The 144,179-nt window shown below is 44.5% G+C and overlaps 3 protein-coding genes and 1 long non-coding RNA gene across 54 annotated transcripts in view; 2 read left to right on the top strand and 2 right to left on the bottom strand.

The window, feature by feature from the left end:
- The window catches only part of RIMS2 (regulating synaptic membrane exocytosis 2), a 443,591-nt gene extending 384,482 nt beyond the window's left edge, over positions 1-59,109 (top strand). For 46 of the 50 annotated variants that reach the window (XM_072151364.1, XM_072151362.1, XM_072151350.1 and 43 more), the window contains 6 exons: positions 3,949-4,190; positions 51,009-51,150; positions 51,908-52,020; positions 52,175-52,276; positions 53,940-54,079; positions 55,334-59,109. In XM_072151364.1, the coding sequence (XP_072007465.1) occupies positions 3,949-4,190; positions 51,009-51,150; positions 51,908-52,020; positions 52,175-52,276; positions 53,940-54,079; positions 55,334-55,552 (958 nt within the window). In that variant the 3' untranslated portion in view covers positions 55,553-59,109. Of the gene's footprint in view, positions 1-3,948; positions 4,191-41,380; positions 41,957-51,008; positions 51,151-51,907; positions 52,021-52,174; positions 52,277-53,939; positions 54,080-55,333 lie in introns of those variants that run through there. The other 4 variants (XM_072151380.1, XM_072151351.1, XM_072151353.1 and 1 more) reach the window with 3 other exon arrangements.
- On the bottom strand, positions 39,764-52,018 carry LOC140132509 (uncharacterized). Its single transcript, XR_011855666.1, has 3 exons — positions 51,848-52,018; positions 41,124-41,229; positions 39,764-40,030 (listed from the first exon to the last, which is right to left on the bottom strand). It is a non-coding gene; the product is annotated as an uncharacterized lncRNA (long non-coding RNA).
- A 9,723-nt stretch (positions 59,110-68,832) lies between the features above and the next one.
- DCSTAMP (dendrocyte expressed seven transmembrane protein) lies at positions 68,833-74,805 on the top strand. Its single transcript, XM_072154628.1, has 3 exons — positions 68,833-69,879; positions 72,205-72,534; positions 74,626-74,805. Exons 1-3 carry the CDS (start codon positions 68,833-68,835, stop codon positions 74,677-74,679), a joined length of 1,431 nt encoding a protein of 476 aa, XP_072010729.1. The 3' UTR covers positions 74,680-74,805.
- A 2,776-nt stretch (positions 74,806-77,581) lies between these two features.
- Positions 77,582-128,328, bottom strand: DPYS (dihydropyrimidinase). Of its 2 annotated transcripts, none has more exons than XM_072151343.1 (10): positions 128,059-128,328; positions 101,111-101,269; positions 100,011-100,190; positions 99,178-99,367; positions 92,146-92,302; positions 90,490-90,631; positions 89,323-89,465; positions 82,103-82,310; positions 81,338-81,417; positions 77,582-78,420 (listed from the first exon to the last, which is right to left on the bottom strand). In XM_072151343.1, the coding sequence occupies exons 1-9, from the start codon at positions 128,311-128,313 to the stop codon at positions 81,355-81,357; spliced, it is 1,497 nt and encodes a 498-aa protein (XP_072007444.1). In that variant the 5' UTR covers positions 128,314-128,328; the 3' UTR covers positions 77,582-78,420; positions 81,338-81,354. The 2 variants fall into 2 exon arrangements, with proteins under 2 accessions (XP_072007444.1, XP_072007446.1); XM_072151345.1 differs by lacking the exon at positions 128,059-128,328 and adding an exon at positions 106,375-106,688.
- Between the last annotated feature and the right edge of the window lie 15,851 nt (positions 128,329-144,179).

Below are 144,179 nucleotides of genomic sequence, written 5' to 3'. Positions count from 1 at the left end.
CACAAGAATGGCTACCCATAACTGTCTATTCTATGCCAAAATGAGATATTTGAAGAATTAGGCTCTATCAAACTAACATCATGGCTCCTGGATCCATGGAGGAACCAAGTAAGAGATTCTGATGAACTCTGATGGACAGTGTCTGACTGGCCCACCAGAGAACCAGAGGATCCTCCGGTGGGCCCATCCTCTAACCTAAAACTGGACTCCAGAAGTACAGCAGCAAAACAAATTTGTAGTGTACTTCCAAGTTTTCCTGGGGGTAAGATGAAGGATAGGTCCAAACGTAATTTTATCTGGTGGCCCCAAGGAACCTGAGTCCAATACTACTGGTGGATCTCATCTCATTTGAAGTATAAACAATCCATCAGAATTCCCATACTCTCCTGGCTGTTAGAAATCGACATCAGACACAATTAGTTTGCATTCCTTGATAAAAATGTGTTAAATATGTAAAATTATAAAATTTAGGACCTCCTCTCCCTGGCATTATTTATGATAGAGAATTTCATATTAAAGGAGTTCTCCATTTTAGACAATTTGTGGATAACTGCCCAGAATGAGCAATAACCTATGGGAAAGTACAATAAGTAAGTGATCACTTTTCCTGCAGTGCCTCCAGAGGCCAGATTAAGCATTACACATTTCTCATCTACATATAACCTGTGTGATAAGGACAAGTCCTCCAGGGGGGGGGGGGGACACGCTATTAAAACACTATTAACTCCTCCCATGGGGTATAGGAATATGGATTTTCAGAATTGGACAGCCCCTTTAATTGTATAGATGGCATGTATATGCAGCCAGCTTCTACCACTTGTAGCGCTAATAATAACACAGTACTGCGGCATCACATAGGTAAGTTAATACACCGGGAAGTATATTAGGTCTCGGTAAAGTCGTGTGCGCTGTAGTCAGAATAATTTAGCAGCCATGCTCTCTTCATGGATGTGAAGTGACAGATGCACACTGGTGCAGTTCCCCGAAGCCTTGTTACCATGGAAACATAGCTCGCTTACATCATACGTGTCCTGAAACTGCTGCTATTGTTCACTATTTCTAGTAATATAGAAGAAAAGTTGAAGAGGATGAGATTAACCCCTGCAATATCAGGGCACAGATCACTGACTGAGTGAGAAAAGTATAGGCAATTCAATGATTCTCAATATAAAGAGGAATATTGTTAAACGGATTGTACAACCAATGACACTTTTCACCTATCCCCAGGATCGGGCATAGCCATCTTATCGTAGGAGTAGTGGGCAGAGTAATCAGGACTTTCATTGTCTATCACTGTATGTGGGCGGAGTAATCAGGACTCTCACTGTCAGTCACTGTGTGTGGGAGGGGTAATCAGGACTCTTACTGTCAATCACTGTGTGTGGGCGGGGTAATCAGGACTCTCACTGTCAATCACTGTGTGTGGGCGGGGTAATCAGGACTCTCACTGTCAATCACTGTGTGTGGAAGGGGTAATCAAGACTCTCCCTGCCAATTACTGTGTGTGGGTGGGGTAATCAGGACTCTCACTGTCAATCACTGTGTGTGAGCGGGGTAATCAGGACTCTCACTGTCAATCGCTGTGTGTGGGCGGAGTAATCAGGACTCTCACTGTCAATCACTGTGTGTGGGAGGGGTAATCAGGACTCTTACTGTCAATCACTGTATGTGGGCAGAGTAATCAGGACTCTTACTGTCAATCACTGTGTGTGGGAGGGGTAATCAGGACTCTCACTGTCAGTCACTGTGTGTGGGAGGGGTAATCAGGACTCTTACTGTCAATCACTGTGTGTGGGAGGGGTAATCAGGACTCTTACTGTCAATCACTGTATGTGGGCAGAGTAATCAGGACTCTTACTGTCAATCACTGTGTGTGGGAGGGGTAATCAGGACTCTCACTGTCAGTCACTGTGTGTGGGAGGGGTAATCAGGACTCTTACTGTCAATCACTGTGTGTGGGTGGAGTAATCAGGACTCTCACTGTCAATCACTGTGTGTGGGAGGGGTAATCAGGACTCTCACTGTCAATCACTGTGTGTGGGAGGGGTAATCAGGACTCTCACTGTCAATCACTGTGTGTCGGCGAGGTAATCAGGACTCTCACTGCCAATTACTGTGTGTGGGAGGAGTAATCAGGGCCCTCACTGTCAATCACTTTATGTTGGGGTGGTAATCAGGATTCTCCCTACCAATCACAGTGTCTGGGCGGGGTAATCAGGACTCTCACTGTCAATCACTGTGTGTGGGTGGAGTAATCAGGACTCTCACTGTCAATCACTGTGTGTGGGAGGGGTAATCAAGACTCTCCCTGCCAATTACTGTGTGTGGGGTAATCAGGACTCTCACTGTCAATCACTGTGTGTGGGAGGGGTAATCAAGACTCTCCCTGCCAATTACTGTGTGTGGGGTAATCAGGACTCTCACTGTCAATCACTGTGTGTGGGCGGAGTAATCAGGACTCTCACTGTCAATCACTGTGTGTGGGAGGGGTAATCAGGACTCTTACTGTCAATCACTGTATGTGGGCGGAGTAATCAGGACTCTTACTGTCAATCACTGTGTGTGGGAGGGGTAATCAGGACTCTTACTGTCAATCACTATGTGTGGGTGGAGTAATCAGGACTCTCACTGTCAATCACTGTGTGTGGGAGGGGTAATCAGGACTCTCACTGTCAATCACTGTGTGTGGGAGGGGTAATCAGGACTCTCACTGTCAATCACTGTGTGTCGGCGAGGTAATCAGGACTCTCACTGCCAATTACTGTGTGTGGGAGGAGTAATCGGGGCCCTCACTGTCAATCACTTTATGTTGGGGTGGTAATCAGGATTCTCCCTACCAATCACAGTGTCTGGGCGGGGTAATCAGGACTCTCATTGTCAATCACTGTGTGTGTAAGGTCATCAGGGCACTCAGTCAATCACTTTATGTTGAAGTGGTAATCAGGATTCTCCCTGCCAATCACTGTGTGTGGATGGGGTAATCAGGACTGTCACTATCAATCACAGTGTGTGAGCGGGGTAATCAGGACTCATCTTGCCGTTCCTAGGAGTCCTGTTAAGATTTTCTCTTACTGCTTTTTAGGGCAGATTCACACTAGCATGTCTGTTGCATGTTCCTTGAATTTTGTTTCCGTTTTGCTTCAATTTTTGGCCACATTTATTATTTTACATTGTTTATGCTTCTCTTATTCCATTTTTTAATGTCTGTTAAAAAAAACCTGAAAACATAGTTTAACCTGTTTATCATTAGTTAGAAAACATAACACCTGGTTCCACAGCCTCAACAGTTAAGAAAAAAACGGATCTGTGAGCAGTGTTAATTTGTGGACTTCTAGAATTCTATGGACAAAATAGAAGTTCTGATAATTCTTTTCACGGACCACAAATCATTGTGGTGTCCTTAAATGAAACCTACCACCAGGATGCAGGTTTGTAAACCAAGCACACTGACATACAGGTGTGTGCCCCCTTTGGCAGGGTCCGCTCCTCTTCTAACCTTTTATGTCCTTGTTTTTACAAAAAAAGGCTCTAAAAATGATACAAATGAGCCTGAAGGGCTCCGGTTTTCATACCAGGTGAATGAACCTGGAGCCCCTCAATTTAATTTGCATATTTTTTTAAGCCTCTTTTTCTAAAAACAAGGGCATACAAAGTTTAAGGAAGAGTGGATCCTGCCAGAGCGGGTGCACACCAGTATGTCAGTGTGCTTGGTTTACAATCCTTCATCCTGGTATTAGATGTCTTTTAATGTGATAACTTTTCTGGCCATGTCTGTCCTTATTTTTATAGATATGTATGTATATAAGTTCTACAACATCTTTAAGTTTCCATCTCATTATAGTCTGTTTCCCCAATGCTACCCAAACCTTATCAACTAAAAACTTTGCTTTTCTGTCTTTTCACCCTCCCTGTTTTGTGTGCAAACATTATCTGCCAATTGGCTGACAGTGTTTTTACATCCAAAATGCAAAGCAGACAGATGGGCGCCTCGGGGAAGAACATGACAAAAAGTACCAGCATCGGTGGGGACATGTATACATTGGAGAAGAACGATGGCAGCCAGTCCGACACAGCAGTGGGCACAGTGGGTGCCGGCAATAAGAAGAGAAGATCCAGCATCGGCGCCAAAATGGTGGCCATTGTTGGCCTCTCGCGGAAAAGCCGAAGTACCTCACAGCTCAGCCAAACAGGTAGGACTTACTTTTTAAAGTTTTTTTTCTATTCAAAAATGTTCACTTCACAGGGCTCTTGTCTTATCACTTGGTACTCCATGTCTCAGAGGTTCCAGTTTGGATCAGGACCATATTATATGTACCGTCCCTGCAGTTTTGGAGGCCCATTGAGTGAGTTGGGCTATAACTGCAACCCTAAAAGTAGCTTTTTTAATATGAACATGAATATATTTTTTTTTACATGGGAGACCTTCTGCCAGCAGGGGGGGGACTTTTATGGTTGACATGCACGTCTACATTTATAGGATACCAAGTGGAAATTCACAATTAAACAAGACTCTTCTTTGTCAACAACATCTGTTCCCAAATTTATCAAAAAGTGTCCTACTATCCTGGTAGCATATGTTTGTTTTGCCTGCAGCACCTCCGCAGGGGAATGGAAGTATTACAGTGTATCTGCAATGCGCAGATGTGTTGGGTCCTCCATGAATATACAATTATTATGCTATTACTCCTTGTTTAGTTATCACTAGAAGATATGTCCTGTAGAACGAGACAATGATGATAAGTGACTACAAATTAAAGGGATGTAACACTAAATTACATATACAGGAGTCTGGGTGGGGAGATCTTTCCATGTGAATCTTCTTTTCCCATTATATTTGACACTTTGTGTAACTTCTCCTAGAAGTCAGGGGTCAGGGCTGCACTTATACAACATGGGGTTTTTAGAATATGTTGTTTTTCTCCTGAATGTTAGTTGTTCCATGTTTATGTGGCTGTAATTACACAGGAAATAATCTTCTCGGCAGAGTAGGAAATGGCTTTCCTTTAATAACTGTAATAATAATAATTAGATCTACATGACAGCGATTGTTAGCGCTTCCAGTGGAGGGATAACATAATGTGCATGCACCCCCCTCCATTCTCATGCTGATTAACATGTCCGTCATAGAGGAAGGCATCAGAAACAGCATGTTAAAGGGGAAGTCTCAGAAGGGACAAATCAAAACAATGAAGCAGTAAAAGCCCTTACAAACAAAAACTACTTGTGTGGGTGCGAAGGGTCATAAGACAAGAATTTGGGACCATACCATATAATACAACTTTCGTCAAGCTTGATCTAATAGTAAAGCAACCTGTAAGGCAATTTCAGACAACCGACCACAGTGCCTCGGATGGGACAGTAAAATGTGATGCTAGGAGTCCTTTCTTTCCCAACCCTGTAACCCTAATACCAGAAGAAGGGACTCCCTGTATCATATATATATGAATATGATGCCAAGAGCCCCATCCTCTGCACTTTGAGGGGTTCTGCAGTGCTCTGTTGTTCCTTTTTAAAGTGGATTTAAAATTTTAAAATTGTTAACATATCCTTTGGCTGCCTGAAGCTGTCGTGCAGCTTTCCTGTTACAGGCCAGAAAACGGCAAGGCTGAGCGCAAGTCGATCCTATACAAGTCAATAGAGCTGATCTGCAGTACTAAACGCAGTGACCCTGCTATATAGAGCAGAGAACAGGTGACTTGGAAGGTGACTTGTAGAGATACAGCTGGTAAAGAGTCGTGGTGGTAATATCTCTTAGGAGGCATGCGATAAGTTTCCTCTTAAAGTGAAGCCATCAAGGCGATTTGGGACACTAAATCACTCACAGATCCTTATGGACCCATGATTTAGTGTCTCAAATCAGCCAATATCATCTCAGCCCAGTCCTATTATTAAAAAAAAGCGAATACTTATACTTACCGTAGCCCATGGTTCCTGGCACCTACATAGTACTCCAACGAAGCCGATGTAGTACAGTCGCATCACGCACCTCATCAGACCCATCTATAGGTTACTATAGAGCAGACACGGACCAAGGTGTTATAGGACGATTTAGGAATCAGAACTAATGGTTTACACCTAAAATATTGAATGGCCTCTAAATTGCTGAGAAACACAGAGAAACCACTTCCGATTTTAGAATGTTCTAGTCTTTGCCAACTGACACCATAAAACATTGAAAAGTGAAATAGTTACTTTAGTTTGGGCCCTTAGTCCCGCACACATTAGCAGAGCTGGGATTTGGGGTTTGGTTGCATAATGAGGATGGATGGTCTCCGTCTTCGGAACTGATTATAAAAAGCAGGAGTGAAGTGTTATTATTTCATGAGCCGCTTACATTGATGTAGAAGAAAATCTGCTGAAGTTCTGTATAATGCAGTGACGTTGGATGTGTTTGGGGACATTTGGATTGTTTGTGTATGGACTGTCTTTCTATATGGACTTTTTCTATAATAATAATACTAAAGTATATTTTTATCATTTTATAGGGAGCCTGTCAGACCGTTTGGGACTACTAAACCGCTAGCGTAAAAATAGCTGGGGATTAGCGTTATAGACATATTGGCATACATTTATTGAAGTGTTTGCACCAGTTTTCTGTCTGATAAAGTGTCTGTGCCAGTTTTGTGTCTCGGCTGCTCTGTGTCCAACAAAACAGAAAAACTGTTCACCTAAGGAGGCGTGTTAGAGTTAGCACCACATTAATTACTGAGGTGTTGCACAATTCTGTCTGCCCTACAATTCTGCAGCGTGAACAAAGTGCCCCAAAAAAAATTGGTGCAGGGGGCGCCAGATTCATGAAGACCGTGCCCCAGTTTTGATGAATCTGGAGCACTTGGCACACACTGCATAGGCAAACTGCACAAAGTGAAGTTTGCACTACTTTTGATAGATGTGGACCATAGAGTAGGCCTGATGTAGGTCCTGTGAGATGGGTCCTTATATGTCTCTGGTGCATGTCGTTAACTTCCCATGGGTTTTAACGGATGAACTGTGCATGCACTGGAGGCTCATGTGGACCTATCTTGTTGGACATTAGAGATGAGCGGACCTGACCTTCAAGTTTGGGTTCGGCCACCTGACCACTAACTACCGTAATCAAAGCATTGGCTAGTTGATAGGGGCATCCATTTGCCAGCTGGACTGTATGGCAACATGTCCCGGTCAGATGTCCGGTCTGCTCATTTCTACCTGACATACATGCGCACCAATTTTTTACAACAGTTGAATCAATTCGTAGAAAATCTGCCAATTTTCAGCCCCCAAATCGAATCGAATTTTTTTTTATTCACTTCAGACACACCAATATTGATCCAATTGTCCTGTAAAATTGGGTTATGCAACAATTTCCAGGAAAGTTGGGGTAACATCGGTTTGCACCAATTTGATTCAGATCCGAGCCAAATCTTTTGAAAAATTTGTCTCATATTTAATGTGGACCCATCTCACCGGATCCATGCCAACTTTTCCAAAACTGTCTGACAGGCAGAGGCGACCTCTATATCTTTAGGACCCAAGACTCCAACTACAATTTATAAAGTAATTTTGGCGGTCCCAAACTGCCTGACAGGTTCCCTTCTAAAACTGTCAAAAAATCCTCAAAATGCTTCCAAAAGTTTACTAGAAATCCAGTGAGAATGATGGGAAGGTGCAGTATTATTATCCTCATAAAAAGCAGCAGTTCTCTGGTTTAACATGAAGGTGGCCATATACCTTAGACAAATGATTGCCAAACACTATCCCTCCCCATATTAATGTAGGGGAGGGAATAAGTTCCAGTCCAGTATAATAGTCCAGTCAGGTCTACGATTGGGCATGATGAAATCCAGCATGCCCGATCCTTGCTTCCAATGGCATTTGAGAATCAGGACATCCTTATACATATTAGATAGTCTGCTAGTCACGGCAAGATATGTATGAGCACCCTCAGAGCACCCAAGCCTCCTAAACTGATTATCCAACAGGGCACATTTAACCCCTTAATGCAGTATCACGTATAGGTACGTAAGGAAATGCCTTAAATCAGTGGTGGCGAACCTATGGCACTGGTGCCAGAGATGGCACTCGGAGACCTCTCTCTGGGCACACGGGCTGTCTCCCAGGCACAGAGTTTGCCTGACATGACACCTGCCTGCAGTCTCAGGCCGTCCAAGTAGTGACCCATCCTGTGCTGCTTGGTCCTGTCTGAAGAGTGAGGAGGTGTGGACAAGGTCGGATTGGAGCTCAACGATTCTGGTAGCAATAAGTTTGTTACTGCCTAAATCGCCGTGATGGCACTTTGGGAAAAGCTGGTGTGTTTTGGGTCTCATTTTGGGCACTCGATCTCTGCCTTAAATGTATGTGATGGTAATACCATGTGATCTACAAAGAAGCTGCAACTAAAGGTTAATAAAGCAAATCCGGACCCATTAACCCTTTGCATTGATGCAGTCAGGGGTTAGTCCGTGTAACACAATCAAGGGGGTTTATCAGAGGCCTAAAAGTGGCTCCTTTGGCTGATATCACACCACATATATTCCAGATATCCCTCATTGCATGATGTTTATGGTCCCTTCATAGGACACCCTACTGATGACAGGTCTGTAAGGAGAGCATGTAGGCCACTACCTATGTAGATGGAGTGTAGTAACGTGGAGACCTGGCTTGGACGTCTCATGATAGACTTCTATGTGCTATAAGTAGCGGCTTCATTCATTCTCATTACTGTAATAAGACCTTTCATCTTTGTAGAAGTATTTGATTGGTGTCATTTTTCTTCATGTTCTGTAGCCCATAAATATTTCATTTACTTTCAGTGGTCACAGCTTGTACTCGGCCTAATGCTCATACATTTGGGACAATATATTTAAAATTGACGTTTATCAAGATAGAGCACATGGCGTCGTCTGGGATCGGTACAGCGCCGTATTACCGTGATGCATCGGCAGCTGGTACACTCACATGCCGTAATGATCTGTCAACTTCTATGGTACAGACTGCAATGCTCAGGCTACACTCCCCATATGATCATCAATCTGTGCAAGAACCTCAATCCCATGATGCCCTAGCTACTGTTCTTCAACTGCATCTCAAGCTGATACTATGTGATGGCTTCTTCCATAGGAAATCTATTCCTGGGGCTCTGATGGATTAGAGGTGCAAATACAATGTATACATTAATCCTATCTTTAAAAGGGTTTCAAAATTATTGATATTTATGACATATCCGTAGGATCAGCAGCAGATTATAATTTGGGCGGTTTGGACGGCAGCCAGAGGCCCTAAACTATCAGGGGGATCCTTGAGCCTAGCACTCACCAAATTTGATACTGCCCTCTAGAGATAATAAAGAGTAGGACCTCCAGATCTTAAATCCTCATACCTTTTCTGCTTCTGTACATGCCACTATTCCAGTATCTACAATTCGGGCAGCCAAAAACTCCTGATCGTGAGAATTGTAGGTTCTGGACCACATCTACTAAAAGGATTCCCCTCACTCTTCTCTGTGTGGCATTTCAAAGAGGATTTGCTTGTAGGAACCAACACAGTACCCAAACTCGGTATGGAAACATAATGCTATGCTAGTCCTCTTTCCTGTGCATTGTCATGTATAGAGCCATATGCATTCTGGTAGAGGGGGTTCTGTGACTCGGGGCCCCCTTTCCTGTCCTGGCCCCTGACTGCAGTCACAGCAACCCCCCCTGATGGCGGCCCTGGTATTGGATGACAAGTTCTCTTTAAGTTTTGCCTCTGGCTGAGCTTACTCAGAATGATGTACATCCATATGCAGGATCGGACTGTGTATGTCGTGTCTTTAATATCCATTAGCAGCTCGCTGAGATCTATCGGTAGCGGTACTGTCCACTATAGTGTTACTCTATCCGCTCTACTCCTGAGCCCTGAGGTAATGCCGCATAATACATTGTGCCATTTCTGTAATAGACATTTAGGATTAATTACTGGAAGTAAATTTATTACATTCCTGAAATGAACGAGAAACACAAAAAAAAAATATACGGCTATAGCCATTGCCAGAATAACGAAGCCTAATACGTGATCCTTCTCCTCCCCCATCTGGTTCAATTAAAATTTCATTACAAAGCACCTTATTAGTTCAAGTTTTAAAGATGTAATTGAGTTCATAATAAAACAGCCCCAGCCGCCCTGGTAGCGCAAAGCGACAAGCAAGTGAACGTGCCTCCTGCGTCCGTGTCCTCAGATGACTCCAGATATCAAAAAGTCCTTGTTTGTTATAGTTCTGTAGGGTTTAGTCTGCCTGGAGATTCCTCTGGATAGGGAGGGGGTAACACAAGTAACGTAGTGGTACAGGAGAAGTCACACAAGAGCCCTGATATATATATATATATATATATATATATATATATATATATATATATATATACACATACAATGCTCATAAATGCACAATGAAAGGAGTAGTGCCGTGCTGTCCCCATATATACAGTATAGGAGTAGTAGTACTGTGCTGTCCCCATATATACAGTATAGGAGTAGTAGTACTGTACAGTGCCTATATATACAGTATAGGAGTAGTAGTACTGTGCTGTATCCATATACACAGGATAGGAGTAGTAGTACTGTGCTGTGCCCATATATACAGGATAGGAGTAGTAGTACTGTGCTGTGCCCATATACACAGGATAGGAGTAGTAGTACTGTGCTGTCCCCATATATACAGTATAGGAGTAGTAGTACTGTACAGTGCCTATATATACAGTATAGGAGTAGTAGTACTGTGCTGTATCCATATACACAGGATAGGAGTAGTAGTACTGTGCTGTGCCCATATATACAGGATAGGAGTAGTAGTACTGTGCTGTGCCCATATATACAGGATAGGAGTAGTAGTACTGTGCTGTGCCCATATATACAGGATAGGAGTAGTAGTACTGTACAGTGCCTATATATACAGTATAGGAGTAGTAGTACTGTGCTGTATCCATATATACAGGATAGGAGGAGTAGTACTGTGCTGTATCCATATATACAGTATAGGAATAGTAGTACTGTGCAGTGCCTATATATACAATAAAGAAGGTGTAGCACTGTGCTGTGCCCATATATACAGGATAGGAGTAGTAATACTGTGCTGTGCCCATATATACAGTATAGGAGTAGTAGTACTGTGCTGTGCCCATATATACAGTATAGGAGTAGTAGTACTGTGCTGTGCCCATATATACAGTATAGGAGTAGTAGTACTGTGCTGTGCCCATATATACAGGGTAGGAGTAGTAGTACTGTGCTGTGCCCATATATACAGTATAGGAGTAGTAGTACTGTATAGTGCCCATATATACAGTATAGAAGTAGTAGTACTGTGCTGTGCCCATATATACAGGGTAGGAGTAGCAGTACTGTGCTGTGCCCATATATACAGTATAGGAGTAGTAGTACTGTATAGTGCCCTTATACACAGGATAGGAGTAGTAATACTGTGCTGTGCCCATATATACAGTATAGGAGTAGTAGTACTGTACAGTGCCTATATATACAGTATAGGAGTAGTAGTACTGTGCTGTATCCATATACACAGGATAGGAGTAGTAGTACTGTGCTGTGCCCATATATACAGGATAGGAGTAGTAGTACTGTGCTGTGCCCATATATACAGGATAGGAGTAGTAGTACTGTGCTGTGCCCATATATACAGTATAGGAGTAGTAGTACTGTACAGTGCCTATATATACAGGATAGGAGTAGTAGTACTGTGCTGTGCCCATATATACAGGATAGGAGTAGTAGTACTGTGCTGTGCCCATATATACAGGATAGGAGTAGTAGTACTGTGCTGTGCCCGTATATACAGTATAGGAGTAGTAGTACTGTGCTGTATCCATATATACAGTATAGGAATAGTAGTACTGTGCAGTGCCTATATATACAATAAAGAAGGTGTAGCACTGTGCTGTGCCCATATATACAGGATAGGAGTAGTAATACTGTGCTGTGCCCATATATACAGCATAGGAGTAGTAGTACTGTGCTGTGCCCATATATACAGGGTAGGAGTAGTAGTACTGTGCTGTGCCCATATATACAGTATAGGAGTAGTAGTACTGTATAGTGCCCATATATACAGTATAGGAGTAGTAGTACTGTGCTGTGCCCATATATACAGGGTAGGAGTAGTAGTACTGTGCTGTGCCCATATATACAGTATAGGAGTAGTAGTACTGTATAGTGCCCTTATACACAGGATAGGAGTAGTAATACTGTGCTGTGCCCATATATACAGGGTAGGAGTAGTATTACCGTGCTATGCCCATGTATACTGGATAAAAGTAGTATTACTGTGCTGTGACCATATATACAGGACAGTAGTAGTAGTACTCTCATATGCCCATATGAAAAGGAGAAGAGTAGTAATGTCAGGCTTCAGGGGTAGTGGATCCACAGGACCACTGCAGACGATGACACAAGCCGACACCTGGGACCTGAGTCTTTAGTGGCATCCGGTCTTCAACCAGAGCCCATAGCAAAGCGGGTTGGACTGGCTGCGGCATGGTGTTACCAGGTCGTTCCACAGTTGTGACTTTGTCCACGATGGCAGCCAAGGCCAAGGCAGCCAAGACAGAGTCGGAAGGCAAGTTCGTGGTCAGGGACAGGCAGCAGTGCGCTGGCCCTTTAAATCTTCTGAAGCCAGCGCGCGCACTCGCCTTGGAGGGGCCACCGGACGGGAGTCAGGAACAAGTAGAGGTAATATAGTGCAGAGGGGCGCTGGGGCACTTGTGACAAGGAGGACTCCTTTACAGGGTAGGAGTTGTAGTATTGTGATGTGCCCATATGAAAAGGATATGAGGAGTAGTAGTGTGTAGTGCCCCCAGGATGGGAATAGTACTGTGTTGTGTTCATATAGACAGGATAAGTGTAGCATTGCTGTTCAGTGCCTGTGTACAGAGAATAAGAGTAGTAGTACTGTGCTGTGCCCTTAAGCAGATAATAGGAAATATCAGTACCATGTTCTGTACCTACAGGTAGTAATAGTGGTACAGTAGGAATAAGGGCAATATTCATGTAATACACCAATACTGCATATGGGTAATAACACCTACACAGACTGACCTGTTACTCCTGCCTCTTCTCCAGGCCATATGTGTCTCCTATATACTGACATCAAAAGCGATTGGTCAGGAATAACTAATAATCCACTGTGGATCGATCATCAATTGTTATCACTAGACCTGAGTTTATAGGGAAGGATCATGTGCCAGTATATTATCCACAGGGTAGGTACAAAAATCTCTAATGGCTGGTGGGACCTACACCAGGACAGACGTGTACAATCCAATAGGAGCCTTGAGTTCAAAACCTGATCCGCCACAAAACATCTTAGACTTGTGAACTATTATACGTGATGTATCTGACAATATATACATCTCATATAATTATTCACTAAACCCTCTCCTCAATGACATAGAGATACGTTGTATTATCTAGGGATGAACACATCATGGAAGCCATATGGTCATTATCGCTGTAAAAACATGACCATACTGAACTGATACATTGGCACGGAAAGCGCAGAACGTTCTAAGAATGTTTTTTCACCCAACGCTCGCATCCAGATGATATCAAACATGTCCTTAGAAATGAAGTTTCTCCTGACATACTTTGTGTGGGAGGCGTCGATCAAAGCTTTACTTGAAGGAGAACATTGTACGTGGACCATTGTACGTGGATTCCTGCTCATGAAATATAGAGCTTAGTTAGATGGAGAAGTCATATTAAAGTGCTCCGTCATTAGCAGCTCTAGAGTGTGTCTCGAATTTTGGGTCAATAGCATTACTCATATTGGGGCTCCTGCCTTTATTCATCAAGATGGTCTTCAAGGAAAAGTAGTTGGGGGCACTATTGGGCTCCAGTATCTCCATGTTACTCTATGGGAGAGAAGGACACAGTGTGGCACATTTACTTACCCGGTCCTGTCGCGATCCAGCTGCGCCGAGGTCCACTGGAGTTCACCAACCTATCCCCGTTGCATGTGAGTGATAGATTTTGCGACACAATTCTCTTTTTAAATTCCGTAGTTTTTCCGAATCCTTCAGGTTTTCCGATGGCCACGCCCCCCTTATTTCTGTTGCTTGAAAGCCGGTGTGTTTGCGACGAAATCCGATCGCGAGCGCCAAAATCCCGGCGGCATTCGGCACAAAACGGAAAAAGTGGGGAAACCCCCGTGAAAGTGCGACCGCGGAGCTCTTAGTAAATGAGACCCAGTGGGGCAGATTTACTAAGGGTCCGCAGCCGCGAATCCGTCGGGTTTTTCCCGAATATTTCCGCTTTGCGCTGTATTTCACGGGATTGTGGTGCACGCGATCGATTTTTGGCGCAATCGCGCCGACTTTCACGCGACAGAAATCGGGGGGCGTGGCCACCGGACAACCCGAAGGATTCGGACAAACCGCGGAATTTAAAAAGCCATTTGTGTCGCAAGATCAAGCACTCACATACACCAGAAAAAAGCAGGTGAACTTCAGCGGACCTCGGCGCAGCAGCGACACCTGGTGAATATCGGCGCATGGACCTTAGTGAATCCCGGCCGGACCCGAATCAGCGTCGGAGAACCCGCCGCTGGATCGCAACTGGACCGGGTAAGTAAATGTGCCCCAGTGTGTCCACTCAACCTTTCTTTCGACTCCCCACAGATATATCTACCCATTCCAATATTTTGTTAAATATTCATTGAACTGAGCTATCAACATCAAATGTTTGGCGGCCCAACACTTGGGACCCATACCAGTCAGCTTCCTTCTGTGTTGAGTTGGAAAAACAGCTCTGTTCTATGAGTAGTGGCCAAGGCATGCTACTGCAGCTAGTCTCCTTTTCCTTCTAAGGTCTTCAATTTCTCATGAAGTCCATTCAATACAATCATGACATTCCCTTGACCGCAATTTGCACAACTACCACTGGCTAGCCACACATAAACACGTAACGGGTAGACATCTCGTAACAGAATATAATAAAACCATGTTGTCGTGAAAATCCAGTTATTATGTGACACAAAAGTCCAGCCAAGTGGATAGATAAGGAAGGACACAGCTGTACATACACACTAGGAAAATTTCATAGGCAGCTAATTTGCCTACCAGTATCGGCAGTGTCGGACAGGCCCACAGGAGCATCGGAGGATCCTCTGGTGGGCCCTGGCTCTTACCTAATACTTGACCCCAGAGGTACAGCAGAAGACAACCTAATTTGGAGGGTGTATTTGCTGAGGGATAGTGAAGGGGTGTTCTTATTATATCTGGAGGGACCAAGGAACCCTAAAGCGAAGTGGAAACCAGAGAACTTGGATTCGTCCCATGTAAATATGTAAGAACTTACAAACTCCATCCATGTTTTGTCCATGACCATGTAAGAACCTGGTGCTGGCAGGCAATGATGATAGAAATTATCATGTGTTTTTCTTAAAAGACTAATTTTTTTTGCTTCCATCTGCAACATCTGATTCCTTTTCATTGCTATGACCCACATAATAATCACTTCATCATCAGGGGGGGGGACGCTCTGTGCCAAGGAGATCTAAACGAGAAGTAAACACTTGTAATAATCCTGAAGTGGGTTTCTTGTTACTTGGAGAAGAAGTGTTCCTCCGCAAGAGAACTTCAGGATAATGAGAGTCGTTCAGATCATCCCTGAAGGACTCCCAGATTGTTTACTAGGAGCGGGAACACATCTGTCTGTGTAAGATGAGGCCTCAATGTATATTGGATGGGGCCAAGTGCAAATATAGGTCCTGTCCTTGCAAGTTTTATATATGGACTGGATAGTACCAAGCCAATCTTAAAGGAATTGTCCCAGCTACAAATACTGATAATAATTATTTTTACATTTTTTTTTATTTTATGTCAATAAATACAACACTCAGCCAGTGACTGTCTGCTATGGTCATTTTTGGTATCCTTTACTTCAGAGATTGGGAACCCATAGGTAATTATTATGGATAAAAAAAAGAAAGTTTAATACAGTTATTACATTATTTTAATGTGTTTAGGGTCTAATTAGAAAATTACAAACTTTAAAAATCCATTTAATAGCCAACTGTGCTGGCGCAGGAGCTGCCATAGATTTCAGGCGTTATTTGCAGTAAGTAAGTTTAAAATGAGGAGTTGTTAAGGCCCACCCCCTTCTTACTTATGCCCCTCCCCCATTAAATTAAAAAACAAAAAGTTCCTGGGTGCCGTTGCTATGCATCAGAGTACTTTTATTGATTATTCTAAGTGGATTTATTGAATACTTTGAAAAAATTCCCAAAAATATTCAACAAACTGTTCAACATAATACATCAATTAACCTCTCAATGACTTGGCCATTTTGTAACTTCTTGACATGGCTCTTTTTTTCCAAATCTGACATATGTCACTTTATGTGGTTGTAACTTTAGAACATATCCAGATGATTTTGAGATTGTTTTCTCTTGACACATTGGGGCTTATTTACTAAGGGTCCACGGACCGCGATTCCGTCGGGTTTCCCGAATATTTCCATTTTGCGCTGAATTGCCCCAGGTTTTTGGCACTGGCTTGCATGCGACAGAAATCGGGGGGCGTGCCGTCGGAGAAACCGCGGAATTTAAAAACGGAATTGTGTCGCATGATCAAGCACTCACATGCACCAGGAAGAAGCAGGTGAACTGCGGCGGATCTCAGCGCGGAAGCGACACATGCAGGAAATTGGACGCACCACCTTAGTGAATCCCGGCAGACCTGAATCCTCGGCGGACAACGCACCGCGTTGTGAGGCACATTTATCAAAAACAGTGCAAACTGCAGTCTACCTGTATAGTGTGCAGGGGGCGCCAGATTCAGGATTTTTGATGTGTGTTCTTCATGAATCGGGCGCCCCCTGCACTACTGCTCAGTTAGAGGGCACCAACTTGTAGCTCACGGTCCGATTGAGCACCGGAACGGCCCTTTATGTGCATAAATTTGTGTTGCGTCGGGCACAGTGCAGCCGTAACACAAAACAGTTGTGTGCGACACATATGTGATGCAGACGCTTCTTACATACATGTGCAAGTTGTTTGCACATAAAAGAACATGCAAAATCTGACAGAAAACTGGCACAAAACCCTTAGGAAATGAGCCCCAGTGGCCCAAATTAATTAAAAACGTGTGCAGCCTGTACTACAGTATGCGCAGTTTGCCTATGGAGTGTGCAGGGGGCGCCAGATTCAGGAATTGTGGCGCACATTCTTCATAAATCTGGCTCCCCTGCACTGCCCCAACATCGTTCACCAACTTTTTTTTTTGGTGCACCTTTAACCCCTTAACAATATGGCTCTTTTTCATTTTTGTGTTTCCATTTTTAATAATCTTTAAATTCTTTATTTTTCCATGTACCGAGGTGTGTGAGGTTTTCTGTGTAACAAATTTAAACAAATCACTTTCGAGTGATTGTATCTAATATTCCATGCCATGTACTGGGAAGCAGGAAATAAATTCCAAATGTGGTGAAATTGGTGAAAAAACATTTTTGTGCCATTTTCTTGTAGGCTCTGTATTTATGACTTTCACTTTTCAATTCCCTGGGCTGCCATTGGAGGATTTGTATCTGCCCGGTGAGTGGGAGGGTCCAATCCAAGGAGCAGGAACATTCCCCTAACACCACGGCATGTAAGGGGCTAACACCTACAATTGGAGTTATCGCAGCTATTGCTTCTGGTACCAATAAATAACCAGCTTTCATCTGCCTCCAGCTTTATGACCCTCAGAGTCTGCCTTATATACAAATGCAAATTGGAAATATGGAAATTGATGCTTTAAGGCTGAAATATTGGATTTGAAGAATTACTTGCAATTATCTTCAGCCAGTGGAGGTTCATACATTACACAAGTAAAGGCGATGAAAAACAGCACAGCTAGCAAATATCTCTACAATATCCATTGCCGAGCCCTGGGGCAACGTCGCACTGCAGAAGAGAGTTGGGGATGAGATTACAACACCTTTACATTATGTTACATGTCTTCTTCTTCAGGGTAGAACGGAGGGTGGGAGCTACTATAATGTGCGGTCTACTAGGACAATAACTACTGGTACTAGAGCAGGGCACAAAATGTAAACTTGTGAGACCTCAAGTCCCCCAACTTGCTCCATAGCAGCTGGAATTCCATGTTTCTTCTGACCTCTAGGCCTATCTAGAAGTCTATCGGTCTCCTACACATCTTGGAGACTCTCGGCTGTCAGATATTTGATGCAAAAACAGACAAGGAAATGGATGTAAATTTATCAATATTGGGCCCCTTACTGATCAACGAGTCATCTTAGGGTAAGTCCTTTCAATCAGGGTCTGATTATAGGAATGGATTTGTGCCCTTAACCCTCCACCACTTCAAGATGTTGTCTGGGATCGGGTTTCTTTCGGCTCCCAGGGGATGTAAAAATAACCGGAAACCTATACACACCTCTCTCCAGTCCAGGCAAACAGAGGTTCACAATAACAGGTGGAACCACACTGGGCCGGAGAGAGGAAGGTTTAGGCGATACCCAATCCCTTTAGAAATATATGGGTTTTCATCACCTATATCGTGACTAGAAAGCATGGAGAAGTGGCCATGGATGAGTAGTGCAGTCCAAATCCTAGATAAGGAAACAAGTTGATCAGTTCCACTACTTTGGTCCAGTATGTAATAATGTAGGTCCACTATTACTGTTTGAGGCATCATTTTTGTTCTTCTTGGTCCATACAGAACATCCTATCATTCAGATCCACTGATCAGGCTATTTCGGATTTCTCTTCTGCATAATTTACTCCTTCCTTACTCTTCCCATGTTAATTCTAAGCGACTATTATTACCCTGGCGCCCCTCCTCCTGTCACTATGGCAGATATGATTCTCAACACTTCAACACCCCGAGGCAGTAGCAAGTCTTCCTATACCTCGTCCCCATTACTGTCAAAATGAAGAAATTGGCTACAACAAGTTTTCGATGCAGCTGAGAAGGATTTTTTTTTCTTACACTTTCTACTAGTTAAAAATATACCTGCAGCCAGCAGCGTCCATATTAATAGAGAGCCGCGTGCCCCTGGATGGACCCGTACGTGCTTATGCAACTTGGACGTTACATAACAGGCATTGAAAGTCTAAAAATATCACAACATTGGAAAACTCTAATTTGTAGAAGTTTTTAGCATCTATTATGTCTCCAGTCCTCGTAGCCGTGACTCAGCGCTTGCTGGTAAAGCGTCTGATTTTGCCTCTCGGCGGCTGCCCACTCAGCTGGCACCGCTCTCGGGTGGGAGGTAAAGTAGTTAAGACGTGACTACTCTACGCATTACATCTAATTTCGGTGCTTTGTTTACACACACGCACTCGAGCCTTTCTATAATTTTCTCCGCTACTTGTTATAAATCAGAAATAGCGACATGCGTATCATGCTACACCGAAGACGTGAGTCAGGAGTTTTCAAGATCAGAGACAAACAAAACTACAGACAAAACATAGATGTGCCCAGGGGAGAACAGCAGGGTTAGGACGTGTTCATGGCGGAGTTATAGGGGCTCATTTACTTACCCGGTCCTGCAGAGTTCACACAAAGTGCATTGTCCGACGATAATGCCCTGTGCCACGATTCACTAAGATTGTGCGCCCGATATCCTGCATGTGTCGCTTCCCCGCTCAGGTCCAACAGACTTCACCTTCTTCTTCCTGGTGCATGTGAGTGCATGTCTTGTGACACAATTTGAAAGTTAAATCCCGCACTCAGTCCAAATCGGTCGGATCGCCCAACGGCAGGCACCCCCGATTTCTGTCGGATGATGGCCAGGGCAGCTGCGCCACAATCCGATCACGTGCAACACAATCCCCAGTTAAATACCTGGGGTGCAAATACCGTCCGAAAAAACAACGATCCGCGGACCCCTAGTAAATAAGCCCCATAAAGTCCAGGGTAATCTCTTAGGCTTTACTACTTCATTTGCAAACACCTGATGGCCAGGGACTGACTTACTGCTCCAGTCTTATTCTTTAGGGAATACAAACATTCTGCTAAAAATACAAAATTTCTACTAAATATTTTATTAGGACTTAGCATTTTACCATTTCTCTATTTCTGTAGAAGAAAGTGATAGTGACAGCATGGGGCTCATTTACTAGAGGTCGCATATCGCACTTTAGTCAGACTGTTCACCTTTTTCGGGGATTACAGGGCTTGCACAGGTGTTTAGGAAGTGTCTGTGCTGGGATTGTGCCACATGCAATCGGATGGTGGCTGCGCTGCTTCCATGCGACACAAATTAGGGGTAGTGCTGCGGACAATCTGATTTAACAGGATTTAATTTTCAAATTGTGTCGCATGCCCAAGCACTCTGTGAACTCTGTGAACTCTGTGGGACCTGAGCGGGGAAGTGACAGATGCAGGATATCGGGCGCACGATCTTAGTGAATCATCAGACAATGCACTGCAAACACAATGGGGGACATGTATTATCGTATCTGCGTTTTTTGGGGTGCAGAATTGTTGCGGATCATTTATAATGAGTTTGTGCCAGAAAGAACAGATGTTTTCGACTATCCCGACACCTCTGTTTTTTTTATGCCGCAAATGGGCGTGGCCTACCTTTTCCCCATTATTCATCACATTTATGTGTATTTTGCCAGCATTTTTAGGCACAAATTTTGGCGCACAATAGACCAGGAAAAAATTGGTCAAAGAGCAAAATTAAGGCGCAGTGCATGTAAGATTTAGTCGCACACCTCAGTACTGTCGCCATTTTTCTAGTGCTCGATTGATTAGTTCCGTCTACCCAGTAATCACTAACAGCTGTGCACCATTTTAATACATCGGGCTGTGCTTTCCGGAGACTGACCTCCGATGCCAACAGTCGTCCTTGCTCCACAATTAGTAAATCCCCCCAATGGGGCACATTTACTTACCCGTTCCTTGGAGTTCACAGAAAGTGCATTGTCCGTGTATAATGCACTGTGCTGCGATTCTCTAAGATCGTGCGTCCGATATCCTGCATGTGTCGCTTCCCCGCTCAGGTCTGACAGAGTTCACCTTCTTCTTCCTGGTGCATGTAAGTGCATTATATTGCGTCACAATTTGAAAGTTAAACCCCAAGTTCAGTCCGAATCAGTCGGATCGTCTCACAGCACACCCCTCCTCCCGATTTCTGTCACATGAAAGCAGGGCAGCTTTCATGTGATAGTCCGACAGACCCCAACGACAATCAACACATTTGCACCACGCTCTTATTGGCTTTCTCTGTATAGTCCAAATGATACCATCCATTTATTCTTTGGGTCAAATTTATGTGTTTTAATTTAATGGTTCAATGCATACGAAAAAATTAAAGGAGTTGTCCGAGTGTGTGAAAAAATATTTAGGTGACTAAGGCGGGGCGAAAATGAACTTTTACTTACCTTCTCCGGTGTTCCTGTTCTCCGGGGAACTGTAATATGTTAACAATATTTTTACTTTTTATTTTATTTACTATGTTTTCAAACCCCCTAGGGTACTTGAACTTGGCTTCTTATTGAAGGGAGGTTCCAAAACTCACAAATCCCCCTTGAATGAAATCTAAAAATCAAAATCCAAAATGCTCAACTAGAGACACTTACTCATAGATCCAGGCACCGTGACTGTGGTAATCTTCTTATATTTCTCATCCATGTCCTCCTTGCTTCTAAAATCAACTTTTAAAATTATGCTAATGAATGGATCTGGGGGGGGGGGGGTACCAGAGCCGATCCACGCTGTAGTTTCCGAGGCTGTTACATTGTCTACTTTCCCCCTGCCTGTGTGAGATAACATCAGGTAGAGGAATGGGGGAAGTGCGAAGGGAGTAGAGGAGCGTTAGACAGTGTAACAAGCAGGGGGAAATGGAGACAGTGTAACTACATAGAGGGGCTCTGGTAACACTCTCCTGTCTCATTAGCGTAATTTACAAAAATCTGGATAACAAATATAATACGATCACCTGGATCTATGAGTCAGTGTCCCTGGTTTATTATGATGGATTTTGATGGTAGATTTCCTGTGTTGGTTTGTGGTAGCTGGTGATGGGATGGCCACTATTCCAGGAAAACTGAGATCCTTATTCTAAAGATTATTTGGGGTCTTACTAACAATAATTTTTTTTTTTGATAATTCTTCAGAATTACTTAGCACGTGCTCAGAAACTGGCTCTTACCAAATATTCACAGGGGTTACACCTCCTATGGGAACAGGTCTATCTATCCCGTAGTGGTTGTGACTTCACTTTCTAAAACAAGACTTAGCAGGAAGGAGAAATCTCCAGGGAATGTCTGACTCTGGTTCTTTTCCTGACTGAGCAGCGTCCAGACTGTAACATGACATTCAGAGCTGATCTTTTAAGAAAATAGCAAAAAAAAATCCTCTTTGAATAGTGATACCAATGCTTCTTCACCGTCGTGTCGGAATGATAAATGTGAGGAACCCTGAACTAGGGAAATAGGGCATCAATATTAACCTATCATTATTAAGATGGACAGACAGGAGGTGCCGATTATCCAATGTGCCCTGGACCAAATTCACATTTGGACCTTATACACAGGTCCTGTGCCGACCACCACCACCAACTCCAATGCTGATGTAACAATGGAAAGAGTTGGTGGAAGGTCAGTAGATCTATAGGTGGCTCGGGACACTAGACTTCAATATGGACATTAAAAATATGTGGATAATATACTGGTATAAAACTGACCTTAATAACCGTCATATGATAAAAATCCACCGCAGTTCAAAGAGTCTTGAAGAAAACCTCAGCTCCTGCTATGGCATATATACATATTATACTTTATATGGCTCCAGTTGCTTTATAGCAACACCAATTATCCTTTGATGGGTGTGAAATCATAAAACATGATTTGATACCCAAGACAAATAAAACCTAAGCAAACATGAAAAGGACGGATACAAACAACCAATAAAATTTGGATATGTTTTGGATAAAAGCCGTACAGTCATGACAAATTAAATCGGTTTAACAAAAGTAAAGTCATATATGAAAAAAGTGTGAAGATTATTTGACTGGACACCTAATTAGGTGAATATGAATTCCGGGTTTGCCTTTGAAATACCTAAGAACAGAGGTAATGAGGACTCTCTTTGCCAATCACTGTGTGTAGGAGGGGTAATCAGGACTCTCACTGCCAATCACTGTGTGTGGGAGGGGTAATCAGGACTCTTTATGCCAATCACTGTCTGTGGGAGGGGTAATCAGGACTCTCTTTGCCAATCACTGTGTGTAGGAGGGGTAATCAGGACTCTCACTGCCAATCACTGTGTGTGGGAGGGGTAATCAGGACTCTTTATGCCAATCACTGTCTGTGGGAGGGGTAATCAGGACTCTCTTTGCCAATCACTGTGTGTAGGAGGGGTAATCAGGACTCTCACTGCCAATCACTGTGTGTGGGAGGGGTAATCAGGACTCTCACTGCCAATCACTGTCTGTGGGAGGGGTAATCAGGACTCTCTCTGCCAATCACTGTGTGTAGGAGGGGTAATCAGGACTCTTTATGCCAATCACTGTGTGTGGGAGGGGTAATCAGGACTCTCTTTGCCAATCACTGTGTGTAGGAGCGGTAATCAGGACTCTCACTGCCAATCACTGTGTGTGGGAGGGGTAATCAGGACTCTCACTGCCAATCACTGTCTGTGGGAGGGATAATCAGGACTCTCTCTGTCAATCACTGTGTGTGGGAGGGGTAATCAGGACTCTCTGTCAATCACTGTGTGTGGGCGGGGTAATCAGGACTCTCTTTGCCAATCACTGTGTGTAGGAGGGGTAATCAGGACTCTCACTACCAATCACTGTGTGTGGGAGGGGTAATCAGGACTCTCACTGCCAATCACTGTCTGTGGGAGGGGTAATCAGGACTCTCTCTGCCAATCACTGTGTGTAGGAGGGGTAATCAGGACTCTCACTGCCAATCACTGTGTGTGGGAGGGGTAATCAGGACTCTTTATGCCAATCACTGTGTGTGGGAGGGGTAATCAGGACTCTCTCTGCCAATCACTGTGTGGGAGGGCTAATCAGGACTCTCTCTGCCAATCACTGTGTGTGGGAGGGGTAATCAGGACTCTCTGTCAAACACTGTGTGTGGGAGGGGTAATCTGGACTCTCTCTGACAATCACTGTGTGTGGGAGGTGTAATCAGGACTCTCTGTCAAACACTGTGTGTGGGAGGGGTAAAAAAAAGACTTTCACTGTCAATCACTGTGTGTGGAAGGGGTAATCAGGACTCTCACTGCCAATCACTGTGTGTGGGAGGGGTAATCAGGACTCTCACTGCCAATCACTGTCTGTGGGAGGGGTAATCAGGACTCTCTCTGCCAATCACTGTGTGTAGGAGGGGTAATCAGGACTCTTTATGCCAATCACTGTGTGTGGGAGGGGTAATCAGGACTCTCTTTGCCAATCACTGTGTGTAGGAGCGGTAATCAGGACTCTCACTGCCAATCACTGTGTGTGGGAGGGGTAATCAGGACTCTCACTGCCAATCACTGTCTGTGGGAGGGGTAATCAGGACTCTCTCTGTCAATCACTGTGTGTGGGAGGGGTAATCAGGACTCTCTGTCAATCACTGTGTGTGGGCGGGGTAATCAGGACTCTCTTTGCCAATCACTGTGTGTAGGAGGGGTAATCAGGACTCTCACTGCCAATCACTGTGTGTGGGAGGGGTAATCAGGACTCTCACTGCCAATCACTGTCTGTGGGAGGGGTAATCAGGACTCTCTCTGCCAATCACTGTGTGTAGGAGGGGTAATCAGGACTCTCACTGCCAATCACTGTGTGTGGGAGGGGTAATCAGGACTCTTTATGCCAATCACTGTGTGTGGGAGGGGTAATCAGGACTCTCTCTGCCAATCACTGTGTGGGAGGGGTAATCAGGACTCTCTCTGCCAATCACTGTGTGTGGGAGGGGTAATCAGGACTCTCTGTCAAACACTGTGTGTGGGAGGGGTAATCTGGACTCTCTCTGACAATCACTGTGTGTGGGAGGTGTAATCAGGACTCTCTGTCAAACACTGTGTGTGGGAGGGGTAAAAAAAAGACTCACTGTCAATCACTGTGTGTGGAAGGGGTAATCAGGACTCTCACTGCCAATCACTGTGTGTGGGAGGGGTAATTAGGACTCTCACTGCCAATCACTGTCTGTGGGAGGGGTAATCAGGACTCTCTCTGCCAATCACTGTGTGTAGGAGGGGTAATCAGGACTCTCACTGCCAATCACTGTGTGTGGGAGGGGTAATCAGGACTCTTTATGCCAATCACTGTGTGTGGGAGGGGTAATCAGGAATCTCTCTGCCAATCACTGTGTGTGGGAGGGGTAATCAGGACTCTCTCTGCCAATCACTGTGTGTGGGAGGGGTAATCAGGACTCTCTGTCAAACACTGTGTGTGGGAGGGGTAATCTGGACTCTCTCTGACAATCACTGTGTGTGGGAGGGGTAATCAGGACTCTCTGTCAAACACTGTGTGTGGGAGGGGTAAAAAAAAGACTTTCACTGTCAATCACTGTGTGTGCGTGGGGTAATCAAGAATAACTATCAATCACTCTGTGTGAGCGTGGTAATCAAGACTCTTACTGTCAATCACTGTCTGTGGGAGGGGTAATCAGGACTCTCTCTGCCAATCACTGTGTGTAGGAGGGGTAATCAGGACTCTCACTGCCAATCACTGTGTGTGGGAGGGGTAATCAGGACTCTTTATGCCAATCACTGTGTGTGGGAGGGGTAATCAGGAATCTCTCTGCCAATCACTGTGTGTGGGAGGGGTAATCAGGACTCTCTCTGCCAATCACTGTGTGTGGGAGGGGTAATCAGGACTCTCTGTCAAACACTGTGTGTGGGAGGGGTAATCTGGACTCTCTCTGACAATCACTGTGTGTGGGAGGGGTAATCAGGACTCTCTGTCAAACACTGTGTGTGGGAGGGGTAAAAAAAAGACTTTCACTGTCAATCACTGTGTGTGCGTGGGGTAATCAAGAATAACTATCAATCACTCTGTGTGAGCGTGGTAATCAAGACTCTTACTGTCAATCACTGTGTGTGGGAGGGGTAATCAAGACTCTTACTGTCAATCACTGTGTGTGGGAGGGGTAATCAGGACTCTCACTGTCTCTATTAGTCACCAAATTATTTAAAAAGCTCAGCATCTCTCCCTCTACAAATTCCTGCTCTTCTATAAGTAGGAAATATTATAAAAACTAAACCCAAAACATTTAATAAAGTTGAACATTAAACATAATTCACCAACAGGGCAGCTAAAATTACTGCATGTCTGTATTAGCCCTAATACATTAAAAAGAAGTGTAAAAGTGAGGACTTTGGAATTGTAGATGAAATGTAACGAAGGAATATGGGAGCAAATTTACTAAGGTTCTTGCGCCAGTTTTCTGTCGGACTTTGCACGTTCTTTTAGGTGCAAACTGCTTGCACAGGTATTTAAGAAGCGTCTGCACCACATTTGTCTCACGTGACCCTTTTGTGGTCCGGCTGCACTATTCTTCATGCAAGACAAATTTCTGCACTGAAGGGGGCGCTCAGTCGGATCGTGCACCAGATTTAACAGTACAAGAGAATTCTGTTGCACGGCCCATGTTAAAGTTGCACCAAAAAAAAAAAAGTGGTGCCCTCTGTTTGGGTAGTGCAGGGGGCGCCAGATTCATGAAGAACATGTGCCACAAATCCTGAATCTGGCGCCCCCTGCACACTACACAGGACACTGCACCTAGCACACACTGCACTGCACTGCACTTAGTAAATGTGCCCCATTATGTTTATATAGAGATAGGTTGTGGTATATTCTAGGTATTGTGTGTTCTCGTAGGACGCTGACATCCCTCGCATGCTGTGGTTAATACTTCATGTATCGCCGCCGTTGAGTTCCATTAACAGTTTTATGGCTTTAATTATTCATAGCCCGACTTGGCCTATTTTTTTTACTGTTCTCAAACTTTCATGGCTGGAAATTATGGGATAATACTTTAATAAGGAGAAATACTGAACTAATTGCTCTATAAAAGGTAATGAGACCATAAACCCCCTATTGAAGAGCACTAGACAACAAAGTCTTGTATTGTGAGTGCTCCCTGGCGAGATCACATCATATAATAAGCACAGGCAAGAACTCACCTTTGAACAATATTACAACTTCTTATACAGAAGATGCCCCCATTAGTTGGGCTTTCATTTGTTAACCCTATAAGCAGTCTATCAGTTCAGTCAGAGGTACGTGTACTATATATATATAATAATAATAATAATAATTCTTTATTTATATAGCGCACACAGATTACGCAGCGCTGCACAAGCATGTCAAATTGGTCCCTGTCCCCAAGGGGCTCACAATCTAAACAACCTAACAGTATGTTTTGAAGTGTGGGAGGAAACCGGAGTACCCGGAGGAAACCCACGCAAACACGGAGAGAACATACAAACTCTTTGCAGATGTTGACCTGGGTGGGATTTGAACCCAGGACCCCAGTGCTGCAAGGCAGATGTGCTACTCACTCAGCCACCGTGCTGACATACATCTTTGTATATATAAGGTAAGAAGTACAAGTCCTTTGTCTGGCCCAATCTCTGTCCCTCCCTACTTCCCAGCTCTGTGCTAAACCTCAGGCGACAGCTTGGCGGAGATCCCTACTCAGGGTATGTGCACGGATCAGTAAGATAAACAAACAAGAAAGACCGATAGATAGATAGAGAGAGATAGAGAGATAGATAGATAGATAGAGAGATAGATAGATAGACCGACAAAAAGCGAGGTCAGACAAAATGAAGTCAAAACCAAGATAGCGGCGAGGTATAAAATGATAAGACAATAGAATGGTAAAAAGCTACAAGCAATGGTGAAAATCACAGCAAAAGTAAGATATAAGGAAAACAAAGTACCAGAAGAAATAAAATATAAGTAGTAACTGGATCCATCACAGAACCATGTGCACACACAATCCCAGCTGGGAGAGGCTACTGACTGGTATCACTCAGCCCTCTGTAAAGCTTACACCTAGGTGTGGTATTTTGCCAAGAAAACTCAGACTGCTGACCTGGACCCCGCACTAGTTCTGACAATATGCAGTCATGTAGCCTCTCCCATACATAGGAAGTATATTATATTTGTAATTCTAACACTGGCCATACAGTAGCCATAACAATGTGGTGAAACTATCAATTTCCACAGGATTGAAAGGGGTTGGGAATGTTTTAAGGGGAGACCAAATTCTAGTTGAGCAGTTTGACGTAGGCACCCTCCCGTCTCCCTAGAAAAGACAACCTCCATGCTCAGTTTATTTTGAGGCTGATTTTTATATTAATATTGTTTTTATTACCTAAAGAGGTAATAAATTAATCGTAAAAAATGATGGATCTTAAAGACTTAAAGGGGTCATGTATCTTTTTTTCCCCTTGCCGTTGGTGTTTTTGCACCTTTTTGCTGTGCAATGGCTGTTTTGCGCCTATTTTGTGCTTTTTTGGAATGTTACGCCTCAATTTGCCGTCTCTTTTGCCCCCTATTTGTCATTACATTGCGCCTCTTTACAGATGTTTCCGCCCGATTTTATTATACTATTGGGCCTATATGGTTTGCGCAACAAATTGCGCCTTTTTTAAAAATTTGTGTCTAATAAGGCACAAAAAAACCTGCATTTGACAAAGAGCCAAAACAACAAAGACAAATGAGGTGCAAAAAATAGACTCACAACAGGCGCAAAAAGAGCGCAGAGAAGGGGTAAATAAGAAAAATTACCCCCCTTGGTGCTTACTGGTAAAACCTTGAGTGCAGGCTGCTTTGGTGACATAGATCACCTGGATGTGATAACAGGTTATGGCAAAACCAATGAACAGAATCTAAGCAGTGGTGTAACTAGAGGCCTCTGGTTCCCAGGGTAACATTCCAAATTGGGCACCCCTCTCATTACATCCAAAAAGCACTGAATCCTACCACCCCCCATTTCATAGTTTTTTGTAGTGCAATACATTATGGAAGCTGTTCTGCTCAAAGCGCCCCCACAATAGCCAATATAGTCACAGGAGCCCCACAGAAGCCAAAATAGTCACAGGTGCCCCACAGTAGCCAATATAGTCACAGTGCCCCCACAGTAACCAATAATGATGTTGCCCCTCACAATAGTCAAGGCACAGTGTCTCCCACAATAGCCAAGTCACAGTGGCTTCAGTCACACCCCTGAATTTAAAGGATTGTGAGTTCCACCATCTTAAATATTCAGTAACTTTTGAATAAATGTTGCATGAATATATAGTACAAGAAACTTTGTATTATATCTTATCAGGGGAAAGTCTTTCTCCACTTACTTTTTCTTCTATAGTCCTTCCTTGTAATCAGGTTTTCCACTCTTAAACCTCTGCTGAATTCCCTCTTACTAGTAAGAAGCAGGAACTTGATTACATATAAGTTCTATGCAAAGGGGAGGTGGAGCAGTGAGTCACAGCAGCTAGGTCTCCTTAATGAGAAGCGGAATGGGAACAAACAAAGGGGGTCATTTACTAAGGGCCCGTTTCGCATTTTCCCGACGTGTTACCCGAATATTTCCATTTTGTTCAGATTTTCCCTGAATTGTCCCGGGATTTTGGCGCACGCGATCGGATTGTGGCGCATCGACGCCGGCATGCACGCGACGTAAATCGGGGGGCGTGGCCGAACGAAAACCCAGGAAGAGATCAGTGAACTGCAAAGCAACTCGGGGGACCTCGGCGCTGCAGCGACACCTGGTGGACATCGGGCGCAGGACCTTCATGAATCGCCGGAAGACCCGAACGCTCGTCAGAGAACCCGCCGCTGGAACGCGAATGGACCGGGTAAGTAAATGTGCCCCATTGTGTTTGCAGACACAGGAATTAAAATTACTTTATTGCTTGGAAACAGAGGTCTGGGGATCCATAAGAAACTCAGAGTAGGTCGGCGTGAACTGGGTTCAAAGGTCTAGGTGGCGCTATATTGGAGCGGGGAAAAACAGCCAATAAGAAGACAGAAGCGAGTGAGCAGATATTGACCATAGATCTATCTTCCAGCCATGTCTGTTTCATTAGTCAGTGATATAATTGATGAAAACATATAATTCTCTGTATTGAAGACATCAGGTCAAAATAATACGAGCGACATTTATATATTGGACATAGGTCCTTGAGCCAAGTGGCGTCTACATGCGTAAAAATCTAATCTCACATTAATTCCTAGTATGGCTGCTGGATCCACACGGGCAGCGCACTTCAAGTTCTTCCTCACAGATTGGCATGCTCTCCTAATTGGCATGGAAATTAATTTTAATTAGACTAATATATAATTATAGGCAGATGTCCCACATACTTCTGTATTAATAAGTGGATGCTTGGCCGAGGAGAGAGGATCTGTACGGCAGGAAGATGGATGTCGATGGAACGGTGTCAGTGTCACATCTCTGGGCCCTGGGACTGTACATGGATCTGTCAGTCTGGATATGTCTCATTAGGACTATTATTCCAGTAAATACAGGATTACGGTGTGACGGGTGACCTCCATGTGCTCAGTTATTACGTTAAGTTGTTTGGCAAGAGGAATCGGCATCCAGATCATCAACACAGACCGCGACAATACTTCCCGTCATACTTCCATGTGTTCTGATTAATATGGGATTTTTCACATTTTCGTATAACGTGCTTTTTTTTTTTACCCTTTCTATGGTTTATATCAGGGTCTAATAGCAGATACGTCGATAGGGGATGGAAGAGTGCCCCCTCCTCTAAAACGGAAAGCGTAACGTAAACTTCGGGTGTGAACTGAGCCGCATGTGTTAAGGGGGGATTCTTCTATCAAGTTTATGTCATGGGGCAATTTGAATTATTGGTCCAGATATTGTATCCGAGTCACACAGATAAACCATAGGATAAATTGCACTATGGGTGCAGATTACCGTATATACTCGTGTATAAGCCGGGTTTTTCAGCACAAAAAAATGTGCTGAAAAACCTCACCTCGGCTTATACACGGGTCAATTAAAAAAAAAAACCCTGGCGCCCGGATCCTTGGCGTGGCTTCTCTATTTCTTCTCTAGCCGGCAGAGTTGCGTCTATGTCATCTGCCAGACCGGCCGACAGATCGCATGGACGCGACTCTGCCCGCTATTACAGCAAAGAGAAGAAAGAAGAGGAGCCGAGCCGAGGTGAGTATTACGTTTTTTTTTTTTAATGTGCTTGGCATACAGGGGGCAGGCTGCATACTATATGGGGCTGGCTGCATACTATATGGGGCTGGCTGTATACTACACCCTCAGCTTATACTTGAGTAAATAAGTTTTCCCAGTTTTTGGTGGTAAAATTGGGTCGGCTTATACTTGAGTATACAGTATTATATCAGTGCTACACAGATAAATCATAGAGCAATTTACACTGTGACAATTATTATAGACCATGCACCAGTGTTTTGCACCATCTTTTTAGTGTAAACTGCTTGCACATAAAGTGTCCGGGACACCTTTCCGCCGTGGCTGCACTATTCCCAACACGAAATGGACTGAACTGGACTCAGTCGCTCAGTGGTGCTCAGTCGGACCGTGCGCCACACTTTTCATGCAAAGTCCAATAGAATTGTGTTGCAAGCCCCATGTTAAAGGTGCATCAAAAAAAAGTTTGTGCCTTCTGCCGGAGCAGTGCAGGGGGCGCCAGATTCATGAAGAACAGGCACCAGAAATCCTGAATCTGCCGCCCCCTGTACACTACACAGGACACTGCAACTAGTACAGATTGCACTTCTTTAGATAAATGTGGGTCAGAGAGTCCTTCACAATTCTGTCGAGCCGCTGTAATAAATGTGCCGCAAACTCCGACTAAGCTCCAATACAGAAGATGAGATTCTTATACGAGACATTCATGCTCTGCATCACTAAACCGCGTTATCTCCGCGGCCCCATCATGAGATCCATTTTTGTCTTCCCTGCACGACATTGCAGTAACTTTGAGAAATATTGGAGTCGGTCCGTTTTGTAGCTGCCAAGATCATTTCCCTTGTAGAGATACGGAGCCCTGATTATGCCAAGCCTGTGTCTCATCATTACACTGCGATGGTCCTCACGTCTTCAGACACTTCAAGGAGGGAATTATAAGCGGCCGCTCCTTTATGTCTTCTCCAGGAAGGCTTTTATTTAGACTTCCATTACACGATGCACATAAAGATCTGTCTGGGAGCATCGCTGCCTCTCTATGCTGCCATGCACAGTAAGTACAGCAGAGATAGGTGTCATATTACCGGATATCAAAGGACATCTAAAACCAGGATGAAGGATTGTACACCAAGCACACTGACATACTGGTGTGTGCTCCCTCGGGCAGGATCCACTCTTCTTATGCCTGTGTTTTAAAGGAAAAAAAAAGCTTTAAAAAATATGCAAATGAGCCTAAGGGGCTCCAGGCTCCATTAACACCTATGCATAGTTTTATATAAACCCAGGGCATAAGAATCTAAAAGAAGGGCAGATCTTACCAGAGGGGGCACGCACCAGTATGCTTGGTTTGCAATCCGTCATCCTGGTAGTTGATGTGTTTTAAGGTGAAAGACTTCCTAATAATATTACACTCTCTCTGTAGTATAACCTCTCCACCTGTTCTGTAGAGATGAACACTCATTCAGTCGTATGTATTCTGAGCTAAGAAAATGGAACAACTTTTAAATGAGAATAGCATCACTCTTGATCACTGGCCATGTCTGGTATTGCAGCTGAGGCAATGTTACCAGAAATATTTTAAACTATAATTTTTTGGCATCTCACAGCCCCTTTAATTGTTGTCTCGAGAAGAAGTATTGAATACTAGTGCACGCTCTTAAATAATCACCCCCTGCACTGCTCTGGAAGCACCATCTGTATGTAAACCTTTAACATACAGCGTGCGTCACAATTCTGTCAAGTCGCAGTAATAAATTTGCCGCTAACTCTGACTAAGCAGTAACTCACCCCTTTACGTGCACATTTTTTCTGTCTTGTCAGACACCAGAACCCACTGGGGCACATTTACTAAGGACCTTGTGCCAGTTTTCTGTCGGACTTTGCACGTTCTTTTAGGTGCAAACTGCTTGCACAGGTATATAAGAAGTGACCGCACCACATTTGTCTCGCACGTGACCCATTTGTGGCGCGGCTGCACTAGTGATCATGCAACACAAATTAGGGGGCGTTCCGGTGCTCAGTCGGACCGTGCGCCGGATTTATCATGCAAAGTCTGACAAAACTGTGTTGCACACTCCATGTTAAAGGTGAACCAAAAAAAAAGTGATGCCCTCTGTCGGGGCAGTGCAGGAGGCGCCTGATTCATGAAAAACGTGCACCAGAAATCCTGAATCTGGCGCCCCCTGCACACTACACAGGGCACTGCACCTAGCACAGACTGCACTGTTCTTAGTAAATGTGCCGCACTGTGTCCAGATGCTATTACTATAACTCTAGGTGACAGCAGCATAAAAAAATTTTGGGGAAAAAAATTCCCTCCCATTGCAGCTGAAAATCAGTTTCCCATTAGTGGTAACTGGATCGATTTCTGAACCTTTCAGTCAATATGACATTGAGAGAAATGTTTTAACTTTATGCAAATAAGCTACTCAGAGCCATAACCCCGCCCCTGGTGCACTGAGAAGCTTATTTGCAGGAAGAGAAAAATTACATTTTCTCAAAAATGAGAGATTACTGGAAAACAGAAAAGCTATGTATGAAAAGCTTAGAAAGTGCCTACACAAAGCTCTACCAACGTCATGAATGTTCTGGTGGTGGCACAGGAGGTTGGCACATAGGACCCCGATGTCTAACGTGAGCAAAAGAACTTGCTGAGACATGACAAGACACCATTGAGGTTAAGCAGCAGTAAAGGAGCTGTACCAAGTTTTAGATACCTTTTACCAGATAAATCTTAATGAAAGGTCAGGTATGAAATGTTTTCATATATTTTGCTCTTTGATGTGAAATCTCACTCATTTTCCTTTAAAAATCCAAAGTCATGTAAGAATGTGCTGCCTGTTTCTCTGGTTCTATACAACCAGAAGCATGTTGTGTTCTGAAAGATGAGATTCTTATCTTTAATATGACACCAGTAATATGTTTCTAGGTCTTATAAAACCCCACATAGCATTCTCCCTGCTTTACTCATCTCAGGCAAAATATCACTCCTCTCTACTCATTTTCACATGACTTTGGAAGATATTTTTTTTTATAGGTAAATGGGTGAGATTTCATATAAAAGGAAATTTTAGAAAGGGCAGTCCAGGCCCTACCTAAGGGGCTGCTAGTATAATGGGGTGATATCTGGTTAATGGTTCCCTTTAATATCAGACACCTGGGACCCTATTGATGGACATGCTGGAGCTCTGATTCAAATGGATTAGACTGAGCTGCAATACCACACACGGCCACTATACAATGCACAGCACTATGCTTGATAAGAAGCAGGGAGGCCTCTTAAATTATGCAATTGTGGTGGTTTGAAATGTCAGAGCCAACCAATCTGATATCATGGCTGATCCAAATGATGGCAGAAATTTTCCCTAATACTATATCTTTTGTATTCTTCTCTTTCCTTGCTGTGGTTATTATACTGTAATACCTTATATCAGAGAAGGATACGTTGTAGAGTATAATTACCACCCTCTCATCGAGGAGTTCAGTAAGGTGCTCCAAGATCAAGTGCTCCTGGTACAGCGAGATGTCATGTGCTAATTATTATCATTATGTTCTGCTTCAGGAGAATATAATGGGGCAGCGAACAGAACCAAAGCCATAAGATTTGATAATGGCAACTGCCTTTATTCCCTCTAAGGTCACATTAGGACAGGTTTAAGGCAGATGTAGGATCCGGACCCTATGGTATAGAGCGGAAGGAGCTGAGCAGGTTGTACATAGTGTCCTATCTGTAGGTAGCATGTTATAGAGCAGGAGGAGCTGAGCAGATTGTACATAGTGTCCTATTTGCAGGCAGCATGTTATAGAGCAGGAGGAACTGAGCAGAGTGTACATAGTGTCCTATCTGCAGGCAGCATGTTATACAGATAAAGGCCGCAAAAATAGAGACTGAAAGAAATATTGCCAGGGAGAGCAAAAATAATCCCAAATTATTTTTCAAGTATATAAATGATAAGAAACTAAAAACAGAGAGTGTGGGTCCCCTTAGAAATAACATGGGGGTCATGGTGGAAGGAGACGAGGAAAGGGCCAATCTACTGAATGTCGCCTTCTCAACTGTCTTTACCCAGGAAAATCCCCTGGTGGAAGACACAATGAGGAATAATGTAAATTCTTTTTATAATGTCAACAGTTTAACCCAGGAAGAGGTACGGCGCCGCCTCGCAACCACTAAGATAGATAAATCACCTGGGCCAGATGGCATACACCCCCGGGTTCTGCATGAATTATGTACCGTCATAGACAGACCGTTATTTTTAATATTTGAAGATTCACTGAGGACTGGTTTTGTTCCACAGGAATGGCGCATAGCAAATGTGGTACCAATATACAAAAAAGGATCAAATAGCGATCCTGGAAACTACAGACCCGTAAGTCTAACTGCTGTGGTGGGGAAAATATTTGAGGGGTTTATTAGAGATGCTATTCTGGAGTATCTCACTGTGCACAACCTTATAACCCAGCGTCAGCATGGGTTTATGAGAGATCGGTCCTGTCAGACTAATCTGATTGGTTTCTACGAGGAGGTAAGTTCAAGACTGGATCTGGGGGACGCTGTGGATGTTGTATATCTGGACTTTTCAAAGGCATTTGACACCGTGCCACATAAAAGGTTGGTATATAAAATGAGACTGCTGGGAATAGGAGAAAATCTGTGTATTTGGGTAAGTAATTGGCTTAGTGATAGAAAACAGAGGGTGGTCATTAATGGCACATTCTCAGATTGGGTTGATGTTACCAGTGGAGTGCCACAGGGGTCAGTATTGGGGCCACTTCTTTTTAATATTTTTATTAATGACCTTGTAGTGGGTTTACACAGTCAAGTTTCAATATTTGCAGATGATACTAAGCTGTGTAAAGTAATAAATACTGAGGTCGATAGTTTAGCATTACAGAGGGATTTGTGGAAGCTTGAGGGATGGGCAGAGAAATGGTTGATGAGGTTTAATGTAGATAAATGTAAAGTTATGCACTTGGGCCATGGAAACAAAAAGTATAATTATGTTCTAAACGGTCAATTACTTAGTAAAACTGAAGCTGAAAAGGACTTGGGCGTATTGGTGGATGGTAAACTTAATTTTAGTGACCAGAGCCAGGCGGCTGCTGCTAAAGCAAATAAAATAATGGGATGTATCAAGAGAGGAATAGATTCTCATGATAAAGACATAGTTCTGCCCTTATACAAATCCCTGGTCAGACCACACATGGAATATTGTGTACAGTTTTGGGCACCAGTATATAAAAAGGATATAGTAGAGCTGGAACGGGTGCAGAGGAGAGCAACCAGGATTATTAGGGGAATGGGGGGACTAGAATACACTGACAGATTACAAAATTTGGGATTATTCAGTTTAGAAAAAAGCCGACTGAGGGGAGACCTCATTACAATGTACAAATACCTGAACGGACAGTACAAGGATCTCTCCAAAGATCTTTTTATACCTAGGCCTGTGACCAGGACAAGGGGGCATCCTCTACGCCTAGAGGAGAGGCGATTCTACCATCAACATAGACAAAGGTTCTTTACTGTACGAGCAGTGAGACTATGGAACTCTCTGCCGCAGGAGGTTGTTATGGCGGACTCTATGTACATGTTCAAGAGAGGCCTGGATGCCTTTCTGGAGAGAAAAAATATCACGGGTTATGGGGATAAAACATTTATTTAATTCTTAAAGGTTGGACTTGATGGACTTGCGTCTCCTTCCAGCCTTATATACTATGATACTATGATACAGCAGTGGGAGCTGAGCAGATTGTACATAATGTCCTATCTGCAGGCAGCATGTTATAGAGCAGGAGGAGCTGAGCAGATTGTACATAATGTCCTATCTGCAGGCAGCATGTTATAGAGCAGGAGGAGGTGAGCAGATTGTACATAGTGTTCTATCTGCAGGCAGCATGTTATAGAGTGAGAGGAGCTGATTGGATTGTACATAGTGTCCTACCTGCAGGCAGCATGTTATAGAGCAGGAGGAACTGATTGGATTGTACATAGTGTCCTATCTGCAGGCAGCATGTTATAGAGTGAGAGGAGCTGATTGGATTGTACATAGTGTCCTACCTGCAGGCAGCATGTTATAGAGCAGGAGGAACTGATTGGATTGTACATAGTGTCCTATCTGCAGGCAGAATGTTATAGAGCAGAAGTAGTGAAGCAGATTGTACATAAGGGTCATGCGCCCGTTTTCTGTTGCACGTTCTAGTGTCCTGTTTGCAGGCCGCATGTTATAGAGCAGGAGGAGCTGGGCAGATTTTATAGATTTAGCAGCCCTACAGAGAAGTATCTATATATAACCGCTGTCATATTACACTATTGCGTCTCAAAAATACTGTACGTTATTCTCCAGCTTCAGACATCTCACCGATATAGTCCAAAAATCTGTTATTCTAAGCGCTCTATTACATCTCCACATGAATCACCGCGCTCATCGCATCTTCCCAGATGTCATACTAATGAGTTGTTTGCTAAAAATACTCCCCCAAGAATGTCAGGACAGAGTGATATCAGGAGAGTATATGCACTGACAGCAGCGCTATAGACACCACCGCATCCATATGATGACGGTATAATATACGAGTGTATGATGGGGAACATGGCCGCGCACGCCACCGAGCCTAAGTGCTCCAGGTGTCACATGGAAGGTGACATGGCATCCTTCCTTCTAAAATCAACTTTTAGAAGGATTATGCTAATTATGCTAATAAGCCTGAAGGACTCTGGTTTTCCAAAGCTCCAAGCTCCTTAGTGCTGTAGCTTCACGGACTATTACAATGAGCAGCAAAGGTCTCCCCTGCTGCTGCTAATAGATTACACAGGCAGAAGGAGGAAGGAGAAAGCAGGAGATTGGGTGAAACATATTCTGCTCATTGTAACAGCCGGTAAATCTTCAGCACAGAGGGGCTCTGGTGACACCTCAGAACCCTTTGGGCTTATTAGCATAATTGTAAAAGTTGATTTTTAAAAGGAAGGAGGCCATGGATAACAAATATAAGAAGATTACCACAGTCCCGGTGCCTGGATCTATGAGTAAGTGTCACTGGTTTATGATAGATAGTAGTTTAAAGGGTTTGTCCTATAAATTACACCCTATATATATAGAGATAGGGGTTTGATTGAAGGGGGTTCAAGTTTTGGAACCAAATGCTGGGACTTCCATTAATTACAAGAATGAGGGTTCTGTTCTTACTAACCCATGAAGCAGTAGGTTGAGCATACCTACTGTCACTCCATTCAGTACTATGGTAGTGTCTGAGATTGAGAAGCAGAGCGCTCTGGTATCTTCAGCTGTTTTATGGCAGTGATGTAGATAACCAGCCTTGCGTTTCCATAGGATTGAATGGAGTGGCAGTAGGTACACTCAACCTACTGCTCAATCAAATAGTAGAAAAAGGACCCACATTTTTGTGATCAGTGGGGGTTCTATCACCGATCAGAGTGTTATCCCCTCTGCTGTGGATAGGGAATAACAATAATAATACTTGGTACAACCACTTGAGGCATGTAATACAGAGATTGCAGGACAAGTGACTACCGATGCCAAATGTAGTCAATCATTCACCAGCCTGGAAAAATACAGGATAATACAAGATAATAGGTACAGGGTGATTCTCAGGACCTTAGTATAGGTAAGTCGAGGCAGCAAAGGGCAAAACAATGTGATATACCATGGAAAGATTTTACCATTCAGAGTCTATAAAAAGCTGAGCTGTAAACTTTAAGGAATGATATGGTTAATAGGATCCCTACTGCTACTCTGTAGTAAAATTAAATCATTTCCCATAAAAAAAAACTGATTCTGGAAGCTTTTGTTGAGTTTTTGGTTTTAATCTGTTGTTCTGTCCCTCCATTACTCCTCCTGGAAATTTTTGGATTCCTCTGTGAAATCAGAAGTTACTGTTCCCATTGTCAAATAGTGTTGTCTATATAAAGTGTAATTCCTCGCAGATAGCATCAGAATGTATAAAAACTCAAGCTCCATACTGGAAGCTCCCAGTTATCCATATGTTCATACATTTCAGGGAAGAAATTCGGAAACATGGTACAATACAGGCAGTTTGTTTGTTTGTTTGTTTGCAGTAGGTTTGTTGTTAACTTGAATTTGTATGTAAGTCGGAGCTACTATATTTTATAATTGTAGCTCTAGACAAAAGTCATTATTTATTAAAAGACAAGGGGGTTGTTGCTACATCATGGGGGTCATTTATCTTTCCCTTCCGTTTTTTGCTGCGTAATGGCTGTTTTGCACCTATTTTGCGCTTTTTGGGAATGTTATGCCTCCATTCGCCGTGTGTTGTTGCCCCCTATTTTCCATTACATTGCATTTCCCTAATAAGGCACAAGACAAATGAGGTTCAAAAAAGAGACTCACAACAGGCGCAAAAAGAGCGAAGAGAAGGGTGAAATAAGTTAAATGACCCCCATTTTTTTCTTTTTTTTTTGCTATGTTGTGCAGCTCCTCCGTTATTCCTCCTGGACATGTACCAAACCCCTGGACAACCAGGAGTAACCATTCCCTTTATCAGAGGATACTGTTAGGACTGATTGGAAAGTGTAAGATTGTGTAGGAAATTAGATGTAAATGTATCATAAATTTCCATGAGGAATAACAGAAGAACGATATAACGTACACAAAGCTTTGGAATTATATTATAGGGAATATGATTATTTATTGATACAGAAGAGGGGAGAGTTCTTCTTTAGGGGGTCCATGAATCCCCAGGCTTGTGGTTAAAGGGGCGGCTGGGTATGTGACAGGTAGGTACTAGAGGCACCAGTTCATTGCTGTGATGAATTGGATGCCGCACATGAACAGATGCTCGGTGTTCGGCTACGACATGTTTTCTTCTTCCTTGAGGAAGTGATAAGAACATTCTCATTCTCTTCCCCGGTGCCATCGCTCGCCTCTTCTGGGAAGACAATTATGTAGATTAGGAAAGGAAACCGGCAGGGAGAGAGGGGGCTCCCCCAAAACGAGCACATTAAGGGGGCTCTATAGTATGGAAGGTTAATGGGAAGAGGAAATGTATGTAGAATATGATGCACGGATCTCAGCGACCAGCATTATATAGGATTATATAGGAGAAACGTGTCACCTCACTGGATACAATGTTGCAGATTTCCAGAGAGATATCTACTACAGGTGTGGATAGTAAAAATGTGTTAAGAATTCCCAAGATGAATTCTCATAGTAGCTGATGTGTCCTCGCACTGCTGTGCTCTGTGCTCTCTGCACTGGACTGTTATGCAGTAGTTTTTTTTTTTTTTTAATAGAATTAGTGGAATTTTCTTTAAAGGAAATCTATCATCAAAATCCATCATGATAGACCAAAATCACTTACTCATCCAGGCACCGGGACCATGGTCACCTTTTTGTATTTATTATCCATGGCCTCCCCCTCCTCCTTCAACTTTTATAATTATTCTTAGTTAGAAGGGTTCTAGGGGGTTGTTACCAGAGCCCCTCCGTACTACAGTTTCATAGGTTGTTACACTGCCCCCCTCCACCAGCTATTATCTCACACAGTGAGAGGGGGGAGGTGCTAAGGGAACAGGGGTGAGACAATGTAACAGCCTGTGAATCTACAACACAGAGGGGCTCTAGTAACATACCCCAGAGTCTGTCTGGGTCATTACCATAAATATAAAAAACAGTTTTAAAAGGAAGGAGGCCATGGATAACAAATGTCTCAGGAGGCAAATAGTGGTGCAGCATCAGGAGGAGTGTAGCATCAGGGGCACCTGCAACAAAGCAAGACCTGAATCTTAAAAATAGTGTGAGACACTGCATGGAGAACCTACCTACTAAAAAAAAAATAACCTGATATATATTACTACTGGATGGGGCAGAGAGATGGCTGTTTTATAGCTCACCTCAGGCAGTAGATCGTTTAGATTCACTCCTGGTGACCACTGTAGGTGTGTGGGTATATCTCAGGGTCCTGACATGCAGTGTGGAGCCCCCCCCCCCCTTCCTGTCAGGTGCAGGTTTTAGGCTTATACCTAGCATTGATCCGGACCTGCAGAACATCTTTCTCATAAATCTGCGGACATCTGGCAGGCATATACTGTAAAAGCAAATGGAGCATGACCCTGCTGTGCACTGAGCCTGTGGAGTGGATGGAGCAAACATTAGGCAGAGTGCTGTTTACTTCTTCTTCTTCATCATCATCAGTGTAGCCGGTCCTCCTCCTGGGTGGGTGGGGGGCAGGCTGGCAGGGTGACATCTCTCTGCTCATTGGTGCCAGCAGGGAGGAGAAGAGAAGGAGCTGAGAGCTCAGTGCCAGTCCTGCTGCCTGCAGCTCCCTGCTACACGTGTCAACTGATTCTCATCCAGGGACCACCAGCAGCCACCTACCCCAGCAACCACTTACCCCAGCAGCATCCTACTCCAAGAGCCACAGCAGCCACCTACCCCTGCAGCATATTACTGCAACAGCCATCTATCTCTGCAGCATATTACTCCAACAGCCACCTACCCCAGCAGTCACCTACCCCTGCAGCATCTTACTCCAACAGTCACCTACCCCAGCAGCCACCTACCCCAGCTGCCCCACCTGAGCGCCTGCCGGTGTAGGAGCGCGGATGCTGCACGGAGTGGCCGGGCTGCGGGGACACCAGGGCTCAGCTTCTCCTCGGACGTGTCCGTCACTCAGCAGCCAAGACGCCGCGGATCCTGTACAGAGGCTCCTCCAAGATGGGCAGAGAGCAGCGGCAGCGGGAGAGATCAGCGGCCGCCCGCATCCAGCGCTCGCACAGCCGCAGCAGCCTCTCCGCCTCCTTCGAGGCTCTGGCCGGATACTTCCCCTGCATGAACTCGCTGGAGGAGGATGAAGGTGGGCACTGCGGGGGGCACAGGCACTTACCTGCACATGGCAGGAGCTGTGCATATGTCTGCATGGGGCATAGACGATGTATAGATCTACAGGTTACAGCATTTAGGTGGAGACGGTATAGGGGATGTATGGTGGCATAGGTTATGTGTTTGTCTATAGGTGGCATTGGTTATGTACTTACTGCAGGTGGCATAATATTGATAAATCTTTATTTCTCCAGACAATCATATTCCACAACACTTCACAGATCATGGGGGACATATACAAAATAATATACACGACATTATAGAGTAATAATATGGTCTGATGAAAGAGTGTAAGGGTCCTGCTCACAAGAGCTTACACTCTATACCTCAGGTGCCATAGGTTATGTGTTGTCTATAAGTGGCATATGTTAGAGGGGTCATAATCTTTTTTAGTGACTTTTCGGGAACATTGCAGTATTTCCACAATTTTTTGTGCCCTTTTCCAGCAGTTTGTGGAGTGTAGCAGTTTCCTGGTTTGCACCTAATTTGTCTTCGTATTTCTCCTGCTTCCAGATGTTCGCGCCTTTTTTAATGTTGTTGTTTATTGATTGTGGAGTAACACGCCAGTCCTGATTATCTGCAGGAGAGGCAATGGTGTGATTTGCACAAACAATTGCACCTTTTTTTAAAAATTAATTTGTGCCTAAAAAGGCGCAACAAAACTTTATTTGAAAAAGACAAAGACAAATCAGGTGCAAAAAATAGACTCACAAAAGGCGCAAAAAGAGCTCAGAGAAGGGGGAAATAAGATAAATGTGTTTGTCTACAAGTGGCAGAGGTTATGCTTCTATATCTGCAGGTGCCATAGGTTATGTGTTTGTCTATAGGTGACATAGGTTATGCACTTATCTAGAGTTGCCATGTATTTATCTGCAGGTGGCATAGGTTATGCTTCTATATCTGCAGGTGGCATAGGTTATTGGTTTGTCTATAGGTGGCATAGGTTATGCTTCTATATCTGCAGGTGCCATAGGTTATGCTTCTATATCTGCAGGTGGCATAGGTTATGCTTCTATATCTGCAGGTGGCATAGGTTATTGGTTTGTCTATAGGCGGCATAGGTTATGTTTCTATAGCTGCAGGTGCCATATGTTATGTGTTTGTCTATAGGTGGTCTAGGTTATGCTTCTATCTGCAGGTGCCATAGGTTATGCTTCTACCTGCAGGTGGCATAAGTCACGCTTCTATATCTGCAGGTGCCATAGGTTATGTTTCTATATCTGCAGGTGCCATAGGTTATGCTTCTACCTGCAGGTGCCATAGGTTACGCTTCTATATCTGCAGGTGCCATAGGTTATGCTTCTATATCTGCAGGTGCCATAGGTTATGCTTCTACCTGCAGGTGCCATAGGTTATGCTTCTATATCTGCAGGTGCCATAGGTTATGTTTCTATATCTGCAGGTGGCATAGGTTATGTGTTTGTCTATAGGTGACATAGGTTATGCACTTATCTAGAGTTGCCATGTATTTATCTGCAGGTGGCATAGTCCACAGTAAGGGATACAATGTCACTAGTTGCACCAGTAACTTATCTTATGTGCGGGTAATACCTGAACATATCTAGTATAGGGTGGTGCGTTCTGTATACTCCATGGTGCCAGGTCTTTGACATGGTGAACATAAAGCAGTGCGATAACTGATGGTTCTGGGTGCCCCCAGTCTGCAGCAGCCTCCAGGCATCAGACTACGGGACCCTTGTACCCAGAGCCGAGCAGTGCAGCCACCGCCTTTTTTATGTCCAAAAATGCCTGGATATCGTAACCCTTCCTGAACAGAACGGATGACATAAAATTTTCATTGATGTCAATGGGAATTTTTTATGGATAGGTTAAATCTGTGTTAACGTTGGTAAGAAATGGAGGTTGGAATGGTAGTGTGAACTTAGCCTAACACTATCAACTATCATTGTATTTATCCACAATATGTATCTATTTCATATCTATATATATATACATACAATATCTATCTATATAGAACACATATGATCCTCCCTGGTATTGGAGACTTCTCTCGATCAGATATTAACCACCTCACAGCCAGTAGGCGCGGTCACCAGTCCTGTCTTTACTACACGACATTATAGATATGTGTCCAGCCCCTGATTCATCCAGTATACAATGGGGGTCATTTATCTTATTCCCCCCTTCTCTGAACTCTTTTTGCACCTTTTTTTGAGTCTATATTTTGCATCTCATTTGTCAAATGCCTTTTTTTTAGCCTTATTAGCCGCACATTTTATAAAAGGTACATATCTATTATCTATCTATCTATCTATTTATCTATCTATCTAATATCTATCTATCTATCACATATCTATCTATCTATCTCATATCTATTATCTATCTATCTATCTATCTATCTATCTATTTATCTATCTATCTAATATCTATCTATCTATCTATCTATCTATCTATCTCATATCTATTATCTATCTATCTATCTATTTATCTATCTATCTATCTCATATCTATCTATCTGTCTATCTATCTATTTATCTCATATCTATTATCTATCTATCTATCTATCTATCTATTTATCTCATATCTATTATCTATCTATCTATCTATCTCATATCTATCTATCTAATATCTATCTATCTATATATCTATCTATCTATCTCATATCTATTATCTATCTATCTATCTATCTCATATCTATCTATCTATCTATCTCATATCTATTATCTTTCTATCTATCATCTCATATCTATCTATCTATTATCTATCTATCTCATATCTATTATCTATCTATCTATCTATTTATCTCATATCTATATATCTCATATCTATCTATCTCATATCTATTATCTATCTATCTATCTCATATCTATCTATTATCATCTATCTATCTCATATCTATCTATCTATCTATATCTATCTATCTCATATCTATCTATCTCATATCTATCTATCTATCTCATATCTATCTATCTATCTCATATCTATCTATCTATCTATCTATCTATCTATCTATCTATCTATCTATCTCATATCTATCTATCTCATATCTATCTATCTATCTATCTATCTATCTATCTATCTATCTATCTTCTATATCTATCTATCTATTATCTATCTATCTATCTACGTAGTGAAGAGGCAGCACTTTGGGCCACATTTATCACTTGTTTTTTCTGTTGTTTTTGCGCCTTTTCGTTTAGGCGCACCGTTTTTGCGCCCGTTTTGCGATTAAACGTCAAATTAGCCGCGCCGCTAAAATAACCACCTTTCCCTCATCTATCGTTCAATTCCAGATGTTTTGCTGCGCCTAATGAGATTCATCACGTGCGACTTTTGCATTTAGGCGCAAAAACACTCCAGCCCGAAGGTGGCGTTATCTGAGAAGAAAGCACTGAGCCCCTTTGCAGAAGAGCTCATTTCTAGCAGCAAAGCTCAACCAGACACTAGAACATATAATAGATACATTAGATACATTACAGACAGAAGCTGCAGACTATTTACAGTTCATCACCTTCTATTTACCAAATATTCTGCAAACGCTGAGCTCACAGCAAGAGAGAAGAGAACTTTGCACAAGTTTGCAGAAGCTTGTAGAAGTTTGCAGATACTACAAACAAGTGTCCCCCATGTAATTCTGCACAGTGTCTGAGGGGGATATTGTGCAGAATTACAGGGTTGCAGCAGGAGACCAGCACTGGGGGATCCCCTCCAGGAGAAGCCCCTGCTGAGGAGGTCACTGGGTGCTGGGTGTCACACACCTGGGTGCTGCTGTGAGTGTTATTCTCATTCTGAGCTGTGGGAGAAGCAGAGAGGAGCTTGTAGCAGGATGACATGTAAGTGCCCGAATCTAACATTGCGCCTAAACTGCGCCTAAACTGTGTTAAAGTAAAGTGATTAATAAGAGGCAGAAAATAAACTTATCACAGATGGTTGTAGCTTGTGATAATTCTGGCAAAACAGTGCGCCCGAATTTAGGCGCAACTACTACACTTAGGCGCACAAAAGTGATAAATGTGGCCCTTTGAGTGCTGCCTCTTCACTACGTATATTAAGGACCCGCGCCAAGGGATCAACGGCTGTTGCACCGATTATCGTTTACTGGCTTGTGCTGCTTTGGACTTTGCATTTCTCTATCTATCTATCAATCATCTATCTATCTATCTATCATCTATCTATCATATATACGATGGGTTATAGATATTTTGCAGAAGCCTGTCGAGGATTTTGGTCTCCACTTTATTCTTGTGCCCTGGTCCATATTTTTATTCTGTGCTTGTTTTACTTATGTTATTATCAATATTTATGCCATTCCTAATTTTATGCAGACCCTTCCCAATGTTGGGGGTCAATTTCCACATTTTTCCTCACTATGTAGAATTACTTTCATGGACTGGTTAATATTATTCCCATGTGGCTTTCATATTGTTTATTTCTTTTGCACATTGTCTCTTTCCATTGTGACGCATGTTGGTGACAGTTGTGTGGTCTTTCTCCATAATATGGGTAATATGTGGCTTCTTGTGACGCAGTGCACTGACCACGGAGCACAATACAAGCTTTTATTCATCGGGATTTGGTACAGATTGATCAAAGGCCGAGCCGCGGGACATCGGATGAGCTTCTCCCATCCAAGTATCTGAGGTCCCATTCATTACATAACATAAAAGAATTATGTGCTGGGCTACACGCTGTCACTACAAGTGTGAGGCATTATGGGATTGATATTGAATATCTGACTCTGAGGTGATTCAGGTTGTGTACAAGCCCTTTCATATAAGCTCCTCCATACAGTCCACTTCATACATGCCCCTTCATGCCTCATCATACATGCCCCTTCATGCCTCATCATACATGCCCCTTCATACAATCCATTTTATATATCCTTCTTTATGCCTTATCATACATGCTCCTTCATCCACGCCCTTTCATACAAGTCACTTCACACAAGCTCCTTCATACAAGCCTCTTCATACCGTATAGAACCACTACGCTAATTGAGGGTTAATGTGACCTATGCTATATCTGGTTTCACATTAAAGATCCCTTTGTGGAACATAAAATAGATACATCCCTGTTTTGTTCAGTCTTTGATCCATGTTCAGTCTGTGTTTCATCTGTAAAAGATAGCTGGTCCCTTTATTATCCAATGAATACATGCTCCTTCATAAAATTCAATTCATACATGCTCCTTCATACATGCTCCTTCATACATGATCCTTCATACATGCTCCATCATACATGCTCCATCATACATGCTCCTTCATACATGCTCTTTCATACATGCTCCATCATACATGCTCCTTCATAAAATTCAATTCATACATGCTCCTTCATACATGCTCCTTCATACATGCTCCTTTGTACATGCTCCTTCATACATGCTCCTTCGTACATGCTCTTTCATACATGCTCCTTCTTACAAGCTCCTTCATACAAGCTCTTTCATACAAGCTCTTTCATACATGCTCCTTCATACATGCTCTTTCATACATGCTCCTTCTTACAAGCTCCTTCATACATGCTCCTTCTTACAAGCTCCTTCATACATGCTCCTTCATACATGATCCTTCATACATGCTCCTTCATACATGATCCTTCATACATGCTCCTTCATACATGCTCTTTCATACAAGCTCTTTCATACATGCTCTTTCATACATGCTCTTTCATACATGATCCGTCATACAAGCTCTTTCATACATGCTCCTTCATACATGCTCCTTCATACATGCTCCTTCATACAAGCTCCTTCATACAAGCTCCTTCATACAAGCTCTTTCATACATGCTCTTTCATACATGCTCCATCATACATGCTCCATCATACATGCTCTTTCATACATGCTCTTTCATACATGCTCCATCATACATGCTCCTTCATACATGCTCCTTCATACATGCTCCTTCATACATGCTCCTTCATCCATGCTCCTTCATCCATGCTCCATCACACATGCTCCATCATACATGCTCCTTCATCCATGCTCCTTTATACAATCCACCTCATACAAGCCCCATCTTACAACCTAATCCACCTACCAGTATGTATTGGAGTTGTAGGTCATGTTCTTACGACTGATGTGTTATTATAGGTACATAGTATTCTCTTGCCCATCCCCCGTTGTGATTTTCAGTCCATTAGCATCATTGAAATAAATGGCAGCATATTGTGGAGCGCGGGTGGGGGAGGGGGGCACATACTTTCTTGTTGTTCTATGATTACTGCCATTTACCTTGGATACGGTGAATATGGATGATGTTTTTTTCCGGAGCGCGTCCTGGCCATGTTACTCTGTTGTGCGTCTTCTTCTTCTCTCCACTATGTTATGGCGCTGTACACACTCAGATCAAGCGTCTATTCACTGCTGACAGCCGAATAGGGACTATGACCACTACCATATTTCCATCTAGAAATCAGGGGTCCCCCCCAGACCTCCACCATACAAAACTACTCAACATCAGTCACTAGGACACCTTGTATCACAAACATCAGTTCTTTACCACTTTCTGCTTGCTGTCAGTGAATGTAACCCATTCCTGCTCCCACAAGTTTGCCGAATTCACACCGTCCTGTCTGAGCTAAATGTAACAGCAGCCAACGTTGATCTCCTGTGCTGATTGTTCTGATTCTTTGCTACAGTGTGTCAGTCCACTTATAATGCTGTTTAGATCCTAGAAGATTATCTACATCCATTTCAAGGCCGGAAGGTATCATTGCTCCAATCTCTATAATCTTTTCATTCACTGACAGCAAGCAAATCTGTAAAATAGCTGCTATTAAGGGGGTCATCCACTTTCAGCATATAATCGCTACTGTTTGTGTAATGCGTTATACAACTTTCCAATATACTTTCTGTATCAATTCCTCATGGATTTCTAGATCTCTGCTTGCTGGCATCCTATAGAAAGCTTCTATGATTACTTCCAATGAATAGAAAGCTGTCCATGGTGATGTGATGGACAGGCAGGAGCACAAGCCGTTATTATCACAGATTATACATTTCATACAGTGATGGAGCGGGATTTATGATTGATATGATATAACCTTGGGCTTTGTTCACACATCAGGTTTACTTTGTATTCTACTTGTACATTATTGCTGCATTTACAGAATTTTTAAGAATAGATTTTTAATTTAAAATCTTTTCTTAGAGCCCATGTACTATTTAGCATTCTTGTATTAAAACAAATGTGTTTACGTGCAGTACCAAACACGACCCATGGACAAGGGTGGCGCTGTTTCTTTTAAAAAGCACCCATCTAATTCAAAGGAGATCGTCACCTCTAGTAACTTATTATATACCCCTATAATATAACAATGCCGCAGTATCTTTTTTTTATACTTCTGCATCATAGTCCCTCTGCTATTCCTCCTAGAAATGTATAAATCATTTCTAAACTGTGTATTACCAGCCCTGGGTCCTGTCTCCGACACTAACCAATCATTGCTGCCTGTGACAGACACGCCCATTTGTCAGTAAGGATGGTAGGACTCAGTTATTCATACATTTCCAGAAGGAATTACAGAGGAATTGCACAATTTAGTTATTTTGGACAGCTCGGTTACATTGAAAGTTAGTGTATCTCCATATATAGCGTACAGTGCGTGCACACTCTCGGCTATGGATGTGACACAAGAGAATATGACACTAATGGATGAAAACCTTACGACACACATGTCCCGGTTAAAAAATGTATTTAATTGCGTGTAATTCCCGTTCTCGGAGGAGTCGGCGTGCGGCACTCAGACGTCTAAATAGAGAAATAGTCAATTACGCCTCTTACAACTTTAATGAAGGAACCAGAATCAATCAAAACGCGCGCTGAGCTAGACGAGACCCTGCGGTGGAGGAACACGTGCCGCTCATATACACAGCCGCAGGTCGTAGCATCCTGTATAATAAGGTCCTCAGCTGTCAAAATTAACCAGCGCCCCCCTGACTGTATCTTATTACACAATATACAAGTGATTTCTGTATCTGGGAAAGATGGGTGACAACCCATGTAGTGATTATTAATGCTCACATGGAGGCAGTTACCCAAATATTCCCGTTTTATGAATGGCAAAACTAGTTTAGTTAAAGGAAATCTACCATTTGTCTTTATGTATTGTGAGCCAAACATAACTTCAGAATGCTGTAGCGACACTAATGCAGAAACATATCTTGTTTAATCCCTGACCCAAATGGTTTTGCTCAAAAAACAATTATAAAATTCAGGACCTTGGGGAAGCTGGGTTGCATGCTGGCTGCCATTCATGAAAACATTACAATGAGCTTCCTGATCTCTCCAGACAGGACTTATCAACCTGAGCTGGATGACTCATACACAGCAGCTGGGGTGGTGCAGCGATTGATTACTTCTGTCTGTCAGTGACAACACAGTGATTACAGGTTCTCTGGAGCAGTGCATAATTCGGGTGAGGAGAAGAGCTGGGGCAATCACAGGGGTGACAGAGCCTCATTATCATAATTTTATAATTGTTATTTTAGCCAGGGATTAAACAAGATATGTTTCTGCATCAGTGTATCTACAGCATTCTCAAGGTATGTTTGGTTCACAATACATGAAAACAAATGGTAGATTTCCTTTAATAGTTGGATGTTCAGGAATCTAGGAAAGATGGGTGACTTTATTAAATGAAGTGGGTAACACTGTAGAACTTGGGTGTGAAAGGACTGAAAAATATTTATCTGTTTCATATTTCTGATTTTTTAAATGTATAGATCATAGAACCACCAGGCTGTGGTTTGTTCTTAAAGAAGAGATTCTTAAATTTAAAGCATGTTTCTAGGAACTACAGAACCAAAGATAGGGGCGTTTTATGTGATACCTAACTTGCAGCCTCTACACTTGACTCATCTCAGATAATATGACTTTTCCGCTCAATTTCACTTGACTTAGGAAGGGATTTTTTTAAACGGTGAGATTTTAAAATAAAAGAAGGAATTCTAGAAAGGACATTTCACCCCCTACCTGAGGGGGGTAGTAGTGTAATGGGGTAAAATCTGGTGACAGGTTCCCTTTAAGCAGTCTCAACAAGTTTTTTTGTCTTCTCTTCGGCAGAAGTTGGAGGCAAGAAGTTGAAAAGCACGATCCAGAGGAGTACGGAGACGGGCCTGGCGGTGGAGATGAGGAACTGGATGACCAGACAAGCGAGTCGCGAGTCTAATGATGGGAGTATGAACAGCTACAGCTCGGAGGGGAAGTAAGTGGCAGCCCACCCTGTAACCCTTATAGGGTCCAAGACACACGCCCCGACCCCTTATCACTGTACAACTCCATAATACAGAATTGAAGGGACGTTATGTACCGCCATATGGTGCTGCAGCATAATACAGAACTGATGGGATGTTATGTACCACCATGTGGTGCTGCAGCATAGTACAGAACTGAAGGGACATTATGAACCGCCATATGGTGCTGCAGCATAGTACAAAACTGAAGGGACATTATGAACCGCCATATGGTGCTGCAGCATAATACAGAAGTGATGGGACATTATGTACCACCATATGGTGCTGCAGCATAATACAGAACTGATGGGGTGTTATGTACTGCCATATGGTGCTGCAGCATAATACAGAACTGAAGGGGCGTTAGTTACCGCCATATGGTGCTGTTTTTGTCCAGTTATATAGTATTGCATTTTGGAACATGGAATTTTTTGGGTGATCATGATGGGAGAGAATCACTGGAGTGATTCACTGGACACCAAGTAGCGGGATGTATTGCTTATCCTTGTATCCGGGACATATATTGAGTATATGTAGGCGAGCAATGAGATGTGAATGGTGTAATAGGCTCCCAGCTCCAACATCGGCATAGTCCAGATCCAGAGCTTGGAAACTTGTAGTCAATGTAACTGGACACTTACCTCCTAACCACCTACACTCCAAACTTACACATTCATCTCCACTCTGCATCATCTGTTACTGTAACAATGACCTTTGTCTTCTCCGCAGCCTAATATTTCCCGGGGTCCGGTTGGGGTCTGACAGTCAGTTCAGCGACTTCCTGGATGGACTTGGTCCTGCACAATTAGTTGGAAGACAGACGTTAGCCACTCCTTCTATGGGTAGGTCACCTCTATTCTCCTAGGATCCCACTTACAGTCCTATAAAGTAGATCAATAGAGAATATATAAAACTGAGTTAATATCCCCCCTGAACCCCTTTGACACTTTTGGATTAATATGAAATAACCTGAAAATTCTTGTGTCTATCTTCTAGGTGACATCCAGGTTGGGATGATGGACAAGAAGGGGCAGCTAGAGGTGGAGGTGATAAGAGCTCGGGGTCTCGTGGTAAAACCAGGATCAAAGACACTGCCAGGTGATACCATCAGGAATGATTCATTTCAGATTAATACACAGTATAATCTGACATCCCCTATAAATTTGTGTCTACAGATGAGTTATTATTCTAATTTATTGGCAGCAATATACCAGCTAGACTGGAAGTGCAGCGGCCAAACACTGGTCTCAGCGGTTACATAAGAAAGAACTGATGAGGCCAGTGATTATCACAGTGGTCATGGGAGCCTCAGCACCTGTGGTCCAGCTCTGAGCAGACAGAGCAGGGGCACGTTTTTGGGCTCCCGCTGTAGAAGCATGTGAATGCAGTAACCGGGCCTGGCCACTATATGGGGTACTGAGCCCTCTGCTCCTGGTCACTGGCTGATGTATCTGTGGGGAAACCAGGTAGTTGATATTAATTCCCAAATAAGAGCTTCACAGGATCCCTTCTATAATCCATTCCTGAAGTATCCTATGGATATAGGTCATATAATGTCCCTTCTAAGGCCCGTTCCACACTTGCGAGTGTGATGTGATGAACTCGCATCACACTCGCAACGCATGCTGCCGGGAACGCATGCTGCACCGGTGGTGCGTTCCCGGCAGCTTGCGTTGCGAGTGTCATGCGAGTTCAAATTTCCTTTTTTTCTTTATACGTTTTGTATCAATTCCTCACAGTTTTCTAGTTATCTGCTTATTGTCATTCTATAAGAAGCTTCTATGTGGATTGAAAACGGTCCCTGGTCATGTGATGTCACACAGGTGCATGGCTGGTTATATCACAGAGAGTAATCAGTTGTGTCCCCGTGTGACATCACATGACCAGGGATATAACGAAGTGTGCACCTGTGTGACCTCACATAACCAGGGATATAACAAAGTGTGCACCTATGTGACATCATATAACCAGGGATATAACCAACTGTGCACCTGTGTGACATCATATAACCAGGGATATAACCAACTGTGCACCTGTGTGACATCATATAACCAGGGATATAACCAACTGTGCACCTGTGTGACCTCATATAACCAGGGATATAACCAACTGTGCACCTGTGTGACCTCATATAACCAGGGATATAACCAACTGTGCACCTGTGTGACCTCATATAACCAGGGATATAACCAACTGTGCACCTGTGGGACATCACATGACCAGGGATATAACCAACTGTGTATCAGTATGACATCTCATGACCAGGGACCGTTGTTTATCCACAGGAATTAAACAATGAAGCTTCCTGTTGATTGACAGCAAGCAGAGATCTAGAAAATCGTGAGAAATTGATACAGAGAGTATATTGGGAAATTTTCATCAATAATAAACAATAACTTTTATTTGTGGAAAGTGCACAACCCCTTTAAGTACACAGGGTCTAGTAGATTAGCAGGACAATCTTAGTAATGACCAATAATCCAGAATAAAACACCTGATTGACAGCAGCAGAACACAGACAATCATCGCCCCCGGCGGATCGCAAACATTCCTAATGCTCCGTAATGAATTGACTTAGTTATTTGTTGTGGGGATAATCTCCAGATTTCTCCCCGGAGCCCCCCGCCATATCCTGAATGCTTGCGGCTTCACTGGAAAGGACACGTTATAATAATGTTGTTATTCATCCTGATAGATGGTAACATCCATTGTATGACATACCTGGTCCTAACGCTACGTCTATCTCTCCCTCCCCTTCCAGCACCGTACGTTAAGGTGTATCTCATGGAAAATGGAGTCTGCATAGCCAAAAAGAAAACAAAAGTAGCAAGAAAAACGCTGGAGCCTTTATACCAGCAGCTGTTATCTTTTGAAGAATCACCGCAAGGAAAGGTCTTACAGGTAAGTGGGATATCCGCGTGCTGGTGATGTAGTTATATCCTTCCAATCTACAGCTATTATGGGTTGGAGTGTCCTCAGCAGGTCGGAGCCAAGTCTGGCCCTCTGTCGGCCTATGTTTTCCAGGCTTCAGTGATGTGTGAGTTGTTAGCGCCATAAGGTCCCCAGGAATATCTGCAAATCATCACTGGAGCCGGGTGAAAATGGATAAGTAGGGGCCAGTTATCAACATGGGAGCGGAAGGTGAACACTTTTTCAAACAGTTTTTAAAAAATAAAATGGGGTAGAAAATCCCCTTTAAAAAGTAGTTTGGGGGCAACTTTATCAGGGCTTGTTTTATGAAATTATCTCAATTACTAGTGAACCGCCAGGAATTGGGATAGTTTTTCCCTTTACGCCACCTCCATACCAAGTGGGTGTGGAAGGGCACAATGGAGGCGCGACTGGTGGTGGAGCATTGGGCCTTCCTGCCCTATCCACTCGCTCTAACCTGGGCCTGGCATAAAATTGTCAATGCAGCCGTCCACCTGATAAATCAGTAGGATTTGGGCTGATAAATGCCCCCATAAAGTCATTGGGGGTCATTTACTAAGGGCCCGATTCGCGTTTTCCCGACGTGTTACCCGAATATTTCCAATTTGCGCCGATTGCGCTGAATTGCCCCGGGATTTTGGCGCACGCGATCGTATTGTGGCGCATCAGCGCTGGCATGCACGCGACGGAAATCGGGGGGCGTGGCCGAACGAAAACCCAACGTATTCGGAAAAACCGCCGCATTTAATAACCGAAAATGTGTCGCTTGGGAAGCGCTTACCTTCACCTGGTCCGAGCTGGTGTATTCCGGCGCGTGCAGATGATTTTAAGCGCAGCAGCGTCACCTCGTGGACGGCGGAGGAACTACCTTCATAAATCCCGTCCGGACCCGAATCCTGTTCAGAGAACGCGCCGCTGGATCGTGAATGGGCCGGGTAAGTAAATGTGCCCCAGTGTCTTTGATGTAGCCCCCTCTACCCAAGGCTTCCATCTATCTTCCACCTTTGCAGGTGTCAAGGAACTGGTGCGTTATTGTAGATAACCAGCTCATGGCATGGATGACACATTGGGACATACAAACAAAATTGGACTTGTCCATCTCCTACGGCGCTTTGTAGACTATGGGGCCACATGATGATTCAATATTGAGCCCCAAGTGTGTGTAGAAGATTGTTCAACCTCCTTGTGAATCTCATCAATATCCTCTCTTGTCTTCTTTTCCAGATAATAGTTTGGGGCGACTATGGACGTATGGATCACAAGTCATTTATGGGTGTAGCACAGATACTATTAGATGAACTGGACCTATCCAATATGGTGATTGGATGGTTTAAACTGTTTCCCCCTTCCTCTCTAGTAGACCCAACGTTAGCTCCTTTAACCCGAAGAGCATCCCAGTCATCTCTGGAAAGTTCCACAGGACCTTCTTATGCTCGGTCATAGCACCTGTGAAAAAACTGTTGTCTCTGCAACCAGCGTTTCAAAAAAAAAATTATCAAAAAACAAAATCACAAGAAATCAAAATCTGACAGGTCGCACACCCTGGTAAACACTGCATGCTTAATGTTGTGTCCTCTGAGCCTGTTTCTAGGGATAAGGAGCGATCCTGTGTTCTCAGCGGAAGTCGCACACATTGTGCGCTATAGAAGGCTCTCAGGTGGAGTGGAGCTAACCAACGGGTTTGGAGATCGGTGAAGCTCAGTTCTTGTCGAATCTGAAGCCATGGATTACTGACACTCGAGAAAAAAACAGAAATGCTTCATGCAACGGGAGTCATCGTCAGTGGCATATCACGTTGTTGCAAAAATTTTCTTTTTGTATTTGCTCCCCCTTGAGAACTGAGAATCCACCCAAGAAGTTCTACGTAAGCCGCGAGACAGCGGAAGAAGATGGCGTAAGACCGTACACCAGTGTTATTCAGGATGAACATGGCGGAAGTTCATATGGGCCCATAGTCTGAAGAAGAACATCCAAGGAATCCATTAAATGATGATTTCTCCAGGGAAGATTTTGTCCATGGTTATTCCATAATTACAAAAAAAAAAAACTAAACTTTTTGGTTCTTTTATTTCTCTTATCTATTTATTTTGAAAAATAAAAAAAAATAAGTTAATTTTGCATGGACACGGATCGAAACCGAACACTGAAATTATTTTCCTTCGGCTGCAACTTGCAAAAAAAAAAAAAAAAAGGGAAAAATTTACCGACGAAAGATACAGCCATTTTCAACAATTTCTATTCTTTTTAAAAAAACAGAGCAAAAATTTCACTAGTGCATGGGTTTTCAAAAGGGGAGAGAATGCAACAGCGTGAAACAAAGACAAACCACGTCTTCTCATTCTTAAAAAACGAAAACGTCAAAAAAACGACAACAACAATCCAGGTCTGTGTTTTCGGCAGACGTATATATTAAAATGGTAAATTAAGAAGAAGAAGAAAATAAAAAAAACCTTTCTAGCAAATATTCAAAAAAATTTCTCTTTATGTGACAAGAAATAAATGTAACTTATACAATTTATTTAAATGTGAAAGGTTTAAGCCTTGTAAAGTTTAACATTCTGTGCAAATTGTACACGTCTCTCACGTCTTCTCCCACCGGTTCCCGATTTTTTTGCATTGTGTCCTCCAGTCCCATGTATCTCTCTTTTTCTGATTCCATTGTTTAGGGTTGGTTGATGGCACACGCATTTATACCCCGCCCCCGCCCCCTTGCCCGTCGTCGTGTGCCATGACTGCTCCTTTAGCCTTTGTTCGAAAAAAAAAAGGTTTTTGCAGACTTTTTACCCTGCGTTCTTGAATTCTTTGACAATAAAAAAAAAATTATTATTTAAAAAAACTTAAAAAAAAACAAACAAACCTAGTTTGACCTGGCAAGAATGGAAGCGTCCAGCCTTCCTGGCTTCCATTGCATAGCAAACCTTTCTTTATTTCAAGCATGTTGAAAACTATTTTTGCAACATGGCTTGAGAATACCTAAGGTAATTCAGCATGTCTTTGATATAGAAGATATTTGAACTTTTTTGCAATATCTTGTACAGTGCATGGTAACTATTTTTTTTCACCATCCAAAATCCGAGTCTTAATGGGGGAAAAAAAAAAAAACTTAAATATGACGATTAACGTGGCCATTTTCAACAAAAAAAGATAGAATTTCAAAAATAAAAAACACCTCTCTCTCAAAAAAAAAAAAAAAAATCAGCACCGAGAATTGTCATCTTGAGGGTTAAAAACTGAAATTCCTACCACGGAACATTCTAGTATCCGCTATTTTTAAAGAACGGACGCCCTTTTTTGCACTTTGTCAGAGTTCTGTATCATACCAGGTTAAAGTTTTTACTTGCGCTTTAATTTTCAGTTCTATGAAGCTCGAACTTTTCAGATGCTTTGTTACAAATGACAGTTCACTCGGGGTCTTGGCCGGCGTTGACTATCGGTCCGGCCGACTAGTAACATAACAGTAAAGGTTGTTATAGAAATATATATATATTACTATATAGAACATTTGTCCACCGGGGCTCTGGCTGCCATATTTGTGGACCCAAAAATTTTGGGAACACAACTGTTGAGTTCTGTAGGACATCCCTGTTCATTCCCCCCCGTCTAAGATGGATACCAAAAATATGTGTTTTGGGTGTGTTGAGCGTATTACGACTTGAAATTTGAAGTATATATTATATATTTCGCTGGCTCATACCGGTGAATTGCCTTTTTTTCCTATTTTCCCAAATTCTTAGGTAGCCTGTGGCTCTCCAGCTCGTGTGCAACTAGAAGTCCCAGAACACCAGCCATAGGGTGTCCAGACATATCGAAACGCTGTGTTCCACATTGGCTGGAGAGTCATAGTTTCTCTACCTCTTCCCATAATGAACAATAGAGTGACATAAAATGCACATAGGATTTTTTGCTTTTTTATGTGCATATACTGTAAATTGTTTATATGCAGACATACGGTATACTTACATGTAAGTTTGTGTTTACGTACACAAATGTGAATAGGCATATTTATATATGTGTTTATGCATAAGAATGTGTGTATATGAAGATACACATCCGCAAGCACACACATAGACAGCAATGATGATGATTATATGAATGTGACAGCTCATGGACGAATATTACTTAAAAATGTTATCCCATACCCCCCACTGGTATCAAAAATCGAAATCACACAGACCTCTGTAGTCAAAACTCTCTCATAGGCCTCGTTTCTCATAGCAACCAATAAGGGATCAGCTTTCATTGCTGAAGCTGCTAAGGAAAAATGTAACCTGAACTCTGATTGGTTGCCATGAGTAACAAGGCCTAGCAGGCCTGAGTGTTACCCTTCTCATGAGGTAAACTTAATGATTGCCTTTCAATTGATGTAGTTGTATAACGAGATAGATTACCAAATGTAATATGGAGTCAAAAACATTCATTTAGATGAAATTAATGTATATATATATATATATATATATATATATATATATATATATATATATATATATATTATATATATATTAGTACCACCTACAGTATCATCATAGCATAAATAACAACAACAACAAATTCTGGTATTGGAAATGCAGTGTAATATGTTATTTTCTGAAGAAAAAAAAAAATTTAAAATCCCAAGATGCATTTTTTTCTTTCTAATTTTTTATAGGGAGAACAAGACCGTATATAAGATTTGTACATAAGTATCATTATGCAGTATTTATTTTGAAGGGAAAAAAAATTGATGTATTTTTTTTTTTGTTTTTATTTTTTATTTTTTTTTTTTTCCTTTTGTTTTTTTTTTTATTTCACATGATGTCTGCAGCTGTGCCCATGGTATAGTCATGTATTCGCACTATCCCGGTGACTACTGCAGTCTTGTACATAGTACGTTTTAAAAAGCAAGAGGAATTTACAGTTGAGTGATACGGCAGATTAGCCTTGCAAATGAGCACCAACTAATGTAAAGCATATTAATTACGATGGTGGTATTTAACACTTTAAATAAAACATTTTTCTTTACACCTTTGGGTCATGATGTTTTCTTTTCACGGTTATGACAAATTTCAAGGTGTTACACATCACTGTATAGTGAGGAGGCCATGAGAAGAATAAATCAAAAATGATAGAACACGAGAGGGGGGATGGGGGTTATACATAATACTACATTACAGGCCCATATAGCCTACAAGATTGTACAGACTGTAGTAAGCCCCCCATAAACCTGTATAGAACTTCTTTTTATGAATCTAACCGAGGGAGTAATTATTAAAAGAAACCCATAATTATAATAATTCCTTTATTTATATAGCGCACACAGATTACGCAGCGCTGCACAGAGCTTATCACATCAGTCCCTGTCCCCAATGGGGCTCACAATCTAATCAACCTACCAGTATGTTCTGGAGTGTGGGAGGAAACCAGAGGACCCAGAGGAAACCCACGCAAACACGGAGTGAACATACAAACTCTATACAGTTGACCCTGTGACTTGAACCCATGTCATCAGCGCTGCAAGGCTGTGATGCTAACCACTAAGCCACCATTGTGCCCCGTAACATGGATGTTGGGCTTCTAAACCAAGCACAATTTCATACTGGTGTGGGCCCCTAAAACATGATCTGTTCTTTTTTTTTGCTTGTAATAATGTAAATGAGCCTCAGGGGCTACTGGCCGATAATTATTCACTCCTCCTTTCACCTCTCTAGATATGGAGAGAGGACGCGGGCAGAAATGGCAAATGGAAGTGTGAATAATTAGCAGACTACGGAGCCAGAAGGGGCTTCTGTGACAAAAACAGTTGCCCCTGAGGCTCATTTGCATCATTTTAATAGACGTTTTTCTCAAAAACTTAACTAGTGGAAGCAAAAAGAAGAATTGATCCTTTTTCAGGAGGCATAGGCCAGTGTGTAAGTGTACTTGGGTTAGAGGCGCTACATCCATGTGGTAGATTTCCTTTAAAAGAGAATTTATCATCAGTTTTTACCCTAATAAACTACAGGCAGTTCTAAATATAGAGCCTGGAGAACTGGGTAATCATACCTTTGTGTGTGGGTGTAGTCAGTCACAGCAGGGCTTTGAAAAGTATAATTCAAGTCTGTAGTTCAAGTGCTCTGGGCGGGTCTTTCAGCCTGAAGAGCTTTCTGTTCTTTGCAGTGAACTGTTCCAAAGCCCCTCCCCTCTGCTCAGAATGACTGCTGTAAGTATCTAATCATAATCCTGATACAGCTGCTACTCATAGCAGGGTGGGTGGGCTGTGGGGCAAGAGAGCAGGAAGCTCTTCAGGCTGAAAGACCCGCCCAGTATAACACCACTACTAGTACACAAAGTTATGGTTAGGCCTCATTCATATCTACCATAAGTTTGCGTCCTGTTTTGGCTAGGTGGAGATGGGTGAGGTGAGCACTCCTGCCCCTACCATCTCCATCACACCACGAATCGGGCAGGAATGCGTCCTGTTCTATCTTTTGCAGTGTGGCTGCCCGGCTCTGTCAGGGTGCTGAGAGGCCCAGTGCGCTAGCTGCCGGTTTTGAGGCTAGCTCATGGCTGCCATGTATGCTCGTGCGCGTGCGTTCTCCACAGGTCTCAAGAGCTTCTCCCTTTAGCCTTGTTTGGTTGAAACAGTGGACCTATTCCCTTTATATCACCCTTCTACAGACTTTGTAGAAATCAGTAGTCAAGTTGTATACATGAGGAGTAACACCGAAACCTATCTGATATAACTCATTGCTCCTCCTCCCCTCTGCATAGACTTCCCTCATTGTGTCTGTTTTGCTAGAAAGATGGAATTCAGCAGAAAAGTTTAGGAGAGCAGGAGGAAAGATGGTAAGAGCCGAAGGAGGATTGTGTTCACACATCTCAGTTGCCATCAGGTTTTAACCTTAACTCAGAATCTTGTGTCAGTTTTACAATAAGTTGCGCTGCGTTGAGTCTCTGAGTAAAGATGAGCAGACCTGAAGTGTCCCCCTGTCCAACCATCGCCATGGCTAATTTGTAGGCGTTAGCTTCCTGGATTAAGTGCTTGGCAGCCAATGCGTTATATGTCCAGGTCGGAAGGAACGCGCCCAAACGCTGAACCGAGTCGTCTCATCACCATCTCTGATCATGAATTAGACTTCGCCACTCCCCTACTGGAGTGAGATGGCAACAATTTTTGAAAAAAAATTACCTCCCCGGTAGTGCCAGCCAAATACCACGATGCTGCACATACAATAACCCCTCGCAGCACCGAATATCACAGCATCGTACAAAGCATAGAACCCTCACAGCAGTATCAAAACACCACTACTGTGCAGTCCAAAGTACAGTACTTACCTAACAGGACCACATACCACAACTATGTACAAGTCTATCTAAGGGGCGTCGACAAGTGATCCCAAGTTCGGGGGCTTTGAATCCAGACTCAAGCCAAAGGTTCAGGTTCGATATTCGTCTCAAAAATATTGACAGCAGTGAGTGGTGTTGGCACCGATTGTGGGTGTTAACTTTTTAAATACAGGTGGTATCTAAAAGCGGGCAGAGTGTGGGAGCCTCCGTTTTCCCGCAGATCATCGCTACCCATGGCTTTATCGAAGAGCAACATTCCTCAGGAAAATGGTGGCCCAATGTCTGCGGCATCAATGCCAGTGTTATTAAAGGGGGTGAGCATTCGGGATTGGTATCCAAACCTGAACTAAACCTTAGCGCGTCCACTCATCCCTTTTAAGGTGCTGTTGCTACACATATTACCTTGACCATAACACTAACAGGAATTCTTCACCCATCCACCATATGCCAGGTAATCCTCAAAGTTTGGCACCTTTCTGGCAGCAGGTGACTGAGGGACCTGATCCATATCAAAAAGTTTATTTCAGAATTGTTGTTGTGGCCACTAGCGGGTGCTGTGTTAGTATTATGTGGTAGTGCCTTCTTGCCTGTTATTGCCTGTACTAGCCCCACCCCTCGCGGCCTAATGTAGTGATGGGAAGTCCGACTTATTAGGCTCCCCTCACTAAGAAGAGCCGGCTCTTCTGGCTACTGAACAGCTCCCTACTAATAATATAATATGGAGCCTCAGTCCAGAAAGTCAACCCACTGCACTCCAATTTTAACCTGATTTTATTGGGTTTAAGGGGGAGTGGTGAGCCGTTTAGGGGCGGGGTTAAGTGAGGTATTGGCTCACTGAAGAGTGAACCAACTCCCGTCATTCACACGAAAGAGCTGGCTCTTCATGCCAGCTCGTTCGCGAACGACCCATCACTAATGTAAAGCGCATGATGAATTGTGCGCACAATTGTACGTATTTTTTTTAAAGACATTAAAGACATTACATTGTCAGACACTTCTTTCCAAAGGAACCATCACACTCCATTAGATGATATTTACGTAGGGTTAGCGGTCGGGGCGCACTGTAGTGTTATGTCTAATGTATGGAATATACGGAATGGAAGGTAAAAGTGTTTATAGCCTCAAAAAAACATCGATTAAATAAAATGAATGGAAATTGCGTGACAGATCGCAGACACAAGAACACAAAGGCAAGAAATAAGGTGTAATGTGGGGGCTGAGATCTGCGCTGGTGTTGTAATAGCATTTTTACACTTATAGGATGTTGTGAAAAATTGGGCATCTTTCCCCTTTGTCCCTTTTTCATCCGGGACGAAAATTTGTCTGGAATGCTGGATAATCGAATAAATCTGAACTGCCGCAAATTACATGAAAGGCCTGTACACTAGGGCGGCGCTGTGCACCTTACTTCTGTATTCATCCTTGAAACAATTACCAAATCACTTACAGTGCCCCCTATGTGCGGGCATAGTGCACTGCATGAATGTTTTGTATCTTGTCGCCTGCTAGTGTAATAGATTGATTTCTTGTACTGTACAAGCTCAGGGATGTAACTTTTAAAGGGATTTTCAAATCAAGACACATCTTCTAACCACAGGATAAGGGGATAAGGGTCTAATCAATAGGGGTTTAAGCGATCATGACAACAGGCAACTAAGTCTTTAAAGAGAACCCGTCATGCAAAATAACCCCCCTAAACTAAATATATTTTCATAAACTGCCATTAGAGAGCATTGCCTCTATCCCTTCATTGTCCCTCTACATGCCTGTAAACCTAAGCAATGCGGTCCTAAAGCTGTATGCAAATGACCTGTGAAATGTCCAATGAAGCATTAGCATATTCAAGCTGTCCACTCTATTCATGAGCGGGAGGCACAGCCACACCCCCAGTGCTTGACTGACAGCCTGTATAATGATGTGAGGCTGTATAATGATGTGCTTCCTGGTGCTAGCACCCCCTGCAGACTGTGTGTGTTTAGGAGAGATACAGCAGCTCCAGGCAGCCATGTTATAGCAGAACATGTCAGGTACATGTGTAGCTGATGTCTGTGTCTCTCACCTGTATAGTAGGAGGATGCAGCATGTCAGCAGATGCAGCACACACACCAGCCATGCTTTACTATACATTACACACAGACATGAGCAGGGGGAGGAGAGGGGAGGGGTAACACGGGTGACATCACTGCCTCTGACCATGTGACCAGCCTCATTTACATAATAAAGAATAGATGATTTTACAATGAATAATGTATGAAATAACTAGATAAAGGCTGGGATGGGATCCTTGTGAGCTGCTCCAACAGGTAGAGGTGACAGGACTAGTGGCAGAGACCTGATGACAGGTGTCCTTTAAAGTGCCCTATATAAATGGATCGCGAATGGACCGGGTAAGTATATCTGCCCCTAAGTCTTTAAAGTGCCCTATATAAATGGAGCGCTGCTACAACTAATGTTCCTTCACTTTCTATGGGACTTCAGGTTGGAAACCACCCAAAGACACCATGGAAGTCAATAGGGCACATTTACTTACACGTCTGACAGAGTTCATCGAAAGTGCATTGTCCGGCGATAAAGTTCTGTGCTGCGATTCTCACTAAGATCATGCGCCCGATATCCTGCATATTTTTTATTTTATAGAGGGAATAGAGTTTAACAGAGCTGTGTGCAAGCTTCAGGGTTTGGTCACATGTATCGCTAGCTCTGCGTCTATAAACGCAGCGCTGGCATACGGGGGGTGAGCCTCAGGGCGATCGCTTATGTGTTTCTATGGCAACGCATTTGATCGGTAACCTGAACCCGGTGTCTTGCATTGTTTTAATGCAAAACACTTGGTTCTGGCTAGAAATTGCATGTGACCGCACCCTGAAGGCTACACACAGCTCTGCTACATCCATTCCCTCAACACACATACCTCTGATAAAATTTTAGTGGCCATTTTATATTCCATGCAATATACTGAAAACTGGGAAAAAATTAAATTGCGGTGAAATTGACAAAAAAACTCTGCCCCCAGTATATAGCCTGCCAGTCCACAATATACAGTACAGCCAGCCCCTGCCCCCAGTATACAGCCAGCCTCTGCCCCCAGTATATAGCCTGCAAGTCCATAGTATACAGCCAGACCCTGCCACCAGTATGTAGCCTGCCAGTCCATAGTATACAGCCTGCACCTGCCACCAGTATATAGCCAGCCCTGCCTCCAGTATATAGCCTGCCAGTCCATAGTATACAGCCAGCCCCTTCCACCAGTATATAGCCTGCCAGTTCATAGTATACAGTCAGCCCCTGCCACCAGTATATAGCCTGCCAGTCCATAGTATACAGTCAGCCCCTGCCCCCAGTATGTAGCCTGCCAGTCCATAGTATACAGCCAGCACCTGCCTCCAGTATATAGCCAGCCCTGCCTCCAGTATATAGCCTGCCAGTCCATAGTATACAGCCAGCCCTGCCTCCAGTATATAGCCTGCCAGTCCATAGTATACAGCCAGCCCTGCCTCCAGTATATAGCCTGCCAGTCCATAGTATACAGCCAGCCCCTTCCACCAGTATATAGCCTGCCAGTCCATAGTATACAGCCAGCCCCTTCCACCAGTATATAGCCTGCCAGTCCATAGTATACAGCCAGCCCCTGCCCCAGTATGTAGCCTGCCAGTCCATAGTATACAGCCAGCACCTGTCTCCAGTATACAGCCAGCCCTGCCTCCAGTATATAGCCTGCCAGTCCATAGTATACAGCCAGCCCTGCCTCCAGTATATAGCCTGCCAGTCCATAGTATACAGCCAGCCCCTGCCACCAGTAAATAGCCAGCCTTGCCTCCAGTATATAGCCTGCCAGTCCATAGTATACAGCCAGCCCCTGCCTCCAGTATGTAGCCTGCCAGTCCATAGTATACAGCCTGCACCTGCCACCAGTATATAGCCAGCCCTGCCTCCAGTATATAGCCTGCCAGTCCATAGTATACAGCCAGCCCCTGCCACCAGTATATAGCCTGCCAGTCCATAGTATACAGCCAGCCCCTTCCACCAGTATATAGCCTGCTAGTCCATAGTATACAGCCAGCCCCTGCCTCCAGTATGTAGCCTGCCAGTCCATAGTACACAGCCAGCACCTGCCACCAGTATATAGCCAGCCCTGCCTCCAGTATATAGCCTGCCAGTCCATAGTATACAGCCAGCCCTGCCTCCAGTATATAGCCTGCCAGTCCATAGTATACAACCAGCCCCTGCCACCAGTATATATCCTTCCCCGCAACCAGTATATAGCCTGCCAGTCCAAAGTATACAACCAGCCCCTGCCACCAGTATATATCCTTCCCCGCAACCAGTATATAGCCTGCCAGTCCATAGTATACAGCCAGCCCATAGGATACAATCAGCCTCTGCTTCTGGTATATAGCCAGCCCCTTCCTCCAGTATATAGCCTGCCAGTCCACAATATACAGTACAGCCAGCCCCTGCCCCCAGTATACAGCCAGCCTCTGCCCCCAATATATAGCCTGCCAGTCCATAGTATACAGCCAGCCCATGCCACCAGTATATAGCCTGCCAGTCCATAGTATACAGCCAGCCCCTGCCTTCAGTATGTAGCCTGCCAGTCCATAGTATACAGCCTGCACCTGCCACCAGTATATAGCCAGCCCTGCCTCCAGTATATAGCCTGCCAGTCCATAGTATACAACCAGCCCCTGCCACCAGTATATATCCAGCCCCGCCTCCAGTATATAGCCTGCCAGTCCATAGTATACAGCCAGCCCATAGTATACAATCAGCCTCTGCGTCTGGTATATAGCCAGCCCCTTCCTCCAGTATATAGCCTGCCAGTCCATAGTATACAGCCAGCCCCTGCCACCAGTATATAGCCTGCCAGTCCATAGTATACAGCCAGCTACTTCCACCAGTATATAGCCTGCTAGTCCATAGTATACAGCCAGCCCCTGCCCCCAGTATGTAGCCTGCCAGTCCATAGTATACAGCCAGCACCTGCCACCAGTATATAGCCAGCTCTGCCTCCAGTATATAGCCTGCCAGTCCATAGTATACAGCCAGCCCTGCCTCCAATATATAGCCTGCCAGTCCATAGTATACAGCCAGCACCTGCCACCAGTATATAGCCAGCCTTGCCTCCAGTATATAGCCTGCCAGTCCATAGTATACAGCCAGCCCTGCCTCCAGTATATAGCCTGCCAGTCCAAAGTATACAACCAGCCCCTGCCACCAGTATATATCCTGCCCTGCAACCAGTATATAGCCTGCCAGTCCATAGTATACAGCCAGCCTTTGCCACCAGTATACAGCCAGCCAATAGGATACAATCAGCCTCTGCTTCTGGTATATAGCCAGCCCCTTCCTCCAGTATATAGCCTGCCAGTCCACAATATACAGTACAGCCAGCCCCTGCCCCCAGTATACAGCCAGCCTCTGCCCCCAATATATAGCCTGCCAGTCCATAGTATACAGCCAGCCCATGCCACCAGTATATAGCCTGCCAGTCCAAAGTATACAGCCAGCCCCTGCCTCCAGTATGTAGCCTTCCAGTCCATAGTATACAGCCTGCACCTGCCACCAGTATATAGCCAGCCCTGCCTCCAGTATATAGCCTGCCAGTCCATAGTATACAGCCAGCCCCTTCCACCAGTATATAGCCTGCCAGTCCATAGTATACAACCAGCCCCTTCCACCAGTATATAGCCTGCCAGTCCATAGTATACAGCCAGCCCCTGCCCCCAGTATGTAGCCTGCCAGTCCATAGTATACAGCCAGCACCTGCCTCCAGTATATAGCCAGCCCTGCCTCCAGCATATAGCCTGCCAGTCCATAGTATACAGCTAGCCCTGCCTCCAGTTTATAGCCTGCCAGTCCATAGTATACAGCCAGCACCTGCCACCAGTATATAGCCAGCCTTGCCTCCAGTATATAGCCTGCCAGTCCATAGTATACAGCCAGCCCCTTCCACCAGTATATAGCCTGCCAGTCCACAGTATACAGCCAGCCCCTGCCCCCAGTATGTAGCCTGCCAGTCCATAGTATATAGCCAGCACCTGCCTCCAGTATATAGCCAGCCCTGCCTCCAGTATATAGCCTGCCAGTCCATAGTATACAGCCAGCCCCTGCCTCCAGTATGTAGCCTGCCAGTCCATAGTATACAGCCTGCACCTGCCACCAGTATATAGCCAGCCCTGCCTCCAGTATATAGCCTGCCAGTCCATAGTATACAGCCAGCCCCTGCCACCAGTATGTAGCCTGCCAGTCCATAGTATACAGCCAGCCCCTTCCACCAGTATATAGCCTGCCAGTCCATAGTATACAGCCAGCCCCTGCCCCCAGTATGTAGCCTGCCAGTCCATAGAATACAGCTAGCACCTGCCACCAGTATATAGCCAGCCAGTCCATAGTATACAACCAGCCCCACCTCCAATATATAGCCTGCCAGTCCATACTATACAGCCAGCACCTGCCACCAGTATATAGCCAGCCTTGCCTCAGTACATAGCCTGCCAGTCCATAGTATACAGCCAGTCCCTGTCCCCAGTATGTAGCCTGCCAGTCCTTAGTATACAGCCAACACCTGCCCCCAGTATATAGCCTGCCAGTCCATAGTTTACAACCAGCCCCACCTCCAGTATATAGCCTGCCAGTCCAAAATATACAACCAGCCCCTGCCACCAGTATATAGCCTGCCAGTCCATAGTATACAGCCAGCCCTGCCTCCAGTATATAGCCTGCCAGTCCAAAGTATACAACCAGCCCCTGCCACCAGTATATATCCAGCCCCGCCTCCAGTATATAGCCTGCCAGTCCATAGTATACAGCCAGCCCATAGTATACAATCAGCCTCTGCTTCTGGTATATAGCCAGCCCCTTCCTCCAGTATATAGCCTGCCAGTCCATAGTATACAGCCAGCCCCTGCCCCCAGTATATAAGGAGCCCATGCCACAGTATATAGCCTGCCAGTCCATAGTAAACAGCCAGCCTCTGCCCCTGGTATATAGCCAGCCCATGCCCCAGTGTATAGCATGCCAGTCCATATCCACCTTAACTATCCACCCGACCCACCCCCCTTTCGAAAATTCACCACTTTTGGAAATCACAGGTAATTTACGTGTTTGAGTCACCTACTTTTGTAGAAGTTGTGTTTTTTTCATTATTATTTTGTGAAGATTACATTTGTATTTCTCCTTTTTTGTAACAATAAGGAACTTCACAGGTTATATTTGGGAATTTCTCAATGATTCACATCTGACCAATGGGCACACATCCCAACTACTTATATGCAGCAGGACTCAGTCTGACTCTTCAATTGACAGAACTCTATGTTTTATAACATTTATTGAATTATTTTTTTGCCTTGTTTCTTGACCTCAAAGGAAATTTTTGGAAAATTCTCTCTTTGAGGAGCCGTCGTGACCTCTAAATCTCAAGGATGATATCTATCAGTATACTACGTGTTCTCTCCTACTGCAGGAAGGTATTTGTTGCAGGAAGTGCAGATGGATGGAAGGAGCGCATTGTTTTTGCCTTACTTTGCTGGATTTTTGGGATGACGATAAGTGTGTGCTTGGTTCTTGTTTGCGTCTTGTCTAAGGTAGGTCTTGGGTTGGTCAATGCAATGATCGTCATCTCACTTGGGATGACCGTATCGGCCTTTGCCTTGGCTTTCAAGTCGGTGCGCTGTACTGGTCTTCTGTTCCTCTTGTGTTGCGGTATGAGAGAAGGACGGAACGTTCTCATGGCCATTGGAACCAGTATTGTCGTGTTTAATAACGTGAAGAACATTTTGAGGAATCTGAAAGTCCTGGCTGATAGTATCGTCTGCAACCTGGAGGTCAAGCGGGCAATGTTGAAAGTGATGCCCTTTGATTACTACGTAAAGTCCCTCTACACAATATATGAGCACTTAAGAAGCCATTTTTTCAATCCCTTTAAGGATTTTGTGAAACTAACGGACAATTTCCAGTGCGGTCTCCAGATCTCCGATGACAACCTGAAAATCGCTCTCAATCAAACCAAACAACAGATCCAAGACCTGTCCTACAAAATATCCGCTCAACTCGATCTTCTGACTTTCATAGGACGGAGAGTTTTTCTCTTAATGGGAATTTCCATCATTTTAATTGGAGCTGTGATATTTTTGAGAAAATTCCTGGCCCCTGCCAGTACAAAGTATCAAAATGTCTACATTACAAAAAGTTTTCTGAAGTACGATGAGAGCAGGAGGCATCGAAACATGTCGGGTGTTCTCCCCCTCAACAAAACTGAACGAAACATCTACATCACAATTCCGAGCCGGAAAACTTCACCGAAACAAAAGCGGAAGATGGTGATGTTTTTGATCCCAGTGATGACTCATATTTCTATCTGGACTTTGATTTCCATCCTGGATTTTATGCTTTACTGGCTGATCTTTACAATCAGCAAAAATCTGCAAGGTCTGCACCCAGTTGAAGTTCCCATAACATTGACATACGCAGTAAGTATTCATAGGAGGTTGTACATTTCTACAGCTAGGGCCATGTTCACACCAAAGAGAAAGCCCCCAGGAGTGCATGGCCTTCTTCTATGTCTGCCCTTGTATCGTTGGTTCACAGAACTAAGAAGTCCTGAGATGAAGGCAAAAGACAGTCATCAAATTATTGACAGGTCTTTAAGCATCATAACAGCCCAAAGGCAGGACCAGAAAGCAAGCTACTGCTGAAAAAAAATTATGTTAGGTAAATCTTAGGAATTGTGAATTGGTGTCAGATAATATTTGCATATAGCTGTACTGTGGTGGGTCCAATGGAAATAATTTTTATTCTGACATTGGGGCTTACATTCACGAACCAATAGACTGGGTTCACATGATTCTTTTGCAGTCCGTTTTATACACATATGGTGAGGTATGTCATCAAGGTGTTTTCGCAGTGATAACTGACCTTATATGGACTATGACATCACAGAGGACCAGGGTCAAAGTATAGGGAGGGCACTCTGGGCGCAAGCCCCTGGGCCCCCACCATCCTGCGTGCCTCCACTCCTGCCACATGAATAGAAATATCCTGAGGACACCGATACTGCAGAGTGCTATGCAGTAAAATCTCTGTACCATATATGCTTTTGGTCACCTCAGCTGTGAGTGCATAGGGGCGAAGCTTTGCAGATGAGGGGCGGATCTTCCACTATGTATTCCCAAGATGATGGACATAGGTAAAGTGAACTGACGTGTAAGATGAAAAGATTCTGCAGCAGCTGAGATATTTATGATGAGGTCCTGTAGCAACTGAGTCATGTATTATGAGGTTCTGCAGCAGCTGAGCTGTGTGTTATGACGTTCTCCTGCAGCTGAGGTGTGTAATATGAGGTTCTGCAGCAGCCGAGGTGGCACTTAGGAGTTTCTTGTTGTAGCCATCTTTCTAGTTGCGAGTTAATGGCGCTATAGAAAATAAATTATTTTATTATTTATGTATTCAATATTAGTTTTCAGGCAGTATTGTGGCTTGTAATTAATTGGGGGTCCTCACCAGTCCACCGGGCCCTGTTGAGGACTTCCCTGAGAGTATGTTTAGCATAGGCTGGGAGATAGGTGTAATACTTTGCATCCATCCCCCATGGGCCACATCTATTATTCTGCACCAGTTTTCTATCTAACTGAAAAGAATGGGGCACATTTACTAAGAACAGTGCAGTATGTACTAGGTGCAGTGTCCTGTGTAGTGTGCAGGGGGCGCCAGATTCAGAATTTGTGGCGCACGTTCTGCATGGATCTGGCGCCTCCTGCCCTGCCCCGACAGAGTGCACCACTATTTTTTGGTGAACCTTTAACATGGGGCATGCAATTCTGTCCACAATCCTGGTCTTCGATCCTGACCTCTGCTGAGGACGTCAGATTATTTCCCACTCGTTCAGTGTGACAAACATACGATAGTTCTCACAGAGCTATAATAATATGGGTCATGCGGAAACAATCCCACTACCTGCACTTCCCCTATTACTGTACATATGCGCTGCGCTTGTGGTGACTCACTGCAGATGATAGGGGTGAGAATTTCATGTTGCTGAGTAATAACTTAGTATTTCAGCAGGAAGTAATTGTTCAGCCGAAAACCTTTAACTTTAAGTTTTAACCTATTAGAATAGTAATAGTAATCCATCAGGACAGTAATCTATTCAGATTTGGCTACAGTCTGCTGTGTATGGCAGCTATAGTGACCATAGCATCAGCACTGACCAGGGTCGGCTCTGGGTATCAGTAGGCCACTGGGTGACAGAGCCTCAGTGGGTGCCTTTGCAGTGAACTCACGTGGCAGCATTAAAAATTCAGAAACTAAAATAGTCCACTGTTTCCTATAATATTCCCTAGTTGATCATCCCCCTCATGGCTATTTTACATAAGCCCCCCTAAGCCTATGGATTCCTTATGTACAGCGTTATGTGGGCCCCCCCCCAGCAGCTCTGGGTCCCCGGCACTTGCCCAGGAATGCCCAGTGCTAGCGCCGGCCCTGGCAATGACCCAAGGTTTAGAGATAGTGGTGGGGACTAGCGGTTGGACCCTCATCTAGATGACCTCTGACCCTGGAGAACATGTTCTGTCCATTGATGGAAATAGCCACAATGTAATACTTAATATCTCCTATGGGGGCACCGCAGTGATATGGAGCACCTTCTGCCAGGTTTCCCCACAGCTGATCCCTGGGACTATTGGGATCCATATTTGGTAAGTTTTGACCAATAGGGTGACATCTATGTAATTATTATGATGTGTTTTGTAAATGAATGTAATAAAATGACTAGTCATATCCCTGTCCCCATTATACAGCACAAAGAGGTGAACTTATTCAACCTGAGAAGGTCTGAGGACATTTACCATAACCGGTTGGTCATCAATCTCTTCGAGCCTCAGTGCACCCCTATCCCGGAGCTCTCCCTGTCCGCCACTTGGATCCCATTGGCCGTATTGATCAGCGTTTTGCTATTTCTTGGTCTAATTTCCGCTTATCTGGTACAAATCAAGTTATTGGTGATAGCAGCTTTCTATCCGGACAAAGACAGAGAGCGGGTCACCTACCTCCATGATAAGATACGGGAGGAAAGGGCCATACTGGCGTCACCTGCCGAAAGCGGAAAACTCAAGAAAATTATTTCCCAGGTAAGATGATATCATTTTATAGTTTTTTTTTTCACCTATAGGCACAGTAGGCATCTGCCTATGGATGACCTGGGGGAGGCACCGACTGAATATATTACACGGCAATGAAGCAACATATACAATTCCAATGGGTGTGGCTTCAATATGGGCGGAGTTTAAGGCACCTGCATCATCATGAGATCCAAAATCAGGAATTTTTAGGCAAAACTATTTTTTCACTTTTCCCCAGTGATAGTAATAGTGTCCTTTTATTGTGTTTATAGGGTGACCCCCCCTGTCTTCATGAAGCCATAACCCAAATTATTACACTCTTTAGTGTAGACCCATATATTAGTACATAGAGTATATAATATCTACAGTACATATTTTCTACAAAGTTGGAACAATATTTTTTTAAAGGGGTTGTGCCAACATTGTAACTTGGGGAAGAGAACAAAAGAATCAAACTACTTGGGAAGGGAGGGGGTCCCTTCTGTACACTTTTAGTTATGCAGTTTGAGGACATTTGTAGGACCCTCAAAGATCCTGGAATGACCCTTTTAAACTGAGAGATTGAGGATTTCATGGCTGGAGGATCTGCTCTTTATTTTCTCTACATGACAGTATCAAACTTGGCGGTTGGCTCAGGTTGTCATGAGCCCCTAAGAAGCCCAGGGCCCCGGGCGGCTGCCCAAACCGTCATTATTATAATCAACTACAGAGAGCAAGTTAGACATGAGGAAGCACTGGGGTTCTAGCGAATGGGGGTCGTCTCTAATGTATCATTTTTGTATCCATTGTAATGTTACAATAGTTCCCACTGAAAGGGAACCTGCCATCAATATTTTTTACCAATCAAACAGTCAGATTCCAACCACAATCTGCCATTATTTTTACACTTTTTTCCCTTATATAGACCTTATATGTTTACAAAAATGAAAGACCTGGGCAGGGGTGTACCTTCCAAGGGGTGATTTGAGCCTCTTGCCTCAGGCAGCACTAACCGCAGCAAGATTAGGTTTGTAGTTACCTGCTACAGAGCCAGATACGTAAAAACAGCGTTTCTCCTCACCAGATGTCAGCATGGGTATAAGACACTGCATGGGGAACCCACATATTAAAAAAATAACCCAATATGTTACTATTGGATGAGGTGGAGGGGCGCGGTTCTATAGTTTGCCTCAGCTAGCAGAGACTTTAGGTTCAATCCTGGTCCCGCGGTCTATTGAAGATCATGATGACCCATGAACTCCATGACCATTAAAGAGGACCTGTCACCCAAATTTTCGGTACTAGTAGCTGCTTACTAAAGTAACTCCTAGTGCTTGATCAAACGCCGCAGTGTTAGAGTGATAGAGTTACCGGAAACCTCTAACACCTCTAACACTGCTGCGGGGTACATTGTAATCATCGGCGCTGCCTCTTCCCCGGACCGCCCCGCTCGCTCCATAGGCCGGCAGTGACTGTCGCGCGCCAGGCGGCAGTCACCGCCCCTAGTCGTGCCCCTCATGAATACGTCGGACAGCTTTGCAAGCAGTCCGATGATTACACTGTACCCCGCCGCAGTGTTTGATAGCGTTACCGGAGGTTTCTGGTAACGCTATCACTCTAACACTGCGGCGTTTGTGTAAGCGCTAGGAGCTGCTTACTGTAGTAAGCAGCTCCTAGTGCCTAAAATTTGGGTGACAGGTCCTCTTTAAGTGGGAAATGGACCGTGGCATCGAAGGAGATGAACACCTCTCAATGGAGTTACTGGGGTTCCCTAAATACACCCCTGACACAAGAGGGCCACCAACATCCATAGATATCAGTAGGCGCCATATACAAGGATGACCCTGTTCCCCGCGGTTGAGTGCCTATAACCATGGCTGGATGGGTAGACTACATAATCTACAGTTTTACACTTTATGAATTTATAATTTTGAGAAATTCGTAAGTTATACTGGCTATTTTGGGGAAAATCCCTCTAAACCACCTACGGCTGCCTAAGATATTACAGTAAGTGTATGTTTGGAAGATATTTGGATAAGTTATCAATGATAAAGTATCGGAAACATATCAATAAATACAAGGCCATAGACTGGCAGTGACGCATTGTGTTGTCTGTTACAGGTAGCTTTCTGGTTTCCCATAATCACAAGAAAACATTTTGCCAAAAATCAGTAAATTGGATCATTTTTGTTGAAATATTATAATTCTTCACGAGCAGCTGTGTCCACATTGTTGTTTAACACTGACGACTCTTCAGATTCAACACATTCAGTCCTGAAGATGGTGAAAAGAGTTGAGCAAAAGGGGTTTTAAAATGTGGAAACTTTAATAATGTCCCACAGGACTGTTGATAGGACCGATCTATTCTGGGCCTTTAGGGACAAACATTTTACAAAAATGTTTTTTTTTTTTTTTTTATTTTTCATTGACCTTCAATAATAAAATATTTCATTATTTTTCATGGAGGGCTTGTTTTTTGTGGCACTTGGTACTTCTTGTGACTTCTTGATTCATTTTAGTCATTTTCAAGGGAGAGGTGCATGGAAAAAAAAATCTGCCGGGATGTTCTTAGTATTACATTACATGAGTTTTTATTTTTTAAAATAAATAATACAACCAGTTTCTATGAAAAAAGTGTGTGTTTTTTTTCTTACTGTGTAGCATTTATTTTATACTTTACTTCAAGAAGTTGCTGACATGTCACAAGTGATTTGTACTTTCCCCCTGATCAATTTGGTGTTTTTATGCTTAGTTTTATATATATATGTATATGGACAGTTGCATAACAGAGGATCTCCCAGAGTGTAAACTCAGCTGAAGTCGGGGATGGATGCCATAATGCATGAATGCCCCTTAGGCTATTATGGCCTCTGATAAGTTTATACGTTGCTCGAGAGCAGGAGACGTCCCGTGTTTCCTACTGGATGCAATTACATTCTGTGGATACACTTACATCCTCTGCATATGTTCAGCGCATGCGCCGGGAGCTTTGCTGTGGGCACAGAGAATACTGCAAGTTGGCAGAGTGCAGGCTGGGTGGATTTTTCATTGGGATTTTTCATCCCCTTAGATGTTTTTCTATGTGTTTTTTGGGAGGAGGTATACAAGTAGTTTTCAGACTCTTCACCAGTATGGGTAGTGTGAGGCAGATAGGATGTTATTATATGAGGTGGCCAGTTTTTACCAATAGCCAATAGGAGCATTCAAAATGGTGGCTTTTAGAAATGGGGGATACAAACCAGGAGGGTGGATTTATAGGAGCGAAAACTGGTGTTTTTTTTCCATAGGTGGAGACAATTATGCCACAATTTATTGGAGTTGTTGCCAAGAGCTCGGAAATTGTACTGTTCTGTGATTTTTTATTGTCATGTTAATAAAGTTTTATATATTCCAGATTGTATTTGAAGGACACATAATAAAACTGTGACCATTCACCTTTCCAACAAATATGTTTCTTTGTGTTATTTAGTTGGGTGGATGTCAGGTGAGTTGTATTTCCTCCTCTCCCATACCCTAAATTCAGTCATTGCCTGGTCATGTCGTATATACAGTGAACGTATACCTAAAATGAGATGTGACCCCGGCCGTTTCCCTATCAGAGGTCCACTGATCTCCATACTCATTGAGTGGACAGGTTATAAACTGGTTTCTGTATGGTAAATGGGCTTCACCCCATCGCTACTAAAAAAAACAACTCACTCAGTGATGGGTCCTTCTATCCACCTACTACATGATGAACCATCGGTGGTCGATCAACATTTTATCTTCAGACTACGGGACAGTAGTTCTAGCGTGGGGTCTGTAACGCCCCCCAGTTTCCTTACATCAGGATTATTTATTGGAAATGTAACTTCCGTAATAAGGGAACCACAAGTCTCTGGTCAGATTGACACGTCCATCTCACTTCTTCTTCTTCTTTAAAAATAGGAACCACGATAAATTAAGCTACATGGATGAAGTCCAAGACCTTTTTTAAGCCATTTGTGGTTTAGGAATTACATTGTTATTTCACAATACACAATGTAACATATTTATCGTCTCTCCTTTTAGAACCAAAATTCCAAATGTTCCAGGACTCACATGGGGTGGGTAGCGATGGCCGATTGTGCCGATGTAACTATGACTTAGCTCCTGTTCACATGGGGACAATTGAGCGCCTTGGTTCCTATAAGTATAAGTCCCTCATACAAGTTGAGCGTCTTGGTTTCTTTAAGAATGGGTCCCTTATGTAAGTTAGTCCCAGGCTTTACTGTTACTGGGAATCCATTTTTATACTTTAGTAGCCAACTGTAGATTTTTAGAGGGGGCAATGGGGGCATTCGGGTCAGGATCCTGTTGTCAGAATATTGTTGTGTTTCACAACAGCTTACAGGACATCGTTGGTGGTCCCCGGGATGATTGACCAACCTTTTTAAGGGGTTTTCCAAGAATTTGGGAAAACCCAACAGACTTGGGTAGATGCAAGCTGAAAAAAAAAGTGCACATACCCTCTTCCAGCTTCCACTAGTCTACTATTGGAGGGACCTGAACTGTTGTGGGTCATGGGACTACAGCCAATCAGTGGCTTCACAGGCCCCAAAGATGTAGAAAAAGTGATTAGTCGCAATGGATTTCATGACATCCCCCCCCCCCCCCTCACACTTCAGGTCCCATTAAAAATGCTGGGAGACCAATGAACCAGATTGTTGCGAGTCATGGGACTTGCTGAGTCAATCAATGTCCCTGCATGTCCCAAAGATGTAGAAAAAAGTGAATGACTGCAAAGGGTTTAATGATCCCCGACACTTCCGGTCCAGCTAGGAATACTGGAAAAACCAATAGTGGCACCAAAAGCGGAATAAGTAAACTTTACTTTTCGTTCTTACTCCTGCCCCGTTCCGGAATTACTGGAAAACCCCTTTAAAAGAACTTTTTGCTTAATGTAAATGAGGCTTAGTTGATGTATTATAAAAATTAGCTTCTAATTATTACTGTATATTAGTCTTCTCTGCATCTTGTAAATAGGAACTTCAAAAAGAGACGTTTGATATCCCAGTCCCAATCCCCTCCTATGGTTTTATAGTACAAAAATACAAACTGTGTAATAAAATGCTTTATTTCTAGATTTTATTATTCAGTTCTATTTAAGAACACAGTCCAGACCATAGAATTATTACATATATAAAATATCTAGAATATTTGTATTATATATATTATACTGTGGGGGGGGGGGGGGTCCTATCATATCCCATATGTATAGTGAGTAATGTGTAACCTGTAACATTGTTATATACAGATGTGTAATTCCTAACCTTTTCCAATGTGTCCATATATAGGTGTGTGAGATATAATATATATATATATTACGTATGTTCCACAATGCAACCAAATTTCTAGACAACATTGTTCAGTGATATTCTATACATTTCTATGTGCGGCCGATGGTTATGATGTGATTTTGTTCTTTTTCAACAGTTTAATGGTCATATTATCACCTAGTGATGTTGGTTTCACTAGAAATATTTACTGCGTATATGACTGGAAATCTTTAGAGACCATCTTGGGTGCCGCCCCCCCCATCAATCTGATATTGATGGTCAAATATCTCAACCACAAAGGAAAAATACACATTCATTACAGGGTTAATATATAGACATGTATAATACATCTAGATACTGTAGACAGTTATAACATTGTGGTATAAAGATATGTTATAATCCATGCTCAGGGCCCCCAGAGGATTTTTAGAATTCAAAATGGCCGACATTGAGTGCAACATGCTGAAACACCGAGCACAGAAAGAACACACAAGGATTGGTTGGATTATTTGGATGAAGAAGCAGAGGAAAGGCAGAGTCATGGAATGACAGGAGGCTCCAAAGCGCTGCAGTTATTATGGGGTTTCCAGCCTTTTGTTGCCTTCATGGATACAACTTCCTTAATAATAGAAAGAAACACATATTAGATATAGGAAACACAAGTATAATCCCAGATACAGGCAGTCCCTGGCTTACGTACAAGATGGGTTCCATAGGTTTGTTCTTAAGCTGAATTTGATGCATGTGGAAACTGTATATTTTATAATTGTAGATTTTTGGCTCCAGTGACAATTGGAGTTTTACATTTTTTGCGGTAATGGGACCAAGGATTATCAATAAAGCTTCATTACAGACACTTTACAGCTGATCATGGCAGTCTGGGACTATAGTAACATCCAGAGACTTCACCAGAGGTCACAGGGGGCAGAGTGGTGCGACTGTAACTAGAGGTCGTCTGTAAGTCGAGTGTCCTTAAGTAGGGGACCGCCTGTATCTGATATCTACATTTTGTTTTCCATGAAATATTACAAAAAAAATCTTTTCAATATCTCCCAACGATCACAGATCGAACTAAGCCCCAGATTTTCACTTTTCTCTCACTGTTCCAGGTGGCGGGAGGGATGTTCCAGGTGGCGGGAGGGATGTTCCAGGTGGCGGGAGGGATGTTCCAGGTGGCGGGAGGGATGTTCCAGGTGGCGGGAGGGATGTTCCAGGTGGCGGGAGGGATGTTCCAGGCTGCAAACTCTATATTCTCCCAACATACAAAGATTTAAAGGCAATGGTAAAGCAGGGAGCCGTCCACTCCCTGCTCCAACATTGGGCCTCTGCCGCTGCTGTATGTGGCAGGGAAGACAGAAGAGGAGGGGCGCACACGGGGGAACAGGGATAAGGGAGTATCTGTATCTTCTGGTTTTCACAGCAAAAATGAAAGGAGGATTTTGTGTGCATAATAACATCATTGGGGGAGGGAAGGAGGCATAACTGGGGAAATTACTAGTGGAGGCCTTGAGAAAAAGTCAGCATTGTACAGTGTAGGGGGCAATATACTATAAGGGGGGAGGGGCAATATTGGGAATATTATAGTGTGTGGACCAGCAAGGGGCATATTTTACTTGGTAAGTAATATTCTAGGACCTTGAATGGAGATCCCTTTCTATAATAGCCCTGCCACCCAAAAGGCATTGCCGGATACATGCCGGATACATGCCCTGGTGTGGAGGTGGCGTCAAGGGGAATATAATCACAAGTTCTAGCTATAAGTTAGCATTTCGATTATTTCACGGCTTCTACACCCGTGTCCAGGAGCAGAAGTCCTGATAAGTTCCCCCCCCAATGAGTCTATGGGTACTGGAGCTCCCTCTCTGTCTATGCCATGTGTTGGAGGTACATGTCATGAAATGGTTCCCATATTATAAACCTTTATAGTTCCCTGCAAAGATACACAGCTTTTGAAATTATTACACTTTGTGATCAGTTACTAAGGGATGGGAACCGACCGGCTCTCTGACTCTCCTGAGCCGTTTGTTAAATTCACAGCCTATGAGGCCGCAGAGCACAGGACCCTGTAGCTCCCATCTCGCAGGATACAGTCAGTATGTGAGATTTGGGAAGCTGACGGCCTCCTCCTCCACAGGTGAAACAATTACATGACATGCACTTTTACAGGGTCCTTGCATCACAGGCCAGAGGCCTAAATAGGCCTTTGAACTGTGATGCATCTGTATTGGCGCAGGTGAATGTCATCATTGTAGCAGAAGAAGAAGCGAAGGAGGAGACAGCAGAGGAGAGGTGAGTGCTAGCATTTTTTTCCTGGCTTTTTTTCTTTATTATTACTGGCCATTGGGGGTGGCTGTCAGGTTTAGCTACCGGCGGCAGAATTAGGTTTGGCTACTGGTGGTGGCGTCAGTTTCAGCTACGGATGGGTGGGGGGGGAGAGCCTTTCGTTTTTTATACTGACTACTGTGATGGCATAATAGTGATCACTAGGGGAGCAAGAGGACAATATTAAATTTGTGATAACAAGGTGGAAGAGAGGATGATGAAGAGAGGGACCTAACATTTTTGTGTTGCAAAATCTATGAGATGAGTTGTGGCCAGAAGATGCTGACCACCAGGGCCGGCTCCAGGTTTTAGTGGGCCCCTGGGCGACAGAGCCATAGTGGGCCCCTCCGTGGGCCGCCCTCCAGTGACCACACTGCGCCCCCTCCCCCTGCGGACACACTGACTACCCCCCTTCCCCTGCGGACACACTGAACCTCCCCTGCTGAGACAATGACCCCCTCCTCCCCCTGCAGACACATTGAACCCCCCCTCCCCCCGTGGACACACTGACCACCCCTGCTGACACACTAAGCCCCCCCGCCGACACACTGACCCCCTCCATCGCTCCCCCTGTATACACACTGACCCCCTCCCCCCCTCCTCCGGGAAAGAAAAAAGAATTTACCTGTCCTGGTTCCCCCGGAGCAGCGCCTGCAGCTGTCTTCGGCCTGGGCCTCCCATGCGCGCCGGCTCTGACGCCGGAACACGTGATCCAATGACGTCATCATGTGTGCCGGCTTCAGAGCCGTCGCATACCCTGCGGAGCGACGCATCGTGGGAACCGGGACAGGTGAGTTTTAGATTCTGTCTCTATGCTGCGCTCCCGACCAGCGCAGCATAGAGGCAGAAAAGTGATCGATACAGATGGTGATCAATTGTACCAGTGTCTTATAGCGACACTGATACAATTGATCCGGGGGCCCGAGTGGGCCCCTCCAGTACCCCGGGGCCCCGGCACTTGCCTGGGTTGGCCGGGTGCTGGCGCCGGGCCTGCTGACCACAGTTATGGTGCCTGGATCTATAAGTAAGTATCCATGGTTTATCATGATGGATTTGGATGGTAAATTTCCTTGTATAAATATTGTATTTATTATAGTAGATATATTTTTTCATGCTTCCAGACTTCTCGCTCTGGGCATTTTTTTTTTAATGTAATCCCCCCTCCCCCCTGACTAGGATTCATGATCCATTGAACATATGACCGTCAGCCTCACCAGCAGGTAATGTCCTTTCACTTCAGCTGGATGACCTCCCCCTTATACGGCTCTCTTGGCACTGGTGATGGCTGGCACACCTGAAAAGCAAAAAGAAAAAAACTACAGACATCGAGCGGTAACTGAAGGATGAAATCAGATGTGACTGCGACAACTTATAGTAACAGAGCAGCTGCTGCTTTAGTTTCACAATGATGGGAGATTTTGTCTTGACCCAATGACCAGGCCTGAAATACCACAATGACTTTTCAGCATTTCCCCCCCAAATTTGGTGCATAACAACCCACATTATTTTATTTGAAAGGTACATTTTGTTAACTTTTTTTAATTTCTTAGGCTATTCCCCACAACAAAAAAAAAAGTTACATAAAATGTTTCCTCCTGTAGACCTGAATGGAGTGTGGCTGCGCATGCGCAGTAGTCTCTCCTTCATTCAGCCCCCCCCCCCCCGACACAGGAAGAGAGTTAGTAGAAACCCATTTTTGAAAGTGGTCCCAATCACACATCTATCACGTATTTATGACCTATCCTGTGGACGCATCATAAACACACATGATAGGAAAACCCCAATAAGCTAGTAATTTAGCCAGTGTGGTTAATATAAGGTGGAAGTGAAAATCTGGTAACAGTAATTCTGGTCTGGATAACATGGTGGTCCACTATTGGAGTTTTAGGGTTCTAAATTACCCAATCATCTTTAACCCAAAATGAGACATCACCTTTAGCTCTGCCTGACATAGATGTACATCTCTTCTATAGATTTACCTCATCTCTTTTTATAATCCGGTTGTAGACGTAGTCAGCAAACGGCTTTCGTGGAATGAATTTGCCGTGGCCGGGTACGGTGTGCAGGGTCCCGTTCTCATACACTACTCTTCCACCCGCGATGGTGACTAGAGGGACTCCATGGCAAACCATTCCCTCAAAGATATTGAAGTTTACAGCCTGATGGTGAGTCTTGACCGAAATAGTCCTGGAAGAATAGAATATTACACGTCAGTAACATCCTGAATGGCATCAATGGGATGGTTGTTATGGTAATATTAAAGGCATTGATCATGTGGTTGAGGATGGGACCAGTAGTGGATTATTATATATGTGGTTTGGACGGGAACCCGGGGTCCAAAGCTTCTAGGGGGCCCATGGTCACTCAAACCTTGGACCTTTGCCCATGGACCTTTGCCCATCAAATCCTCATACATCTGTTCCTGCTCCCAATACACATGGGAACAAGGGGCATTTCAGGACCTTTGAAGGTCCTTAAAAAGTCCTAAAACGGCAGATTGAAAGCAGGCAGAAGGCACACACCCAAGAAGCTGATGTAGGAAGTGATTTTCAGACTTTTAGGGGCTATAATATTCATACAACCCAGGACCCATGGCAGTCTTACTCCACCCCTGGATGGAACTAAAATCTTTGTCTCACCTTCCCTTCTGCTTTGCATCCTGCTCACCACATAAAAGCAGAAGGATGGGGGGAGGGTGACACAGTGTAAATGTCACACGAAGCCCCTCAGGCTCTTTAGCATAAATTTGCCATGCCACTCATTCCAGTTTAGTTGTAGTTAGCCAAAACTAATTTTTCGGGAAGGGTGGGCAAAGTTGACTCAACTGTCAGACCGACTGGCCCCACCCATGTGACAGTAGAGCCCCTAATTAGCATATTAGATAGACAAAATGTATCCCACTAATTGTTCAAGAGTAGTGGGCGATAGAGAAGAAAAATTCCACCTGTGATGGAATCGGTGGAGCGACACCCATTTAAGAACGTAACGAGTTGGAGTCGGTGAAAAGTCCCCTTTTATTGCAAGGACTTTTTTTAAAAAACTTTATTAACATATAACATCATATAAACAAACAATACAGTGTAGGCTTAGTGACAAATATCCTGTAATCTGCTGTTCAGTGCTATCGTATATATAACGTCCTACTATCATTTACACCCCAAAGGCAACGCCTTAAACCGAACTATATCCCAGACGCTATGAGGAGCGGAGACAGCCGGGGCATTAGGCGTTTGGCTCAGACTTGATATATCTAGGTCAGTGAGCTTGTGCCGCTCTACCTGCAACTCAGAAAATGTTCTTATTTTGCCTTTAACCTTTTCTGATTGCACAAACAGTATGAAGGGATTATTGCCACTTCAGACAGATCTAATGGCGTTAAACTCTCCAATTTATAAGCCGCGCTGTGAGAACGGGAGGGAGATGCCAGCGGGAGCTTCTTGGGTGCACTTTGTCACGTCAGGAGAAAGGCGGCTGATGAAAAGAGGCAGAAAACGCGACTTTACTAGACTAAAGTGATGATTTCTGTAACACTCCAGATCCACGGCGTCCAATAGGTGGCGCTCCACTAACACGTCCGGGACAGAGATCAAATCATTGTGACGAAATTGACAAAAAAACCCCACACTTGCAGCATTTCCTTTATTCTTTGGGATCACAGGGATAGCAAATTTACGGTACAGACCAAAAGTTTGGACGCACCTTCTCATTCAAAGAGTTTTCTGTATTTTTAGGAAATACATAAAAATTCATAAAAACTATGAATCAAAACTATGAATTAACACATGTGAAATTATATACTTAACAAAAAAGTGTAAAACTGAAAATAGGTCTTATATTCTAGGTTCCTTTTGCTTTAATTGGTGTTCTAGGGAGGGGGTTGAAACAAACTTTTACTTTAAGGTTTTTTCAATATTCTTTTTATTTTTTTACATTATTATTATTTCAGACCCTCTAGGGTAATTTAACCCTGTGGGTTCTGATTGCTCATAATATATCCTGCAATACTACTATATTACAGTAAATAGAAATTTTACTGATGAGCTCTAATAGCCTGTCATTTACAGGCTATTGGAAATTAGTATACATGGTAGGCCTACAAGTCTCTATGAGACTGTAGGATGCCATGGCAACCAATCTCCACCCTCCGATGATGTCATGGGGCCAGCGATTGGCCATCCAACATGGCGGTGGCCATCGGCAGCAAAGTTAGGTGCCGTGGTCGGGTTATAATTTTTCTCTCCATAGTAAAAATAACATGGTTTTTACAATGCACATTGAAGAACTATTTTGAAAGACAATGTTTTTCTCCATCCTCTCATTAAAGTGAATAGATTACAAAACCTTTGCATAGATTAATAGTACAAGAAAATAGAAGAACCCTCATCATCATCCTCTCTCCTGATCCCCCATTTGGCGAGTTGTCAGAATACATAGAAGTCTTTAAAGAGGGGAGGGTAAAATAGTCTATGGAAAAGGGGGAGGAGGGTATAGTAGTCTATGGAGAGGAAAGGGGGGAGTACATTGGTCTATGGAGAGGGGAGGAGGGTTTATCAGTCTATGGAAGGGATGGAAGCACAATGATCTATGGAGAGGGCAGGGGAGAGTACAGTGGTCTATGGAGAAAGGAGAGGGAGTATAGTGGTCTATGGAGAAGGAAAGAGAGTATAGTAGTCTATGGAGTGGGAGGAGTACAGTGGTCTATGAAGAGAGGAGGGGGAGTAAAGTGGTTTATGGAAAGGGAAGGTGGTACAGTGGTCTATGGAGAGGAGAGGTGGTACAGTGGTCTATGGCAAGGGGAGAGCGAGCACAGAGTTTCAGCTATGTCTCCACCCAGCAGCACAGAAACATCTGCCAATTATAGATACAGACTGGAAAAAAAAAGTTTTAGAAGTCACATAATGACGAGAAACCGTGTTATTCCTCATGCACACAGATTGGATTACAGAAAATTCTGTTGTAAGCTGGAAAAACTGGGTCACGGCTTTGAGGGGTTAGAAATCACCAGAAAAACAAAAACAATACTTGGAAACAGCAGCACAAGGCGCCAGAAGACGACTCGTCACGCCGAGCCCTGATGTCCAAACAGATAGATCCTCTGTACGTGACATAACGGACCATTAGACCTGCACAACATCCCCGGTACCTGCTCCGCACAACAACCAGGATGAGAAATAACCTCCCCGCCATCTGTCACTACTAATCTGCCTGCGCTGGCTGAGCAGTCATCCCCAATCCATCACAACCCGCTGGTACCAAACCCACAACAACCTCGCTCAATAGAATATGCAGACCTCATGTAATCGCCCCCAGGGCATCCGTGTGCAGGGCTCCGGCTTCTGTCCCAAACATAACAATTACGTTACTTATCCAGAATTGTGAATTCCGGGATAATTATACATCGACTGACAATGGAAGTGTCAGTAACCCTTCAGGATCAGCACAAACGTCTTCATATGACAATAGAGCTTATTATATCACATATAGTTATATTATGTCAGTGAAGGCTTATAATATTAACTGTGTGAAGTGGAAGACAAATCTATTCCAAGGCAAGAATGAGAAAAGATGATTTCTGGAAGCTCATAAATCTACAATCAAAATCCATCAAGATAAAATCAAGGACACTTAGGATACATTCACACACATGTATGGGGGACGTATATACGGCCGATATACGTCCCCCAAAAACTTCTATGGGCTCACGTGCGGCACCGTACCGCTCTGTAGCCCGGGAAAAGATAGGACATGTCCTATCTTTTCCCCTATTACGGCGCCGTGCGCCATTACTTCCTATGGAGAGGGGCGGGTGTGAGCGGCGCTCACCTCCTCCTCCTCTCCCCGTGCTGCCGTGTGCCCACCGTGCTGCGGTGTGGCGGGCTCACGGCAGTGGGAATGTAGCCTTACTCATTAATCCAGGCACCAGGACTGAGGTCATCTTTATAGACTTGTTATCCTTGGTCTCCTTTCTTCCAAAATCAACTTTAATAATTATAAAAAAAAAGGGCTCCTTAGGGTGTTACCAGAGCCCTGCCGTGCTGTAGCTTCACAGGTTGTTACACAGTGGGGGGGGGGGGGGAGTGCTACTGCACAGTGTAAGATTACAGCAGGTAGAGGGAAGGGGTAAGTGCTGAGGGAGAGAAAATATAATAACCTGTGTAGGTACAGCAGGGAGGGGCTCTAGTAACGCCCCCAGTAACCTTCAGCATAAATTTCAAAGTTGATTTTAGAAAGAAGGAGGCCATGGATAACAAATATAAGAAGATTACCACAGTCTCGGTGCCTGGATCTATGAGTAATTATCTCTGGTTTATCATGATTTTGATGTCGAGATATTAGCCGCTTTCTTCGAAGAAAAGTGCCCCACCTGCCTACAGTTATGTTTCTTCAAGTGTCACTACAAACTACAAAATGGTATGTGCTATACACTATAAAACTACTGCTATACACTATAACAATTACTGCTATACACTATAACAATTACTGCTATACACTATAAAACTACTGCTATACACTATAACAATTACTGCTATACACTATAACAGTGATGGCGAACCTTTTAGAGACCGAGTGCCCAAACTACAACAAAGTCCCACTTATTTATTGCAAAGTGCCTACACAGGAATTTAATTAGTGATTTATACTGCCTGCTCTGTCACTTTCATTCATAACTGCACCCTGAGGACACCAATATAGCAGAAAATAGAAGAAATTTGGATGATCATTGTAGCTTCCCTCCAGGGTCCCATAAACAGGAAGAATTGCATGGGGCCGGACCATGAGCTACATAATGATAATCCAGATCTGTCCACACCTTCCCACTCCTTCAGTAGTCCCAGGTAGAGCTGTCACTTTAATATAGCTCTTTGCACAGCAAGTCCTGGGCTGTCTGGGACTGCAGGAAGATACCTGGAGTCCTCTCTGGTGATGGCCCGAGTGCCCACAGAAAGGGCTCTGAGTGCCATAGGTTAGCCACCACTGCACTATAATAAATACTGCTATACGCTATAATGCTACTATACACTATAATACTGCTATACACTATAATACTACTATACACTATAATACTGCTATACACTATAATACTGCTATACACTATAATACTACTATACAGAGTCCCACCCAAACACCATGTCTGCAGTATAGATGGCCTTAGTATTGCCCTGAGGCTGTAGGTGCCATATTGGTGCCCGTGTCCCATTCCGCAGGTAATTATCCTATAGAAGATTTATGTAGGGGCAGGAGCGGCTGACACCCGGCTTCTGGCTCCTCGGACACTGTCCCCGCTCTCTCCTGACTTCACTTCTCTCAGATTTGTCTGATTGATGCTCCAGCAGTGGAGTCATTTCTACTCCAGAATATTCTTCCATTTAATCACACACAATTTATGCTTTGCTGACATTATGTTGACTTCACACGATACTTTGTTTAAGTGGATTAGATCCTGGCGTGAATCAGATTCCAGAGGTAAGTGATGCTACAAATGCTGTTTCATTCAGAATTTTATGGCTCAATTTACATTTTGGTATAAAAGGTCATCCAGAAAACTTCTCCACCGTCACGCAGAGAAGCTGCTCATCTACAGCGCCATCATCAGAGGTAAACAAAAAAATCTGATTTTGGGTCTAATTGTCAACTCTGGTTCCATGTGTAAAGAGAATAAAGTAATACTTAAAGGGATCCTGTCATCACACATTAAACAACACCCTTCTTTTAGCTCCCATCCCCATTAGATCAACTTTGTTATCTTACCTGGCATCAGCAGCGAGTCAAGGGGGAGTGTCCTGCTCAGCCGAGTCCAGCGACCCCTCCTCATTCCTTCTTCTCACCATTCAGCACTACATGTCATGTGACCAGGGTCTTGTCCATTAAGGTCTTTTACCCATTTACATTTGCACAGTCTACCCCATGTGTGTATCTGATCACATGAATGCACAGCAGCCTCCATGGAGAATTGAGAGGAGTAAAAGTCCATGGAGGCTGCTGTGATTTCATGTGATCAGATACATACATGGGGTAGATTCTGCAAATGTTAGAGGCTAAAGGACAGTAGATGACATCACCCTGTTCACATGACATGAAGTCCATAGAAATGAATGGAGCAGAGTGGACATGCCAAGCCATCTGCTCCATCCCTCTCAGGGAGCAACAAGGGGTCCGACAGAGATCTGTGGGGATCTCATCAAAAGCTTAATTTTTAGGTGGGAAAACCCATGGGGAGGAACCAGTTAACTCAACCTCCTCTGACTCGCTGCTGATGACAGGCAAAGTAACAAAGTTGATGGCGGTGTGGGGGGAACAATTTTTAGCAAAAAAATAAAGTGATATTTAGTTAAAAGTGCTCTATGGGAACTGGTCACTAGCTGAAGGGGCTTTCCAGGAATGACTATTGAGGCTCTGCAAGAGATCAGTGGGGCCCACACTATCTTGGGATACAGTTAAATATCCCCATCTCAAAAAACACAGCTGGGTAGAGAAACCAGGTAGAGGCGGGATGCTAACCTGACTCCTCCCTGTAACTTGACTCCACGGAGTTTGATTCACACTGTATAGACAACCACAGGATGCCAATACAGTTATGGATGAGACTGGAGCAATATACCTTTTTCTTAGCCATTCAAAGCAGAGCGGTTTATGACGGGAGCATAGATACAACATATCTATAACATATGTATAAAAGCAGAGCAGGCTGCCACTTCCAATAAATCACTATAAAGAGGACCTGACAAGTTTTTGCTAAAACCAATAACTATTCTAGGTAATTTTTTTATAACTCTTCATTGGGCAGTTCCTCTGTGGTTTCTCCTAAAACTGGGTGTTAGAGTTTACAGAGCCCGCCCCAACTGGTGACACTGTCCAATCAGGGCTTACATTGTATGGACACGCCCCCTTGGATATAGGGACATGGTAAAACCCAGTTGCCAATATCTTCCTGAGTATTCAGGAGGAATAACTGAGGGACAGCACAATGCGTTCTAAGCAAGGATTCTCAACAATAGCTAGAGAGGGGTATAGAAGTATTTACTACAACAGACGTGTCATGAAAGGGCACCGGTCGTCTTTAGAGTCTAGTACGGCGCTCGGATCCTTGTATCGTTATGATATAATATCCTGTGTCCTGCTCCCTCATATCGGTCCTTGATATCAGCTCCAGCAATAAGAAGCCACAATGTTATATTGTAATAAAATTGAGGATTTCTACCTTGTAGCTTCTGGATCCCAGATAACAACATCGGCATCGGAGCCTTTGGCTATTTTCCCTTTCCTCGGATACATGTTAAAGATCCTGGCAGCATTGGAACTGGTGACGGCTACAAATCTGTTCTCATCCATATCACCGCTGTGCTGGGGGGTGAAGAAGAATACGGTATTGTTATTACACCCCCATATCACAGCAGCATCCTACACTGGACCACATGGGAGGTAGTAATCACACTCTGCCCTCATGCCTGGGGGATCCGAGACTCACTTTACCCCCAGGCAATTCATCAGTAATTTATAGGTGGTACTGGTAGCCAGTTATGTATTAGGGCCCAAATTTCAAATAGTAATTGTTTATATACACATATTTTAAATATTAGTTATTTATTATATTTACCATTTTTATTATAGTTATTATGTTTATTAATAAATAATAACGATTACAATAATGATTATGATGATGGCGACATTATCATCATCCTAATCATCATAATCATCAATAATAATAATAATAATGATGATTATATTATTTTTTATATACTAACTGAATTATTATTCCATTATAATTCTGATTAATTGCTTGTCAACTAATTATTCATGGATTATTTTTTAATTGATTATTCGTATGTATTAAAAATATAAATATAATAATAAATCACTCAAAATTGATTGAATTCATTAAATATATTTTTGGACAATGCAAATCCCACTCTCTGCTGCATATTCTACAGTATAGACATCAATATCAACAGTGACATCTACTGGAGAAGGCTAAATATTACTGTAAATTAAAGGGAACCCATCAGCAGCTTGGCTTGTAGATGAGGTGTCCTGCATCATAAGCATGCCTCTCAAGAAAATATCTAGTCTTAGAAAAATCTAATTTTTGCTTAAAAAATTTTAATAAAAAGATTCCCCCTCCACCACCATAAGACACAATGGTATCAATAACAACTGATTTGTAAAGCGCTACGGAATTTGATGGCGCTATATAAATAAAGATTATTATTATTATTAAACATATGCTTTTACTATAGAAACAGGACTAGGGAGTCCCCGATAGAAGGGACTTAAAACTGAACTTCATTACTTGCTGTCATTTTCTCAGAATGACTACCTGCAGCCACCACTAGAGGGAGCTGTAATGTACGCGGTTCCATTCACTTACCACTCCCTTCTCCCAGACCACAGACATTCTGTCCTCTACGCCGTTCACTCCATTTGGAATCTTCGTGAAGTCGTCTTTCCCCAGCGCTTTCTGGCAAGTATCAAACGTGCAGTTATCTGTTCCCGTGACGCTCAGGTCATCGCTACAACACGAAGGGAAGACATGAGGTGGTCGGATCCAATAAGGCAGAAGTTTACATATATACATATAATACCTACAGTATGGATAAGCCACTGGTGACCCTGATATGCTGCGGGTACATAGCTTAAAGGTGTTTTATCACTTTTATTTTATATTATATATGAAATGTTCCACTATATCCTTTCCGTATCAATTGCTTGTAGTTTTCAAGATCTCTGCTTGCTTCTTCTTCAATAACTCTTTACCATTTACCCCCAGTGAATATAAATATGATGGTATGATGGTCACACATGTAGTGCTCTGCATTGTAACAATCAGGACAGATTTTTATCTACTGAACTGAATGGTTTCTATTGGATGACAGCAAGCAGTGATCTCGAACTCTGAGAATTGAAATTGAATACAGAAATATATGTTGTAGAATTATACCTCACATCCACTAATAAACCAAACATACCTTGAGAATGCTGTAGCTACACGGAAGCAGAAGCATATCTTGTTTAATCCCTTAACCGAGTGGTTTTGCTAAAAAAAAAACTATACTAAAATTATGATAACGAGGCTCGGTTGCTCGTGTGGCTACTTTGCCTCTTCTCCTTGTACCCTAATTATGCTCTGCTCCAGAGATCGCTGTAATCCCTGTGTTGTCCCTGACAGGCAGAAGTAATCAATCGCTGCACCATCCCCCAGCTGCTGTGTACGAGTCATCCAGCTCAGGTTGATTACTCCTGTCTGGACAGTTCAGAAAGCTCCATGAAACACGGCAGCCAATATGCACCCAGCTTTCCCAAGGTCTTGAATTTTATAATTATTTTATGAGCAAAACCACTTGGAACAGGGATTAAACAAGATATGTTCCTGCATCAGTGTAGCTAGAGCATTCTGAAGGCAGGTTTGGTTCACAATACATGAAAAGAAGTGGTAGATTTTCTTTAAGGACAGTACCGAAAAATTCAGGACTGTGCCGCTGAATACAAAGAAAATCTACCATCAAATTCCATCATGATAATCCAGGGGCAGCTACTTAGAAATCCAGGCACAGTGACTGTGGTAATCCTCTTATATATTGGTTATCCATGGCTATCTTCCTTCTAAAAATCAACTTTTAAAATTATTCTAATGAGCCAGAACAGCTCTAGGGGTGTTACCTGGACCTCTCTGTGCTGCAGGAGCATATCTGTGCAGGAGAACTTCCCCCTTCCTCTACCACAGTGGAAAGGGAGAGAAGCGCTCCTGTACATAGTGTAAGAGGGAGCAGGGGGAAACAGTGCAACAGCCTGTAAAGCTACAGCATGGAGGGGCTCTGGTAACCCCCCTCAGAGCCCTTCCAGCTAATTTAAGTGTTGATGTTAGAAGGCAGGAGGCCATGGATAACACATATAAGAAGATTACCACAGTCACAGTGCCTGGATCTATGAGTAATGTCCCTGGTTTATCAGGATGGATTTTGATGGTAGATTTACTTTAACATTATTTGTCTTTTGCGCCACATACGGCATGAGAATTGCTACTTACTTTGCGAGTAAATGCATGAGATATTTTGGGGTGGTGGGATCAGGGCGCAGTGGTGGTCCCATCACATGTGCGGCAGCATGACTCCATTCCTTGTTCCAGTAATTGGTGCCATCGGTGCCCAGTCCGGCCGCTATGGGTTCACCGAATACGACTTTACCTGTAGGAAACCAAGGTGAGCAGTTTAGGGGGCGGGAGATAAGTCTTTTCTCACCTTTTCTAATATTAATATTACATTTCAGAAGAAAAATGTCAGCAGCCGATCCCCTCGACAATAAGAAAAAAAATAACTAATAAACGGCGTCTCCGTAATGCTGAAAACGCAGCTTTGTTACGGGCGCACTATAAATCTTCATCTGACATGTTTCCCCAAAGAATGAGCCTCCTCCGGTTAATAAAGGCTGAGGAAACGCGAGAGCGAGGACGCCGATGTATAATATATGGAAAGTGTGAGCGGCTCGTACACCGCGCGCAACACGATAAAAAGATGATTACTGTGCAATAACAATGCTAATGCCGGATACATACACAGTAAAGGTGGCGCACCCTCCCCCACACACACACCTTCACGGACTGCCGCAATATTTTACTATATTAGGCCAAATTCATAGGAGTTTAGATATGGAAGTCATTAAGAACAACGTCTTGGGTTTCGGGTCTCGAAAATTCTACGAAGAAAGAATACTGAGAACGTACATGACCTTGGGTTGACCTCTACAAATAATGGGGGTCATTTACTAAGGGCCCGATTTGCGTTTTGCCGACGGGTTATCCGAAAATTTCTGATTTGCGCTGATTTTCCCTGAATTGCCCCGGGATTTTGGCGCACGCAAACGGATTGTGGCGCATCAGCGCCGGTATGCTCGCGACGTGGGGTGTGGCCGTACAAAAACCCGCCGCAGTTAAAAAAAAAAAAATAATAAAAATGTTGCTTGACACGCGCTTACCTGCACCCGGCCCGTCTTGGTGAACTCCAGTGCATTGCGATGAACTTCAGCGCAGCAGTGACACCTGGTGGACGTCGGAGGAACTACCTTAGACCTTAGTGAATCCCGGCCGGACCCGAATCCTCCGCAGAGAACGCGCTGCTGGATCGCGAATGGACCGGGTAAGTAAATCTGTCCCATTTAGTCCGTTTCTGAGAAACGCTGGTTGACGACCAATATGGCTGCTGCCACTTGAATTTCCTAGACTTTGCTCCATGTCGGACTGAGATAAGTCGGATTACGCAGACCTACATTTTTACATGATCCCTGCACATTAACAGCTGGTTGGTAGAGATCCAACTCCTAATTTCCAAGGAAATCTACAATCACAATCCATCCTGATAAACCAGGGACATTACTTATAGATCCAGGCACCGGGACTGTGGTAATCTTCTTATATTTGTTATCCATGGCTGGCTTCCTTCTAAAATCAACTTTTAAAATTATACTAATAAGCCAGAAGGGCTCTGTTTTTTTTTTCACAGGCTGTAGCACTTCCCCTCCCACAGTGTGAGATTATAGGAGAAGGATGGAGGAGGAAATGCTGAAGGAGCAGGGGGGATGGTGGGGCAGTGTAACAGCCTGTGAAGCTACAGCACAGAGGGGATCAGGCAACGGCTCCTACTGACTCATTAGCATAATTTTATAAAATGATTTTAGAAGGAAGGAGGCCATGGATAACAAATATAAGAAGATACCACAGTCCATATGGTGCTTTCCATAAATCACCAGTACAAGTGGCTATAAAAAGTGTTGCACATCTTATCACTAATATATTTCCTCACTTTAGGAGGACGGGAGGATGAAAAAAAGCTAATCTCCTTATGCCCTGAAATCTCTACTGAATTTCTTCTTGCTTGCAAGAGGAAAGAATGTAGCAGGGGTATCAGATTTCATAGCAGCCTATGGAGAGGGGAAGGGGTGAAGTGAGTCACAGCAGCTAGGTCTCCATTCAGCGGCTCCGATACAAAGTCAGACTACAGATATAGATTGCAGGGAGGAGTCTGATAATGAAGATTATGAGTAGTTGTATAATGCTCAGAAACAGGGGGGGGGGGTAGCCTTTACCCTCTTGGGGGGGGTAGTCTTTAGCCTCTTGGGGGGGGGTAGTCTTTACCCTCTTGGGGGGGGGGTAGTCTTTACCCTCTAGGTAGTGGGGGGTCTAGCCTTTAGGCTCTAGGAGGAGGAGGGCCTAGCCTTTAGGCTCTAGGAGGAGGAGGGCCTAGCCATTGGGCTCTAGGAGAGGGGGGTCTAGCCTTTAGGCTCTAGGAGGGGGGGCCTAGCCTTTAGGCTCTAGGAGGGGGGGGGTCTAGCCTTTAGGCTGTAGGAGGGGGGGGTCTAGCCTTTAGGCTGTAGGAGGGGGCTAGCCATACCAAGGACTATGTAGATATATGGAGTTGTCTTTTGATTTGGGCTGTTGTCACTTGCTGCACCCTGGTTGGGAGTTTACACTAATTAATCTTATTAGCTGCAGTACGTTCAGGTGCTGCTATTACAGAAGTTCTATACTTGTTCGGCTCCATACTATACACATCAGTCATCCTGGATATTTCTTCACTTTAGGAGGACGGGAGGATGAAAAAAAGCTAACCTCCTTATGCCCTGAAATCTCTACTGAATTTCTTCTTGCTTGCAAGAGGAAAGAATGTAGCAGGGGTATCAGATTTCATAGCAGCCTATGGAGAGGGGAAGGGGTGAAGTGAGTCACAGCAGCTAGGTCTCCATTCAGCGACTCCAGTGGCGTAACTACCGCCGTAGCAGCCGTAGCGGTTGCTACGGGGCCCGTGAGGTTAAGGGGCCCGGGACCCACAGCCGCGTGTGCCTGACTCGCCTACTGCCTCCCAAACAGATGAGCCTCCCATATGCCGGCAACACTGAACTTCCCTCCCAGCCGTCCACACAACGAACCGCCCACCAAACTGCCCGCGTACACTTAGTTGCCAGCCAACTTACCGTCTGCCCGCCCACCTCGCTTGCTGTCTGCCCGCCCACCTCACTTGCTGTGCGCCCACCCACCTCACTTGCTGCCCGCCCGTCCGTCCGTGTGTACCCGTCCGCCCGTCTGTACCCGTCCGCCCACCGCACTTGCCTCCCGTTAGGCCCGCCCACCGCACTTGCGGCTCGACTACCCTCCCAGCGCACTTGCCTCCCGTTAGGCCCGCCCACCGCACTTGCGGCTCGACTACCCTCCCAGCGCACTTGCCTCCCGTTAGGCCCGCCCACCGCACTTGCGGCTCGACTACCCTCCCACCGCACTTGCCGCCCGGCCGTCCGCCCACCGCACTTGCGGCTCGACTACCCTCCCACTGCACTTGCCGCCCGGCCGACCGCCCACCGCACTTGCCAACCGCCCGCCTGCCGAACTTACCGCCCGCACGAACACTGAAACACCCGCCTGATGGTTCGCCCGAACACCGGCCTACTGACCCACACAGCCACCGTGCTGGACATCAAAAAAGTAAATACCATTATTTAAATGTATCTGTGTACATATATACATATATATGCGTGTATGTGTATATATATATTTAGATATACGCTTATGTATGTGTGTGTATATATATTTAGGTATATGCTTATGTATGTGTGTGTATATATATTTAGATATATGCTTATGTATGTGTGTGTATATATGTATAGATATATGCTTGTGTGTGTATATATGTATAGATATATGCTTGTGTGTATATATATATATATATATATATATATATATATATATATATATATATAATGCTGTGTGTTTTTGTAAATGCTGCTGCATGTACTGTATGTATGTGAATGTGTGCGTTTGCTGTATGTGTGTGTATATGCTTTATATACTAAATGTATGTGTTTAAATGCTGTATGTACTGTTTGTAAACAAATGTATGTATATGGTGTGTTTATACTGTATGCATAAGTATACATACTATAGGTATATAATGTGTATGTACTATACAGTGGGGGTCATTTACTAAGGTGTTACCCGAATATTTCCGATTTGCGCCGGTTTTCCCTGAATTGCCCCGGGATTTTGGCACACGCGATTTGATTGTGGCGCATCCGCATGCATGCGACGGAAATCGGGTGGCGCGGCCAAACGATAACCCGACGGATTCGGAAAAACCGCCGCATTTAAAAAAAAAAAAAAAGTGTCCCGGGACTTGCGCTTACCTTCACCAGGTATAGGATGGTGCATTTCGGCGGACTTCAGGGAACTTAAGCGCAGCAGCGACACCTGGCCAGAGGAACTGCCTTAGTGAATCGCCGGAAGACCCGAATCCACCGCACAGAACGCACGCCAGAAGGGGGGGCGCGGCCGGACGGGAGTGGGCCGGCGCGGGGTGTTGCTGTCCCCCGCCTGCGCACTCGCTGCTACCAGCGACTTTTCACACGTTGGCCTGGCGTAGGTTAAACGCTGCGCTGCTGGCAGCCCGATACATCAAGAGGCAGAAGCCTCTTGATGTATCGGGCTGCGAATTTGCACGAGCGCCAGCGTATGATAAATATCCTCCAATGTATTTGTGTATAAATCTATATATGAGTACATAAATGTGTGCGTATAAGTGTATACATGTATGTATGTGGGTGCAAGTATAGAAAAGTGAATGCAAAGTGTAGAACTTTATATGTTTGTAAATATGTGTGTATAAATTTGTATATATCTTTTAAAGGGGAAGGGGGGCCCCATGCAAAAATCTGCTATGGGGCCCAGCCACTCCTAGTTACGCCACTGAGCGGCTCCGATACAAAGTCAGACTACAGATATAAATTGCAGGGAGGAGTCTGATAATGAAGACTACGAGTAGTTGTATAATGCTCAGAAACAGGGGGGGGGGGCTAGCCTTTACCCTCTAGAGGGCAGAGGGGGCTAGCCTTTACCCTCTAGAGGGGGGGGCTAGCCTTTACCCGCTAGAGGGGGGGGGGGCTAGCCTTTACCCTCTTGGGGGGGGGGGCTAGCCTTTACCCTTTTGGGGGGGGGGCTAGCCTTTACCCTTTTGGGGGGGGGTAGTCTTTAGCCTCTTGGGGGGGGGGGCGCTAGCCTTTACGCTCTTGGGGGGGGGCTAGCCTTTACCCTCTTGGGGGGGGCTAGCCTTTACCCTCTTGGGGGGGGGGGCTAGCCTTTACCCTCTTGGGGTGGGGGCTAGCCTTTACCCTCTAGGTAGGGGGGGGTCTAGCCTTTAGGCTCTAGGAGGAGGAGGGCCTAGCCTTTAGGCTCTAGGAGGAGGAGGGCCTAGCCATTGGGCTCTAGGAGAGGGGGGCCTAGCCTTTAGGCTCTAGGAGGGGGGGGTCTAGCCTTTAGGCTGTAGGAGGGGGGGGTCTAGCCCTTAGGCTGTAGGAGGGGGGGGTCTAGCCTTTAGGCTCTAGGAGGGGGGGGGGGTCTAGCCTTTAGGCTCTAGGAGGGGGGGGTCTAGCCTTTAGGCTCTAGGAGGGGGGGGTCTAGCCTTTAGGCTCTAGGAGGGGGGGGTCTAGCCTTTAGGCTCTAGGAGGGGGGGGTCTAGCCTTTAGGCTCTAGGAGGGTTCTAGCCATACCAAGGACTATGTAGATATATGGAGTTGTCTTTTGATTTGGGCTGTTGTCACTTGCTGCACCCTGGTTGGGAGTTTACACTAATTAATCTTATTAGCTGCAGGACGCTCAGGTGCTGCTATTACTATTACAGCAGTTCTATACTTGTCCGGCTCCATACTATACACATCAGCCGAGCTGGATTATTCTAAAGCAGTGGTTCTCAACCTTTCTAATGCTGTGACCCCGCAATACAGTTCCTCATGCTGTGGTGACCCCAAACCATGCAACTCGCAGTAAAAACACAGTAAAATTTCAGCTCCGATGGCTTTAGACGACCCCCGGTTTTGGTCGTTCGACCCCCGCTGGGGTCCCGACCCACAGGTTGAGAACCACTGTTCTAAAGGCTTTTTGGCCACCTCTGTAGATGTCTACAACCACAGATGACAGAGATTTAAGAACTCTGCCCAAGGGAAAATAATTATTGCTCACTTGTCATTAACACAGAGGTTCTTCTTAAAGTAACTGAATGTCATATATACAGTATCTGGGAAATGCAGTGTGCACAATTTCTGAATTCTATCTATTGAAATGTCCTCTTTACCTTCCTATTCTCCTGGTGGCATTAGTAGATTACAGGCATCATGTATGACTGGAGATGTTCTGTAGTAATGTCTGGACATCCATCAAAACTGGTTAGGGAATAACTTAATGGGGTGCAGAGTGTGTAGTCACACCGGGCCCCAGGAGCCTTAGGGGTTCTATATGGTGCCATGGAGACGACTACTGCAACAATCAGGGACATCACTAGGTCAAAAGACCCAAGCCCCAGATATGCTCAAGTCAGCGAGACCCTTGTTTCACTGTCAGGGCTGCTATTACAACTCTCACCTCTGTCTGCGTCTTCTGGACGGGAGAGGTAAGTACTGTAGTGATGCACAGGGTCTATCAGCTCCATTCTCCACTACAGAGAGCAGGAGATGTGATCATTACACCGAGTCTCCTGCTCCAAGCTGCTTGGCACAGCCACTAGACGTAGGGGTGGGAAGACAAGGGAGTATTACTTAAAGGGGTTTTCCCACAGGATAAGGCCTAACTTGCTGATCAATGGGGGAATGAGTGATTTTGTGGCTCGAGTTGCAAAAGTTGCGTCAAATCTTATCAGAGGAAAGTGCTTCTATCATCACTTACTGTGGCTCTTACCATTTCTCTCCTTTCCCTTCTTATCTCCTTTATGCTCTAAAATCTCTTCTCAATCCCATCCTGCTAGCAACAAGACAGAAGCTCATTGTGGTGTCAGACTATACAGAAGTCTATGGAGAGGTAAGGGGGAGCAGGGAGTCAGAGCAGCTAGATTTCCACCAGAGAGGACTAAACGCTAGAGATCTTGCCTGTAGAGTCCAGTCACCGGGGAGAGAGGACAGAAACAAGTGGTTCTCAGCTTTCACATATATCAGCATAGGTTACTTCTCTCCACGGACGCTATACCTTGCCCCTGGTCTTGGCTATGACGTGCATCATTCCCTTACAATTAGTAACATCAGTTCAATATTTTACCTTCTCTCCGTGCATTGGCGATGACTTTGGCTGCAGATTTGCTCATCACATGGACCACGTATAGAGGGCAGTTGACCGCACTGGCAATAGTAATGGCCCTCTGCGTGGCTTCAGCCTCCACTTCCTCAGGTCGGCACAGCTCATGGCCCTCAGGTCCTGTGATCCCCAGGGACAGCATTTTCTTAGCTCCCTTCAAATATAAAATAACACAGGTGATATCTCTGCAGCCAGGTGAGACACTTAGTAGAAGCCAGGGGCGTAACATTAGGGGGTGCAGAGGTTGCGATCGCACAAGGGCCCAAGAGGTTTAGGGGGCCCTTATGGTGTCACTTTCCCATATGAGAAGACTAGTACTATGAACCGTACATTATAGTCGGGGGCCTGGCACAGACTTTGCACTGGGGCCCATCAGCTTCTAGTTAGCCCATGTAACACTGTTGCCATGGGGGCAGTAGTCCACAGCCCATGCCAGTCTTAATCTAACCATGGTATTGCCATATGTATGTGTGTATGCATTTAATAGGGCATCAGACTATAGAGCTGAATATCCAGCTCCAGGTAATATGAATAATCACAATATATAATATTTGTTAATTAATTCTTTTTAATTAATATTAATTATTTATTGATATTTTATAATAATAAATCGCAACATATAATTTGAGGAAAGTTGCGGTGCTGTAAAAAAAATAAATAAAAAAATTTTGGGAAATACTTCAAATGTGGATTCAGATCTGTAGCTGCAATATCATAAAATGCCACTAGATGTCACTATTGCACAATACATGAGATAGACATGGCTTGTAACTCTATCAGTGCTGGAGGAGACTTACCTCTGCAATTATATCTCCATTCTCTGCATGTACCTGAGCGATCGCTCCGAGATCCTTACAGCTGCTGAAGGCGTGGTACAGCTCCATATCATTTACCATATACAGGTCCTTGTAGGCCATGAACATCTTGAAGGAATTGACTCCTTTGTCCCTCACCAGGACCCCCATCTGCTCTTTGACCTGTTGATATGTGATATTTTTTAAGAAATACTTAAACATTTTTGAGGATTATACCAATGCCTCACACTATTGGCTTAAAAATTTTTTTACAAAATTGTGACCCACCCCCAAATACCATAAAACTGTTATATATAACTTTAGAATTTTCAAAAAGTTGTATAGAATATTGAAAAAGGAAAAAAAAAATGAAACGGAATTAACCTAAAAGGCAACGACCAAAATAAGGAATCCATCACTAGAGAGGAGCGGAGCGCATAAGCTTCACCGGAGTTTGGTCTGGTTTTGGGTAGTGAAAACAAAGAGTCACTGGTATCACCTGCGATCATTACTGGCACCAATCATAGGTGTAACCCTTTAAATGTCGGTGTCAAAGCCGCACACTCCTCCTCTCCCCTAAATGAGGAGCGATGACGGCTCGTGTGTTTGCTCATCACTAAACATCACCTGTTGTGTGTCTGGTATTGCAGCTGAAGTCATTGAAGTGACTAGGACTGACCTGCAATACCAAATCCAACCTCTGGGCAGGTGTGGTGCTGTTTGTAGAAAAAAAAAAACAATGTTTTCTAATTCTAGCAACCTCTCTAACCACTATGCTAACTAATTTGCCTGCAGCAAGGAGTCTCCATTGAGAAATTAACAATCTTTGGATGTGTACGCAGCTCCTCTCCAGAACTATGTGTCTCCATGTTTCCGGATTAAAAATAAACCATATGTCCTGTAGTCACAGCGCCTTGCATGGAGCTAGGATACACAGATACAAAAAAAAAGTGTATGACTGAGATCTGACTACAAAATGAGTTTGTTTGTAGTCTGTTGCCATGGAGACACACAAGTCTTCACAGGAGATGAAGGCAAACTAAAATGAATCTAGTATTTTACAATAAGGGAGCTATATGTTATCATATATTAGAATAAATTACCTGGTCACTCCACCACGTCACCGCCACATGCAGGGAGTAGTCGCAGCACACTTTGGGGTCCGCCCAGCTCCGCCACGTGTCATAGGCCTCCACCAGTGAGCAGCCCTTCCTGGGAATGGCAAAGTCAATGATCATGGTAGTACCTCCAGCCACCGCAGCCTACAGCAAGGATAAGGGGGTACAAAAAGATAATGTGTGGGGGGAGGATCCAATATGTTACATTTACATACAAGTCCAGGACAACTTAGAAAAATTGGAATAAATGTCTCAATAGTATCTAATCAGACAGACACATTCCCCGACAGGTTTTACAGGGATCTTGTAGGAGAGAGAGAGAAAAAAAGAGAGAGAGAAAGAGACTTAAAGGGCCCCTTTAGCCATTATCCAATCCAAAAGTTCACAGTCCTGTAACATAGTTTGTGTTTTTCACCATTTAAGATCTTTTCTTGTTTCTCAGTGGATAAAAATTCAGCAATCCCCATTATTTTTTTAATTAGGTTAAAATAAATTCATTCCCACCACAACATCTTCATAATCCCTATGGTTATAAGGATCTCATCACAATTTCACATATTTTGTATTGCAGTATGGTCTGGTTTTGGGTAGTATTTTTCGGACTATAAGGCGCACCATCAATAAATGCCTGCTAAAACGTCTAGGTTCATATATAAGGCGCACCGGATTATAAGGCGCACCTGACTATAAGGATGAATGACCAGCAGGTGGCAGACCTGTGCACAGTACAAGGCAGCTCTTGTCTGTAAGTATGATTATATAAGACGCAAAATCAAAGGATATTTTGTGCCCCTTACAGTCCAAAAAATACAGTATATACTACCTATACAGCAGCAGAAAAAATGACATTACCATCGCATGTAATACTTCATTCTACCAGCAGGTGGCAGAGTTTTGCAGTTGCATTGGAAGAAAGAATAATCCTGCTATAAATTACATTTTTATCAGTTTATTAGTTATTTCCTAATATTTCATACTTGTTACACTCAATATTTTAAGTACAGCACAATTCATCAATGCTTCAAGGAAACCAAAATTAATACACCTTATATTATAGTGCATTCATATTCTTTATGAAGACCACTGTGGTAGAAGAGCACTTTTCTGTCATTTTGGGTGGTCCTCTTAAAAGAACTATGGGGTATATACATTAGGGCTTCTGGGTCAGAACACTGGTATAGAAACCCCGAAATAATGGAATGCAAATCACAATGACTAGCACTTGCGATTATTTTACTCTTTCCGCAACTGTACACCAGGGGGGTGCGGAGGGAAATAAAAGGGGGCATCGCCAGCCGGCCGGGGAGTGAGTGCAGCCAGTGTACTTTTACTCTAGGTAAATGTAAAACATGGCAGAACCACCTGCTGGACACATCAAGAGGCAGTAGAGCATCAGCCTATGATAAATAGCCCCCCTATGTATGTATAATATAGCACAGAAATGTAATATGGGCGTAATATAGTAAAGTCCTGTAATGTATAGAATAGTACAGTGTAGTAAATGTACTTATGTAGCATAAACATAGTATTAAAATAGATAAAGTGGAAAGTTGAACAAATGTTTTCTTCCCATAATATTTTTGTTCTGAAGAAAGGAATCCAGGTCCCTCTTGATGTACAACGTATCTGCCATAACAACCTCCTGCAGCAGAGATTTCCACAGTCTCACTGCTCTTATAGTAAAGGGGTTTGGCCAGGGAAGAAAGACATTGGGGGTCATTTACTAAGGGCCCGATTCGCGTTTTCCCGACGTGTTACCCGAATATTTCCGATTTGCGCCAATTTTCCCTGTATTGCCCAGGGATTTTGGCGCACACGATCGGATTGTGGCGCATCGGCGCTGGCATGCACGCGACGGAAATCGGGGGGCATGGCCGAACGAAAACCCGACGTATTCGGGAAAACTGCCGCATTTAAAAATGGAAAATGTGTCGCATGGGACGCGCTTACCTTCACTTGGTCCGGGTCGGTGAATTTCAGGGCATCCGGATGCTTTTCAGCGCAGCAGCGCCACCTGGTGGACGGCGGAGGAACTACCTTCATGAATCCCGGCCGGACCCGAATCCACCGCAGAGAACGCGACGCTGGATCGCGAACGGACCGGGTAAGTAAATCTGCCCCAATGTGCTTAGATTATGAAAGATGAGACAGATCAGAGGAGAGATGACAAGATCCATGAGATGGATATAACACACAATGACACTCTCAGCTCTGCTAACTCACCTATAACACAAACAGAGCCAGCTCTGCTATATGCTTCTCTCCCAGATAAAAAATCTTATCTGTCTATAGCTTGTAGAGAAAGTCCCTGCATATGTGGCTGCTTGCCGGCAGCAAGTGTCTGTGTCTGAGCTGGTCTTGTAATGCAGGGAGGAGGGGCAGGAGGCAGAGAGCACTTCAGCGTGCAGACAAGAGAAGCTATTCATGAGAAGTACCCAACCATAGATGATTTGATAGATAGATGAATTAGAACCTCTTCTCCTCTAGGTGTAGAGGATGTCCCTGTCTTTAGCGATGGTAGAACCTCCTCTCCTCTAGGTGTAGAGGATGCCCCCTGTCTATGGTGATGGAAGAACCTCCTCTCCTCAAGGTGTAGAGGATGCCACCTGTCTATGGTGATGGTAGAGCCGCCTCTCCTCTAGGTGTAGAGGATGCCCCCTGTCTATGGTGATGGTTGACCCCCTCTCCTCTAGGTGAAGAGGATGCTCCCTGTCTATGGTGATGGTAGAACCGCCTCTCCTCTAGGTGTAGAGGATGCCCCCTGTCTATGGTGATGATAGAACCTCCTCTCCTCTAGGTGTAGAGAATGCCACCTGTCTATGGTGATGGTAGAACCTCCTCTCCTCTAGGTGTAGAGGATGCCCCCTGTCTATGGTGATGGTAGAACTTCCTCTCCTCTAGGTGTAGAGGATGCCCCCTGGCTATGGTAATGGTAGAATCTCCTCTCCTCTAGGTGTAGAGGATGCCCCCTGTCTATGGTGATGGTAGAACTTCCTCTCCTCTAGGTGTAGAGGATGCCCCCTGGCTATGGTAATGGTAGAATCTCCTCTCCTCTAGGTGTAGAGGATGCTCCCTGTCTATGGTGATTGTAGAACCTCCTCTCCTCTAGGTGTAGAGGATGCCCCCTGTCTATGGTGATGGTAGAACCTCCTCTCCTCTAGGTGTAGAGGATGCCCCCTGTCTATGGTGATGATAGAACCACCTCTCCCCTAGGTGTAGAGGATACCCCCTGTCTATGGTGATGGTAGAACCTCCTCTCCTCTAGGTGTAGAGGATGCCCCCTGGCTATGGTAATGGTAGAATCTCCTCTCCTCTAGGTGTAGAGGATGCTCCCTGTCTATGGTGATTGTAGAACCTCCTCTCCTCTAGGTGTAGAGGAGGCCCCCTGTCTATGGTGATGATAGAACCACCTCTCCTCTAGGTGTAGAGGATGCCCCCTGTCTATGGTGATGGTAGAACCTCCTCTCCTGTAGGTGTAGAGGATGCCCCCTGTCTATGGTGATGGTAGAACTACCTCTCCTCTAGGTGTAGAGGATGTCCCCTGTCTATGGTGATGGTAGAACCTCCTCTCCTCTAGGTGTAGAGGATGCCCCCTGTCTATGGTGATGGTAGAACCACCTCTTCACTAGGTGTAGAGGATGCCCCCTGTCTATGGTGATGGTAGAACCACCTCTCCTCTAGGTGTAGAGGATGCCCCCTGTCTATGGTGATGGTAGAACCTCCTCTCCTGTAGGTGTAGAGGATGCCCCCTGTCTATGGTGATGGTAGAACTACCTCTCCTCTAGGTGTAGAGGATGTCCCCTGTCTATGGTGATGGTAGAACCTCCTCTCCTCTAGGTGTAGAGGATGCCCCCTGTCTATGGTGATGGTAGAACCACCTCTTCACTAGGTGTAGAGGATGCCCCCTGTCTATGGTGATGGTAGAACCACCTCTCCTCTAGGTGTAGAGGATGCCCCCTGTCTATGGTGATGGTAGAACCACCTCTCCTACAGGTATAGAGGATGCCCCCTGTCTATGGTGATGGCAGAACTGCTTCTCCTGGTCTGTAGAGGAAGCCCTCTGTCTATGGTGATGGTAGAACCTCCTCTTCTCTTGGTGTAGAGGATGTCCCCTGTCTATGGTGATGGCAGAACTGCTTCTCCTCTTGGTGTAGAGGATGTCCCTGTCTATGGTGATGGTAGAACCTCCTCTCCTCTAGGTGTAGAGGATGCCCCCTGTCTATGGTGATGGTAGAACCACCTCTTCACTAGGTGTAGAGGATGCCCCCTGTCTATGGTGATGGTAGAACCACCTCTCCTCTAGGTGTAGAGGATGCCCCCTGTCTATGGTGATGGTAGAACCACCTCTCCTACAGGTATAGAGGATGCCCCCTGTCTATGGTGATGGCAGAACTGCTTCTCCTGGTCTGTAGAGGAAGCCCTCTGTCTATGGTGATGGTAGAACCTCCTCTTCTCTTGGTGTAGAGGATGTCCCCTGTCTATGGTGATGGCAGAACTGCTTCTCCTCTTGGTGTAGAGGAAGCCATCTGTCCTGGTCACAGGCTTAGGCTTCTTTTTTCTAAACCTGAATAACCCCAAGTTTTGTAACATCATGTTGAATATATCATAGTGCTATACATTGTAGCACAAGGTAGTGAAACAAAGCAAATAATAGGTAGAACTTGCACCCCACCAGTATGTAGGACCCCCCCCCCCTCCTGATTCAGTTGAGTTTGGGGCAAATCTGTCCCTGGGTACAGTATAGTATAAGACTTATTCTAAAATTATAGAAGTAGGAAAGGAAAATCCTGTTAATACAAATGAAATGTATCTGTTGATTTCAAGCAAAATTGCAGCCAATAAATATCTATACTTGTAACATCTTGTTACATTCCAGTTTTTTTTAGGTTACTGCCAAGTATATAGGGTAATATGGGCATAATAAGGGGTAGTCTAAAATCCTGTCTCATTGCAAATCCCCGATGCTTTACATTGCAGCTTCACTTGTTCACAATTTCGCAAAAGCTCATGATGTAACCACCACCTACAGTTTCTAATTAAGGTAAGTGACCCTCAGTAAAAGGACATTCTAGTTTGAGCAGGTTTCTTATGGATCTTCTAGAAATTAGTATAAATCCCAGAGAGTCATGTGGGGTCACATATGATAAGACTTCATTAAGGAGAATCTAGTCTACAGAGATCTCCATTAAAACCTGTCAATAGAAGGAATGTACAGGTTCTAGAATAAGAAGATGTATCAGAGATCTTACCCTGGTTCCTTGGTAGAAGTCATCACGAGACTGTGTCCCCATAAACGGCCATTGGAAGTGTGTATGAGTATCGATACCCCCTGGAAAGACCAGTTTTCCTGCAGCATCAATGACTCTTAACCCGTCAGATTTTGCAGGTCGCAGATTTGTTCCGACATCTTTTATCAACCCATCTTCAATGTAAACATCCCCGACACATGAGACGTCATCATTAACTATTTTACCCCCCCTTATTAGGATTCTACTATGTGAGGCCATGTTGTCAATGTTGTGCTGCAGATCAGATCTCCAAACTCTATGCCAGGCGGACGCCTCTCCAGCCTTATATAAGAGGGGGAACTGTAAAAGATTAGCAGAGGCTGGGAGTGGCCACCATTTTTTGGCACCGCAATGGGTACCGCAGCAGTGCCAGAGGGAACGAGGCCACAGCGACCTACAAACAACTTTATTAAGAACAGAGGAGCCTTTTTCCTGTTACATAAACTTTCTGTATTTCTGTATTTCTGTTTCAGATTCTGTAGATTTTGATGAGGAACAAAGAATTTGCTTTCAGTGACAGTCAATGAGAAATCAGGTGATAAATGTAAAATATGCAAAAAAGAATCTGTCCAAAGGGGCAAACACTGGAGATTTTTTTCTTATATTTTTCGATTTGGCAAAAAGCTGGAGTCCCCCTTTAAGTTATCTAGCTGAAGAAGATGGTAATCTCCCTCTAGGGAATCTAAAGTGGACCCGTCACCACCTCCACTTCTTCATCCTCCACTAGGTGTTGCCCCACTCAAATATAAATGTAATACACAAATTCCAACTATCAGGTCAATCCCATTTTTGTTCTGGGTCTGGTGTTATTATGAATGATCTGATCTGGGATCTAGATTAAAGGAACCCTCCAGTCATAGCCGATTCATTGAATTCTTCCTTGTGCTGGGCCTGGAGGGAGGAGCAGGACTCCAGGTTCTAGGAATACAATGAAAAAGAGTCCAGCTCCTCCCTTCACCATGGATTATTCAAAGATTTGGCTTTGACTGGAGTGTTCCTTTAATATTCATTGTCTGGTCTGGGGACTGAATTATTTATTGCTTGCCATGACATGCGTTTTTTGCGTGCCTATTTGAATCCAATTCCTTTTCACGTGTCTTTCCTGATTTTGCAGGTGAGGTGTGTCCCTGTTTTCACTAGACCATGATTAAGTCAGCATGACGAAACGCGTAAGTCTGATGAGTGCCATTCCTGTATTGCTACACAATGGATTTTAAAATTTGATAAATAAAGAATCTACTGATTTTATCGGCATCCTCTGTGAGAAAAAGTGCTGGATTCGTTCTTGGATGTTCTTGTTCGTTGTTCCGTGGAGGGCTTGCACGTTGGTCCGAGCACCGGGAGGATTGCTGAACTTCAAGACAGCCTTGAGGGTGAGCTGGCGTTTTTGTATTTTTACTATCATTATTTAATGCCTGGTCCTGGTCTACTTATTTATTTTCTGTTGTTGGGGTCTATATAATTTTTATGCTGACTACAGCTTCTGGGGTTAAATTTTAGTGTTGCCTTGGAATTTGCTGGTTCTGGGGTGATGAAATTCCTGCGTTGGAAAAAAAGTTCCCCCATATAATATACTGCTGGTCTTGGCATAGGAACACCATTCTAGAATGAGGTGAAGCAACGCAAGTGTCCCAAGACTAGTAGTATATGACTTATGTGATGCCAGAGGTCTAAGGTCTGGTGGTGATAGAGCTGCATATACACGGTGTTGTAATAGGTTAAATATTAACTGGTTATAGAGGTCACATTACGTCCCCAAATTACAGAAGTACATTAACCGACCCATCTACAAGCCGATCCCTGCTACTAAGAGGCTTATGAAAACCCACAGATAGCTACACAAGTCCTGGTAATCCCATTTATATCATTAAAGGAAATCTACCATTTGATTTGATGCATTATGAACCAAACATACCTTGAGACTGCTGTAGCTACACTGATGCAGAAATATATCTTGTTTAATCTCTGATCCGAGTTGTTTTTCTTAAAAACAATTATAAAATTATGATAATGAGGGTCTGTGGCTCCTGTGGCTGCCCTGGCGCTTCTCCTCATACTAATTATGCACTGCTGGCAGGCAGAAGTAACCAATGGCTGCACCATCCCCCAGCTGTAGAAGTCAGCCAGATCAGGTTGATTAGTCCTGTCTGGACAGCTCAGGAAGCTCAGTGTAACGTGTTTATGAATGGCAACAGGATGCAATCCATCTTTCCCAAGCACGTTTTATTTGTTTTTTGTTGCTTCTGTGCCTGGGCTCAGTGCTTTTCTTTTCACATTAGTCATGCACTGCATCAGAGGATGATGCAATCACTGTTTTGGTCTTATTTTAAAATGTTAAATAGAAAAATTTGGTTTTTAGGAGTATTCTTTTATTTTAATACGTTAAGGGAACCTGCCACCAGGGACCTCATTTTCACTAAATGCAGGTTGTAGAAGCCTATTACACTTGCAGTGCAAATCTGCCTTTCTGCCTTTTCTAAGCAATGGCATTACAATAGAATTGTGTGTTATAACTTACCTGGATTCCTGACAGAATCCTCTGTGTAGTCCCAGGGGCTGGGCTTTGGTTTGGATGCATTTCAAAAAAGCAGCAGCAGGAGGGAGGAACTGTACAGGAGCACAAAGGTGGGGGCTGAGAGCTGAGGAGTCTGCAGCACAGACAAGTCACATGTTTTAGGATATGCATTCAAACCAAAACCCAACCCCTGGGACTACACAGAGGAATCTGTCAGGATACAAGGAAATTGTAATGCAAATACATAGAGAAGGTAGAGAGAAATATTTGCACTGCAGGTGTAATAAGCTTCTGCAACCTGTCTTGAGTGAAAATGAGGTCCCTGGTGACAGGTTCCCTTTAACACAACTTTTTCTTTAAAAATTGTCAAAAACAGTTTTTAAAGGGAACCCATCACCAGAGAGCTATATTTAAACTTGGGATAAGCTCTAACATAAAATGTAAAGGGTTTACCATCTTCTTCAGCTTTTTGCCAAATCGATTAAGGTACCTAGCTGGAGTCCCTCTGACTGGAATTTTTTTTTTTTAAATAGCCCTTTATAGGTAGAATCGGGGTGGTAGGTTCCCTTTAAATCTCCTGCCCATTTCACATTTAATCACCTGATTTTCTGCTGATGCCCGTCGGTGAAAGCAAATATTTCTTAACTTAGCTAAATCTACTGAATCTCACACAAATATATAAATGCAGTTTATATAACAGGAAAAAGGCTCCTCTGTTCTCTATAAAGTTGTTTGTTGGTCCCCGTGATCTCCACCCCGCTGGCACTGCTGCGGTGCCAAAAAAGTGCTGGCCACTCCAAGCCACCGCTAATCTTATTGCTTGCTTAGCAACTAGGCAGAGGAAAGAAAAACAGGCGCACCAAAAAGCGAGGCGCAGATAGACATGGTCGCTGCCCACTGCTTATGGTGGAGGGAGAAAGCTTATCGTGCATGCGCAAGGTGAGCCGACATTATCGGGGATTGGTAGGAAGAGAGGAAGGAATATTCATGAGTGGAACGAATACAGAGTTTTTTGTTTTTTTTAAAGCATGTCTACTATAAACTCTACAGCAGTGGTGGCGAACCTATGGCACGGGTGCCAGAGGTGGCACTCGGAGCCCTTTCAGCGGGCACTCAGGCCATTGTCCAAGGAGAGAATTCAGCAAACACTGAATCTTCAACTTAAGAGTTGCTTCTCTCAGCGATATTTTAAAATGGCACTTTATTGGCTCTTTGGAACTGCAGTAAAAGTGAGAAGGTGTTGACAGTACTGCATTATCTTTGAAGGTCCTCTTGCTGAACCTACCATTCTTCCTGTACAGAGAGACCCTGGAAATAAGCTACAATGATAGTTTGAATTTGCCCTACTGTCAACTGTATTGGTTGCCTCAGGCGGCCGATACAGTAGAAAGATGTGGAAGAACAGGTAGCAGAAAGTGACTGTATAAAATTCCATGCTGGCACTTCACGGTAAATAAGTGGATTTTGGATGTAGTTTGGGCACTCGGTCTGTAAAAGGTTTGCCATCACTGCTTTACAGTGTCTGTAGCAACCGGTGCCCAGTTAAAAATAGCCCTCTGGTGACAGGTTCGCTGGTGTAATACACTCCTATTTCCACAGTATTCTTATAAAAAACTTTGTAACATATCGTGCCAGGGGAAAGGTCTTCCTTCTCTTACTTTGGCTCTTATTCTTCCTCTTTCCTAATCAGATATCCACTCTGCCAATTTCCATATTGCTGGCAAGACAGAAACTTAACAAGATGTCAAATAAAATGTAAAAAGTCTATGGAGAGTGGAGGGGGAGGAAAGAGTCACAGCAGCTAGGTCTCCATTCACAAACCCAGAGAGAACTGCTGTAAAATGAAGAGTAGAAGTCACATACTGACCAAAAACAGTGCAACTTCTCTCATACACAACCTTGACTACCGATTTACGCAAAGTTTATCGAAAGACGTAAACTCGATCCGACACGTCTATCCCTTTTCAAGCCGTTTGAGGGTTCACTCTTCTGCCATCTTGTCCCTCATCAACATGAATTTCTTTAAGGACTAGAAAATTGATTTATCGTGACCAAATTTTAATCTTAAGATGTTCTGCCAGGATGGATCATGAGTCTAGTTATGGATCATGTGTCTCCTTCGCTTTGACTTGGCTCCACAACTATGAGAGATTAACATGGGATTAAATGAGGATTTTATAAAGTAACTGAGGACGAGGATTCCTCACATCCACATACATTTATAGGTCTACAATGTTGCCTGTTTATTTGGTATATATGTTATATATAGGTTTGGTATATATATTAGGAGGGTGGAGCTGTCTCTTCGGTTATATCTTTAGTAGACATGAGCGAACATACTCGTCGGAGCTTGATGCTCGTTCGAGCATTAGCATACTCGAAACTGCTCGTTGCTCGGATGAATACTTCGCCCGCTCGAGAAAATGGCAGCTCCCGCCGTTTTGCTTTTTGGCGGCCAGAAACAGAGCCAATCACAAGCCAGGAGACTCTGCACTCCACCCAGCATGACGTGGTACCCTTACACGTCGATAGCAGTGGTTGGCTGGCCAGATCAGGTGACCATGGAATAGACTAGCCGCTGCCCGCGCTGCTCGGATCATTCTGTGTCTGGATGCCGCTAGGGAGAGAGCTGCTGCTGGTCAGGGAAAGCGTTAGGCTGTTCTATTAGCTTACTGTTAGGCAGGAGTGATTCTACAAGAACCCAACAGCCCTTCTTAGGGCTACAATAACGTTATACATTTTTTTTTTTTTTATTTGCAGCTAGTACCATATTGTGAGGAATTAGCAGGGGGACTTGCTACCGTTGTGTTTAGCTCTTAGTGACACGCATATCCACCTCAAACACCAAAGTGGGAAAATTTATTAGGGGTTTGATTTCAATTAGGCACAGTCTGCCATTTACTTTTTATTTTACGTTTATTTTTTCATAACTCAGCGTCATCTCATCAGTGTGCTTTCATACTTGGCTAGAAAATAGCCATAGGAGAATCCAAACGGCTTACTTAGGCCTACAATAGCGTTATATATATTTGATTTCTGGTTGATCTGCTGGTGGCTGTCCTTGATGCAGTGCATCTACTACCATATTGTGAGGAATTTGTAGTGAGACTTGCGACCGTTGTGTTTAGCGCTTAGTGACGCACATATCCATCGCAAAGACCGAAGTGGGAAAATTTATTAGGGGTTGGATTTCAATTAGGCACAGTCTGCCATTTACTTTTTATTTTACGTTTATTTTTTCGTAACTCAGCGTCATCTCATCTGGCATAGCAGTGTGCTTTCATACTTGGCTAAAAAATAGCCATAGCAATAGGATAGCATCGTTTGGTTTTAAAAACTAAAAAACACACAAAAAAAACACAAAAAAAACACAAAAAAAAGTTTAAAAAAAATTAAAGTTATAACTTTCATTTTCAAATTGTTTAACCCGAGGGCTAGGGGTAGAGGACGAGGGCGGGGACGTGGGCATCCAACTACTGCAGGGGTCAGAGGCCGTGGTCCTGGGCGGGGTGAGACACCACCTGCTGATGAGGGAGCAGGGGAACGCCGCAGAGCTACACTCCCTAGGTTCATGTCTGAAGTTACTGGGACTCGTGGTAGAGCACTGTTGAGGCCAGAACAGTGCGAACAGGTGATGTCGTGGATTTCCGACAATGCTTCGAGCAATTTGTCCACCAGTCAGTCTTCCACGCAGTCCACCCATGTCACCGAAATCGGCACTCCTCCAGCTCCTGCACCTCAGCCTCCTCCCCCCAGTCTGCCCCCTCCCAGGAAAATTTGGAATTTGAACCGGCATACTCTGAGGAACTGTTTTCTGGACCCTTCCCACAGTCACAAACCACTTGTCCGGTTGCTGCTGAGCAATTTTCCGATGCCCAGGTTTTCCACCAGTCGCAGTCTGTGGGTGATGATGACCTTCTTGACGTAGTGGAAGAAGTGTGTAAAGAGGTGTCCGACGATGAGGAGACACGGTTGTCAGACAGTGGTGAAGTTGTTGTCAGGGCAGGAAGTCCGAGGGGGGAGCAGACTGAGGGATCGGAGGATGATGAGCTGACAGACCCAAGCTGGGTTGAGAGGCCGGGTGAACACAGTGCTTCTGAGACGGAGGAGAGTCCTCGACCAGAACAGGTTGGAAGAGGCAGTGGTGGGGCCAGACGGAGAGGCAGGGCCAGAGCAGGTGCATCAGCGCCAAATGTGTCACGTAGTGAAGCTTCCGTGGCGAGGGCTCCCGCGGCGAGGGCTAGATTTTCAGAAGTCTGGAGGTTCTTTAAGGAAACACCGGATGACCAACGGACTGTGGTGTGCAACCTTTGCCAAACCAGGATCAGCAGGGGTTCCACCACTACTAGCTTAATTACCACCAGTATGCGCAGGCATATGAATGCTAAACACCCCACTCAGTGGCACCAAGCCCGTTCACCTCCGGCCGTGCACACCACTGCTCCTTCCCCTGTGTCAGCTGATAGTCAGCCCCCTGCCCAGGACCCTGGCACAAAAACCCCATCGTCGCCTCCACGATCCTCCACAGCATCCACCAGCGTTCAGCTCTCCATACCCCAGACGCTGGAGCGGAAACGGAAATATAGTGCAACCCACCCGCACGCCCAAGCCCTTAATGTCCACATCTCCAGATTGCTTAGCCTGGAGATGCTGCCCTATAGGCTAGTAGAGACCGAGGCCTTTCGCAACCTCATGGCGGCGGCCGCCCCTCGGTATTCGGTCCCCAGCCGCCACTACTTTTCCCGATGTGCCGTCCCAGGCCTGCACCAGCACGTGTCAGACAACATCATCCGTGCCCTGACCAACGCCGTTTCTGACAAGGTCCACCTGACCACGGACACGTGGACGAGTGCTGCCGGGCAGGGCCACTATATATCGCTGACGGCACATTGGGTTAACTTGGTGGAGGCTGGGACCGAGTCTGACCCTGCGGCTGGTCATATACTGCCGACGCCAAGGATTGCGGGGCCTACCTCGGTCCAGGTCTTTCAGGCATACTATGCCTCCTCCTCCTCCTCCCACCCCTCCTCCACCTCCTCCTCCGAACTACCATCCGTGGGCATGGCGCCATCAGTCGCTAGCTCTAGGCACAGCAGCAGTGCCGTCGTTAAGCGACAGCAGGCGGTGTTCAAACTGCTGAGCCTAGGCGATAAAAGGCACACCGCCCAAGAACTATTACAGGGCATCACGGCGCAGACTGATCTGTGGCTGGCACCGCTGAACCTGAAGCCAGGCATGGTTGTGTGTGACAACGGCCGTAACCTGGTGGCGGCTCTGCAACTCGGCAGACTGACACATGTGCCATGCCTGGCCCATGTGTTAAATCTGATAGTTCAGCGTTTCCTCAAGACATACCCCAATCTGTCTGATTTGCTCACGAATGTGCGCCGCATCTGTGCGCATTTCAGGAAGTCCAGCACAGATGCTGCCACTCTCAGGGCAGCGCAGCGCCGCCTCCAACTGCCCGCTCACCCACTGTTGTGCGACGTGCCCACGAGGTGGAATTCAACATTAACCATGTTATCCAGAGTTTACCAGCAGCGCAGAGCGATTGTAGACTGCCAGATGTCAACTTCCACCAGAACTGGTAGTCAGGTCAGTCAGCTTCCTCAAGTCTACAATGAGGAGTGGACGTGGATGTCTGATATCTGTCAGGTGCTGAGTAACTTCGAGGAGTCAACACAGATGGTCAGTGGCGATGCCGCCATCATCAGCCTCACCATCCCGCTGCTTGGCCTGTTGAAAAACGTGCGTAGTTCTGCGGGACAAGTAGCGAGGGAGAGTAGGCGAGCAGGCAGCTTGTCCAGCACTGGCAAGGGTACGCTTTACAAGGCTTTTGCCAGCTTTATGTCACCCCCAGCAAGACACTGTCACCTGTCCCCAGTCTCGGCAGAGTAGGGCTGATCTTTACAGAAAGATGGTGAGGGAGTACGTAGCTGACCATACCATCGTCCTAAATGATCACACAGCTCCCTACAACTACTGGGTTTCAAAGCTGGACATGTGGCACGAAGTGGCGCTGTACGCCTTGGAGGTTCTTGCCTGCCCTGCCGCTAGCGTGTTGTCCGAGCGGGTTTTCAGTGCAGCTGGTGGCATCATCACCGATAAGCGTACACGCCTGTCGACTGACAGCGCTGACAGGCTGACGCTTATTAAGATGAATAAAGCCTGGATTTCTCATAATTTCCAATCTCCACCAGGTGAAGGAAGCTCAACCTGAATAATTTATGCACTCCTCCTCCTCATTTTCCTCCTTCTCCTCCTCTTTGTACACTAAAGCAGAGAAAACTGGCTATTTTTTGACAGGGCCCACTGGCTCTAGCTATAGTACTTTATGCATTTAATTTTTCTGGAGGGCCACCTACCCGGTCCTCTGTTTTAAACAATTTTTGGGACTGCCACATATAGGCACTCAATCTATTCAATTTTTCTGGAGGGCCACCTACCTGCTCCTCTGGTTTGAAAACTTTTTTGGACTGCCACATACAGGCACTATCCAAATTAAATTGTCTCCATAGCAGCCTCCACACGTTGTCTCCATTGCTACCTCCAAAAGTCGTCCATATAGCTGCCTCCATACATCGTCCCCTTATCAAACGTGCTGTGTCAGGCAGAAATTTGGGTTGTTTTCATGGATTCCACATCAAAGTTGTTAACTTTGTCGCCACCCTGCTGTGTAATCCACAAAATATACTGGCAAACTTTTACCATTTACGGATATTATTTCAGCGCTTCTTGCGCATCTGTTTACATTCCCCTCACCCGCCATATCCCAAACTTATAAGAACGCTACTACACTTAACTTGGTGGAGGCTGGGACCGAGTATGACCATGGGGCTGGTCATATACTGCCGACGCAGAGGATTGCGGGGCCTACCTCGGTCCAGGTCTCAAAGGCCTACTATACCTCCTCCTCCTCCCACCCCTCCTCCACCTCCTCCTCCTCCGAATTACCATCCGTGGGCATGGCGCCATCAGTCGGTAGCTCTAGGCACAGCAGCAGTGCCGTCGCTAAGCGACAGCAGGCGGTGCTCAAACTGCTGAGCCTAGGCGATAAAAGGCACACCGCCCAAGAGCTATTACAGGGCATTCCACATCAAACTTGTTAACTTTGTCGCCACCCTGCTGTGTAATCCACAAAATATACTGGCAAACTTTTATCATTTACCGATATTATTTCAGCGCTTCTTGCGCATCTGTTTACATTCCCCTCACCCGCCATATCCCAAACTTATAAGAACGCTACTACACTTGATCTTATACAAAAGGTTCTTAGAAGTGCTGTTAGGGGAGTAGCCTAGAGACAGGGGCTTGGATTGGCGAAAGCTCGCCTGGCAGCGGAGCGCCAGCTCCATCCCAAGATCCAACTAACATAGTTTTAACTGCAGCACCTTTAATCTACTACTAGTTCACTGCCTCCATACATGGTCCCCTTATCAAACGAGCTGTGTCAGGCAGAATTTTGGATTGTTTTCATGGCTTCCATGTTAACTTTGTCGCCACCCTGCTGTGTAATCCACAAAATATACTGGCAAACTTTTATCATGTACCGATATTATTTGAGCGCTTCTTGCTCACCTCCTTTGGTTCCTCTCTGCCACCCATTGGTTTGAAGCCTGAGTCCATTTAGGGTATGTCGCCATGACACTCTCTAGCCTGCCGCTGCTGCCGCTGCCTCTGCATGCCGTCCCCTATAGTGTCAGGGTCAATTATTGGATGTTTTAGATGCTATCTAGCTTCATTCGGTCACTCTGTCATGGCCATGCTGTTGCCCATAGTTTTGGCATAATGGTGCGATTAAGCAGCCTCAGAGGCATCCATGCATGCTGCCCCTGCTGTTTCCTGTCCATTTCTGTGGTGTTTCCATCCTTTTCTGAGGTTCCCAGGTGTTTGGCCAAGCTTCCCTGTGCAGAGCCTTGGTCCCCTTGAAAAGCATCGGGAAAAGTTCGTCTCGAATAACGAGTACCCGAGCATTTTAGTGCTCGCTCATCTCTAATCTTTAGCGATGAGGTTTTTTGCTTGGTCTAAGTATCAGCTTCATGGAGGGAAATAAACTGCAGACACATGAGTTGCCGTCCTATGTTCCCTCTGCTGTCAGAGGACCCTTGTACCTCTGGTAGTTTATAGTAAAATGAAGCAGTGACCAGCACTGGCAGACAAATGACTATTCACAGCTCCCGTCCTCCGGTGACCTCACTCAGCCCCGGCATCACTGACTGACCGTAAGCATCAACTGTTCTGAAGATGCAACGTGAGGCCACATTAACATTATGCTTTTCTCCATTATGAAACAGAAAAATATAGGGAAATTTTGCTACTTGGGATCCCATTCTTATCTATTGGATGGTTATGGAGCTGTTATGGATTGCAGCAGTTTTGACTACACTTTTTGCTTTTTTTGCTATAATCTCTCTATGGAAGTTTAACAGTTTAATCCCGGACAACGACAATTCATCATCAACTCGAACATAAAAACTACCATGACAATGCACCCACAAGGGACCAACAACAATTACTACAAGTTTTAGACAGCATTAAGAGGCTCATATGAATTGCGAGGCTACGTGGAAACTGTTGCACAAAAAATCTACACCGATGAGCCAAAAATTTTGGTCTCCTTTTTCGGTGTAAACAATGCCAACTTTTCTCTCGGCTCAGATGCATTTTGGATAAATATCTTAGTAAAGTGGAGCTCTGCTTGCGTTGCTACAGAAAATAGTACATAAAATATTAACTCCTTCAGGACCAGGATTTTAAGGGTTTTTGCATTTCCTTTTTTTTTCCCCCGGTTCTTACACAAGCCAGATCTTTTATATTTATTCTATTTACAAAGCTATGAGAGTGGTGATGAGTGGACTTGAACCGCAATGTTTGGGTTCCTACTAAACATTGGTCGGTGCTGGCACTGATGGCAGGTTATCCTTTACACATTGTGGGCAATGCTGCTCATGGCATGTAATTGGTGTCAAGGGAAGCCACAAAAAAAAATGTCAAATTGGTGCTGTGCAAAATCACTGGGGTCTTTTTCAGAACATGAGAACGTTTTCATGGATATTATTGCGACAACTGTTTAAATCATCAAATCATCACTTTATTAAAATTTTTATTGAAGGACCTTTAGGCGATTTCCTTATACTCGTGAACATACTGTAGAGAAATCAATGTATAACATCCATGTGTAACTATTGTATATACTGCAGTACAAGCCAGGGCCCCTAATTTTTCCACAGATAACTGGGAAAACTTATTGACTTCTGTATAAGCCTAGGGTGGTAAATGCATTGGTCACAGTCCCCAGTAATGTAATGCCCTGCAGCCCCTTGGGTATAAAAAGTCCATACTCACCTTGCACTGCTCCCCGCGGCTCCTCTTCCTTTGTAGCAGAGCGCATACTATGCGCTAGTGGGCAGAGCACATGGATGCGTCTCAGAGAAGAGAAGGAATAGGAGCTGCAGGGAGCGGTGCAAGGTGAGTATGTAAGATTTTTTTTTTTTATACACTTGTGTTTAAGCCAAGCTGGAGTTTTTAAGCACATTTTTTGTGCTGAAAAACTCGGCATACACAGTATATGTGTCTGAGTATGGGGTTGTGCTATAAAAATTATATTTACTTTTACCAATTTATGTGCATGTTCATTTCTACCCCTGGTCACCACTGACTACAATGAACAGTGCATTTACTACCACATTTGTCTACGGTCTTTGAAGGTTTTGGAGATTAAAAAAAAAAATGTGAGTTACAGTATTCTGGAATTTTTAAGGAGTTATTGTACAATAGCGCAACAGACATCAATTACATCAGACACACTCCCTGCAAAGTTCTCCCTCGTCTGAGGTTTCCAGTGTTGCACCAGATTAATTTATGGAATTCAGATAAATGAATAACAGCATGCAATGTCAATCGGCTGCCTCTAAAGCCAGTAGGATCTTGTCATGTATCAAAAGTGGTCTGGACTCTCGGGATAGGGATGTAATTGATTCGGCCTCACCTGGAATATGCCGTCCAGTTCTGGGCACCAGTCCATAAAAAGGATGCCCTGGAGCTAGAGATGGTTAAACGAAGAGCCACAAAAATGGGTATGGAGGGTCTCAGTTATGGGAAAAGATTAAAACAACTAGATTTATTCAGTCTGGAAAAGAGACGACTATGAGGGGACATGATTAATTTATGTAAATATATGAATGGTCCATACAAAAAATATTGTGGTAAGTAGTTTCAGATTAAATCAAATCAAAAGACGAGGGGGCACTGTCTCCGTCTGGGGAAATCAAGGTTTAATCACCAGAGGCGACAGGGCTTTATTACTATGAGAACTGTCAATCTGTGGAATAGCCTGCCTCAGGCGCTGGTCACAGCAGGGACAGCAGAGAGCTTCAAGAAGGGTCTAGATGCCTTTTTACACCTAAATAACATTGATGGTTATTTTTTATAGAATTGTTTCCCCCAAATCTCTTCCTCATCCAATCCCTTCCCTTCCTTGGTTGAACTTGATGGACAAGTGTCTTTTTCAACCGTATAAACTATGAAAGTCATGAAATTGTCGGTGGTCTCTCAAAAAAAGTCACATATTTTCCAGTAAAAACACTGTCCTCTCCTGTCGTCATTGGGAACTAGGGTTGCATGGATAGCAGAAATGGATTAGGCCTCATGCACATAAACGCATGTGGGTTGCAAACACTGCTCACTGTGCCTAATACAGGCAGTCCCCGGGTTACATACAAGATAGGGTCCATAGGTTTGTTCTTACATTGAATTTGTATGCAAGTCGAAACTGTATATTTTATAATTGTAGTTCCAGACAAAAATTTTTTGCCCCAGTGACAATTGGAGTTTAAAAAACTGTAATGGGACCAAAGATTATAAATAAAAGCTTCATTACAGACACCTTACAGCTGATCATTGCAGCCTGGGATTTTAGTAACATCCAGACTTCACCAGAGGTCACAGGAGGCAGAGTGGTTAGAGATGAGCGAGCACTAAAATGCTCGGGTGCTCGTTATTCGAGACGAACTTTTCCTGATGCTCGAGTGCTTGTCTCGAATAACGAGCCCCATTGAAGTCAATGGGAGACTCGAGCATTTTCAAGGGGACCAAGGCTCTGCACAGGGAAGCTTGGCCAAACACCTGGAAACCTCAGAAAAGGATGGAAACACCACGGAAATGGACAGGAAACAGCAGGGGCAGCATGCATGGATGCCTCTGAGGCTGCTTAATCGCACCATTATGCCGAAATTATGGGCAACAGCATGGCCATGACAGAGTGACCGAATCCAATAACATCCAATAATTGACCCTGACACTATAGGGGACGGCATGCAGAGGCAGCGGCAGCAGGCTAGAGAGTGTCATGGCGACATACCCTAAATGGACTCAGGCTTCAAACCAATGGGTGGCAGAGAGGAACCAAAGGAGGTGAGCAAGAAGCGCTGAAATGATTTCCTATGTGAAAAAACGGTTGAAGGTATATTTAGTCGATAACACAGCACGGTGGCGACATAGTGACCAAGTTCCATAACGTATCTGGTGAAACACCCGAAAAATGAGCCTGACACAGCTCGTTTGATAAGGGGACGACATGTGGAGGCAGCCATGGAGACGACTTCCATGATTAAGAGTGACAGTATGGGGCATCCATAATGCTTTTATGATTGCAACTTCAGGTCTCCAGCATGGAGGCGACAGATGCGCCGGGTTCCATTATGTATCTGGTGAAACACCCGAAAATTCAGCCTGACACAGCTCGTTTAATAAGGGGATGATGTGCTGCATATCCTCTCGTGCTCCAGCGTCTGGGGTATAGACAGTTGAAAGTTGCGCATGGAGACATTGGTGGACGCTGTGGAGGCAAAATGGACAGGAAACAGCAGGGGCAGCATGCATGGATGCCTCTGAGGCTGCCTAATCTTGGGATGGAGCTGGCGGTCCGCTGCCAGGCGAGCTTTCGCCTGTCCAAGCCCCCGTCTCTCGGCTCCTCCCCACCCAAAATGGGCCTGGGGGCCAGAAGCGTTTACTTTGAAAAAATTATAATTTTCAAAGCAGGCGGGGTTGTTTGAATATTTAATCTAGGAATAATAAAAATAGAACCGTTATGCTATTCTAATTGTTTTTTTCGGAAATGGTTCCATGATTAAGAGCGACAGTATATGGCATCCATATTGCGCTGCTATGATTGAAACTTCAGGTCTCCAGCATGGCGGCGACAGATGCGCCGAGTTCCACTATGTATCTGGTGAAACACCTGAAAATTCTGCCTGACACAGCTCGTTTGATAAGGGGACGGTGTATGGAGGCAGTGAACTAGTAGTAGATTAAAGGTGCTGCAGTTAAAACTATGTTAGTTGGATCTTGAGATGGAGCTGTCGGTCTGCTGCCAGGCGAGCTTTCGCCTGTCCAAGCCCCTGTCTCTCGGCTCCTCCCCAAACAGCACTTCTAAGAACCTTTTGTATAAGATCAAGTGTAGAAGTGTTCTTATAAGTTTGGGTTATGGCGGGTGAGGGGAATGTAAACAGATGCGCAAGAAGCACTGAAATAATATTGGTAAATGATAAAAGTTTGCCAGTATATTTTGTGGATAACACAGCAGGGTGGCGACAAAGTTAACAAGTTTGATGTGGAAGCCATGAAAACAACCCAAAATTCTGCCTGACACAGCTCGTTTGCTAAGGGGACGATGTATGGAGGCAGCTATATGGACGACTTTGGGAGGCAGCTATGGAGATGATGTGTGGAGGTAGCAATGGAGACAACGTGTGGAGGCAGCTATAAAGACGACGTGTGGAGGCTGCAATGGAGACAATTAAATTTGGAGAGTGCCTGTATGTGGCAGTCCAAAAAAGTTTTCAAACCAGAGGAGCAGGTAGGTAGTCCTCCAGAAAAATTAAATAGATTGAGTGCCTGTATGTGGCAGTCCAAAAAATTGTTTAAAACAGAGGACCGTGTAGGTGGCCCTCCAGAAAAATTAAATACATTGAGTACTATAGCTAGAGCCAGTTGGCCCTGGCAAAAAATAGCCAGTTTCCTCTGCTTTATCCAGGCTTTATTCAGCTTGATAAGTGTCAGCCTGTCAGTCGACAGGCGTGTACGCTTATCGGTGATGATGCCACCAGCTGCACTGAAAACCCGCTCGGACAACACGCTAGTGGCAGGGCAGGCAAGAACCTCCAAGGCGTACAGCGCCACTTCGTGCCACATGTCCAGCTTTGAAACCCAGTAGTTGTAGGGAGCTGTGCGATCATTTAGGACGATGGTATGGTCAGCTACGTACTCCCTCACCATCTTTCTGTAAAGATCAGCCCTACTCTGCCGAGACTGGGGACAGGTGACAGTGTCTTGCTGGGGTGACATAAAACTGTCAAAGGCCTTGTAAAGCGTACCCCTGCCAGTGCTGGACAAGCTGCCTGCTCGCCTACTCTCCCTCGCTACTTGTCCCGCAGAACTACGCACTCTGCCGCTAGCGCTGTCAGAAGGGAAATACTGTTTCAGCTTGTGCACCAGGGCCTGCTGGTATTCATGCATTCTCACACTCCTTTCCTCTCCAGGGATGAGAGTGGAAAGATTTTGCTTGTACCGTGGGTCCAGGAGAGTGAATACCCAGTAATCGGTGCTGGAATAAATTCTTTGAACGCGAGGGTCACGGGATAGGCAGCCTAGCATGAAATCTGCCATATGCGCCAGAGTCCCAACGCGTAAGAATTCACTCACCTCACTGGCCTGACTGCCCATCTCCTCCTCCTCCAACTCCTCCAACTCCTCTTCTCCTTCCCATACACGCTGAACAGTGAAGGACTGAACAATGGTCCCCTCTTCTGTCTCGCCAACATTCTCCTCCTCTTCCTCCTCCACCTCCTCCGATATGCGCTGAGAAACAGACCTGAGGGTGCTTTGGCTATCAACAAGGGAATCTTCTTCCCCTGTCTCTTGTGACGAGTGCAAAGCTTCCGACTTCATGCTGACCAGAGAGTTTTTCAACAGGCCAAGCAGCGGGATGGTGAGGCTGATGATGGCGGCATCGCCACTGACCATCTGTGTTGACTCCTCAAAGTTACTCAGCACCTGACAGATATCAGACATCCACGTCCACTCCTCTTTAATAACAATGTAGGAACGATTTTCGAGGAAGACAGATACCACCCAATGGTCCTCGATTTGGAATCGTAAGGTCTGTTGCTGGAAATAAATACACTAACCCTACTCAAAACACAAACACCAGATATACACAGAAACTGTATTATTGAAAAAGCATGTAGCAAAAAAGTTTTATTAATCAAATTAATCAATTGCCATAAAAACATACACAATCAAGGGTATGAAACAAACATTTTTTGGGGGGGATAGCAACTAATGCTGGACAGGTTACATAAAACATCGAGGTGGCATAGTGACATGGAGATGTCAGTACACAGTGGCATATACTCTGTCTCCTGGGCCTATGGGGAGACTGTGATACAACACAGACACAGACATGTTGATTAAATCTGATGTGGTGAATGACTGTATAATTAACAGTATAAATATTTACCTAGGTACCAGGAGGCACGTACCACCAGGATGCACAAGTACCTGTGCATCCTGGTGGCTACGTGCATCCTGGTACCTAGGTAAATATTTATACTGTTAATTATACAGTATAAATACAGTCATCCCTATAGGCCCAGGAGACAGAGTATATGCCACTGTGTACTGACATCTCCATGTCACTATGCCACCTCGATGTTTTATGTAACCTGTCCAGCATTAGTTGCTATCCCCCCAAAAAAATGTTTGTTTCATACCCTTGATTGTGTATGTTTTTATGGCAATTGATTAATTTGATTAATAAAACTTTTTTGCTACATGCTTTTTCAATAATACAGTTTCTGTGTATATCTGGTGTTTGTGTTTTGAGTAGGGTTAGTCCACTCCTCATTGTAGACTTGAGGAAGCTGACTGACCTGACTACCAGTTCTGGTGGAAGTTGACATCTGGCAGTCTACAATCGCTCTGCGCTGCTGGTAAACTCTGCATAACATGGTTAATGTTGAATTCCACCTCGTGGGCACGTCGCACAACAGTCGGTGAGCCGGCAGTTGGAGGCGGCGCTGCGCTGCCCTGAGAGTGGAAGCATCTGTGCTGGACTTCCTGAAATGCGCACAGATGCGGCGCACCTTCGTGAGCAAATCAGACAGATTGGGGTATGTCTTGAGGAAACGCTGAACTATGAGATTTAACACATGGGCCAGGCATGGCACATGTGTCAGTCTGCCGAGTTGCAGAGCCGCCACCAGGTTACGGCCGTTGTTACACACAACCATGCCTGGCTTCAGGTTCAGCGGTGCCAGCCACAGATCAGTCTGCGCCGTGATGCCCTGTAATAGCTCTTGGGCGGTGTGCCTTTTATCGCCTAGGCTCAGCAGTTTGAGCACCGCCTGCTGTCGCTTAGCGACGGCACTGCTGCTGTGCCTAGAGCTACCGACTGATGGCGCCATGCCCATGGATGGTAATTCGGAGGAGGAGGTGGAGGAGGGGGGGTGGGAGGAGGAGGAGGCATAGTAGGCCTGAGAGACCTGGACCGAGGTAGGCCCCGCAATCCTCGGCTTCGGCAGTATATGACCAGCCGCAGGGTCAGACTCGGTCCCAGCCTCCACCAAGTTAACCCAATGTGCCGTCAGCGATATATATAGTGGCCCTGCCCGGCAGCACTCGTCCACGTGTCCGTGGTCAGGTGGACCTTGTCAGAAACGGCGTTGGTCAGGGCACGGATGATGTTGTCTGACACGTGCTGCTGCAGGGCTGGGACGGCACATCGGGAAAAGTAGTGGCGGCTGGGGACCGAATACCGAGAGGTTGCGAAAGGCCTCGGTCTCTACCAGCTTAAAGGGCAGCATCTCCAGGCTAAGTAGTTTGGAGATGTGGACGTTGAGGGCTTGGGCGTGTGGGTGGGTTGCACTATACTTCCTCTTGCGCTCCAGCGTCTGGGGTATGGAGAGCTGAATGCTGTGCATGGAGACATTGGTGGATGCTGTGGAGGATCGTGGAGGTGAAGATGTGGTTTTTGCACGGGAGGTGTTTGCGCCGGGGTGCTGAGCAGGGGGCTGACTAGCAGAGGCAGCAGATGACACAGGGGAAGGAGCAGTGGTGTGCCCGGCCCGGAGGTGAACGGGCTTGGTGCCATTGAGTGGGGTGTTTAGCATTCATATGCCTGCGCATACTGGTGGTAGTTAAGCTAGTAGTGGTGGAACCCCTGCTGATCCTGGTTTGGCACAGGTTGCACACCACAGTCCGTCGGGCATTCGGTGTTTCTTTAAAGAACCTCCAGACTTCTGAAAATCTAGCCCTTGCCGCGGGAGCCCTCGCCACGGGTGCTTCACTACGTGAAACATTTGGCGCTGATGCACCAGCTCTGGCCCTGCCTCTCCGTCTGGCCCCACCACTGCCTCTTCCAACCTGTTCTGCTATAGGACTCGCCTCCGTCTCAGAAGCACTGTGTTCACCCGGCCTATCAACCCAGCTTGGGACTGTCACCTCATCATCCTCCGATCCCTCAGTCTGCTCCCCCCTCGGACTTCCTGCCCTGACAACTTCACCACTGTCTGACAACCGTGTCTCCTCATCGTCCGACACCTCTTTACACACTTCTTCCACTACGTCAATAATGTCATCATCACCCACAGACTGTGACTGGTGGAAAACCTGGGCATCGGAAAATAGCTCAGCAGCAACCGGACAAGTGGTGACTCTGGGAAGGGTCCAGAAAACAGTTCCTCAGAGTATGCCGGTTCAAATGCCAACTTTTCGTGGGAGGGGGCAGACTGGGGGGAAGGAGGTTGAGGTGGAGGAGCTGGAGGAGTGCTGATTTCGGTGACATGGGTGGACTGCGTGGAAGACTGACTGGTGGACAAATGGCTAGAAGCATTGTCAGCAATCCACGACATCACCTGTTCGCACTGTTCTGGCCTCAACAGTGCTCTACCACGAGTCCCAGTAACTTGAGACATGATGAACCTAGGGAGTGTAGCTCTGCGGCGTTCCCTTGCTCCCTCATCAGCAGGTGGTGTCTCACCCCGCCCAGGACCACGGCCTCTGACCCCTGCAGTAGTGGGACGCCCATGCCCTCGTCCTCCACCCCTAGCCCTCGGGTTCAACATTTTCAAAATGAATGTGTAAACTGTAAATTTTTTTTGTGTTTTTTTTGTGATTTGGTTTTTTTAAGAAAACGATGCTATCCTATTGCTATGGCTAGTTTCTAACCTACACTGACAGCACACAACAGGATTTTATGCTGTGCCTGATGACTTTTAGTTTTGAAAAAAAAAAAAAGAAAAGAAAAAGCAGACTGTGCCTAATTCAATCAAACCCCTAATTGTCCCACTTCGGTGTTTGAGGTGGATATGTGTGTCACTAAGAGCTAAATATAACGTTCGCAAGTCTCCCTGCAAATTCCTCACAATATGGTACTAGCTGCACTACTAATGCCAGCAAGCCCAGCCACAAGCAAACAAAAAAAAATAAAATATAACACTATTCTAGCCCTAAGAAGGGCTGTTGGGTTCTTGTAGAATCACTCCTGCCTAACACTATTCTAATTGAACAGCCTAACGCTTTCCCTGACCAGCAGCAGCTCTCTCCCTAGCGGCATCCAGACAGAGAATGATCCGAGCAGCGTGGGCAGGGGCTAGTCTATTCCAGGGTCACCTGATCAGGCCAGCCAACCACTGCTATCGACGTGTAAGGGTACCACGTCATGCTGGGTGGAGTGCAGAGTCTCCTGGCTTGTGATTGGCTCTGTTTCTGGCCGCCAAAAATCAAAACGGCGGCAGATGCCATTTTCTCGTCCGAGCAACGAGCAGTTACGAGTACGCTAATGCTCGAACGAGCATCAAGCTCGGACGAGTGTGTTCGCTCATCTCTAAGAGTGGTCCATCTGTAATTAGGGGTCGTCTGTAAATCGGGGGTTCTTAAGTAGGGGACCACCTGTAAAGGGCTACGGGGCCACAGTTTGTGCAGCTATATCGGTCATGTTCATGGGGTGATAATTGTTAAGTGTAAAAGGGCTATGATGTGGGTATATTCAGGCGAAGGCAGTGTGAGATGCAAATACTCCCCAGCCTGCACGATCAGCTGAGACGTATAAACCTTGGGCGGTTGTGAAGAGGTTAACTTCTACGGATGCTGCATTATGGCTCCTTAAAAAAAAGGGAAGACAACAAATCAAATGGTAAGACATATGTAGGAAAGAACCATTTAACTCTCACCTAGAGATGAGTGATGTTTAGAGGCTGAAGGGGGAGTTGCACCCAGACTTGTTCTATGATCTACAGAAAAGACATAGGTAGAAATCTGAGCTGCTGATAAAAATCTAATGACATCTTTTTTAACAGTCTAATGCAGTCTTAAAGATGAGATTCTTATCTTTAAAGCGACACCAAAACCATGCATCTAAACTAAAATATTACATTTTAAATCACTTTGGATGAGATTTTTTTTTTTACGGGTAAAAATAACATTTCATTGGGTAAAATCTGGTGACAAGTTTTCTTTAAAGTGGCTTTATCCCATTGACATGAAAATGTATGCTCACTAGACTTGCATGAGTATGGGAGATTTAGATGGAATAGAAGGTAGATGAATGATTGACTATTCTGACTATTGTCTTGGCTGGGCACATGGATATGGAGGTCATTATATAATTAAGTTACCCATTTGCTGTGAGTGAGAGTGAACCCAATGTGATGCTTAATATCTCCAGTGGCGGCGCTATAACTTACTGACAAAGTACTCAAATTTAGATTTCATCCATTAGTATCCTCCAGGGAGAACCGGTGTCCAGCTTATCTTTGGGATACTCTTCGACTAAAAGGGTACAGTCCAAGGTGGACGACCCATCCAAGAAGTGTTCCAACCATCTTTTGGCAGGGTTATAGCCTCTGAAATGCAGATAATCACTGAAAGCAAAGAGGGATCCATGTTGTGTTAGCCCCTCCATTAGAGAGCCTTGATCTGGACACCTAGTGCAATTCCCCAAGAAGAAAACTGTTCAAATATTTTGGTAAATGAGGCTGAAGCCCCATGCAAGGGAAACATGGATGAATAAATAGATTTACATTGGATGAGATTTAGGTGCATATAACCAGTAACAACAACCCGGCCTTTACCTGCGTCCCAATGAAGAAGTCATCGACGGAGGCGGTGCCCATGAATGGGAATTCCATGTGCGTGTGGGTATCGATGCCTCCAGGAATCACCAGTTTCCCCGTGGCATCTATGACCTTCACACCCGCAATGTTCTCCGGCTGCAGATTCTCCCCAATGTCCTGGATGATCCCATCTTCAATGTAAACATCAGCTTTCTGCGAAGAGTCGCTGTTCACTATTTTACCACCTTTGATCAAAATCCGGTTGCCCGCCATTGTCCCAATGCTGGTTGCAGACAATTGTCTTGGCCTGGGAAGAAACAGAAGATTCTGACGTTGTATAATCCTAGCAGGAGATGTGCACTTGTAGCCAGGACCTCTCTCCGCTCTGGTGAGGTGCTGGACTCTGTCCCTGCTCCTGTATACAATGTTACATGATATAGCACATACCACAGCCGTCTTTAAATATTATGGAGAGGATTCACAGACCACTCCTCCGCCTTTTACGGGACTCTCATTGAGCACACTATGTATGATTAACCATTCTTACTCAGTTAGGTATATGATTTACAGTCCTGAATTTTACAGTGAGGACTCAAATAGGTGTTTTTTATGGTGTTCAAATGGTTAAAACTTTACATTTTGCTCTGTGTGGCAGTTCCTCAATCTCAACGGGTTAAGTTCTTCATCTTCTATGTAGATAACCTTCAGAAACCTGTAAAAAAATACAATATAGTTAGCAGTGACATCGTGATGGGGACACAACTTGAACCAGGCTCCTATGGGTGGAGATCTGTGACTCAGGAGCAAAGGAGATTAGGGCTGATAAGCCACTGAGATGCAGAAACATATCTTGTGTAAACCCTGAACCAAGTGGTTTTGTAAAAAAAAAAAAAAAAAATTATAAAAATATTCAGGACCTCGGGAAAGCTGGTTGCCCAGGCTGCCATGCATAAACACATTATACAGAGCTTCCTGAACTGTCCAGACGGGACAAATCAACCTGAGCTTGATGACTCATACACAGCAGCTGGGGGATGGTGCAGCGATTGATTACTTCTGCCTGTCATGACAACATAGTGATTACATATACTCTCGGCTTATGCTGGGCAGGACAAGGCTGGAGCAGTGCATAATTAGGGTGAAAAAAAGTGCCAGGGCGGCCACAGGAGTGACAGAGTCTCATTATCATAATTTTATAATTGTTTTTTCAGTAAAGCCACTCAGTTCAGGGATTAAACAAGATATGTTTCTGCATCAGTGTAGCTAAAGCATTCTCAAGGTATGTTTGGCTCACAATCCAGAAAAAGTGGTAGATTTCCTTTAACCCTTCCTTTGTCCACTTGACATAAAGAACATTGCACCATCAGATGTCACGGCCAGGGTTCCACCATGTCCTTTCACATATTGTCCAGCAGAGACCATTGACTTCAGCAGGTCACTACTTTTTTTCTACTCTGTTTGGACTACCTTGCATGCAGAGAGCATCTTTGCGTTTGATGCTCTAACCAAGTGGACTCTGGGTGAGAACCTTCACATTGGGGTGACCATTTTGGTAACTCTGATGATATTACTTGCAAAGTCACTCTCTTTTTGTTGCTTTTTAACAAAGAATTGGAACCATTTTTTTTAATGAATCCAGTAACACGGGGGCAAACTTACCCATAAATCACTACAGGCAACGGCTTTAAAACCCCAGAGATCAGGATGGTAACATAGTCTAAAGCAAATAACATTAGACTCCTTGTTCTGCCATTTAGAGTATAGCTTCGCATTTGGGGGGGGCCCCAGAGATACAAAATACCGGGGGTGAATACGTATGTTCCATTGGTCACAGTTTGGTCTCTCTTTGGATTTATTTCATAGAGACAAAATACTCGTCCCACATTAAGACATGTAATAACTGGAGTAAAGACGTCTTCACCAGGACTTCCACAACTGTTCCTACAAGAACGTCTTCTTTAATCTCCGCTTTTCCTGCTGTTTCTCTCCCTTGCTCCATCTGTTGTGTTACTATTTTCAGAGAACTTGCTGAGTTTGATGGCGTCCACAGACAGCTGCAGTCTAACTCTCCCGGCATCCAGCGAGCTGCTCATTTCTTGATGGAAAAATCTAAGGCGATGGATTGGACATAGAACTTTACTTTACTCTACAGATCATCTCACCACTTGGGAAAAGTCAGGTGTCCACTTGTGGGGAGAAGTTAGGAGATGTTAGGGCATAGGTGTCCAAAGAGATGTGTGAAATTATACATAAGATAGGGAAAAAAAAAATCATGATTGTCCATTGCATCCAACCTATTAATCTTTTTTTCCTATTTCAACCTATGAATCTTTCATTATACTGTGTTAATCGAGAGGAAGGCAAAAAAATGAGCCAACACAGGATCAGATCTCTAATGTGTTCTGGCATCTTCATAAATTCTACATGGGTGGAGTAGAAGACACAATGAGGTGGGGAATTCATTAAGACACATTCAGAATGCCAGTCCAAATTCCTCCCCTCCCCCCCGGCGGTCATGCAATAATATTCATTAAGGCTCCAACCTCTGTAGACCAGATCGAAACTGGAGTTTTTTTGCTATAGTATCTGTCAGTTTTCAGGAGGAAACTATACAAAATTTAGGAGGCCAGGCATTCACGCCTTGGCTTGCCCTCTGACGGGCCAAAAACTGGTGGGAGGGAGGAGATTTACATGCCCGCTTTCCCAGAAAACTGGCGGGGAAGCCACGATGAATCTCCCCCAATGGATCAGGCATAAGTCCGTTTTTAACCTAACTAACCCTTTGTTTTTTGATGGGAAATTACATCAACCCATTGAGATATTGGTCATGCTTGTTCATCACGAAATTGGAGGGAATAAGTGCCCATTGCTCTGCAATTTCCAATGCTCACACGCACGGACGCTTGCTCAACCTGTACTTCATACTCGCTATTAATGAGATGGGGATGCTTATTCTCCTAATCAGTGGGGGTCCCAGAAATCGAACTCCACCCCTCTTATGGATATGGGATAATAATCCATCTTGGGACAGCCCTTTAATGCCATTACCTGCCATAAACAAAGACACAACAGGCTAAGTTTTGACTCATATGATGCTTTGTTTCCCATGAAAATATCTGGTATGTTTGGTCTATCAAATAAGGACCTGCATCAGCTACATGTCCCAGACCAAACCATGGACAGGCAACAGGACCACAAACATTACTATACTAGGAATCCCAAACTGCTACCATGTTCTCATTACAGGACATTATCCCCAGGGGAGGAAGTCATAAATTAATAGAGGACCATGGTTCCGGTTGCCTCTATGGCAGTGGTGGCGAACCTATGGCACGGGTGCCAGAAGAGTAATTTCTGTGGGCACTCAGACCATTGTCCCTGGACAGAGTTTACCAAATATGAGCAAATCTACCAAGCCTTGCTGCAGTCCCAGGCAACTTAAGAGATGCTGCTCTCAATGCTATTTTAAAGTGACACTTCATTGTCTGTTTGGAAATGCGGGAAAAGTGAGAAGGTGTGGACATGGCTGCATTATCTTTGGAGATCATCCTGCTGGACCCTTCATTCTTCCTGTACAGAGAGACCCTGGAGAGAAGCTATAATGAGAGTTTGAATTTGCCCTCCTTCTTTTAACTGTATTGGTGGCCGATACTATTGAAAGATGTGGAAGCACAGGTGACAATAAGTTACTGCTTAAAAAGCCATGTTGGCACTTTACGGTAAATAAGTGGATTTAGCTTGTAGTTTGGGCACTCTGTCTCCAAAAGGTTCGCCATCACTGCTCTATGATATTCAGGGAAATGGGGCCAACTTAAAATCCATATTACGTGGGCTACGCATGGCTATTTGAAACCAGAATTACCGAAGGGTCTAGATTTATCTCCAAAATTCTATATATTAACCTCACATGGTATATACACCAGTAACCCCGCTCAAGTCAGCATCAAGATTTGTGACAATGGACATCAAGCAGCTTCATGTGACCTTCATCTGTAAATTTAGGTGGAGATGGACTGCTAGCGATGAAATACGGCTTTCTAGATGACACCACTGATAAATATAAATCCATAAACAGCATAGAGGAATGAGGGAACTTTTTAAGAGTTAGTTTCTTATTTTGGATTTCCATTATGGTCAACTGTAGGTTTCAGCACCTATGACCGGTTTTCATCTTGGGAGAGCGGACTCTAGCAGTGATGTGTGTGAATAGTAAGGACATCCATGTCATGTCACAGTCAATGACCTAGGTTCTTGACGAGTGAAGACAACAGATATGCCAGGAGCACTTGTTGTAAGTGATCAGAGCTCTCAGCACTTGTTTTTTTATGAGGTGGGAATGTCAGCAGTCAAACAAATGAGACTCACATTAACTCTTCAGAGCCTGCAGCGAGGTGGTCACATGACCGTGTACAGAGAACTGTAAGATCACAACAGGACTGCTCCCGGCAGTGGCAAACTGGGGAGCCTCGGGCCCAGGAAGGAAATAGATTCTGGGGAACCATGTACAGCTACTGGAAATATTTACACCTTACACATTGATCCTTCATGCTCATGGTGGTAAAAAGTTCCCCCGGACCTTGGGCAAAAAGGTGTTATTTGCCTATATAGAAGAGACAACCTTTCACATCCATAGGAGAGCTTGAAGAAACCTCCTACCTTGGATCAGATCCAGGACCATGGAGGAGTTATAGCTTCTTAATGGGAAGTCATGGGATCAAGGTTTTTGTCTCACTGGATCTGTGGATTCTGTTGATGTAGTGTCCCAAAGTACACCTTTGGGCCCCTCCACATAAGTGAAAGGGTTAATGGTTATTAATGTGATGTTTTGTACTGCAGTGCACTGTTTATAATGTGATAACACTGTTCCCATTGCATTATCCATGTATGCTATGTGAATTGGTTGTACCACATTAAGGTTTAAGCCCTGCTAGGTTGGGAGGTAGAACCTGTATATTTAGGCGTTACCTAATATTATTAGTGTCAGAGCAGAGTATATAAGGAAGGGACCACCCCCCAGACATGTGCTCAGTGTCCTCAGTCAGTGAGTGTGTGCTGAGGAGAGTGTCAGCCGGACACAGCAGCAGGAGCTTGACCACATGCCAAATATCATCATCTGCAGCTCACAGAGAGGGAGAAAGACCACCCCATCACCAAGCTGAGAGACTAAGGTCCCCCAAGTCACACTGTCTCCAGGAGCAGCTGGATGAATGTCCCAGTATAGAGGCCACGGCCTACAACAAGGAGACCATAGAGAAGCCAGAGGAGCTTAGGCCCAGATATAAGGGTCCAGTGAAGATAGAGAGCAGCCACAGGAATAGAGGAGTGCAGCAAAGTGACAGTTTGGGGGCTTGGATCTTAAAGATACAGAACTGTATTGGAACAAGTGTAAATCTGCTTTAATTATATGGACATTTGTAAGCATTGAAGTAACCTGAGCCGTGAGCTGGGCCTGTTGGATCACCACTCCTGCCTCCTGGTTCTTATTTTACCATCAAGGGCACCACCGATTCACCACCTATAAACCAGGAGATTATAAGCCGGGTGTTTGCCCCGGGGGTTACAATCCACACCCCCTTCCGACGCTACAGAGAGCCCCACATCAGCCAGCAGACTATAGAGATTGGTGGGATTAACCCAATAGCCACTGTGACCCTACAGCTAGCAAGTCACCCTAAGAAGCAGAGCGCCACTCTAGGGACCCACCATCTTAAAGCCTCTGCGTGGGCCACTACGGTGCCCGCGTTAACCCCTCAGCTGCCACCTCACATAAGAGGGCTTCCTGCATCTGGCCTGCTGACTGTCGCCCACGGGCAAAACAGTGGTCCCGCTCCCTGCATAGCGTCGCGTGGCGTGACGAACAGGATCACCGCCTCTGTGCCTGAGAGGTTGGAAGAGAATAGAGTGTACTGCAGAGCATCGCAGACAGCATTGGAGCTGCATAACCAGTGGTGAAAGAGTTAACATCCAGAAGTTAGCTACACCGGTGAGTAACCCAAGGAAGAAAAAGAGCGCGAAAAAGTTTGGAAGTCGCCGCCATCTTGAGAAGGTACTGCAAGGAGCAAGTGCTGAAGTTGCTGAGGAGCATTCCAGTGAGCTTCACACAGACAAGTGTCCCGTAAGCTGCAGAGAGTGGACTTAACCGTTCGTCAGCTGTGCTGCACCCTGAGATCGATTGTGGTGAGTGTCCACTGGACAGAAAACATTGTACAGGGAATTAAAGAAATAAATAGAGACTGTGTAACAGGGCAAGTTCTGGGTAGGGGACCCGAAGATAGTGATACCTGCAAGTTTAGCTGCTGCAGAGTGAAAATACTGTACTGTTGCTAGGGGCAAACAGCAAGTTAAAATTATAGAAGATGTCTAATGATGGGGACAGCCCTAGTGGATCATCCCCAGCTATGAATGCTATGCCATTTGCCTTGCCTTACTGGCACCCTGGCTCCCACGTTACAAGGGAGATGTAGGCACCTTTAAGGACTTTCAGGAAAAGATCCAAGCCATGTTCCAGTTGTTCCCTGTGAATGCTGAACAAAAAATTGGAGATATTAATTGGACAGTTAGAGGGTGCTGCCCTGAGAGAGGTCAAATCCTGGCCCAGCACAGAAAAGAGGTCTGTGGAATAAGTGTTTGAATGATTGCAAGCTACATTTGATGTAAGAACTGTATCCGAGTTGAAAATTAGATTCTTTGGCAGGAAGCAAATGCCTGATGAGACTTTACGTGATTTTGCCCTGATTTTGCAGGAAACCTTTAATGCTTTAAAGCAGGAAGACCCCAATGAGGCAAATGATGCAGATAAGACCCTGCAAGATCAGTTCATACAGGGGGCTAAAACAGAGAACTTAAAGACACAGTTGAGGATGTTATCCATGCAGCACCCTAATTCCTCCTTCCTGGATTTTAAAGAAACAGCCATCCGCATCCTTGGAAAAGAGTCTGGAAATTGCCAAGTGCAAACTACAACGTATCCTTCAGAAAATTATCCTAGTACAAAGCCTGTGTACTCCACGCAGATGAGAAGAGGAGCTGAAGTGACTACTAGTCCATGGGAAGTAATGGCCCAGTGTTCCCCAATGCAAGTGCCAGATCCTGTACAAGAACTTAAAGAGCAAGTAGCTGCCTTATCTAAGAGTTTCAGCGAGTTATGCCAAGAGTTCAAGCATCGAGAACAACAGCGCCCCTGTGAGGAGAGAAGCTGGTACTACAGGAGCCAGCCAAATGATAGGCCCAACAGAGGAAGCTTTTTTCATCCAGGTAGACGACAGTCAGATCAGTTTGATGCTGGTGGAAGCCCTATATGCAGAATATGTAGGAAAAAGGGCCATATTGAAAGAGAGTGCCGTCAGTTAGATGGGAATTCCCCGAGGCCAAGGACCGCCCCTTGGGAGGATGACCCAAAACAGCAAGTAAAGTTTGCACACCAAGCAGCTGTTTTGACTAGGAACCAGAAGAGGTTCCCACCAAAGTCCAACATGACTGAAACAACTTCACTGGATACTGATTGGATTCACATCCAACGAGAAAGTAGAGTTTTATAAGACATTGTAGCCCACCTAGATTCAGGTCAAGAGCCTTGGAAAACACAGCATGGGAAAAGCATCCCTGAATTAATCAAGCTATGGAGAAGTCATGCATACTTCTATAGAGAAAAGGGGTTGTTGCTACGGAGAACCCAAGATCCCATTACTGGTGAGCGTATCCATCAGATAGTAATCCCACGACGAGATGCAGGAGTTGCACTAGAAGCATACCATGATAAATCAGGTCACTTCGGTGTCCAGAAAACAGAAGCCACAATCAGGAGAAGATTTTATTGGATTGGAATGAGAGATGACATAGAAAGATGGTGTCGTGAATGTCCCTCCTGTGCCACCAAAAGAGGTGAGAGGCAAGATCAGAGAGCTCCCCTGCACTCTATTGTGAGTCACAGACCACTGGAGCTGGTCGCCATTGATCATGTGAAGCTAGAGCCAAGCAGAACAGGCTATGCATATGTCATGACCGTAATAGACCACTATACGAAATTCAAAGTGGCCATTCCTGTAAAAGATTTGACAGCGAGAACTACAGCAGAGATCTTCTGGAAGACTTTTGTGTTACCGTATGGATACCCAGAACAGATCTTGACAGACAAAGGTCCTGCATTTGAATCAGTTATTTCAAGAGATGTGCAACCTTTACGGATGTAAGAAGCTGAGAACTACATCATACCACCCACAAGGAAATGGATTATGCGAGAGATTGAACCAAACACTGATTGACATGTTAAGAACTGTTCCATCTCATAAAAGAGCTGACTGGCCTAAGCTATTGCCAGAGCTGGTGTTTCTCTATAATAACACTAATCACTGTTCTACAGGGTATACTCCTTATTACCTCATGTTTGGTCGTCAGGGAAGGCTACCATCTGATATTGCCGTGGATGTACAGATACCAGATGAAATCAATCCATTGCCACAGACAGATTGGGTGTCCGATCATCAGCGCCGCCTGAATGAAGCTAACGAGATTGTGGAAAGTCGTATGGAAAGTGCCAGAAGAAGACAACAAGAGGACTTTAACCAGCGTGCTAAAGCTGAACCATTGAAGGATGGTTGAAAAATAACCACCGCCCAAGTAAACTTGATAGCAAGTGGGAAAGAGATCCCTACATTGTCAAGACCATCCCACGTCCTGGTATTGAGATATATGAGATTGGCAGAGAAGGCAAAAGTACCCAAGTTGTCCACCGTAATAGTTTGAAACCCTGCCTAAAAGAAGTCAGTGTTCCTGTTGTGAAGTCCATCCCAGCTGTGAAGCCCGTTGGTACAGCAGATCCTGATAACCTACCATAACCTGGCTGGCCTTATGCACCTTGTCTGCCAGTCTACCTGCCTGCTGTTGTTGTTCCTGAAAGAAGTGGATTACCAGGAGAGTCTGCATCCCCACCAGAGGAAGAAGAAGACAGGAGAAGAGAGTCCACAGTCGCAGATGAGCCATTGAGGGGATCTGAAAGAGCCACTAAGGGTAGGACGCCTGCCAGGTATCAGGACTGAGAGACTAAACCTGTTATTTGTTTTGTCATTTCCAGGATGGACTTAAAAGTTTAAGCTTATTGAGAGACTGTTTGAGAAGGACTTTAATGACATTTATATGGTTCTTATGAAAGAAGAATTATTTGCATTAGATATGCCACTGCACATTTGGAATATTTCCAGGTTACACTTGAACAAGTATGATATATACTATTTTTCCTGTACATGTTGTCCCTTTGGGGGGAAATATGTAGTGTCCCAAAGTACACCTTTGGGCCCCTCCACATCAGTGAAAGGGTTCATGTTTATTAATTTGGTGTTTTGTACTGCAGTGCACTGTTTATAATGTGATAACACTGTTCCTATTGCATTATCCATGTATGCTATGTAAATTGATTGTACCACTTTAAGGTTCAAGCCATTTTATGAGTGTAAGACCAGAGTATATGAGGAAGGGACCACCCCCAGACATGTGCTCAGTGAGTGTGTCCTCAGTCAGTGAGTGTGTGCTGACGAGAGTGTCAGCCGGACACAGCAGCAGGAGCTTGACCACAGGCCAAATATCATCATCTGCAGCTCACAGAGAGGGAGAAAGACCACCCCATCACCAAGGTGAGAGACTAAGGTCCCCCAAGTCACCCAGTCTCCAGGAGCCGCTGGATGAATGTCCCAGTATAGAGGCCACGGCCTACAACCAGGAGACCATAGAGAAGCCAGAGGAGCTTAGGCCCAGATATAAGGGTCCAGAGGAGATAGAGAGCACTGCCACAGGAATGGAGAGGCAGCAAAGTGACAGTTTTGGGGCTTGGATCTTAAATATACAGAACTGTATTGGGACAAGTGTAAATTTGCTTCCATTATATGGACATTTGTAAGCATTGAAGTAACCTGAGCCGTGAGCTGGGCCTGTTGGATCACCACTCCTGCCTCCTGGTTCTTATTTTAACATCAAGGGCACCCCGATTCACCACCTATAAACCAGGAGATTATAAGCCGGGTGTTTGCCCCGGGGGTTACAATCCACACCCCCTTCCGACGCTACAGAGAGCCCCACATCAGCCAGCAGACTATAGAGATTGGTGGGATTAACCCAATAGCCACTGTGACCCTATAGCTAGCAAGTCACCCTAAGAAGCAGAGCGCCACATCTAGGGACCCACCATCTTAAAGCCTCTGCGTGGGCCACTACGGTGCCCGTGTTAACCCCTCAGTTGCCACCTCACGTAAGAGGGGTTCCTGCATCTGGCCTGCTGACTGTCGCCCACGGGCAAAACAGTGGTCCTGCTCCCTGCATTGAGACCAAACATGACCCACCTACTGTGCTTCCATTGAGAACAATTTTATCTCTGTTTCTAAGGCTGCTAGAACAAATTGAGACCCAGGTACTGGTTCACCTCACTGCCCTAAACCCAGATATCTATTTGGCCTTGAGCTTGGATGGACCATAACTGGCATATTGGCTTTATAAGTTACATGGTTTTTAGAACCTTTGTGTCCTGGTCTAAAAAGTGGAGAGAAACCCTGGGAACACAGTCGGTGCTGAGTTACAGTATAGGGTCTCTATGCTCTAATATTTATACCGTACAAAACAACTGACCCTACTGTGCCCCCTACATATAGAAGATATACCCTAATAAGACTGTGCAGTGCCCTATGTAACATTGCATTTCAAATTAATATTCTCAATTTATACTACAGTCACTAAAAAAATTAATATTGTACCCATAATTATAGTCCTACAATGATTTTACTTATATAATGCCCTCTTTTTTTATATGGTATACTTACCATTACAGTATTCCTATCTTTGAGAAAGGGTCGTCCGACCCGAAACGCGTTAGGAGGATATACTATACATTCCTGTACTTGTTACCTGTTTTACCATTCTGGTTTTATCAATAAATTATTTCTACCAATTTGGAGTTGTAACCAGTGATACATTCGCTGATACTCTCAGTCGGTGGTCAGCGCCCGTAGAATCTAGCCAACCCATCTTTTTATATGGTGTTTGTGATGAACAAGAGAGATTTGCATGCCAGATATTGTCCTGCTCATCAAGCCATCTGTGAATCCCCCATCAATATCCCTTACTTCCCACTAGCCTTATCTAGTATATTAATGATTTCTTGGAAACCTTCTACTACAAAGGCTGCAGAGGAACTCTGTCTCTGTAGGGGGTAGCTATTAACGGAGACTTTTTGCAGACACAGCAACTCCAAAAGGCTTGAGCAGATTTGCCCCCCCCCCCCCCACCCACATTTTTTAAACACGAATAGAAAGGGTTATAAAATCTAAAAAAAAAAAACAAAAAAAAAAACTAACAAAAACGTAATACTCACCCTCTGGTGCCCAGATGCCCGGCGGCGTCTCCCGGGGGCTTTTTTCTTCTTTCTTTCTTCTCGTCCATGCGATCTGCCGGTGGGTGCACACTATGATGCGGCGGTGTTGCATCATAGTGTGCGCCGGTGCCGGCTAGAGAAGACAGAAGCGGGAGTATTAAGTTTTTTTTAAAAATGCGCTTAATATACAGGGGGCTGGCCGGCTGTATACTACACCCTTGTCTTATAGTCGAGTCAATAGGTTTTACCAGTTTTTGGTGGTAAAATTAGGGGTCTCTGCTTATACTCGGGTCGGCTTATACTCGAGTATATATACGGTAAGTGTGGCCTAGAAGTTTCCATTAGGCCACACACAAGGTTACGAACGTGCAAATTGCTCATGCTTGTTGTTCGACCTGTGTATTTGTATTTGTTGTCTGTATATAGCTCTATTGTGTGTACTGTTTGTCTAGTGTGCCCTTAAAGCAATTAAATATAAAATTTAACCTGTGTTGCTTTTTTATCTTGATCCACAAATCCCCATGTCTGTGTCTCGCTTATATACTACCAGGTTATATGCTACCAGGTTGGTTCCTCACCCTATATAATCTGGATTTATATTAAAGAAGAACTGGTGGCAGCTTAATTGGGTTGATAAAATTCTGTTTCACTGAGGCTAGTGAAAGGGGTTTTATAGCCATTCAGGGTTGCGATTTATTATTGTGCCATATCCGGAAGTTGTGTGGACAACTTTAAATCCCTTCCTGCACCTCTCAGAACCCGTGCGTTCTGGGAGTGTCTAAAAAGGATAATTAAGTGATCTGACATACCCTTCAGGGGTCCGAAACATCATGATTTCCTTCACTGTGTCCCTTTATGCTCTCCTTTACAGTGACAGAATCTGAATATTATAGCTCCTACAAGTCTGGAATATGCTGTACCCGTATACAGAGGATAGGAGTAGTAGTACTGAGCTGTGCACATATACACAGGATAGGAGGAGTAGTACTGTGCTGTGCCCATATACACAGGATAGGAGTAGTAGTACTGTGCTGTGCACATATATACAGGATAGGAGTATTTATGGAATTAAGAAAAAGAATGTTACCATGTAAAAGATGCCTGCCTCACATTATAAGCTAGATAACAATTTGTCTAGGATAAACAGACACAGGGGGGCATTTATCATACACAAACACTTGTGCACTGGTGTAACAGGCCAGAATAACCCTCTCCTAGATTTCCCCCAGGTCTGAATATATACCCCTGGGGATAAACTATATACCAGGAAGTATAAAATAACATGAAGTACGGGCCTAGGTTATCACTTCACCATCTTTAGAAGTAGGAGTTTCTGGTTAATGTCTATTGAGGGTTTTGTCATGGCTTCTATGCAATGAAGACTTGGCAATTCCTTGCTGTTTATTTGCACCTACACCAGGTGGTTGGGAGCGGCTGTGGCGGCACGTTATCTATAACCTGCACCAGGATCTCGCCACAATTTATAGCAGAATATACGCCAGACAAGATCTGGTGTACAGTAAAGTCAAGCTGGAGCCTCTTAGTATCCTGGGATGTTAAACCCGCGGGACTGGCTGTGCTCTATTTCTTGGAGCACGGCCCGCCCCGCAATCCCTCCCACCCGGTAGCTTTTTTGGGGCCAGCGCTTCCGCTGGCCACACGGGGGTGCAGGTCCAGGATATTTATTCCCGGGCGCGGAGCATCCCGTCCTCTTTCAGGACGGCTCCGCGCCAGGAAAGATCGCGCCCGCCCTCCCTTATTTGGTTGTATTTGTTAATGTTTTTTGGTTTGTAAGGGTTTGTCAAAAATATGTTTATTTCTTTCATTGTTTAATTATATATTGGAAGTCACAGCTTGGGCCTATGGCGGAATCCTTGACCCTCTCGGGAGTTAGATCAAATCACCTGACAAATCAACGAGGACATGCCCCCGCGGAGGCGGGGCCTGGCATGTGAGGTGGTAAAAGGAGGGTCTCGGGTTCCCCATTTGGACCGATGGTTATTTTGTTTAAAGTTTAAAACTGTGGCCGACCCCCCACATTTTATCCCAACTTTCGAGTCTGTGTTTTGTCCGCTAGCCGGGTAGAAAAGCTGGGTACAGTGACGTTAGTACGGCCAGTCTATTGTGCCCTGGCTGAGGAACATGGTGACTTGTAGACAATGTGCTCAGTCAGGAGAAATCCCCCCCCCATTATGTGTTTGGATATTTAATATTAGCTGTATGCAATGTGGTCAGACACTAGTCTGCTTATTGCCTGTTTCACACTATAGTGCCTGGCTGCGGTACGGTGACAACACCAACGCGGCACCGTACCATGTACGGGAAAAAGATAGAGAATGCCGCTGACCTGGTGTAGTTTCGCGTAAAAAAGGTTTGCAGATTTATCAAAATTATGCAGGCGGCATAGACGGAAGAAGCGGTACAATCACAGTGGAGCCTGGAGCCCCTCAGGCTCATTTGCATACAGTCTTTTATCCTGGTGGTAGATGTGATTTAAAGGCACGTGAAAAGCTATAAAGTAGCTTATAGTAATGTCAAGGGTTGAGCCTGTAAGAATTGCAAACTCCTAAAGCACCCGGTACACCCCAAACACTGGAGGAACGAACTGAACCAAAATACTTCAGTAGTGAAGACTTGTACTAGAGATAGAAGGACCAACATTGAGTACAAGCTACTATACAGAAGACCGACTAATAATACAAAGGTAGACATGCTGTATACAATGAACACAATAACTATAACGATGGACCGTTACCTACATTGGGGGGTTTAGGGTGTCGCTGACGTCTTCCTCCTGGGTGCACAACAAGTGAAGGGTCCCTAATATATATATATAGCCCAACACCAGGTGTATCACTGCACCGAATAGGTGCTCAGCAGGAAGTGTAATCAAGAACCGCTGCATGGATTGCTAGGAAGTGTAATCGATAGCGATGCATAATCAAAGATGCTTCAAGAATCACAAAGTACACACTCATCATGGCGGAGAAACCTCAATATTGTACAAATTTCTGGTACAATGCACGGCAATGATAATACAGGAGAATAAGGCTACCTACACACCACGTAGATTATAGGACGTGTTAGTCATATTGTCGGCAGCTAGTGCACATCCTAATTTACTTCTAAGTCCTTATGCACGCTGTGGATTTGGGGCCCCATACATGAGCCCACATTCTCCACGATGGCCTTTAAAAGGAAGAAATCCGCTCATGTTCATTCAACTCAGCTGAACCCAAACCTGAAAGATGTAACCCAACTGTAAGGTTCTAAGGCTGTGTTCACATGTGGCGATTGCCTCGTCTGTGGGAGGGCCCGATCTTATATGTGTTTCCCTATGACCAGCGTGTAACCAGCACCCATGTGTCATGCAATGTTTAAATACAAGGCACCGGGTGCTGGTTACTGATTGCACGTGTTTCACATGGAAACACACATGCGATGGGGCCGAGGCCTGCCCGTGGGAGTTTGCCTTGCATTTCTAAATGCAAGAGAAATGCCAGATGTGAACGCAGCCTAACCCCCGGTAGTAACAGCACCGAGGGAGAGTCCAATTACTGATCGCAGGAGGATGGGACGAGCACCAAACTTGTTGCGGAAGACTGGATTTGGAGACCCAAACGTTGCATTTCAGGTCCTCTCATCCCCTCATGTCGCCTTTATTCAGGATACGCAATTCAGAGCAGACAGAATCCCAGAATTAATAGATCCCTTCTCTATTTTTGTGGTATCTCACTTTTCTGTGTATTGGGGCAGGGATTGCATCCCACTCTCTGGCGCCAGTCTGCGCCCCCTTCATGGTGGATCTCTAGTTCGGTAACATTCATGAGGTGATGCTAATGGAGGATCTTATGGATTTTCTTCATGATCATAAATACAAATTTCCGAAATCCACTGGATTGTATTTCAACAATTTGTGGCTCCGTCTCCCCCACCCCGTCTCCTTCCACCCCTCCATTTCCCCCTTCTTCCTTCTGTGGTGTGTCATGTCCAGATTGCGCCCCCTCCCTCACCAATGACAGGGGCACTTGCACTCTGTTTATGCTGTTTCCATGACTGGTCATATCCTTCATTAAAGGAAATCTATTTTCATGCACTGTGAACCAATCACACCTTGAGACAGCTGTAGCTACACTGATGCAGAAACATATCTTGTTTAATCCATGAATTGAGCAGTTTTACAGCAAAAACAATTATAAAATTATGATCATGAGGCTCTGTCCATCCTGTGCCTGGCTCCAGCTCTTCTCCTCTTACCCTAATTTTACACTGCTCCAGAGAATGATGTAATCACTGTATTGCCCCTGACAGGCAGAAGTAATTGATTGCTGCACCATCCCTCAGCTTCTGTGTATGAGTCATCCAGCTCGGGTTGATTGGTCCTGTCTGGACAGTTCAGGAAGCTCCGTGTAATGTGTTTATGAACTGCAGCCAACATACAACCCAACTTTCCCAACTTCCTGAATGTTATAATAGTTTTTTTGAGCAAAACCACTCGGACCAGGGATTAAACAAGATATGTTTCTGCATCAGTGTAGCCACAGCATTCTCAAGGTATGTTTGGTTCACAATGCATGAAAACAAGTGTTAGATTTTCCTTTAAGGGGCTGCATTGGTTTTTGTGCTCTTATTTGAAAAATTTGCATAAAATATATATATTTTTTTTAAAGTCTAAAAAAATTGTAACTAAGAAACAAATCAATAAAAAGGGCAAATTATTTAAAAGAAACAAATACCAATTGGTAAAGAAACATCTCGCACACCATCATATACTCTGGGGAATTCT

This window comes from Engystomops pustulosus, chromosome 5 (assembly GCF_040894005.1).
Source record: "Engystomops pustulosus chromosome 5, aEngPut4.maternal, whole genome shotgun sequence".
Classification (NCBI taxonomy): Eukaryota; Metazoa; Chordata; class Amphibia; order Anura; family Leptodactylidae; genus Engystomops; species Engystomops pustulosus.
This window is presented reverse-complemented; position numbering and strand designations above follow the sequence as displayed.

What these genes read in the sequence shown, in the direction of transcription:
- DCSTAMP (XM_072154628.1), top strand. Translation starts at nt 68,833, where the DNA reads ATGATATCTATCAGTATACTACGTGTTCTCTCCTACTGCAGGAAGGTA. An exon ending in CCATAACATTGACATACGCA is followed by an intron (nt 69,880 to 72,204) that starts GTAAGTATTCAT and finishes CCCATTATACAG; the next exon opens with CACAAAGAGGTGAACTTATT. An exon ending in TCAAGAAAATTATTTCCCAG is followed by an intron (nt 72,535 to 74,625) that starts GTAAGATGATAT and finishes TGTCTGTTACAG; the next exon opens with GTAGCTTTCTGGTTTCCCAT.
- DPYS (XM_072151345.1), bottom strand. Translation starts at nt 106,632, where the DNA reads ATGGCCTCACATAGTAGAATCCTAATAAGGGGGGGTAAAATAGTTAAT. An exon ending in TGACGTGGTGGAGTGACCAG is followed by an intron (nt 100,191 to 101,110) that starts GTAATTTATTCT and finishes ACATATCAACAG; the next exon opens with GTCAAAGAGCAGATGGGGGT. An exon ending in GGATTATAAAAAGAGATGAG is followed by an intron (nt 81,418 to 82,102) that starts GTAAATCTATAG and finishes TTTGCTTTTCAG; the next exon opens with GTGTGCCAGCCATCACCAGT.